This window comes from Podarcis vaucheri, assembly GCF_965113315.1.
Source record: "Podarcis vaucheri genome assembly, chromosome: 12".
NCBI classification, from domain to species: domain Eukaryota; kingdom Metazoa; phylum Chordata; class Lepidosauria; order Squamata; family Lacertidae; genus Podarcis; species Podarcis vaucheri.
This window is the reverse complement of record NC_138750.1, coordinates 48,663,163-48,807,341: the sequence shown is the minus strand read 5'-3', so window position 1 is coordinate 48,807,341 and position 144,179 is coordinate 48,663,163. Positions and strand designations below refer to the sequence as shown.

At 43.6% G+C, this 144,179-nt stretch overlaps 2 protein-coding genes across 5 annotated transcripts; one reads left to right on the top strand and one right to left on the bottom strand.

The window, feature by feature from the left end:
* The first annotated feature begins 41,780 nt into the window (after nucleotides 1-41,780).
* PFKP (phosphofructokinase, platelet) lies at nucleotides 41,781-99,123 on the top strand. Of its 4 annotated transcripts, XM_082192244.1 has the most exons (24): nucleotides 41,781-41,933; nucleotides 46,881-47,366; nucleotides 58,387-58,460; nucleotides 64,540-64,617; nucleotides 67,099-67,288; nucleotides 68,833-68,998; nucleotides 70,243-70,287; nucleotides 70,376-70,484; nucleotides 71,670-71,765; nucleotides 73,837-73,929; nucleotides 74,861-74,986; nucleotides 75,791-75,855; nucleotides 76,948-77,017; nucleotides 80,137-80,283; nucleotides 82,478-82,548; nucleotides 83,213-83,300; nucleotides 84,219-84,371; nucleotides 89,656-89,808; nucleotides 92,442-92,606; nucleotides 92,927-92,988; nucleotides 94,500-94,611; nucleotides 95,962-96,061; nucleotides 97,625-97,730; nucleotides 98,545-99,123. In XM_082192244.1, the coding sequence occupies exons 1-24, from the start codon at nucleotides 41,924-41,926 to the stop codon at nucleotides 98,681-98,683; spliced, it is 2,904 nt and encodes a 967-aa protein (XP_082048370.1). In that variant the 5' UTR covers nucleotides 41,781-41,923; the 3' UTR covers nucleotides 98,684-99,123. The 4 variants fall into 4 exon arrangements, with proteins under 4 accessions (XP_082048370.1, XP_082048368.1, XP_082048367.1 ...); XM_082192242.1 differs by lacking the exon at nucleotides 84,219-84,371; XM_082192241.1 differs by lacking the exon at nucleotides 89,656-89,808.
* Nucleotides 99,124-100,000: 877 nt separating this feature from the next.
* PITRM1 (pitrilysin metallopeptidase 1) lies at nucleotides 100,001-131,474 on the bottom strand. The gene is made up of 27 exons (XM_082192206.1): nucleotides 131,330-131,474; nucleotides 129,324-129,432; nucleotides 128,048-128,154; nucleotides 127,547-127,698; nucleotides 126,107-126,221; nucleotides 125,913-126,009; nucleotides 124,318-124,478; nucleotides 123,396-123,522; nucleotides 121,094-121,182; nucleotides 119,725-119,853; nucleotides 117,735-117,848; nucleotides 117,454-117,550; nucleotides 115,647-115,781; nucleotides 115,285-115,423; nucleotides 114,656-114,772; nucleotides 113,486-113,618; nucleotides 111,293-111,413; nucleotides 110,561-110,637; nucleotides 108,857-109,022; nucleotides 108,383-108,483; nucleotides 107,040-107,160; nucleotides 104,963-105,034; nucleotides 103,744-103,856; nucleotides 102,634-102,759; nucleotides 101,667-101,812; nucleotides 101,171-101,273; nucleotides 100,001-100,562 (listed from the first exon to the last, which is right to left on the bottom strand). Exons 1-27 carry the CDS (start codon nucleotides 131,383-131,385, stop codon nucleotides 100,469-100,471), a joined length of 3,117 nt encoding a protein of 1,038 aa, XP_082048332.1. The 5' UTR covers nucleotides 131,386-131,474; the 3' UTR covers nucleotides 100,001-100,468.
* Nucleotides 131,475-144,179: the final 12,705 nt, after the last annotated feature.

Below are 144,179 nucleotides of genomic sequence, written 5' to 3'. Positions count from 1 at the left end.
GTAAAACAAACACACACTTTAACTAAACCAAAGCATATATAATCAAGAATAAATCCTTGCTTGGTTTATCCCTGCCCATCTGCATTATACATTTAAAACACTATCATACTGCTTTAAACAACCGTGCTTTCCCCCCCAAATAATCCCTGGACCTATAGTTTTCAAGGGTGCTGAGAGTTGCTAGCAGACCCCAAAGAATCCTGGAAACTGTAGTTTGTGCTAAGAAATTTCTGGGAGGAAGGTCTGGTTGTTAAACTGTGGCTTTCTGAGAGGAACGGGGTTTCCTAACAACTTTCAGGACCTTTAACAAACTATGGTTCTCATGATTCTTTGAGACCACCAGACCTCCCCCCATGCTTGAATGCAAAGAACACATGGTCTTGTTGGTTATGGATTAGTTTGTACCATTCGACTGCATTTGTTTTTGTTTCTTTTCTTTTTGAAAAATTCGTTAATTTATTAAGAAGAAGAATAAAAAATGTTTCTTCTCAGAGCAGCTGGAAATGAGCCAGCGTTTTGGAGTAATAAGAGTGTCAGAGTAAGGTTTAAGGTTTTAAGGTTTAATCATTATAGCTTGCTTTTCTATTAAAATGATGCTCAAAGCAGCTTACAAATATTGTGATTTTACAAATAAATTACACAATTTTTTTAAAAAAATTTGCTAAGAATCCATTGTTGCCGAGATGATTCCAGAGTAATAGAAGTGGCCGTTCTTACTGAAGATATGGATGCTTTTGAGTAGCACTGCACCCCATCTATGGGAAAAGTTAAGTGTGAAAGCCTACTTCTGCAGCCCTGTTTAAATTAGAAATAAACAGGGAAAGATTTCCTCCTTGCCAGATGTTCTTTGAAGGAAAGAACCAAAATAGGTCAGCAGTAGCTATATGACTGATTTCTCAGACAATTGTTTGGCTGGTCTCTGAACATGGAGAGGTGAATAGCTGTGATCCCATGGCCTGGGTTCAAATCCCCAATCAGCTGTATCAGGTGAACTAGGGACTGTCTGTCTGCCTGCCTTCTCTCTCTTAGCTTAGCCGACCTCAAAAGGTTGTTGTGAGGATAAAATTCTGGGGCGTGGGGAAGAAGAACCAAGGGCTTCTTGGTGAAAAGGTGGCATATAAATTTAATAATGTATTTATAAAAATGTGGTGTGGGAGGAATTGTGCAATAGGGATTTAAGAAGAAGAAGAGAAGAAGAGTTTGGATTTGATATCCCGCTTTATATCTACCGAAATGAGTCTCAAAGCGGCTAACATTCTCCTTTTCCCTTCCTCCCCCACAACAAACACTCTATGAGGTGAGTGGGGCTGAGAGACTTCAGAGAAGTGTGACTGGCCCAAGGTCACCCAGCAGCTGCATGTGGAGGAGCGGGGACGCGAACCTGGTTCACCAGATTACGAGTCTACCGCTCCTAACCACTACACCACACTGGCTCTCTTAAGGTTTTGTGCAGATGGGCAGATGGGATTTAAGAATCCGATGGACCACATCTCCCTACATGAGCCTGCCTGGGCTTTGCCTCCACCTGATCAGGCATGTTTGGTGAGGGCACGAGAGAGGGCCTTCTCGGTGGCTGCTCTCAGATTGTGGAACTCCCTTCCACGGGCAGCAAGCTTGGCCTCGCCTCTGCTTTCTTTTCACCAGCAGACAAAATCTACTTTGTTCTGAGAGGAACTTCAACCACCAACCAGCTGTGGTGGCAGGGTCTTCCGACGGTGGATTCTACTAAATGGTTTTAAGTGTTTTCCCTATGCTGTTTTTAACAGGGGTTACTTATTTGTGTTCTTGAGATGTTTATACTGTGTGTGGGCGTGCGTGTTTTAGCTGTATCTGTTTTAATTTACGCCTGGGTCCTGCGCTGGGAGAAAGTGGAAGATATAGAAATGTCACAGATACACCAACAAAGAAAGAAAGAAAGAAGGCAGTTGACTGTTTCTTAAAAAGAAATAATGGAGAGAGAGAAAAAGAGGTTTGCTGTCCTTTCAGTATTCATAACCTTCTAATCATTGTGTGTTAGAACCTTCCTTTGCTATTTATTTCTTCTTTCTTTTCTTTCTAATTTCCTCCCCCAAGTCATTTGCATCTCATCCCACTCTTTCTAGTTTCTTTGTTTGGGTTAGGAAAATATTTCAGGGGAGGAAATGCTCATGGAAGTGATGGTGAGGCGAAGGTTCAGGAAATAAACTCTGGCTTACTTGACAACCAACAGCTTGGTCTGCAGCATTGGTCTTATGGCTCCCTCTGCTGGTTGCTCAGCTTTATGCTCAGCTTTGAGACAATCTTTGACCAGTCTCACCTCCACAGGTGCTTTTGCTGTGATCCTGCAACACCAGAGACTGAGGAATTGCCCTGCCTTGCTCTGCAGCTCTTTCAAAGGCACCCCCCCCCCGCTGCCTTCTTGGTCCTTTGCCATCTTTCTCTTGGTAATGACTTGTTTTGTTTTATTTATCTATTTAATGTACATACTGTTCTTCATCTGAAGATCACTGGAAAGTTTACAACATGAAAAAGAAGATGATGAAGACAGTGGTGTGGAGGTGTTGCTATTAAGTAGCTCTTACATGGGGGGATTGAAATCTTGAACCAAGGTATTTCCTCATAAGGAAACACCAGCAAAAGAACAGAGGCAAGAAAAATTGATGAGCTACGCAGAGCTGGCTAAATTGACATACAAATTGCGGGACAAAGACAACTGTGACTTTAAGGAAGAATGGGAGCTTTTATCTAAAAAGACAACAAAATGAATTGGACTCCTTGGCAGGTTTTGAATAAACATACACAAATTTATTGGTTGATAACATGGTAGATAGATAATGTAAGGATATGTATAATTTTATAATATGCAGAGAATAATAAGTGCTGAGAAATCAGAGAGAGGAGTTGAGGGAAGTCTCTGTGGGGGGAGGGAGGGTTTGAAGGGGGTGGGGGAAAAGGGGAAAAATAATGAATATTATATGTTTTGGTAATTTGTTGTGTTGAAATTGTTAATAAAAATATTTTTTAAAAAAATAAAACAGCTCAGAAAGAAAGAAAGAAAGAAAGAAAGAAAGAAAGAAAGAAAGAAAGAAATCTTGATCCCAAGGGGCGTGAAAGGGAGAATACAATGTGAAACCACCCAGTTACAATCATTAGTTTGATCACCTGTGGCTTGAATCTGGGTAAAGTTCATTTGCTTTTTAATCACATGTACGCCAATGCCAGGATCTCTGCATCACCACTAACGAATTTTATGAATTCCCCCTGTTAATAACATAATTGTGATTTCTGCACTTCGTTTCCCTTTGGCCTTGCCATTCACTTTCGCTCTCTTTCCAACCTTATGTACCTGCCAACTCATTGTCAGTGTGTTGAAGCGCTTAGAGTGCTGGACTATGCCAAGGGTCAAATCCCCACTCACTGTGTGACCTCAGGCCAGTAATTCACTCTGAGCCAAACCTAACTCACAGTGTTGTTGTGAGAATGAAATAGGGGGGGAGAACTATGCGTGCCACCACAAGCTCTTTGGAGGAAAGAGGGGGTATAAATTAAATAAATAAATACATACATACATACATACATACATACAGCCTCTGGACTGGTCACTCGTGGATTGGTCAGTTCTAGGAAATAGTGTAGCTCATGGTCAGAGCATCTGCTTTTCATGTGGGTCCCAGTTTGAACCCATGGCATCTCCAGCTAGGACTGAGAGAGAGCCCTGCCAGTCAGTGTAGATAATATTGAACTAGATAGACCAATGGTCTGACTCTCTATCAAAGGCAGCTTCCTGTGTTCCTACAGACGCGAGGGAACTGACTTTCTGCCCTTCCTACCTGGGTAATAATAATAATAATAGTGATAGTAGTGATGTATGGAAGTGAGAGCTGGACCTTAAAGAAGGCTGATCGCCGAAAGAATTGATGCTTTTGAATTCTGGTGCTGGAGGAGACTCTTGAGAGTCCCATGGACTGCAAGAAGATCAAACCTATCCATTCTTAGGGAAATCAGCCCTGAGTGCTCACTGGAAGGACAGATCCTGAATCTGAGGCTCCAATACTTTGGCCACCTCATGAGAAGAGAAGACTCCCTGGAAAAGACCCTGATGTTGGGAAAGATGGAGGGCACAAGGAGAAGGGAGCGACGGAGGATGAGATGGTTGGGCAGTGTTCTCGAAGCTACCAGCATGAGTTTGACCAAACTGCGGGAGGCAGTGGAAGACAGGAGTGCCTGGTGTGCTCTGGTCCATAGGATCATGAAGAGTCAGACACGACTAAATGACTAAACAACAAATCTGGCTGAGTTTCCCCAGCCACTCTGGGCGACGCCCAATCAAGTGTTAAAAACAATACAGCATTAAATATTAAAACTTCCCTAAACAGGGCTGCCTTCAGATGTCTTTTAAAGATAGGATAGCTGCTTATTTCCTTCACATCTGAAGGGAGGGTGTTCCACAGGGTGGGCGCCACTACCGAGAAGGCCCTCTGTCTGGTTCCCTGTAAGCTCACTTCACGCAATGAGGGAACAGCCAGAAGGCCCTCGGCGCTGGATCTCAGTGTCCGGGCTGAACGATGGGGGTGGAGACGCTCCTTCAGGTATACAGGACCAAGGCCGTTTAGGGCTTTAAAGGCCTCATTGTCAGCAGTCCTGCTCAAACATTGGCCCTTACTCTGACTCAGCGGCGTAGCGTGGGGGGTGCCAGGGGTGCCGGCCGCACCGGGCGCAACATCGGGGGGGCGCGCTCGCTGCCTCCGGAGTCACCGAAGAGCCTCGGGCGCAGGCTGTAGTGGAGCCGCATGTCTCGCGGAACCGACGAGCTGTGCGCGCGTCCGGGCTGAAGGCGCTCGGCAGGCAGCGGCTCTCAGTGCTCGCCGCGGAGGACGCGCCAGGCAGCCCCTCCTCACAGCCCCGCCTCCACCGGTGCTGCTGCAGCTGCTGGGCCGTTGCATTTTCCTCGCCTCTCTGCCCCCCTCCTCCTCCGGCAAGCGGCGTCGTTTGGGCAGCAGCGCCAGCGGCAACTAGCAGGTTAGGGGGTAGGGGGGACGCAAATTACGTGCCTTGCCCCGGGTTAGGGGGCGCAAATTACTTGCTTTGCCCCGGGTGCTGACAACTCACGCTACGCCGCTGCTCTGACTCAAGCATTCCAGCATCAGCTACTGACACAAAGGAAACCTGATGTGGAGAAGTTTCAGCTGTGGCCACATATGACTCCAGTCTGACCTTTTCCATGTCAAAGGGTTGATGTCATCAGAACTGCAGGGACTATTGCCTTATTGGTTCCTACTCTGATTAACTGGCCCTGGCAGCATTCTTGGAGGAGCTGGGAGGAGCAAAATATTTTTAAGTTTCATTTATCAAAGGCTGCTCATTAAGGTTGGTAATTTTCATGCACGTTCCAGCATGTGCAGTTTCTTTTTCCTTGGGTGCCGCACTTCTATTTGCATCAAGTAGCTTCAGTTTCATTTACTCGACTTTTTAATATATATATAAATATACAGGTGCTTTCGTTTACAAGGTCTGCTTTCTGCAGATGTGCTGCAGCGGACATGATGTCATGTTTTAAGTTGCCTGTCCTTGCTAAAATCAATATCGAGCTTCCGTTTGTTGACACAGAATTGTTCCTCGAAAAGGAAGGGAAATCTTGAGTCTCGAAGATGCGTAGGCACACCCTACGCATTGCTGCAGGGGAATGCTTTGAAAAGCAGAAGCTGCCTTAAAAGCACATTCAGCGCACACACACACACCCCCAAGGACTCTGGGAACTGGAGCTTATCCCTCACAGAATTATCGTTCTCCTGGAGCTATCCAAGGTACTACCCATCTCGCTCATTTGCCTTTCTGAACTTAGACCTGTGCTTTGACCACTGTGTGCAACAGAGCACTGTTGCAGGAAAGCTACAAGAGAGCCTGCGGCGTTCGTACAGTTGTCTCACAGGCTATTGACCCGTACACCACTAATCCGCTGCCACCAACCAGGTCCTCCCCGGTAAAATCACTTCAATCTCTGTCAGGTTCTCAGGTTAATAAAAAAAGAGTGTAGTTTATTTCAGACACAAACAAACTTTAACGGCATTCCAAACGTTAAAATAAAAAAATTCCTTCCAGTAGCACCTTAAAGACCAACTAAGTTAGTTCTTGGTATGAGCTTTTGTGTGCATGCACACTTCTTCAGATACACTGAAACAGAAGTTGCCAGATCCTTCTATATAGTGAGAAGGTGGGGAGGGGTATTACTCAGAAGGGTGGTGGGAATGGGAGATTGGCAGATAGCTGAGATGAGCCTGTTGACGACTCTTAACGACTGTAATAGGTCTTACAGGAAAAGGCAAGGGGTGAGAAGGTGAGAAATGGCTTAGTCATGTATAATGAGATAAGAATCCAATGTCTTTGTTCAAACCAGGTCTCTCCATGGTTTTAAGTTTGGTAATGAGTTGCAATTCAGCAGCTTCTCTTTCCAGTCTATTTCTGAAATTCCTTTGTAGTAAAACAGCTACTTTGAGATCTTGTATAGAATGTCCTGGGAGATTTAAGTGTTCTCCTACTGGTTTCTCTGTTTTGTGATTCTTGATGTCAGATTTATGTCCGTTTATTCTTTGGCGTAAGGTTTGGCCTGTTTGTCCAATATAGAGAGCTGAAGTTGTTACTCTTTACAAACGTTGTTACTCTTTACTTTCTTAGTCTTATTTTCCTCTCTCTCCAACTGCCTTTCCCAACCAACCAACCCACTAAAACCAAACAACTAACCACCAACAACCAACTCAAACCTCAGGCTAAGCCCTTTTATAAATAGGTAGCCTCTGCCTCCGGCTTTCCTATTGGTCTACATTTTTAACCCTTTCTCTCTCCCCCGTTCAAACATTTTCAAATGAACTGGCAAACACCACAGAGCCTTCTGCACTTGAAAAGAAAAGCAGATTTATTGTGGCATGAGCACCTATGGACTAGAGCCCATGAGATGGGTGGCATTTTATTAGAGGTGTGGGGAGACAGCTAATAGTGTCACCAATAGACCTTGAAATGCAAGAGGTACATTCTGGGATGATTCAATAGCTCCCTTTGCATGGTCTGCATGCAACATTCATCTCTGCTCACTCTCAACATCTCCACAGTAAGTGAGATGCCAGCATTGCAAGAGGGTTGGACTGGATGACCCTTGAGGTCCTTTCCAACTTTACAGTTCTATGATTCTTTGATTCTAAGTGTTGGTATTCGACTCCTTCACGCATGTAAGCTGGCCTTTGTTTCACCAGATGAAATATACACTGCAGTGGGAAGGTAAACAGCGTATTATCTATAATTTACATATTGCTGCACATAAAATAAATTTCTAAGTGTTGTACAAGAAAAGTGTGCAGTGATAAAACGACAGCCATAGTTTCGAAAGACATTAGCCTACTAAGTCACAACACATGGGGGAGGGGACATTTCATCAAGCAGGGAAAGTCTAAATAAATGAGTAGGGTTTTAAAATCTCGTCTAAAATCATAGCACCCTTGGCAAGAGTATGGGTGGTGGGTGCTTGAATTCGCACTTGCATCGCCCTTTGACCTGTGGCATTTTATCCATTCATCATTTCCCATCCTTCTTCATAAGTTTCCATTTCACTGAAACCCATGGGTCTCCAAAGTCGGTTTTGGCGACACCTTCCACTTCCTCTGGCAAAAATGAGCACATGCTATCTTTCAATGAAGACTTTCGTGCAAGTTGAGACACAGGCACAGGATTTCCGGGCATTGTTTGAATTAGTATTTGGGGTGCAGGAAGGGAAAGAGAGGGTTGTAAATGAACTGCTTTCCACACCCTCCCCAAAACATCCTTTTATGCTTCTGACACTTGTCATGTTCTGCTCTCACATGTGTTGCGATGAAGTGTTACTTAGGAAACTACCCTGTGGTTACAGTATCGGCAGCTGAATGATGTTGTTAAAATGGGTGGAAGAAAGCATTTCGCTACTGCAATATCAAAGTTTGAGAAAGAATTGTTACAAAATAATGTGAAACTACTTTCTAAAATGTATAAACTATTGTTGGAATGGTTCACCAAAGATGAAGACGTTAAATCGGTAATGATTCAATGGGCAAGAGATTTTGAGTATAATATGCAGTTTGCAGCATAGGAAAAACTTTGGGGAGAGGATTTAAAATTCACAGTGTGTTACACATTGAAAGAAAATTATATAAAAACGATGTACCGTTAATGTACCGTTGATGTACCGCAGGTGGCACTGTGGTCCAAACCACTGAGCCTCTTGGGCTTGCCGATCAGAAGGTCAGCAGCTCGAATCCCCACGACAGGGTGAGCTCCCGTTGCTCAGTCCCAGCTCCTGTCAACCTAGCAGTTTGAAAGCATGCCAAAAAGTGCAAGTAGATAAATAGGTACCACTCCGGGGGGAAGGTAAACGGTGTTTCCATGCGCTGCTCTGGTTCGCCAGAAGTGGCTTAGTCATGCTGGCCACATGACCCGGAAAAACTGTCTGCGGACAAACACCGGCTCCCTCGGCTTGTAAAGCGAGATGAGTGCTGCCACCCCAGAATCATCTGCGACTGGACTTAACTGTCAGGGGTCCTCGACCGTTACCTTTTAAGTTAGCAAAAATATACAGGACTAGTTCAAATGTCTGTTGGAAATGTAAGGAAAAGGATGGCACCTTTTATCATATGTGGTGGAATTATAAAATGATAAAGGAATTCTGGGAAGTGATATATAATGAACTGAAATAAATGTTTCAAATAACCTTTGTTCAAAAACCAGAAGCCTTTTGGTTAGGAATAACAGGTGCAGAGATACCAAAGGAACTGAAAATACTGTTTATGTATGCTACAACACCTGCAAGGATGCTGTTTGCTGGAACAGAGCTGGAAAGATGATAAGATATCTATGAGAGCAGACTGGCAGATGAAATTACTGGACTATGCAGAGATGGCAAGACTGACCGGGAAAATCTGAAACCAGGAGGATCAAAACTTCAATAGAGAATGGGGCAAATATAGATTGTATATAAAAGAACACTGTAAAGACTTGAACTCTTTGGCAGGCTTTCAAATTTGGATAAAATGGAGGACTGTAATTTGGAGGAATTTATAATATGTAGTTGTTAAAGGCATTTAAAGAACCCACGGAGGGGAGGAGGGGAGTCCTAAGGTTCGGAAGAATCTTGTTTTAATCCTAAGATTTGCAAGAATTTTATTTGTGTGAATGAACTTGTAAAACCAATAAAAAAATTATGAAGGGAGGCGGGGAGGAAACTACCCTGTGCTGACCACTTGTCTCTGTAGCTCAGAGTTTTCCAGATCAGATCTAGGCAGTGTGGTGCTTTCCCTAAAGATGTTGCTCTCCTACAACTTCCACTATGCCTCACCATTAGTCATGTGGGCCAGAGAGGTTTGGATTTGGAGTCCAAGAATATCCAGAAGGTCTCACATGGACTACGCCTGGGTCAATGACTGGCAGGTGAGCTCCAGAATTTCATACAGCTGCCTCTCCCAGACTCCCTAGGATGCTTGACTCTTCTGCACACAAAACGTGTGGTCTAGCATGCATGTGATTCAGAAAATGGCAACCAAGGTGATATAAAGAATGGAGAACGCCCCCATGCACCCCGAGGAAATGTTGCCACATTTGAGACTTTTTAGATTAGAGAGAAGGCAAATAATATGCAACATAATAGAAGTTTATAAAAATAATGCCTGGCATGGAGAACTCGTGGAGATCTGATGAAGCTGAATATTATATTTGTGTCAATTAATTCAACATTTATTTATTACAGTCATACCTTGGAAGTCGAACTGAATCCGTTCCGGAAGTTTGACTTCCAAAACGTTCAGAAACCAAAGCTCGGCTTCCGATTGGCTGCAGGAAGCTCCTGCAGCCAATCAGAAGCCATGGAAGCCGCATTGGATGTTGGCTTCCAAAAAAAGTTCAAAAACCAGAACACTCACTTCCACTTTTTGATTGTTCGGGAGACGAAACATTCGGCAACTAAGCCATTTGAGATCCAAGATAAGACTGTATATTTATTCTTTGTTTTATTTATATCCTACTTTTCTTCCAAGTAGCTTAAGGTGTCTACTTGTGATCATCACAACTCTGTAGAGTAGATTAGGCTAAGTAGCAGTAACTGGCCCTAGATCACTCAATGAGATTCATGGCTGACTAGGGATTTGAACCTAGTCCAGCACTCTAACCATTGCACCACATTGGCTCTCAAAACTGCTGCACGCCTTCACAAAGCACTTAAAGGACTTCCAACCTTCCTTTTGGATCAGTCAAAGTACTGCTTTTACAGCAGATGAAAAACATTGTTGCATAGGCAAGGAGGAATTCACCTTTTGAAAAGTGAGGTTAGCACCTGCCAAGTCCATGCTAACCTGTACAGTGATTATACTCTGATAAGCCAGGAAATACACTTCTTAAAAAGAAAAAGGAAAAGGGGTTGGGCAGACAAGGAGCCTGTGTAAACTTGACTTCTACTGACAGAGACTTCCTCTCCTCCTCTCCCGCCCCAAAATAAAATCATTTCACTTTCAGGTTTCAGAAATTAAGAAAAGGAATAGAAAGAGAGAAAGACACACCAAGAAAAGAGTGCATAGATTATTTCCAGTAATGGGCAAAAGGGACACGTGTGTGTCCGACTTGAAAATTTCGCATATAAAGTCATAATTTGCTTAAGTGATCTTCTCTTGGGAAATTTCAGGTAATATTACTTATGTAACATGCTTGTGTGTTTTTTTCACTTAAATTGTTGTTCGTTTTCTTATTTCTCTTAACACAGCATTTACAAGAAGGCCCATTGAAATGGATGTCCCTGAATTTTGTTCCGTTTTTGAATTTTGTTCCATTCATAAATGATTGATTTTTTAACAGAAATTCATTAGTTGATTGTAATCAAATCTCAAAGTGGCTTACAAAAAGATTAAAACAATAAAATTATCAGGAAAGAATCCCCGTTTTAAAAAATCTATTTGAAACGTAAAAAATAAAAATAAAAAATAAACTAAAACTGGATTAAAATACATGTCTGTATATGCTTTCCAAAACCAAAAAAAAAAAAAAAAAAAAACATTTTCAGCAGGTGCCAAATGAATGAATTTTGCTGGAGGGAAGAGTATTTCTTTTCTGTTGTAGATTTCAAGGTAGTTCACAACCTAAAATTACAATACATAAAACACAAAATGAATTATAAAAATAGAAGCAAATGGAAACCAAAAATCCCTCCTTCAACAGTGCATTTAAAAGGCCATGAGATGTCAATCAGCCAAAGAGAAATGTTTTTGCCTGGCGTATAAATGTGTATAATGAAGGTGCCAGCTGAGCTTCCCTGGGGAGAGCATTCCACAAATGTGGAACAAGACTCATACAAAGGTATAACTCTTGCATATCAAGGTTTCTACATGAATGGGAGAGGCTGTCAGGGGCTGGGTGGATGAGGGAGAATGGTGGAGACCACAGCCCCAGGCATCACCTAGAGAGGAGCAAGGGGCAGGTAGCATAGACCTCCAGGAGTGGATTGGCACAGGGCAGACCTCAGAGGGAGATGAGGGCAAAGGTTGGGAAATAATGTGAGAGGAGGAGGAGGAAGTAGATAGCAGAGCCCGAGCAGCAGTTGAATCAGACACTGTCACTGGAGAGAATCCCAGAACCTGTACCCTTGCCCCAAACCAGGTGTTCACTGAGAATAGCAGAACAGAGAGCTCAGAAGCAACTGTCATGTACCAGCCACTGTCAGAGGCAGGAGTTGTCGTCAGATTAATAGGGAAGTAATCCCCTGCTATGCAAAAATCTCCAAATGAATCCGAACTTCAGTGTCTAAAATCCCTGGTAGAGGGCAAGGATCCTGAGAGCACATTAAGGATAGCCAAATACTGTGTGATTGCCATAAAACTTAGGGAACAAGCTGCGCTATCATAATGCTTAAGGCCTTAAATGATAATTTTAGGTTGTATGTTAGTGACTAAGTATATATATATATATATATATATGCAGGTTTTGGTGTCTTCGGGTGTCTTCCCGTGTAAGAGTCGGGGTGTCTGTGCGACGTTTCGACGAGGTCTCACTCGTCATCTTCAGGCTGGTGCTTTCGGCTTCTTGTTACTGGAACAGAGCAGAATCTGGTGTTTGAGTTCCTATAAATACTGTTGAGGGGTGTGGTGTATAGCCTCCAACGTTCTGGGCAGAGAGGAAGTTCCTAGATTAGTGTGCCTTTTCTTCTTTTGTTCCTTGATTACTTGAGGGATATCTTGAGTGATTTCATGAGTGATATTCTGAATACCACTAGGTGGGTCATTAAGTGTAGATTAGTTGCTAAAGCTTTTGTGTCTTGACCTCTTGAGCTTGTGAAGAGTTTTTCTGAGAAGATGGCTGTGCTGCATTTAGTTGTGCTCTGGCTTGGCTTCGTGTATAGGGGCGAGCTGTGGTTTTGTGCCTTGTGCCAGCCAGATCTGTGTAGGGATTGCAGGGGGGTGCAGCATCCGGAGGTGCCACTATAGTTTGGCTACTGGATGGAGTCTGTAATATGTCTGTGGAGAGGGTCTGGGTTTGGGTCTGGTGTGGTTGATTGGTGACGGCGTTCTGTGTGCCTCTGGTTCTGGTGTCGGTTTTTGTGGGGAGGGCTAATTTCCAGATGTCTGGCAGGCGGGACGTGTCGTCACGCTTGTTCATGTTGTGAGGGTGTTTCTCTATCTCGATGGCTTCCATGATTATTCTCTTGTGGTGATGTTCCATGTTAAAGAGCAATTTGGAATCTGCAAAATTAATTTCGTGTCCTGTTTCTTTCATGTGTTGGAAAAGAGAGGAAGTTTTTTCTTCTTTTTTGACGGCATTCTTGTGTTCTGCGATACGTGCATTTATTCGTCTGTTTGTTTGTCCAATGTACGTGGCTGGGCAGACTTTGCAGGGTATTTCATAGACCCCTTGGTTTTCCAGCTGGATTTTGTCTTTTGGGTTTCTGAGGATATTGGCTATTTTTTGGTTGGTGCAGAAGGCTGTTTTGATATTGTGTTTATGGAGGATTTTTATAGCCGGTTTTTACAAGCCTCGGAATGGAGTGATCGCTCGGCCGGCGGACGTCGCGGGGAAGGCGGGGACGAGTCGGGAGTCCGGGTGCGGCCGTTTTCCACCTCGAGGGCGGCCAGTAACAAGAAGCCGAAAGCACCAGCCTGAAGATGACGAGTGAGACCTCGTCGAAACGTCGCCCAGACACCCCGACTCTTACACGGGAAGACACCCGAAGACACCAAAACCTCCATATATATATATATATATATATATCTGTATTGTCCCTGTTATACCTAATTGCAAATTCAAATGTATCCCTATTGTGTTTTATGACTTTCTTGATATTGTATGTGGGCTGGAACTGGTCTGTGACCAAAATAATAGATTCATTCATTCAATAGGGAAGTAACAGAGAAGGGAGTGGAGCTTCACTCGGTGCAACGCTAGGCATTACGGTGCATCTCAAATTCATCTCCATATATTGTATTAATAAACAGAAATGAAAAAGCTTACCAGTTCCTCCCCTTCCACTGGCAATTTCCCTAAACAGTGTCTCTAGTGCCATGGGACCCTCCAGATTCACTTGGTAGGCGGTACAGAGGACTACAGACTAATTGTCTCAAACCACAGAGTGGTGGAGAAAGTTTCATTCCACCATTGGAAGTCTCTTGTGCTAGTGGAACAGCAGTGTTTGATACTATCCTAGGCTATCTGCATACCTATTTTCCCCAAAAGAGTAAGATGATAGAACAAGGGCTCTGATTAAGATGTATTTGCACTCGTGAAACCAACATGCTGAGTGATCAATTCTGGGACCTTCTGTAGCAAGCCACATGTTCTACCAAATGTGGGCCACCTTGACCCCATGGCTGAGGGGGCCTGGGGTGGTGAGACATCAGCACACCAAGTGTGCATGCCCCATAGTGTGTTGACGTGTTGTGCAGACGCACTGCAGTTCATGTGCGGGACAAAAACATGCCCCATGTTGTGCATGCACTGTCACCATGGAACTTTGGGGTGCTGCTTTTTCATAGGAAATATTGAGGGGCTGGGGGCCCCTACTTAGCACCCTTGCTGCCATACAGCATGGTAGCATGGTTTCTGGAGTTGGCCCTTATGTGGAGAAATCACATAAAAGGGTCTTATGTATCTGTAATCTGTGCTTATTTGGGAGAATCTGGGATCCTGCAAACAAGGCCTCCAGAGCTATGGAATGGAAGGAGTCATTGGTTCAGAACTGTGGCTTGCAAACAAGCCTGCTTCATCTTGCAGGGCAGAGCAAAGATTTTTCTCATCTCCTGGACCTCTGGATTCTGAAATGAAAGAAACAGCAGATCAAAGATTGCCAGTGTGACTCAACTGTAACATAAAGCGATGTGATGAACACTTTCTTCTTCATCTGCCATTTACCAGCTCAGAACCAAATTTGAGTTATGAGCAAAGGGGGAAGAAAAAGAACCCATCAGGAAGGAGGAATGTATTTGGGTATGTTGGGGAGCAGAGAGTGGCTCTAGATTCTCCATTGATCTTCCTCTGAGCTTAATCACTTTTCACACAAGTGGTTTTTTCCTTGGGCCTTCCTTCCTTCCTTCCTTCCTTCCTTCCTTCCTTCCTTCCTTCCTTCCTTCCTTCCTCTCTCTGCTGTTACTTCTCTCTTCTTTGGAACATGCATGGTGAAGAAGAGAACTTTTAGACGTCATCCTTGCTGATTGTAATAATTTTACACGGGGTTAGAGGGTTTTTTGTGGGGGCTGCATTTTCCACAGTCTTTCTTCGGAGCTCTGATTCATCAGGGTTACTACTTTTGGAATATTTTACTTCTCCATTATCAGGAGGACTTTTCCTAGTGATTTTCACACAGCACATTTTCTGTGCAGGATTTTTTTTTAAAAAAAACCACTTCTGATTAACTGTTACACTGAGCTAGAATTCCCTGGGCTTTGAATATATTTGATTTTTATAGGCAGCTTTTCCTTTCTCCTTCTTTATTTCATTTATTGTGCGGACGGGGAGGGCAGAGAGAACTAAGACTGTTTTATTCTTTAATTTTTACTAGACACTGGACACTAGACTGATCTCTAACAGCTTGTATCTAAGGCCACAGGAGCAGGGCTGGCCCAGGATGCTTTGCTGCTTCAAGCAACACAGAAAATGACCCCTCTCCTGCCACTGCCTCTCTCCTCCACACCCACTCACCCCCTCTGTGCCCACCCAGGCCAGCTTGAAGGTGACAGTTGTGATGATGGCAGATGGCTGCAGAGGAATACAATAGCTGACATGGCTAACTATACGTAAGTACTGGAAGGCTTTTTCCTTGGAAAGCTTTGATGTTCTCCCTTTTGATGGCAGATATAATAATAAAAACCCCAGTGAACTACAGATGCTGCTCCTCAGCATCAGTGCTGAGGTAGAGTTTATCTTGCATGGTTTTTTTCTCATCAGGGGGCTAGGAAAGGCTTACTATATCCTGGATTTCTCTTTTGAGTCTCTTATCATCGCTTTGCTTCAGGGTTGCAATAATTTTTTTAATACAGTGGTAGAATAGAATCATAGAATCATAGAGTTGGAAGAGACCACAAGGGCCATCGAGTCCAACCCCCCTGTACCTTGGGTTACAGACGCTTCAGGTTTACAGACTCCGCTAACCCAGAAATAGTACCTCGGGTTAAGAACTTTGCTTCAGGATGAGAACAGAAATAGCGTGGCGGTGGCACAGCAGCAGCGGGAGGCCCCATTAGCTAAAGTGGTACCTCAGGTTAAGAACAGTTTCAGATTAAGAATGGACCTCCAGAATGAATTAAGTTCTTAACCTGAGGTACCACTGTACAGCTGTCCTTGCTAAACTGCTTATGACTGCCTATTTTAGGTCAAGGTCAAGACTGCTTATGACTGCCTGGCAATAGATATCCCTATATTTTATTGATTTACAGCATTTATATACCGCTTTTTCAGGCAAAGCTCACAAAGCAGTTTTCAGGAGATTTCTACAACAATAAGCATCACTCTTTTAAAAAAAAGAAATAAGGTTACAATAAAATGGGTAAGACAAGCAATAGCTGTTGCTGCTGCTTATCCCCTCCTCTCGGGGTAAAGATGCCCATTTAGACCCCCCTGTGGTAACATTTGTGGAGAGGGAGAGACCACGATATATAATGTCTAAAACTGAGGTTCTGTGTTTGTTCCTTATCTGTATTAACATGTGTTTCTTTCACTGTTATCAGTTGTAATTGTCAGTTCTAAAATGTTTTAACGGTCTGCTGGCTGCAGATAAAGAAAACCCTTCCATCACTGAAGTGCTAATATTACTACTAATACAGTGGCTGGTTACTACTACTGTTGCTATTATTACACATAGTACAAATATTATTACAGGCATTATTACATATTGCTAATATTACATATTGCTAATATTACATGTCCATCTGAAATTGCACCAGATCAACATCTCATATTTGGTTGTTGGCTCCTGTGAAAATGATGCTGAATTCCAAGAATGGGGTTTTTTCCCCTCCCTCTCTCTCTTCTAACCTTGCCACCCACACATCACATTTTTTCATTGCCTGGAATTAAATTTACCTGAACAGGTGGAATACTGAAAGAAGGAAGTGTTTCATGCTTTATTGAGAAGTGGGCAGGACAGTGATGGAAGGAGAGATGGATATTTATAAGGCGCTTGAGACAGCCTGCATAATGGGGTCTCCAACTCTTTTCCAAAGCGGTGTGTGGAGATCTGAATCACCTCAGCGAGGTAAGAGTCTGTCGACTTCTCTTTGAAAGCTATTGCCTAAGTAACATTCTTCCATCACCACTGTGATGAAGGGGATAAAGCAGTTCCTTTGAATCGGGAGGACTTGTGTTCATATCCTCACTTAGCCATGAAACTCACTGGGTGGTCTTAGGCCAGATATTCTCTTGTCAGTCTAGTTTACCTCACAGGGTTGCTGTGATGGTAAAAGGATTTAAGGATTTATGTCCCCTTAGCTCCTTGGAGAATGAATAGGATATAAATGTAATAATAGATGGGTAGTTCCCAAACATTTTCTGCACCACAAACGTTTTGGGGAAACACCTACTGCTTTTTCTGCCTGTTGTAGCAATTGTTATGCCCTGTGCTGAATGGTTTTTTTAAATTGTGAACAATACAACAGTAGAGGGAAAGTTTAGTTCCTCGACTGGTGGCTCCATTTTGGCTTCTTTGGGTACCTTCCAGCAGATGTGGATTTCCAAGCAAGAATGCAAAGCAGGAAAGCAATGTGCAGAAAGGAAATGCCCATAAAAATCTGTGATTAAAAATAACATTAAAAAACTGCTGCCTTCTTCAGTGCTTCTAATATTGGACAGCTTTAGCATACTCAGGAATCCAAAGTTTTGTGTCTCTTTTGTAGGATATGTATACTTTTTTGTGGCTTCTGCAATTTCCATTGCTCCTTTTATTTCATATATATTGCATTTTATTGTATTACTCAGAATTTGAATTGTAATACAATGAAATACAATATAGGAAATCAAAGAAGCAATTAAAATATAACTTAAATCAACATGAAGGCTTAATGTGATAGATGTGCCACATCACAGATCCACAGACATGGAGTGGAGCATTTGAATGGAGCTCATGGACCACAGTTTAGGAACCTCTGATATAGAGGATGCCGTGTTTTCCTTGAATCTGGATGAGCTGGTGTGTGGTGTAGAGCAAGGGGTTCACAAAGTGTGGTCCATGGACCACCAGCAGTTCATGAGCTTCATTCAGGAGGTCTGCAGCATGTCTGCATTCAATATTCATCTTTTTTTATTTCTTCTTTGATCTCTTGTATTATATTTGATTGCATTGCAGTTTGAATTCCGTAAAATGCAACATAAGGAATAAAGGAAGCAAAAACGATACAATTAAAAATCATATGAGCACAGTACATTAAAATTGTTGCAAGAGGCAGGGGAAAAAATGATGACATGGTCCGCAAAGACCACCAGCAGTTTTCAAGTGGCAAAAAATGTTTGGGAGCAACTGGTGGAGAGTGTGATGGAGAACTGATGGAGCTAGCAGCTCTGCTTCCTTTCTCTCCTTTTCCTAGAGCCTGATGCTGCCAATTGGGATTAGGAGGACACTGATGGAGCTAGTCTTTCAGTAGAGTCATTGGGATTAGAATAAATCCGTATTCCCAATGTGTTACCACTAGCAGCACAGACAACTATGCTGACATTCACTCTCATGATCAGGACACGGAAATGCAAAAGAAACTATGAGCCGTTCCTTCTTGATCAAAAAGGAGTTGAAACATAGGAGAAATCCTCACTAGAAGGCTGTGCTAGGGCAGTAATTTTTTTTCCCAGGTGGAGATAGCACAGAAAGTTATCCCATACATGCAACATCTTTTTGTCATGTGCAAAAGGGTGTTACAGTACGGTGGTACCTCGGATTAAGAACTTAATTAGTTCTGAAGGTCCGTTCTTAACCTGAAACTGTTCTTAACCTGAAGCACCACTTTAGCTAATGGGGCCTCCTACTGCTGCCGTGACGCCACCGCACGATTTCTGTTCTCATCCTGAAGCAAAGTTCTTAACCCAAGGTACTATTTCTGGGTTAGTGGAGTCTGTAACCTGAAGCATCTGTAACCCAAGGTACCACTGTACTGGCAAACAACTTTGACGCTATTTCAAAGCAAGCGACAGCTACTGTTGCAGTTGCTCAAGTTTGATGCGGGTTAATGTTAAGACCAAGTTTTTATCTCTCAGAAAATGTGCTGGTTTGGAAAACTCCTTTTCTTGGCAACTGGTTGCTTCCTTGCACATGCTCTGCCGCATGCCAGAACCAATGAGGAAAACTGTCCCACGGTGAGGAGGTTGCGTGAAACTTGGAAAGAAATTGAAAAACTGGTAAGTTGCATTGGCACTGTTATGTGTACACCAATCTTTGAGAGACTTGGGTTTGGTTTCCTTGGAACAAAGGTCACCAGAGACTGAGGGAGTTTTCGGTGGTAGAAGGTTTTTAGAAGGGGGGGTTGTCAGGGCTTCTTTTTCAGCCAGAACTTGGTGGAACTCAGTTCTGTCACCTCTCAGGTGGGACCATTACCATTCTAAGAGAAAGAGGGTGGTGTTCATGGTTAGTTCTGGTACCTTCTTTGGAGGTCTAGTCTCCTTCTTTGGAGGTCTTTAAGCAGAGGCTTGACAACCATATGTCAGGAGTGCTCTGATGGTGTTTCCTGCTTGACAGGGGGTTGGACTCGATGGCCCTTGTGGTCTCTTCCAACTCTATGATTCTATGATTCTATGACCTCTTTTTCTAGAAAAATAGCACTGGCATAGTGATTAGTGTGTTGGGCTAGAACCTGGGAGGTGGGGGTTCAAATCCTTGCTCCACCATGAATCACACCAGGGGACCCTGGGCCAGTCATAGTCTCTTGGCCCAACCAACCTCAAAGGGTTAATGTGAGGATAAAATGGGGAGGAGGAGAACCATGTATGTCACCTTGAGATCCTTGGAGGAAATAATAAGGGAAAACAGATAAACAAAAATAAGGCGGGAGCCTCACAGAATTAACTCTCCTGCTCCCCTGTTTAGTATCTGCTCTGCCATTAGATTTCTGTAGGGGGTCACCAAAGGCATAGCTTTGGGTTCTCACAGAGGAAAGCAGAGCAGTTCTAGAACCAAATATGTTTGTTTGCTTTGTTCTCTTTCACATCACCTCTAGTCAGAGGAGGAAGGGAAGCCCCCTTCTGCTCACCTTCCAGAAGGTTCTTTAGCTTTTAGTTCCAGTGACAGCAAATCACCTGCACTTGGCCTACTTTCTGGATAAGCAAAGACCCATTTCCCCCAACAAAATGGAATGTGCCAAGCTATCTAGTTAACAAAAGAAACTGTTTTGACCCTTTCCCCCCAGTCCTCTTTTTCTACAAGGTCAGATCTTAGAGCTGTAAAATTTCAGAGCTGGAAGCACAAGACTATCCCCTCACAATACTATAATATTACAAAGAAGCCTTACACTTTCAATGATTTACCGGCTGCCTTGACATGATTTGGTTTTGTTCTGTTTTTATGAACCATTGTATGTGTTGTGAATGGTGTTCCTTTTCGCTTTGTAAACCTTCTTTTCCTGATCTAAGAATGGAGGAGGCTCATCTCAGGAATGTGCATTTATGAACAAAAGCAATTTGTGTGAACCGGCACAGATCGTGAAAATGGTAAGATGTTAAGCTTCAGTTATGCATTGTAACCCTTCTGTTGTTAAATGTTTTCAGTGTGAGCCATATCAGCCTACTGGCTGAAAAGTGAGATAGAAAAAAGTAATAGTGCATTTCCAATGGGTATTTGTTTATTTCAGCAATTTATATACTGCTTCCTTACAAGAATCTCTAAGTGGTGTACAAGTAACTCAAAACAATAAAAATAAAATATATTCCCCACCCTCATACTTTTAAACTAGTTTCACAAAGTAGTAGTCCATCTCAGTGGATTTTGTAGGAACAGAAAACACCCCAATATTTTTTTTAAGTATAGTTCTCTAAATTTGGGGTAGTAGCCAGCACGATACTCCCAAAATATTATGCACTAAAGCTCCCGGGAACCTTGGTAATGCTGGTGGCAGCTGATGTGAGCTGCAATTCAACATCTGAAATGCACCATTTGGGATACCCCCTCCTCTAACTCATTCTTTTAAAATTTATTTTGCAGGGTGTCTCTGATAAAGCAGCTATTGTTCTTCAAATCCTCAATGAAACAGCTAAGCTCTTTGAAAGGAAGGATGTCCCCTTCTCCAATGTGAGAGGCGTTCTGGAGTATATCTATTATGTACATGATCAGCTAAAACCTTGTGTAAGTACTAAGAATTATTTTCCTAAGGAGTTATTATGGCAACATGAAGCAGAATGAAACTTGGTGTGCAGAAGAAACAGAGGGTAAGACAAAATGAAACTTGGATTTGTACATGCCTGTCTCTCTGTTAATATAGGTGTGTCCACATGGCATATTCCCCAATGTTGTCCCAGACCTTTCTCCTCTTTGAAAGTGATTCCCCAGGCCCTGCCCTTTTGGGTTTTCTAAGTATGGGGGGGCATATTTAAAGGAGAAAAGGTCTGAGACAACACTGAGTAGCCCCTAAATTTATGGGGAGACAGACAGATGCAAATCCACATTTTGCTCCAGTGTTGACAAGCCCAGAATGTGCATATTCCACACTTTAACTGCTACCGCATGGGTCGGCAAACTAAGGCCTGTGGGCTGGATCAAGCCCAATTGCCTTATGGATCTGGCCCACGGACGGTCCGGGAATTGCCGCATGGATTGCCAGCGCATGCGTTCTTTCTCTCTCCCTCCCTCTCCCTCACACGGTGGCGGTGACGCCTCCTCCCTCCTCCTGGCTTCTCCTGGCCCTGCCTAGAGGAGGATGGGGCCTGGGCTTTGTTGGTGCTAGCAGCAGCAGTGCTCAAGTGGCCACCATTTTAAGCAGCCCCTCTCCAGAGCCTCATTGTGCTGCCGCCACCAGCCCCTGCCACTCGCAAGACACAGGTAAGCAGTGTGGACATTTCACCCCTCCCATTGCAAGAATCTCATGATGTTTTTAGAAAGGAGGGGGCGGAATCTGCTCATCGCTTCTTCCGCTCCAGCCTGACTCTTTAGGAGTCTGAGTGTTATCTGTGTAGAGATAATTTGACTGCATAACGAACAGTAACATTCATGCAGTCCGGTAGCCTCTGTTAGTCTTTAGTTTGTAGTTTGTTTCTAGTTTGCAGTAGCTGTAAAAGAATAAAGAAGTTAAGCTTCAGAGCCGTCATTCGTGTAATTCATACTCTGCTGTGCTCTGCTGACTTTGGTGCTGAGTTCAAAGTTGTGAGTCCATTGCACTTAGACCTCTTTTCCTGAGTGGAAGGTCTCTGGAAGTGCTTCCCAGCTTGCCTAGTCCAATCAGGGCACCGGGGCTGAAGAGGTTGAGCCCAGTCATTGGCACTGGCTCAAAGGCGAAGCTGACAAGTAGCCACCTGGGCTCATGGTGCTCTTGCATTTATTTATTTATTCAAAATATAGACCAGCCCCCCACAAAGGTCTGAGGGACAGTGGACCGGCCCCCTGCTGAAAAAGTTTGCTGACCCCTGTGCTACAGGGAAGTCATTTGTCTTCAGTTTACTCTATAGCAGAGAGCTGAATAGAAACTGAGACTCCAACAGCCAATCTCCAAATACCACCTCTCTTTCTTTTTTCTTCAGAGGTGGGAAACAACGTGTTCTTGCCAACTATGCTAGTAAGGGTCTGTGTTCAAATTCTCTTCCCACTTAATTTACAGCTGCAATCCAAAACCAGTCTTCCTCTGATGGACAGCCCGATAGAAGATTGTTTCGAAAAGCTGCAGCTATTTTTGAACGATGTAAGTAGACTGAGCGTCTCTTCAACAAAGCTTTTAATTCTAGGAATGCTTCTAACTCATTCTGAGTTTCCAGCTGATCACGTGGGCCAATTGCGCAAATCAAGAATGGGGCGCTTACAGGTCTTCCAGATGTTGTAGGCTCTAGCTGCCTTCATTCCTGACCGTTGGCCAAGCTGGCAGGGGCTGATGGGAGCTGGCCTTCAACCACATCTGGACGGCCACAGGTTTCCCATCTCTGCCATAAATGATTTCTCAAGGTCCATGGTTCCCAAACTTTGTTTCCCGTGGACCACTAGAAAATTGCTGAGGGTTTCCACAAACCACTGAGTGATTTTTTCTGCTTGTTGTAGAACTTGCAATGCACTGCGCTAGATGCAATGTGATTTTTAATTGCATTTTTATTGCTTATTTTATTTCTAATATACTGCGTTTTATCGCATCAGAATTTGAATTCCATAGAAGCCAAATTGTAATACTGTAAAATTCAAAAGAAGAAATAAAAGCAGTAATAAAAATACAATTAAAGACTCAATATCAATATTTAATGCAATAGATGTGGTGTCTCCACAATTTTCAACCACAAATGCACAGACACATCATGGACCACCAGAATGAAACTCATGGACCACAGACTGGGAAGCTTTCATTGATGTTTTGCTGCCACCTCCCACTATACTGCCTCATCACCAGGGTTTTCCAGATGACAGCTCATTATTTTCATATGGGGGGTGGGGGCAGGGATAAAGTGTGCCTGTCCCTATATCTGCATATGAGGTCCTTTAAAAAGAACAGGATTGTTGTTATAATATGATTTTATCACCCACCCTTTGCCATAAGGGTGTGTTATAACAATTTCAAATACAATATTTAAAGCGGTTTTAAACAAACTACAGTCACAAGGATAGAGTGGGTCCTAAATATATAAGCCTACCTGATTTCAGTAGTGTACCTGAAATTCCCAAACAAAAATTAGGAGGGAAATTGCTCTCCTGATCAGATCCCAGCCTTGCAAAGCCGTGCAGGGCTGGTTTGGGGACAGCGGTGTGAGCATTGCACCCCCCAAAAAATGCATTTGGCAGCCCCCCCCATGCTACACCCTTGCTCTCAGCCTAGCCTACCTCAATTGGGGATTCAGTTGGGAGGAGAACTATGTATTGAGCTCATTGAGGTATAAGTACCAAAAATAAATAGCAAATGAACCCAAGAAAACCTTTACCATTCTTCCTTGTTTTTAGACTGTTAGCGGTCCTGGGAAAGTAGGATATCAATGTTTTAAATAAATAAATACCGTATTTTTTCCGTGTATAAGACTACAATGGTACCTCGGGTTAAGAACTTAATTCATTCTGAAGGTCTGTTCTTAACCTGAAACCATTCTTAACCTGAAGCACCACTTTAGCTAATAGGGCCTCCCACTGCCACCATACGATTTCTGTTCTTATCCTGAAGCAAAGTTCTTAACCCAAGGTACTATTTCTGGGTTAGTGGAGTCTGTAACCTGAAGCGTCTGTAACCTGAGGTACCACTGTATATTTTTCCCTGAATTTTTGAAGTTTAAAATAAGGGATCGTCTTATACATGGATAGTGCCTGGTGCATTCTCTTAATTTTGAGTCCCCCCAAAATAGTCTTATACACGGGGGCATGTTATATACAGAAAAATGTGGTAATACCTGCAACAACATATTCCACCAGATAACTAAAATGGACCCTTGACTATATGGGAGTAAACAAACCACCTGCCAGAGAGCAGCACAGTATATAAAGGGCTGTAAAGTGGGTAATAAATATAGAAACCCATTAACGAGGATTCCTTTGTGTGTGTGTGTGTTTGCCTCGCTTGAAACAGGGGAGCAGTCACTGCACTTGGCAAGTGGCTCGCGAAGATGTCATGGTGGTTTTCCAACAACTTGAACTTGACATTTCAGCTTCACGGCATCGACAGCGTAGAACTGAGGTGAAGAATCTTCTGCTTCTATGAGTTGGCCGATGCTGCCACACAGCCTTGTAGCATTGAATATACCTGTACAATAATATTTGTTTCCAAAACTAATTATAATAAATATATTTTGAATAGAACATCAGGTGTCACTCATTTACTCCATTTCAGGGCTGGGGAAATGTTTTCATCTCAAGGGCCATATTCACTTCTGGGCAATTTTCCGAGGGCCACATGGCAGTGGTGGTTGGGAAAGTGGGCAGGACAACCAATGAGCAGTTTACCTTTCTACAGTACGCTAGTTTCTACACAAACTCTTATTGGCCAGAAGATATACTGGCAAGCTCTTTGACTATTTCTTACTTGTGTGCATTGAATTTGTTTGCAAACTGCTTTTCCCAGCAGCATCATTAGCAAATTTATTTGCAAGCAACTTGTTGTTGCTGCTGCTGAATTTATTGGCAAAATACTTTTTTTCTTTCATCATAATTGTTAAGTTTACATACAAAATATAAAAACTACTTTTTTATTCAAAGTGCAGAAAGTGATGTACAATTAACTCAAGTTAAAACAACACACACATACACAAAGAGAAATCCAAATGGAAGAAAAATGTATCTTAATGTTATAAGGAAAAAACTGCTCCCTTTCCCTTATGGGGTATTCCAGAGCCCTTATAGCAGGGGTCGGCAACCTAAGGCCATGGGCCACAAGTGGCCCAAGAGTGTCATTTAACCAGCCCATGAGTCACCTCCGAATCGAGCTGCCCACAGATGCCAGAAATCGTGGGGCGCACACAATCTAGTCACCAGAGGGATCTCTGCTGGAGTGAACCGGCCCAGGCAAGGTAAACCTTGCTGACCACTGCCTTGTAGAGTCCTTAAGTGGGTTCCCTATCGGTAGGAGAAAAATAACAGAGGCCAACCAGAGTACAGTGGTACCTCGGGTTACAGATGCTTCAGGTTACAGACGCTTCAGGTTACAAACTCCGCTAACTCAGAAATAGTACCTCGGGTTAAGAACTTTACTTCAGGAGGGAGGCCCCATTAGCTAAAGTGGTACCTCAGGTTAAGAACAGTTTCAGGTTAAGAACGGACCTCCAGAACGAATTAAGTTCTTAACCTGAGGTGCCGCTGTATCTTGAGAAGCAAAGCGGCTAGTAAGCCTGATCTATATTGAAGGGAAATAAGCTGTTGCAACATGGTCCTCACTCACCACACACAGGAGTAACTTAGTATCAGCAACAATATGAAAACAAAGCAAGCTAAGTAAGCCCAGGGAAATGTCATTTGAAACAGCCAAATTGTAATTCGGGGGGGGGGGAGCATAAAATGATGGAAATAAGTTGTACATTGCAAAGCTCTCTCACTGTTGTTGTTATTGGTTTATTGCTAAAATGTTCAAAGCGGTTTCTTTGTTGAGTAAATGGTCCTAGCTAGGTCTGCTAAATATCTGCTTTGTTATGTAGAAATGAAATAGCTGGGAGATAAACAGAAGGGGGTATGCGTTTTCTCCTTCCCCTGGCTGTGGTCATCATGGGTGCCAGTGTATGAAAGGGAACAACAGGCTGGTAGTCTTGTCATGGAATTGGCTTGGAAACAGAGAGACCTAATTCTCTCTCTGTAACAATCTAGTGCCATGACATTGGGGAGTCCACTCCTTAGACACCTATTGGGAGATATCTGCTGTAGTGTCAATGCTGGAATCTTCCACCTTATGCTCAGCCCATAGATAAGTGTAAACAAGCCATATATCACAGGAAAACCCCATCTACCTCCAGTGACCTCCATTCCAAGGAAACCCAACCCAAGATATGAGCTTGGACTCTTGAGATCTCTCACCGCTTAGAAATTAGGGTACACCCAATTTTATTTTGGGAAATTAATTAATAGCACTTAAGGCATAGTGGTAAAGGACAATATTAGGCTAAGTGGGAAATAGGATAGAGTCAGTGTAAGGCAACTCGTAACTTTGTTTGTTGGCTCCCAAAACTTTTACTGAGTTTGACTCTGCAGAAATTGTTGTGCTCCAACTCCCATGAGCCCAGCTAGCATGCCAGGGAAAGTAGGAGTTTATGGTAATTCAGCACCTTCTATCTAGAGGGTCATACAGTTTCCCTAACCCTGTTCTAAGTACTTTAAAAAAAAAATGGAAAGCATAATTTTTTACAATATGATTCGTTGTAACGCATGTCTATTGATTTTTCTAGCAAGGCCAATAAAATAACATTCCAAACTTGGCTAATGTGTGTGAAAATATGGAAGGGGGTCATGAGAAGGAAGTTTTGACCAAATAAATCAGAAATACAACATCTACTGGACTGCAGATTACAATAAGCTCATCTTTTCTGCGCCACCATGTGGTTTCAAGCAGGAGGGAAATCTGGAAAAGAATCCAATGTCGCTGTTTCAGAGCCAGGTTATATATGAAACTCACCACATGAGAGCAGTCTGGAGCTGTCTATGGAGAATGACTTCCCCGCTGAAAGAGAAAATGAGAGAGGAGACCACAGTAAAATACCAGGATGGGAAGAAGTCACTGGGCTGCTCTGTTCTTTCTTATACAGTGGTACCTTGGGTTACAGACGCTTCAGGTTACAGACACTTCAGGTTACAGACTCCGCTAACCCAGAAATAGTACCTCGGGTTAAGAACTTTGCTTCAGAATAAGAACAGAAATTGCGTGGTGGCAGCGTGGCAGCAGCGGGAGGCCCCATTAGCTAAAGTGGTACCTCAGGTTAAGAATGGAATTAAGTTCTTAACCCGAGGTACCACTGTACTCTTCCCCAGTCCCCCCCCCCAAACACAGCAATTTGAACTCTATAAACAACTCTAAACCAAGAAAAGTGTAAAAACTATTAAAAGTGGGCTCATATATTAAACAGTTAAAAACAACTCCATATGCAAAATTTAAAAACAATTCCACATAAAAAAACAGCTAAAAAACAAGATCCAATACTATTACTAAGCTCCAAGTGGTGTGAGGTTCAGGGTTTCCCAAACTTGGGTCTCCAGCTGTTTTTGGACTAAATCTCCCATCATCCCTAGCTAGCAGGATCAATGGTCAGGGATGATGGGAACTAGAGTCCAAAAACAGCTGGAGACCCACTAAGCTGTGACAACATTCACATGAACTGCTAAACATTTCTTACATTATCTTTTTGGCAGTTTTGAGACCTCAGTGGTATTTCTCCACTTCTTCCTAAGACTGGAATTCTTTTCCTCCCTCTATTGATGATGCTTTACTCTTCAAAAAATACTGTACTTCTTTTGACGAATTAATTTTCTCTTGCTTTATCCCCTCTGATATTTCTCTTCTTTGTGTGTGTGTATTGCATATATCTCAACCAAAGGAAAATTCCATCAATTTGTAACACTGCTTGTCCATTTTTATGAAGGCATTTGCTTTTATAAATTACGCATTATCTCCTCCCATACTATCTGATTCCCCTCTCTGTTCTTCCTGCTCTTTTCCAATTGTGTCATGACTATTCTTAGATTGTAAGCCTTGACACAAGGGAGCAGTCTTTCTGTAGTATTTTGTTTAGTTTAAGCACCATCTCCTGCCAACCTAGCAGTTTAAAAGCACGAAGTGCAAGTAGATAAATAGGTACTGCTCCGGTGGGAAGGTAAACGGCATTTCCGTGCGCTGCTCTGGTTCGACAGAAGTGGCTTAGTCATGCTGGCCACATGACCTGGAAGCTGTACTCCTTCGGCCAATAAAGCGAGATGAGCGCTGCAACCCCAGAGTCGGTCACAACTGGACCTAATGGTCAGGGGTCCCCTTTACCTTTACCTTAAGCACTTTGAAATCTTAAGGAACTGTAAGGGGTACCACAAAATACCCATTTCACAGAAGGGAAGCAGGCAATGCTCAGATTCCTCTCCCCACCACCACCCCAAACAAAACCCCAATAGGAACAACTCCTACATCACCCACAAACAACAAGTAAAATACAAGGGAAAGATTACTGTATTTTAATCTTTTGTTGGAAGCCACCCAGAGTAGCTGGGGAAGCCCAGGCAGATGGGCGGGGTATAAATTATTATTATTATTATTATTATTATTATTATTATTATTATTATTATTAAATAGGCAAGCCCTAAAAGAAAGACAAGTGAGAACAGGGGGCTTTGTCAAGTTCCAGTAGTGTGTGTGAGGGCACTGTGGAGCCTATGGTTGCCACACTTGGGACACCAGCACTATAATTTGGGTTGCCAGATCAGGCACATCCCAGACCCTGAGACTTGAAGGCTCAACCCTAAGACGAGAGGAAGCCCCTAGCAATATCATGGGGTGGGCCCTGGAGATGGAGGTTAATTGGGAGAGGGGAGCAGAGAAGGGCAGACTCCACCAAAGTATCTGACAATGTAAGATGCTATTTATGGTGTCAGTTATAAATTATGACAAGGCATTTTTCTGACATCTTTAAGGGCAATTTTCAATGGAGGAGAAAGTGCTGCTGGGATTGCAGAAACAGCCTTGAAAAGTATTGATGTTATATACTTAGGAGTCTTCTGGGAGAACTACATGATTCAAAAAAGAAGATAAAGTAGTTTGAACTCAAGTATAACCACATCTTCCTGCTCAGGAGTCTGACAAAGAAAACCGGAAGAGGCAGAGCTTCCTTCTTCCTAAGGAGTTGACATTCTGACACCCTTATCTGAATGGAATAGGGATAGGGATAGTAGATTTCTTTAAATAATTTACTTGTTGGCCTTTAACCAATTAATCACTTACATGCAGACAAATTTACATGCAGTATCCTACATCACGTATCCTAAATAACTGTCTTTTCTAAAACCCTGACAGAAGGGGACAGTTTCTGTTACAAGTGAGATAATATTGAAATTTAACAAAAAAACTACACTAATCTTTTTGAAGAACAGGGCATCATTATAATGATCATTTGCAGTTACAAGGTATTTTAGAGTTTTGATTTCTTGTTGAGACTAATAGCCACCTTATTCTTTCTTATTTCTGATTCTATTATATACCTTCAGGCAAAAGGGCCTGAAAAATAAAACAAAGTCAAGATCCATCGTTGTGAAAGAGGGACATTTAAATGACATAAGAGAACAGGCAGCTTCATCTACCTGAAATTGTTATAAGGAAGGAAAGCAATGGCACTTTTGCCGGGAAAGGAAAATTACATTCCACCTTCTCTAAACCGGAAAGGTGTTTTGGCACAGAGCAGCTAGAAAGAACGAGCACTTCTGGCTGATTTCCCAGGATGCAATTGGCTCATGGGGAAAAATAGGTCCTGGGAGAATTCCTGTGCTCCTAATCGTACACAGTACCACCCAGCAAGGTTTGTGAGGAGCTATCTTCTTGATGTACCCTTTAAAGGGAAAGTTCGTGGTCACTTAATGGAGAACAGATTAGTTGTCCTCAGCACACTATAACAAAACTTTTGCGGTCATATAATAGGGGTGGTGATCAATCCATGCTAACAGGTGAAGTAGGGAGTCGAGTATGCCTGACTGATTGTGAATATAGAACCTTTTAGCTTTTTCTGGCTAAATATACTGGACCTGATGTCAGTGGTGTAAGATTCGGTGAAGCTGGAATACTATGAGGAATGTTATCCCTTATTAAAGAGATAATAAATGTTTAAACCACAGAGCCTAGGACTTGCCAAAGGTTGGCAGTTCAAATCCCCGCAACGGGGTGAGCTCCCGTTGCTCGGTCCCTGCTCCTTCCAACCTAGCAGTTCGAAAGCACATCAAAATGCAAATAGATAAATAGGTACCGCTCCAGCAGGAAGGTAAACGGCATTTCCGTGTGCTGCTCTGGCTCACCAGAAGTGGCTTAGTTATGCTGGCCACATGACCTGGAAGCTGTACGCCGGCTCCCTCGGCCAATAAAGTGAGATGAGCACCGCAACCCCAGAGTTGGTCACGACTGGACCTAATGGTCAGGGGTCCCTTTACTTTTACTAAACATTTCAGAAATCTGCTGAGCCATATATTTCTGTCTGTTTCACTCTTCATTTCTAGACATGCAAGTGATTTGAAATCTTTGCCTTGTCTGTGTCACAGAGGCAATCGTGTTTTTTGGCATGCTTTTTAAAAATTTAAAAACTCACCCCATTCATGAAGGCTGCTGTTTGGAACAAAAAAAATAAAATGTAACACATCACATTAAGTGGCCTGGCTTGTTCAGCAGCACAGAAGGCAAGCTTAAAATAGCACAAGATCTTAAGATGCACTTGAATGAACACATCCCCCAAAGGGGACAATTTTTGAAGTTTTATTAGTAAGTGATGTGGAATATTTAAACGACCAATGCTGGCGTGATGATGTGGCTTAGTCAAAGGGATATCAAGCAGCATTTATAATTTGCACTACATTGAAAAAGTAGGTGTGAAGAGAGAAAAAATAGTACGATAGGTGGATAATAAGGACCAAAAATGTCCTCATTAAAAAGACCAAAAAGGATAATCAAGGGTAAAACTGGGTGGTTTTTGAGGTTGGTCTTGAAATTTCAGATTTCTTCAATGTTTCCTATTGTGTTCTTCATCATCTAAGAGAGCCTTTCTCAGCCTTAAGCTGCCCAAATGTTTTGAAACTACATTTCCCATAAGCCCCATCCAGCATGGCCAATGGTGAGTCGTGATGGGAGTTATAGTCCAAAGCATATGGGGGGCACCAGTTTGGGGAAGGCTGAGTTAAGCATGAATGGTATATTATGCCCTACCTCTGCAGGGAGCAAGGGGCATTTGGCTCTGGTTAGCCTTATCAGGTGTCAGGCAACAGGATGCTAGATTCCAAATAGCAGGAGTTTGCAGGACCAGGGAGGGAGAGATCTCAGTGGGAGCATCTCTGCAAGAAAGATGATGATCCACAAACAAAAGCAAGTCTGAGATCAAATAGCTGAATTACAATGGAGACCTGCTGAGTGTCCCTTAGATGCAAGCCAGCAGGAATTTAAAGAGACTTTGAGCTGTGAATTCAAAGATTGCTGGGCTTTCCATATGCATGTCAGTAAGATCTTTTGGAAGAATGAGGGTGGGGGACATTTAGTGAGGTGGTTCCTCAGTTGAATCTGAGCCTTGGGTAGACTATGGTGTCACATCCTTTTCTACTGGCTTAGATTCTGCGCAGTAAACATTAAGGCAGACTCCTGCTGACCTCGGTCAGATGTCTTTGCTTTGCTCACTGTCCAAGCATCCAGGAACTGGGACATGCAGACACTCAATGTTCACTGCATTTCCAACATTCCACAATATGATAAAACATATTGGTACCCCCTATGGGTTTTCAGTGATGAAAATATACTCTGAAAAGTGCACTGTGAGATGCAGCACAGCACATAATGTAGATTTCACAGGCAGGATGCCCAGCCGCAAGCAAAGCTCTTTATGCGCTTGTCTGTGCTCTCTAGATGCCTCAGTCGACAAGATGTCTCTCTCCTCAAGCTGAGTCATCGCAGATCCTTCCTTGAACTGCCATGAATGACTCAGTATATGATGGGGCGGGGGAATATCTGAAGAGGTCTTCAGAAGCCTTGCCAAGGATGCTTTAAAAAGCAGTAAACAAAGTAGCAAGACAGTGTATTGATTTGATGAATCATGACCACTGTTTCTCTTCTGGAGAACTGACCATTACGAAATGATAGGTGTGATCAGAATGGAGCATTCTGGCAAATATATTGAAAGCTAGGGATTTCAGACTTTTAACAAGTCTGAAATGGGGCATTTTTCACATTGTTCACATTTTATTACAGAGCAACAAAAGTCTTATGGAGAGGCTAATGTTATCCAGTCTTGGCTATTTATGTATTTCATACATCCATGACTGTCCCACTTAAACTCAGAATCTGGATACCGAGAATGTCAGCTTTCATTTAGAGAAAATAATGAGATTCAAGCCCTTGTGTTATGGAGATAAGCTTGTAAACATATTGGTTTGCCGGTGCCCGATAAAATCTCAGAAACCAGGGAAGAGCTTGGCAGGACTTGCATTGCATTGAAAGGGGGATTAGGCTAGCGATAAAATGTTGTGCTCTCCAGATGTTGTAAGGTGATGACTCCTATTAGTTCCAATCAGTGTAGCCAATGGCTAGTGCTGATGTGAATTGCGGTTTGCAACACCCGCAGAGCATCATGTTAGCTGGATTTCAAATTCAGTGCTTTGGCACGGCCATAGCACCTTGCTGTTTGTCATGCCTAGGCAAATAACAATACATTGTGGTGAACAAGTGTACATAATATACATTTGCTTAACAACTCAGTCAAGTAGTGTAGCCTTGCATTTCTTGCTCAGCATTCTGGCTATTATTGTTGTTAATAATAATAATAATAATAATAATAATGGCAATAAATGTATTTCTAAATAGCTCTTCATCTCATGATCTCATTTATGGCATTCAACAATGCAGGAATATGCAGCTGTCCTTTACCTGCAAACTTGGTGTTATCCAAAAAATTTTCAAAAGTCCTTGCATTCATAAGGACTAGAAGATTGCTCTTTTAAAAAAAAATGAAAGTGGACGTGGTCATGCCACCTTTTGTGCTCATGAAAATGATGACATATTCACAATCCTCTGTATGAGTAACAGCAGCCAAAGAAATATTTCCTTGGGAATGATGTGGATAGATGACTCCCCCCCCCCACTAGTTAGCTGATAGTTTCTTGGCCTCTGTAGTGACATCTACATGCACAATTGAATTGCAATTGTGATCGTAATTGGGTATAATAGATTTCCCCCTGACAGGTGACATAATAAAAGTAACCTTCTCATTTGCTGTTGTTTCTGGTCAGTGCAAGACTGCATAATTTATTATAAAATGAACCTTTCCATTTGCCTTACATAGAATCAATACAAGAGACTACTATCCATTCAGGTTTTCGTTGCCAGTTGGAACCATTGTAATAATTCCTTCCTAAAGTGTGGGAGCAGCATCTTCACTCTAAAAAGTTCCAAATCCTTTGCTTTGGAAGATCTCCAGTAAAGTAAACCAAAGGGTTGCCTGTTTATTTTTAAAAGGTGATGAAAGGCATAAGCATCTTGGTTGTTTCCCTTCACGGTTAGCAGGCTATTACTTGGTCCTTTTCTTCACTGAGTGTTTTTACCACTAAAAGGATCTGGAAAAGTCATTTTGGAACAATGCAGGTTGGCTTTTAAGAGCCAGCTTAAAAGGAATCTCTGCTGATAGCACCTTCGATTGTCAGATACTTTCGCTAATTCTACAAGTTAATGGTTTAATGTCTTGATTTTTCACTGGTGCTCAATAAGCACTATGAAAACACTAACACTAAACAGAGAAGAACAGCTACACCTGTTTTAAGATGCATTACCTTAATTATAATTTTCTTGAAGAGATCTATATCCCTCCTTTTGTTTTCTAAAAAGAAATACTCAAGGCAGATTCTCAAGCAAACCTTATAGTTAAACAGAAAATTACCATTGGTTCCATACAATGCTTGCAAAAGTTATGTGCATATCTAGCAGGAAATGAAAGTGCAAATGTAATTTAGACTAAGCATTTTTGAATACTGGATCAAATTAAGTACTTGACATTACTTAGAGGTAAACACTGTGAACATGTAAATCCAAACCAGTGTGAGACAAGATCTAAATATTGTCCAGACCGTTAGTCAGGTGAAATAGATATGCGTTCATAATCCAATAAACAGTCAAAGGATGCATACTTTGATATACAGAACCTCCTCTTCTATCATCCATATTCCATTATTATATTCTATAATTCAACCCGAAGGCTTAGTCCTGCGGCTGCAGCAAATTGGTGGATATGTGAAATGTGTTGTGATTCGAGGACCCGATCCCCACTTGGGGAATAAAGACACATGGTCACAGAATGTAAGGTTAATGGGCAAGAAAAGGCCACAACTTTGTGTGAGAAGGTATTGGCTTAGGCTGGGGGTCGGCAACCTGCGGCTCCAGAGCCGCATGCGGCTCTTTAAAGCCTTTGCTGCAGCTCCGGGGCAGTGGCGAGAGGAGGAGGCGAGGGGAGGAGGCGAGGGGCGGAGGTGAGGGCGGAGGCGAGGGTGGAGGTGAGGGGAGGAGGCGAGGGGCGGAGGTGAGGGCGGAGGCGAGGGGAGGAGGCGAGGGGCGGAGGTGAGGGCGGAGGCGAGGGGAGGAGGCGAGGGGCGGAGGTGAGGGCGGAGGCGAGGGGAGGAGGCGAGGGGCGGAGGTGAGGGCGGAGGCGAGGGGAGGAGGCGAGGGGCGGAGGTGAGCAGCCTGCTGCCCGGCGGGCGGGGCGCCCTGAAGCAAAGCGCCCCCCTCGCCAGGCAGACATCCGCAGCATGGGAAGCCTTCCCGGCAAGGCTCCCCACACCCCACCGCAGCATGGGGTGGACTTCCCGGCAAGGCTCCCCACACTGCGGATAGCAGCCTGCCAGCCCCGCAGGGGGGGGGGTGCCCTGATGCAGAGCGCCCCTCGCGCGGGGCAGACATCGGCCAGCCCCACAAGCTCGGGGGACAGCAGGGAGGCGCAGCGCTGCCATCCCGCTGTTCCTCGACCTGGTTCGGTTTCCCCGACCTGCTTTTTGGGGGGAAATAAAGGGAATTTTTTTCCCCTTTATTTCCCCCCAAAAAAACTAGGTGCGTCCTATGGGACGGAGAGTCCTATGGGGCGAAAAATACGGTATTTTTATAATGACGAATGCCTCATTATTATTATTTACATCAGGCACTGATTATGATTTATGGTACACTGGGGCCCTGATTAATTTTCTATGGCATTTTGGGGCATTGATTATTGGGCATAGCAAGTCACGGTCGCGTGGAATTTGTGCTTTGTGACCGTTTGAAGTGGGGTTTTTTTCTTGGGAGGCTGGGCGGTGTGAAGAGAGGGATTATTTTTATAATGACGAGGATGACATTGGGCCCTCATTATTAATTATTATTTACATCAGGCACTGATTATGATTTATGGTTCACTGGGGCCCTGGTTAATTTTCTTTGGCATTTTGTGGCATTGATTATGCAGTCGCGGTCGCGTGGAATTCCACGTGGAGTTAGTTGCCTGAAGCCCCTTTTTAGTTGCTTGAAGCCCCTTTTTAAACTTAAGCAGGGGAAAGTTTGGTGAAAGTTTGGTGAATTGCTGCCAAGGAGTGTGGTGGAGTCTCCTACTTTGGAGGTCTTTAAGCAGAGGCTTGACAACCATATCTCAGGAGTGCTCTGATGGTGTTTCCTGCTTGGCAGGGGGTTGGACTCGATGGCCCTTGTGGTCTCTTCCACATATGTATGTGAGCAGGTCTTCTCCAACATGAACTATATTAAAAACAAACACCGATCACGCCTCACAGATGACAGCTTGCAAGCCTGTGTGAAAATGAAGGTGACGTCTTACAGCCCTGATGTGCAGACACTGAGCACTGAGGTTCAGGAGCAAAAGTCCCATTAACCTGGTTACCTGGTTGTAAATTAAATATTTTAATTAGCTATTAATTTGTCCTTTTTTCTTGAGATTGACAGCTGACTGCACGATCCTGTATATATAGCATTAAGGCCAGAAACAATATATGCAGTGTTATATTTGTTTTAAATGTTGCAATGTTTTTGCGGCTCCCAGTTGTTGTTGTTTTTTCGGAAACGGGTCCAAGTGGCTCTTTTTGTCTTAAAGGTTGCAGACCCCTGGCTTAGGCATTGGACCACGGAAGATTTGACTCCACCCACTCGGAGAGGGGTGAGTCTGAAGAGGGGTTAACCACCAGTCGGGGGAGCCAGTTGATGCTAATACAAATATAAGCTCTCCCCTGATGTCACTGTGGGGCGTGCCATGGCCCCCCGCCACACAGGCATCGGACAGGATCCACGACCGCCGGATTCCTTTAACGGAATACCCAAAATGAAGGGGCAGGTGATGGCCACACCTTGCCCTTTCACACATCAACAACACATTCCAATGCCTAACCACCAAATACCAAGAAAGTTGTGACGATTGCTACGAGGTAGGCGAAAAAAACCAAAAGGCCAGTGCCAATTTGCCGGTTGGAAAAAATTCCTACCAGGCCCCCTGGGCAACCAGGGCGACCAACCATAGGTCCATAGCAAAGTCAGGAGAAAAGCTAAGCCCTAAAGGGAGTGGTGGGTGGGTGATTCGAGGCGAAAAGTAAGAGCAATGAGGCAGAATGGCTGGCGCGGCAGAATTTGAGTAGCAAACCACACCCCCACAGGGGGCGTGGTGCGCCAGCCATGAAGATAGGGCAGGGGGCAGAAGGAGGAGAGGCCTTGCGGCCACATTGTGCTCTGAGGGGCTCTTATAGTTCAATGTCTTCCACTGGGTTGAAGGTGCAGAATGAAAATGGTAAAGACAGACCAAGTGTTGATTACAGGTTTTGGACTCTAAATATTGGGTTAGTTTTACCTCAGAATGTTTGTTTTGAATGACTGTTGTGAAAATGATAGAACAGAGGGTTGTTTGTCCACTCCCTCCCGGACTCTTTTGTTTCTACATGGCTTCTGACCTTGATGAGATACAGCGAGCTGATAACACTCAGGCTGCAGCATCAGTGAGTCTTAGAGTATGTCGTTATATGTAGCTATTTAAAAACACAGAAGCCACAACTACTTCTCAGAGCCAGACTCAGGGCAATATTGACCTAAGTGCTTTTCCTTATGATTATATATAATTGAACATGGAAACCTTGGCTGGTGCCACTTTTTATAATTCTAAGATCATCCTTCCACTGCAAATGGTTTCTCAGTCATTGATCTTCAGAAGACGTGTTTCTCAGTCTCAGTGTGTCCCTATAATAAACTTGCCAGACCGTTTAGAGAGCCCTTTGCCTGGTGAAAATGCGTCCTTGGACTCTTTGCATGGAGGACTGAGAGGGCTCTGTGAAGACAATAGACTGCTGTGCAGAGATGAAACTTACATTTGTTGCCCTGATCACCACTGGCAAATGACCTTGATGCTCAGGCCTCAACAGCAACCTGTGAACCTATCAGGATATTATTATAAATAGTTAGAGGAGAGGAGAGACCACAACAAAAGGGTGGGAAATCTTTTTCAGCCTGGGGGCTGTATGTAAAATATACAGAAGACATGTTGGGATCACAAGGAGAGAGTTGGCATTTCAATGGGTTTCATTTTTGTGAGCCGCCTTGAGTCCTGGTTCTGGGGGAAAAGGTGGGATGGTGATGATTTCATCTCTCTGAGGCCTTATGCAGCTAAACCCCAAACTAAGAAAGAGCTAATAATAGATTCTTGCATCCTACATAAGTTGTGTAGAAATGTGTGGACTTCTGAGGAAGGGATGTGGCGTTCTGCTAAGACCACAGGGTGAGAAAGTACACTCATACTGGTGGTGTGTTCCCCACAGAGACCGCCAAGATAAGGCACCAGAGCTGCCCAGGCATCACTGATGCACGATGACAGCATAGAAGTAATGAGCCACCCCCCTTGGCCACTGACCAGGCCTCTGCAGCCCCCAGTCGGGAGAGTGGGAAAGCTTGGTGATATCGTCATAGGATATTTAAGAACAATATAAAGCCCAGCAGTATCCTTGCTTAATTGAAGATCCTACTGCCAGCTGCACTGAAGGAATAGGAAGACATGCTGCTGTTCTGGAAGAACTTTCCCAGAAACCCAGAGGGCTGTGAAATCTCTTCTTTGATGCTTTTATGCTTCTTGTTTAGCAAATAAACCCTGTTCAAGTCTCCTTTCTTGCTTGCCCTGGTGTGAAAATCTCTCACACAGAGTACAAACGGTCAAAAGGAAGCAGCTTGCTCCTCTTCAGCAATGGATCAATTTTTTAGGTCCCATTGGAATTTTTGCACATTTGAGATAAATTATATCTGTACGGACACTATGTCCCCTGTGAAAAGGAAGGATAGGCAACATCAGGGCCTGCTCAGGTTTGACTGTTCCCTCCTAGAACACAACGGCCGACTTTACATCTTATATCCTTTGTTTTTGATATTTAAAAATGGTATAACTCCTGGAGTGCCTGGGCAGAAAGGTGACTGGCAAGTGCAATAACTACTGAAGTAAAATGTCTTTGGGTATATAAATTATGCTATTGGAACTTGATACGTTAGGGGCCATATCTTGTAGCCTTCCGTGGGCTAGAAAATTCCCTCTATTCTCTTGTCCCAGGAAGGGAAAGCAAAAAGGGGGGGCACCAATTGTGGCAGGTGGATTAAAGTCTGTTTGGGTTGTACAAGTTGTGCAGACCCTGTATATCTTCACATATCCAAAACAATCTCAGGGGAAAATCAGCTAGGCAGAAGCTTAGGAGCAATGGGTTTTAATAAAAGGTAGATTTATATTAAACATCGGGGGGAAATGTCTAAACTAGGAGTGTGCCCCAATGTGGGCACACATTGGGGCCCACCCAACTCTAGAGTTTGGCATATTTATATATATGCAACACATTATTTCAGTCCAGTAAACACATTATACAATGATTCCACACACCAAAAGGCAAGAATTTTTGCTGTCTCAGGCTGAGTGCTCTTATGTAAGTGCCAACATTGCCTTTCACACCCACTCTGTGTGGATGGGCCAATTCCACACACACACATATACACACACACACACACACACCCTGCATCATGCGCCCTATAAAAAGAAAGCATTGTTATGTGAATTTGGGTCTCTGACTTGCAGAAAACCAAAGCTTTTCCTCTGGTTATTTTGAACTGTAGCAAACTGGGGTGGTTATTTGCTTCACTGTTTATATTGTTTTTTAAGAAAATATATAAACCAAAAGTCACAATTCTCAGCTACAGCGCCTCACCATCTGTAGTGTAAGGCAATACCAAACAGAATCATTGCAGAGATTTCATAGTTAATGTATGTGATTGCCTGTACATACCATTTAAGGAGGGCAGGAGGCAAAGGCCTCCCCCTGTCGTTTGGACCATTTGTAATTATTCCCCAGGATAATGCTAATATAGCCTATGCAGCTTTTTAGCAGTGCGCTTTTGAACATATCCAAAACAGGCTTTCGGACCTTGCACCTTAAAGCTGTCATGTAAGTATACAAGTATGACTTCATTTATACTATCATGCTGCTCCTTTATTAACCTCCTTCTCCCAAGGGAGTGTTTATTTTCATTTTTAATTAATTTCACCCACTGTTTTTTTTACCCTTAAAGCATGATTCAAGGAGCCCAAGTAAGCAGCAAAGGCTTTGTAGCTACATCACAGTAAACTATACAGTGGTACCTCAGGTTAAGTACTTAATTCGTTCCAGAGGTCCATTCTTAACCTGAAACTGTTCTTAACCTGAAGCACCACTTTAGCTAATGGGGCCTCCTGCTGTTGCCGTGCCGCTGGAGCCTGATTTCTGTTCTTATCCTGAAGCAAAGTTCTTAACCTGAAGCACTATTTCTGGGTTAGTGGAGTCTGTAACCTGAAGCGTATGTAACTTGAAGCGTATGTAACCTGAGGTACCACTGTAGTTAGCATTTTGTTGCAAACACACTGAACTAGTTCAGTTTGCTCCTCTCTGCTAGCATGACAAAAGAACCATAATGGCATTTTTCTCCCTTCCTCCACCATCTTTTTTACTCTCCAGGAAAACAGCTATGCAGACCATACTCCTATCACGCATGCTGGATGAAGCCCCTTCAGATCCTATCCCATGGAAGGCAGTAGCCCATTGAAGCTAAGGAAGGCTGATTCCTCTCTTTAAAAGGCCCTTTCGACCTGCTGCACAAATGACAAAATAGGGTGGCCAACTTCTCAACCTGCCTCCTGTAACTATGCCTGTAACACTAACATCATCTTGAGAGGCAGACAATTAGCAGGTGCCAAAAAAGGATAGAACTTTCTTTATGTATGCTACAACAGCAGCAAGAATACTTATTGCAAAGCACTGGAAGACACAAGATCTACCCACCAGGGAAGAATGGCAGATGAAGCTGATGGACTACATGGAACTGGCAGAAATGACTGGCAGAATCTGAGACCAGGGAGAAGAGTTGGTGGAAGAAGATTGGAAAAAAATTTAAAGTATATTTTCAAAAACATTGCAAAATTAATGAATGTTAGAAGGATGTTGGAATGAAGCTATATGGTTTTAGCAGAAATGTAATAAAGAACTAAGTAAAAGCTGATTGATAATGGGCCAAAATGAAAAAAAATTAAGGTTAGATCGTTAAAATAAACTATAGAACAAAAATTGAGAAAGATGGAAAGAATTTGCTGAAATAGTTAATTGAGCTAGAATACAAAAAGGGAGGAGTGAGGAGGTCGGTGAAACAAGTAAATGAAAGGTAAAGATATGGAATATCGGATGTGTTTTAATGTTTTTTCTTCTTGGATGTATTGTAATGTATGTTTTGTTAATTTTTTATTGTTTTTCCTTTTTCTGCTTTCTGTAATTCTTAAACTCTTAATAAATATCTTTTAAGACAATTAGCAGGTGGATAATGTTTATTTCCATACAGAATCGGCTGCTGGCTGACCATCAAGCTGCAGTTCAAGAGAAGTGCCCTCCTTCCCCATCTGGCAACCATATTTGCAAAAGGGCTCCGTGGAACATATTGCAGTCTGTGAACCAAATGAATTTCAAACAAGACAGCGAAGTTTATGCTGTATAAATATTTGCTTTCCCTTACAGAGTTATGGTTTCATAAGTGAGACACGGAACAATCCTAACCACAGTCTCCAAATTTTGATCAATGAATGCTCAGGTTTTGTAGGTTTTTTAAAATTTAGTGTGAGGATAGGCCTGCTATCCTGTTATTTATTACATTTATGCCCCATCTTCTCCCCCAAGGAGCTCAAGGTGGCACGCACAGCTCTCCCCATTTTATTCTCACAACAACCCTGGGAGGGAGGTGCGGCTGGAAGACCAAATGACTAGCTGGAGGTCACCCAGGCAGCTTCAGGGCTGAACAGGGATTAGAACCTGTGTCTCCATCCAGCGCACAAACCACTACACCCCATTGGCTGTCAATGTGCTCAGGGTTTGTTCACACCATGAACAAGACACAAGTATACAGGCTACATACGCTTCAGGTTACAGACTCTGCTAACCCAGAAATAGTGCTTCAGGTTAAGAACTTTGCTTCAGGATAAGAACAGAAATCGTGCTCTGGGGGCGCGGTGGCAGCAGGAGGTCCCATTAGCTAAAGTGGTGTTTCAGGTTAAGAACAGACCTCCGGAATGAATTAGGTACTTAAGCCGAGGTACCACTGTAATATAAATGCAAATTAATCCAACGGAGTAAATTAAAAATGCTTAAAAATCTCCCCTCTTTGGCGACCTTACCCACCAACCACCCAGCCACTGCAAGACAAGTGGCTTTTGCCGGGTCAGCAGACTCCCTAGATAGGCAGAAAAACACTGTCTTTAAAAAAAAAGTAATGCAAATAATAACTCTATCGCTACCGCACACACACATACACCCCTCCCGATGAGGGCTACACATGAGCAAAGCTCCACACGAGCAGAACATTGGAAACAGTGTATTTTTTATTCTTTTTAAGGCCTGGTTTATGCCCACAACAACCCTATGGGGTGGGTAGGTCAGGCTGGAAGACAGTGATTGGCCCAAGGTTCACCCAGTGATCTGACAGGGATGAAATGGAGGGGGGGGAGAGAGCAGGGAGATGGCAGTTGATGGCAGTTGATGGCAGTTGGTCTGGGGGTGAAATCCCAGCAGAGCTCATAGGTCTTGTAGGGTTTCGGAGCAAGGAAAGGTATATACAGCAGCAGGAGCAGCAGCAGCAGCAAGATGTCGGACAGTAAGTCCATAAGGAAAGGTTTTTAAATGATGTAAATGGAAGGGGATGAGTGATGGAGCGCAGCGTTAGAAGGAAGGTGGGTGACACTGGAGCACAGAGGAAGAAAACGGGGCACTGGCGGTTTCAAAGCCATAGATAAGGCGCCCGTGTTTGGGGAGCAGCAATTGCTCAGCGTTAGAAAAGAAACCAGAAACTCAGGTAAAGGAAAGGTATGGATGCAAGTGGCAGAACAGAAAATTCGTGAGGGGGGGAAATGAAGGCAGTCGTGGAACAATTAGGTATTATACGAAGTATGGACTTGTATATGTGTGTGCAAAAAATAAAAAGGGGTTTGTATACAACTCCACTCCAACATATAAAGGCAGTGTTGTGTAGTGGTGAGAGGGTCAGACCAGGCCCTTGGAAACCCCGGTTCGAATCCGCAGTCAGCCATGAAGCTCACTGGGGTGACTTTGGGCCAGTTTGCTGCGTGTCTGCCTAACCTACCATTACAGGGTTGTTGCAGGGATTAATTGAGGAGAGGGAGAACCACAAATGCCACTTTGAGCAACTTGGAGAAAAATAGCAGGATATTAAGGCAAACCCAGCGGGAACGAAGAAGACCAAAACCAAAACAGGTTTAGTTTAAGTTCATTTTACTGGCTGCTAATAATAGTCCAATAAGATATTTCTGGGGCCCTCCCGGAGATTTCTAAAGCAGATCAAAGTGGTATTTGAGAGCAGATTGTCAAAACTACACCCAGAATCAAAATAATAACAATGGTAAATAATTTCAGTTTATTACCTGCCTTTTACCATAAGGCCCCATGTAATTTAAAATACAGTAATTTAAAATACAATATTAAAAGCAGTTTATAACACTAGCCAACTGTATGTAGGATAGCAGACCTGTTGCCAGTTTAGTAACTGCAAGACAACACTTTTCTCAGCTGTTCAGTATAGCAGCTCTTTTTCCTATCTATGTACACCTGAAAAGGAGATGCCTAATTTTTGGCCCAGCTGTAAGGGATTTAAAATTGTGTTTCCACTTCTACTCAACAAGTTTCAGGGTGTCCTCATTTTTACTTTTTGAAATATGGCAATCCTAAAAATGCCAGTTGTCATATATTGGGACTTGAACTGCAGACTTTTCTCTGCTGTCAGCCCAATCATAACCATGCAAATTCTCCTGAATTCATTGAGGCTTGCTCTCAGGTAAGTAGGGTTAGGATCGCTGTCTTAATTCATGAGTTTTTCCTTTGCTAACTTCCGAAGAAAGGATATAATAGCAAAGTGACCATAATCATTTACTTTAGTGAAAGAAGATTTAATTTAATGATAGATCTGATTATACTACAGTATAACTGAAACTCAAAAACATACAAGTACATTTGCTATCATGATAGGGGAGAGGCATGGAAGGGAAGGGGTGAAGGACATTGCATGCATTTCCCTTCATGCTCCCTGGGGTCAATGTCCATCCTACCCCTACTAACTTATTCTAGAGACTTTTTGGCAGGGGGCTGAAATCTGAAGAATCACAACTCTAGCAACTCACATGAATAAATATTTTTGGAAGAAAGGCACCCTCAAATTTATCCAAAACATAAAATATGGACCAAGCAGGAACAATGATTTATCAGCATAGGTACCAGAAAACAGGGGCTGTTACCTGGTAAAGGGATGATACAGATCATAGACTCCAATCTAGTTAGTCTGGACGAATCTCTAATACTTAATTGGGCTATCATGCAAGGCAGGGAGTGGAGAGAAGGTTTGCAGGCTCAAGTAAAACATATAAGCCCAAGCTGCAACATATTTACTCTGAAGTAAGCCCCATAGAGTTCAGTGGCATATACCCACAGAAAGCTTCAGCTCAGTTTTCTCTGCCTGTCCTAAACTCATTGAAATAACTTGGTTTATGTGTGTCTCATAGCCACATATTTGAAAGTAATTCCTGTTAAATACATTGTGGCTTATTTCTAAATAAACATGCATAGGACAGGGGTATGAGTGTGTTTTTCTGCTTGGACTGATAATTTGATTTAATTAATATAATTAAATCCTTCTCGCTTTTTCAGAGAAAACTTTGGTGTAAACAAAAAGCAACGTAAATGCTTTTCTTTAAAGTGGTAGGCATACTCTCTTTACAGATCATCAATACAAAAGACATTAAAAAGATACATTGGGATTGTTAAACAAAACATCATAAAACGGTAACAACATAAATGCATTATAGGGAACAAAATCTTTCTCAAACTTGGTTACTGCATGTGAGTGGGTTGCACAGATAGCTGCATTTCACACTTTTTTGTGTGCATGATCCAGGTAGGATTTAACTAGATTAGCTAACGAAAATCCTATTATGCACCAACCATATAAAAGCTGCTCTTAGAGCCTCTGCCACAGTCAGACGGTTCAGGCTGGCAATAAATGTAGGGTTGTAATGGTTTCAGCAAGCCGCTTTAACTGTTCCTTTAACCTATGTAAGACAGATTTGGTGTGAGGTACAGTTAACCCTGCAGCTGGTGGATCTGGGTGACATAGGATTCCTTCTGAAGGCTGAGGTCCACAGTCTTGGGGACATGGTAGACCCTTCATTTGTTTTGGAAACTCAGGTAGCAGTCAGGTTTGCGAGCTGTAACCCATCCAAGAAAAGGGTGGCCTAACTATATGACGCACTTCCTGGCAATCTCTGGGCTGCACTACTGTAATATGTGGGGAATTGTTACTGAAGATTGCTCTGAAGCTTCAGATACTTCCAAATGCATTAGCCTCTGTTTTAGTGGGAATGACTTGCTAGTAAGAGCTGTGCAATGGTTCCCAATTTGTTTCCGAGCAGAATTCAAAGAACTGATTGTAACCTTTGACACTGTAAATGGCACTGTATTGGTCCAGAATGTCCTGTACTGTGGGAAACTGCTCTCTGTGTTACCTTTCTTGGAGGCAAGACTAATGATAACAAGAAAGCAGGGCATTTTGGGTAATGGAACTTCCTCCCCAGAGAGACCCAGAAAACCAGATTGGTTTTCATTTTCAAAGCTTTGGGTTGTTGCTGTTTCACTTAAGAGTGCTTCCTTGGGCCTTTTTGCAGGTGACACCTGATGACCAGCTAGAATACATCTTGTTAACTTGCTCTGCTGTTGCTGACTATAGATACAAAAAAGGTTGCTTATGGGGGCATTTAAACTGAACTTTACAAGTGATCATGTCTACCTTTGCCTTCCCTTGGCAACATTTTCCCCCAGCCCTTTTCAACCTATTTATTTATTTGGAATACTTGTTTTCCATTTTACAGACCCAAGAAGCTCTCAGAAAGGGCATACAAAAGATGTTTGCAATAAAAATCACATTCAAATCTGGCATATGGAACAGAACCAAAGTTCATGAAGGAAGCCTATGCCACAAAACCTTTGTTAGTCCACAGTGGGAGGCAGTAATGTTTCTGAGCGCCAGTTGCTGAGATCCAGCACTGAGGGCCTTCTGTCGGTTCCCTGACTGCGAGAAGTGAGGTTACAGGGAACCAGGCAGAGGGCCTTCTCGGTAGTGGTGCCCACCCTGTGAAACACCTTCCCATCAGATGTCAAAGAAATAAACAACTATTGGACTTTTAGAAGACATCTGAAGACAGCCCAGTTTAGGGAAGCTTTTAATGCTGGATGAATCATTGTATTTCAGTACTCTGCTGGAAACCGCCCAGAGTGGCTGGGGAAACACAGCCTGATGGTCGGGGTATAAATAATAAATAACAATAACAATTGCTACAAACTCCAGGAAGGGAGAGTGCTCTTGGGCTTGGGATTCTCCTCGCTGGTTTCCCATAGGCATCTAGCTGGCCACTGTGAGACCAGAATGCTGGGACTAGACCAGGGCCGGATTTAGGTTTGATGAGGCCCTAAGCTACTGAAGGTACAGTCATACCTCATGTTACGTTTGTTTCAGGTTGAGCTTTTTCATGTTGCATCCCGCAGCAACCCAGAAGTACTGGAGAGGGTTACTTTTGGGTTTTGCCGCTCGCACATGCGCAGAAGCGGCAAGTCGCGACCCATGCACGCGCAGGCGTGGGTTGCGTTCTGCTCATGTTGTGAACGGGCCTCCGGAATGGACCCCGTTCGCAGTCAGAGGCACCACTGTAATGGGGCCCTTTATATGTCCAACTGTCCTTTGTCAACAACAAATTGTCTGTTTTTTGGTGTTGAATATATGCTATATGGTAATTTACAGGCCTAATAGGAATCAAAAGCCATCTGCACATGTTGCCATGCAGCCAGTCCATGCAGAATGTAGGCACCCTGTATATAGAAATGAGCAAACCAGTGATATTTTAAGGAGCAGGCTAGCAGATGAGGCCCATTATTTACATCATAGGAGCCTACACAACACAAAACACTGTTGCTGTATGTATGTATGTACAGTATGTATGTATGTATATTTCATTTGTTTTTCATCTTATATTTTGGAAATGTACACCCAGTTTTTTCCCTTTAATTTTTTCGGGGTTCCCCAAGAGAGTGGGGCCCTAAGCTATAGCTTGTTTAGCTTATACGTAAATCTGGCACACTAGACTCCCCCCCCAACCCCTCTTCTTCCCTCCTCTCTGCTCTCCACGCGTTATCCTCCCTTCCACTCCACCTAAGCATCTTTACACCTCCGAGCCCAACGTCACTCGCAACCCGACGCAAGATCTACCTCCCGCCCCTGTCTGCGCGTCGCCATTGGCTCTTTCTTCCTGCCCGTCAAAGTGCCGACAAGCGGCTTTCTCCGGGGAGGAGGCGGGGCTGCTGCTGCTTGGCGTAGAGCTGTCACAGGAGGGAGAGAGGGGAAGGAAGAGTCTATATCGTGTCGCCACTGCAGGAGGGGGGACTACTGCTTTGCGCCGCCCGGTTTGCACGCACAGCATCTCTCTGTGCCGGGTTTCATCGTTTCTCTTTCTCTCCCCCCCCCCCTTTCCTCCTCCCCGTGATCTAGGAAGCAGCCAGGTCTATTATTCGTTCAAAATCCAAACTTTGCGCGTGGAGTCCGTGCACAGCTCTCCTCCGGCCGAGGGTGCCGTCCAGCAGCAGCAGCAGCACTCCGAGGCGCCGCGCTCCGCCTCGCCGAAGGAAGCAGCCGTCGCTTCGCCCAAGGAAGGAGCGAGACCCAAGGAAGGGGCGCCACGCAAGGAAGCTCCTTCACCCACCGAAGGAGCCAGACCCAAGGAAGCCGCTTCGCCCAGGGAGGCTCGTTCCCCCAACGAAGGAGCCAGACCCAAGGAAGGTGCGCCAGTAAAGCAGGGCTCGGCGCCTGCGCTGCAACAGCTCCTTTCCCCCGGCGACAGGGACAAAGCCCCCCGAGATCCCGCCCCGAAAGTCTTCACCCCTTCCTCCAACAGCATGCCGGACAAGAAGTTCTTCGAGAATCTCTCCGGAAAAGGGAAAGCCATCGGGGTGTTGACCAGCGGAGGCGATGCGCAAGGTAAGACAGTTACCGGTACTCAGGATTTTATTTTTGTTGTTGGGGGTAATTAGGTAATGCTATGCGCACTCCCCAACCCCACCGAAGGGGGGAGCTCATTGCCAGATGCCTCTAGAGGGGTGGTTTGAGGAGCAGGGAACGACCTGAAAGGGGACTGGACGTGGTTTCCGTGCAGGGAGGGTTCAGCTGCGCACGCATGGCTCCGGGAAAGAAACTGGAAGCGTTACAGGTGGAAAGGGAGGGGTCCCTAAGAAGGCATAGGGTAGTGGACGTGAGACGGCTGGGCCAGAAAGCAGTGGGGATTCATATATGCAGGAGCAGGGGGCGGGGAAGGGTTGGTGGGGGGTGCTGACATGTGAAGATTGCAGGAATAAGCATAGGTGGTGGAGGGATAAAGGAAAAGAGGGAACGCGCTGCGTAGCTAAGATTATTATTTTTTTATATTTTTCTGCTGGTGGTAAAGTAGCTAAGAACTGAGCTCCAGTTTAACAGGAGAAAAACCCAAACCTTTTTGCAAAGGTTGAGTTTAAAATGTTCTTGGAGTGAGAGTGAAACAGACTCGGGGGGGGGGGGGAATTGCTTCTGACATTCCTCCCTCTCCCATCACATTCCCAAACGTGTGACCTTCCTCTTAAAGGACCAAGCACCGCCAGACTCTCTGGGAACTCTGTTATCATTCAGATGAGGATGCCTTTCCCCTCTCTGGCAGGAAAAGGAAGACCAGAGAAGGGGGAAAGGCCGAGAGAGGCCTTTGTTGTTTGGGCTGGTTTTGGAAGCGATGGGGCTGCCTGCTACAAGAGTGAAGAGGAAACCCACTGGGTGGTATTCAACTAACTTACTCATTTCAGAGCTGTTGAAACTAAGGGACCTTAGTCATGTTCACTGGTTTCACTGGGTCTGCTTAGTCAAATACCACCATCTGTGGTATTTGGTTCTGCCAGACCTGATATCCACAGGCTTTCCCTTCACTTTATATAACACATAATTGATCCGGAATAGACAAAGGGCTCTCCAAGACAGCCTTATATAGCTAAAAACAACAAGCCACTTACTGGAAATAGTAGTGTGACTTGTGTGTTTGGCCAAAGAGGAAATCGATTTTTAATTCTTAAGAATTTAACAGGCTGCTGTTCTCACAGATGCTTGTGGAATACCAGCAAGCAGCACCTGAGACCCCTCCCTTCCTGCGGTTTCCAGCAACGAACGCGTTAATTCTGGACAGTTAATTCTGGATTCACTTCCTTCTGCATTCATACAATTTGAATCATGCACTGAGCCTTCAGAGGGCCAAGACAGTGGCGGTTAAGTGAACTTGACCATGTGCCCTAAGAGGAAGAAATGGCGATGGCGCGGTGGTAAACGTGCATGGGAATCACGCACGTGTCTAACGAGGGCCAGGATAGCACCCTGCGTCTCATTCATAACTTCCCCCAACAGTTGCAATTGGTGACTAATAGGGCTGCATGGGATTTCCAGGGGGTGGTAGAATCGCGTTGCAAGACGCCTGGCTCCTCCTTGGGCGGCAGCCAACTGGGGTTTGATCCTCGCCTGCTCCTGTTGGCATCCGTCTGTCTCGGGAGGCAGTGGAGGATTAACACCTCTGGAATTTGCAACACGATCAAAAGCCACAATTTCCGTTAAGGGCTGACCCGGTTTAAGATCACTCCCCTGCGACTAACTGAGTCGGTTGTTTCCGTTGAGATTTCTGCATTGTAGGGAGTTGGACTAGATTAGACTGCCCTGTGCAGCGGGTCTACTCAGAAGTAAAGCCCACCGACTTGATTGGAGGTTTCTAACCGGTGCTTGGATAGGCATCTGTCAGCCATGTAATTCGTGCCTTGCAACGGGGTTAGACTGGATGAGCCTTTGGGGTCCCTTCCAAGTCCACGATTCTGTGATTCGATTATTCTATGACTCCGCTTGCAGCTCGCGGCCCCCGCGTGCCCTTCTTCCCGGTATCCTCGGAGGCAGGGCTCTTCTGGCCGGCGCAGGCTCCGCCTCCAGTGTGTACGTGATCCTTTGCGAGTCGCTGCGGATTGTGCCTCGGTACGTCACGCTCGCATGTTGGAAGCACCGGCGGCACATCTTCTCCCCGTCTGCCTTGCTCCACCGGGAAGGTTGCCCATCCATCAGCTAGTGGCTGGACCAGGGCTTGCTTTGAGACCGGGAGCTAAAGCTTGCGGGTTCTCCTTGAGTGCACGCGAAGGAAAACCGTTCTCCTGAGAGTGTGCAGAGGGCAGTCGCCTCGCCAGTGCTGTGAAGCTAGCTTTCCAAGCGGAAGGTTCTTAAGTGGTATTATTAAGTTGCACAGAAGCAATTTCTCTGAACTACCTGGAGTCAAATAATTTTATTACCCCCCCTCCCCACTCCTCCACGCGTTCTCTCTCTGCTTGCTTACGCTTTCATCATGTCATGCCGGCGAAAGAACGTGACTAGGTAGCAACCCGAGTAATCCACACTCAAGTGCTGCCTCTGTGAAGTAGGAGGAGGGCAAATCCTAGTTTTCCCCAGGAAATAAACTGCATCATTCGGAGGGCGAGCCCTGGCACACATTCCAGCGTGACTGGGGCTTATATAAGAAAGGCAACAGCGGCGGGGCGGGGGTGAGAGAGACGGAGAAGAAAAATACATTTTTGCCACAAGGTAGTCCATTGGTACATTTAAACCTTCTCTTGAAACTGTCTCTCGATTTGGTTACCTAAATGGCCCCTTGACAACTGTAGCATGTGAACAGCCAAGAGGGAAGAAGAAAAGTTTGCATTGCAAACGCGGTGGACATCAGCCAAACCCTTTTGTTTTCTTCCAGGAGGGGAAGAGCACGGGCTGAATTCAGCCTAAAGACTTGGAATGATTATTTTTTCTGGAGGGAGATTAAAGGGACCCCTCTGGGAGAAGTAGGTGTGTGTGTGTTTCTGTTTTATTAACCTGCCAGGGAAACAGAAACACAGGCAGAGTTCTGTATCCACATCCGGGAAGGAGAGAGTAAGCATGCACTGGTTGCCTTTGAGTCATAATCTTTCAAGGTCATTGAGACAAGGTGGAGCAAGTGCAACTTCTGACTCAAAGTTGCAATGTTGGAGGTTACAGAGGAAAGCTTATGCAAAGCAGCTCTTTAGATCCACTAGTTTTTCCTTGCTTGCTGGTCCTTCAGTGCCCAAACTTTTTCTTTCAACAGGCTTTATAGTCGGAGATATGTCATTTGTACGCATCATTAATCGGAGCTGGAAATTTGAAACTGAATGCACATTCTTGCTCTGAAAGTCAACCACTGATTTAAGCGTCAATGTGCACATTTCTGTTATATCAAGTTTCTCCTTATTTGCTGCTGTATATTCATACAATTCTAGAATTTTAGTTTTGTATGTGTGTCAAACTAGACTGGAGAATACATAACATATATTAATACTTTATTTTAAAATGAGGATTAAGAATGTTGTCATGAACACAATTACTTAGGAGTGAGTCTCACTGACTTTGCCAGGACTCTCAATTACAGATGCATATGATTTGGGCTGCATATTTTCTAAGCTGCACACTGCTATAGCTCCTTTTCAGTAAAATACTCGCCAATGTCTTGTCTGAAAGTGAAAACAGTACACTCATGATGTGTGAGACATTCCAAGGCTGCCTTTTCAGGCACTGCAAAAAAAGGATCTCAGGGCAGATTCCAGAATTGTACCAGCTCCTTATGGTATGCTCTGGGATATATTCACAGCTGGCAGAAATCAGTATCATCATTATGATGTCAGGCGACAAATGGAAAGGGTCTAGCATTTGAAGTCCATTTGCTGTTTTGGTACAAATTCTTACACAAAATCCCTTCAAGAGATGTCTCAGTGCCCATCAACTGATCAGAGATGAGAGAGGTCCATTTGCAAACAGTTTATTATTGCTAGGTAGCTCATATTGGGAATAGGGCAATATTTATGACAGTTGACATAAATACTGTGGTTGAGGATGAAATTTCTGTGTAATTCACCAACCACTAAAACCTACCTATACTAAAATGCCACTATTTCTGTAAAATCCACTGTATTTACTCCTGTATTTGTCCTGCTGAATTAAAGGGGACAGGTTGTAAAAATTGATAGTACTGAATTGTAAGTTATTTTGCATTATCATGTCACGCGTCTAGTAGATCTATCTATTCATCAGACAAACAAACAAACAAACAAACAAACAGTATCCATCTATAAACTCCTTCACAGCCAAAATAAAAGGCTCAGCATACTCATAAGCTGCTGCTAAAATCTGATGTCTGTGGCTGTGCAGCAATGACTGAGCACAGTTAATGCTTGAGGATAGTTTTCTGTATATGAGAAGATAATTACATTATTGTAGATATAATTGAATTTCTATCACGGCAGGAAAGAAACCAAGGGTAATAAAATAAAGCCTTGCTTTCCATGGCCTCTCATTAGCCCTCTAACTAAAATACCATTCCTCTGTGTCTCTGCATATTCTCGTTGCCTGATTAGAAGTTTCAAGATTAAATTGAAAATGCGAACGGTGACAAAAGTCTTGGGTTCTCTGAGAAGTAACAAGAGATTTAAAAGTGTTGAGAGCTGACATTGGATTGGAGTTAATTGAATTTTGGTTCCATTGAAACCAGCCTGATTTTAGTCATACCTAACCCTCTTAATTTCAGTGGGAACAAAGACTAGATCCAACCCAAATGGTTTTGAGAATATATTTGGTAAAAGGAGCCTGTAGAGACAACCACTTAAACATTATTTTTGTCTAACAATAAAATACAAACTGTGTTTCTTGCAGCTAAAGGTCAGAGCAATCTGAAAATAAAGAAACATTTCCATGTGATATATACAGAAATAGAAAGTAAATGTGCAAATATTGAGCCTTTTTAAAATAGGGAAGCACTTAAAGCAGGCACCCCCCAACTCGGCCCTCCAGATGTTTTGGGACTACAGTTCCCATCATCCCTGACCACTGGCCCTGTTAGCTAGGGATGATGGGAATTGTAGTCCCAAAACATTAAGTACTTAACAAATTAAGTACTTAACCCGAGGTACTACTGTATAGGGAACGATCCTGCAACCTTGGCGTTATCAGCACCATGCTCTAACCAGCTGAGCTATGCTGATGACAAACTATAGGACCATTACCTTTGTTTCCTGGTTGTGAACTTCTGGAGGCCTGTGGTTAGCTCCTGATGGACCTTTGGTCTGACCCAACACGTAGCACATTTAAATGGTCCTGAATTTAGCGCCTCTTGTGTTCCAGCTGGGTGATCCAACACAACGGTGCTTTATTTCTAAGCAGGAAGGTGTTAGGGCTTAAGCCAGATCCCGTGGCCTAGAAATCTTGTCCCTAGATTCATACATATAGGAGTCAGCTGCAGTCACTCAGAAATGACACCATGGTTTTCTGCTGCAGGTCCTCCATGGCTGAGCAGTGGAATACAGGATAGGGCCTGGTAACTAAACTATACCTCGGAAATAGTAGGGGAGGGGAAATCAAGTTGCGAGGAAACAACTCAAAGATCTGTCCGGACGCCTTCATTTTAGTTGAAAAGGACATGTTACCTAACCAGAGCAATCAGAGCCGAGTTTCATTAATATAGAAGGCATGCAAGGGAGGGGGGGGGACCCCATTAACCTACCTATTCCGTTTTACTTTTCTAATTTGGGAGAAAGCTTATTATAGAAAAGGATTACCAGACAAATTCATTAAAGTGAGGACACTACTTACTAAGAAAGGCAGATTTTGGGTTCCCTTTGGGATATATAAATTATGCAGCTTTAATCATGGTTTATGAGATTATCATGGCTGTAGGATATCTGATACTATTTTTATTGAAGTACAGCATGGCTTTGATTAAAGCACCTTATTAGTTCGGTTCAAAAGGAAACAATAAGTGTTGTGTCATTTTATTGGAGACCTGCAGGTACTGTCCGAGAGATCCATCATCACATCAGCAGGCATGGCTGGGCTTTTCCTTCTCTCCTCCTTTTGCATCCTTCACGTTCTCAGTCTTCTCTGGAAAATTCTTCAACCTGCTGGAGCAGATTTTGGGGGGTGGGGTAGGAACTGTGTCATTGGGGCGGAGGAGAGGAAGGGAAAGCCCCATACATGCTAGTGGAAGTCTGTTGTACAAGTGAGATCCTGCAAGTGGATATAATCCAGTACAGTGGTACCTCAGGTTACATATGCTTCAGGTTACATACGCTTCAGGTTATAGACTCCGCTAACCCAGAAATAGTGCTTCAGGTTAAGAACTTTGCTTCTGGATGAGAACAGAAATCGTGCTCCGGTGGCGCAGTGGCAGCAGGAGGCCCCATTAGCTCAAGTGGTGCTTCAGGTTAAGAACAGTTTCAGGTTAAGTACAGACCTCCAGAACGAATTAAGTACTTAACCCGAGATACCACTGTACTATGGTGTGTCACGCTCTTGCATTATGCAATATGGGCAAACCTTTCTTTTGACTTTGGTGTGGGCTGATTATTGATAGATAATGAGCATCAATGAGCAATTGATTATTTTGAGCTGCTGAAATTTGAGTCGTCACCATCGATCAGGATAGAGGCTGAAACCGTTTTGTCTGAAATGGTTTGCATCAGAAGGGCTAGATATCAGCAGGTTTTAAATTTGGTTTGGAGAGAATTGATCTGGATTCTTGTGAATAGGGTGATACCGCTGAATTCAGCACTGTATTTTCTCCTACACCCACACAGTGAGCACTCAGAATAAAGGCTGCACTTGACTTCCCTGGGGTTGGAGGCAACATGAAACTGCATAATCCAAGCTGTCTGGATAACAATCAGATCAGATTCAAATTACTGTAATTGTGGGTTCAGGAAGAGGACTAGAGAAGAATGCATTCACACTAGGCCAAAGACAACAAAGAACCCTGTGGTGTCTTCAAGACATTTGTTGTTATTGCATGAGCTTTCGTAGACTGAGGCCCAATTAGCTACTGTGGCAAAATTATCCTAAGACTTAATAATGTCATCTACAACATCAGGGATTCTTTCACTTGTTCATTTTCCAGGATGATTTGTGCTATGCTATCATCTGCTCACAAGGGATGAGGGTGGTGCTGTGGGTTAAACCACAGAGCCTAGGACTTGCCGATCAGAAGGTCGGCGGTTCGAATCCCCACCTGTGACGGGGTGAGCTCCTGTTGCTTGGTCCCTGCTCCTGCCAACCTAGCAGTTCGAAAGCACATCAGAGTGCAAGTAGATAAATAGGTACAGCTCCAGTGGGAAGGTAAATGGCGTTTCCATGTGCTGCTCTGGTTCGCCAGAAGCGGCTTAGTCATGCTGGCCACATGACCCAGAAGCTGTATGCCGGCTCCCTCGGCCAATAAAGCGAGATGAGCACTGCAACACCAGAGTTGGTCACGACTGGACGTAATGATCAGGGGTCCCTTTACCTTTACCTATAATCTGCCCACACTGCCCTGCTTCATTCTGCATAGGCCAGACCAGTGTTTGAAACTCCCATTTTTCTAGACGCATTTTGTGACAGGGAATTTCATTAGCGTGAGCAGTTTCTGAACTCTGGGTGCAGTATGGCACCTAAGATTTCAGATGAAAACTGCAACGTCCCCACTTCCAGCTACTCTCTGAAACCCTCCTAATAATATTATGGGGGTGGGCAGGGGAAGGACTAGACCATGTGAAAAATGAACATAATATTTTAGCTGCAGTTCATTCATTTTCAGCTTTGCATTCTTATAAAAAAGCGTGCCTAGACATTCTGTTGTGGCGCCTATAACCTAGGATTAAGGTGCTATTTAGCTCCTGCTTTCACATCTCAGTTTCTAACACTGGGCCAGATAGGTCAGTCTCTATGCAAAACAATGAATGGACATCAATTTCAGAAATGACAGTATCTATAACCCAGTGGCAGAATGTTTTGGTGTCCCAAGGCACTTTCTAACTGATCTTAATTCAGGCGGCTATTCTGCAATGAAGGAATCCACATGGAAGAATACAGCATGAAACAGCTGAAACACAATTTATCAAGAAGTTCAGTGCCATCACTTGTGGGTTAAATACAGACAAAGGATTTTTAACACACTACATGTGTTAATATTACCAATGCCTGGACATCTGTGCTATCTATAACTGTAGCTTGTGATTAGCTCCATGCCCAACTGCAGGTGTTAATTCACTCAGCAATGCTGAGGTTGATTGCATTATCACCAATCTGCTTCTGTAAAAGGTTAAAGGTGTGTTTATTTAACATACACTTAAATTCTAATTAACACTGACTTCAGTCCATCTCATTGCAAGGTGAAAGTGAAAGGTGAAATGAATGCGAAATCTTAGGTATACAAAGCAGAACATTGACAAAGTAGACTTAAGTTTATGAAAGCTTATGCCAGGGGTAGTTAGGATTTTGCCTTTCAGGTGTTGTTGGTACAGCAGTGCCTTGTGAATAGCACATTGGCTAACCCTGGCATATGCCATAAAATTTAGCTAGTTCTTAAGGTACCCCAATATTATTTTGTGAGTTTCTTGAGGGGGGTGACTGTAAGGCTTCCCCTCTGGAAATTTTTACTAGGTTGTGATTTTCAAATCCAGATGTCAATAGCGTCTTGGGAGATGACCCTCCTAAGCTCTGATGACTATCAAGATCCAGAAACTCCTGAGGCGTATGCAACTCACGAATAAGTAACCTTGGTTCTGACTGTAGTCTTTGGCAAAGTGAGTATTTTCTGGCAAATTTCTCTGGAATTTTGATGAGGCTTTTGAAGCAGAACAATAGTCAGACAATTTCCCCTCTCTTCATTTAGCACTGAGAGTGCAAGGGGGCCGTTAACAAATACAAACACAAAGCTACCTTATAACGAGTCAGGTATTTCCAAATATTGCTGACTAGAGATGCCTGGGGCTTCCTTCATGTGAGACACAAACTTTACAACTGAACTGTAATCCCACCAAAGGAGGCATATGCTGGCTGCTCCCTGATATCTCTGTTTCAGGCCACATGTGGTTACTTCTCTCTGGTCAACTCACTGAAGTGGATTTTAGAATAATTGAAGGTGTACTAGCTGTGCACTTGTGCTGAAGGCACAGAACCATGTTCTCCCCATTTTATGTGAGAGAATTGTTGCAAGAATAGTCTTGCCATGGCACATGCTGAAGTTTAGATCTGCTCACACATGTCCAGTTGATCATAGCATTTAAATAGTCATAATTTTAGGGTTTTCTACATGTACCAAATGACTCAGGAAAGGGAGGCAACTGACTCATATCATACTTCTGTCTGTGTCGGTTTTTAGTGTGACTCTACCCCACATTCTCTCTGAACTTGTGTGATGGGCACTGTGTGCTTCTGGACATGCTGCCTTGCCAGGGCACAAGGGGGCATTTGTCCTTCACAAGCTGGTATTGGATTCTTGAAGATCTATTTCCCACTGTTGTGGGCCTGTGCTCCCAAACCATAAATTATCTTCAGTGCATAAGAACCCTTCAGGCAATTAAAACCACAGTTGAATGTTCAGGAAGGTGAATGGATAGCATGTTGCTGTCATACAGGCAGTCAGGCCATATTAATGTTCATCATCGGTGATGGGATTAGGTATTTAGGTCATCTTGTTCACTGGTTTGTGCAACTGGTTCCAATGATGCCATTGGTGCATCTATGGAGCCTTGTGAGTGGGTCATCAAGTTGTTGGAAAAGGATGTTGATCCAGGGAAGAGGACAGGGAAAAAATTTCATTTGGGGCAGGGGGTTACAATTCTCTTTACAGACCCCTTTGTAAAAAAGCTTGGGAGCCACTGGCCTATGTTTGTCTTATGCTTTGTAAAACAAGAAGCTTTTAAAGTATTGAACCCTAGTTTGTGGAACAAGGATATACCGGTAAGCCAGTAATTTATGGTAGCTTGCATAGCCTTTTGTTACTAATCAGTGAAACTTGCAAACAAAGAAAGCTCTTCTGAACCTAACTGGGTCTATACCATCCACACAGTAAGGATGGAGTTTGGAGTGGTGTGCTGGACAGGAATACTTTTTCTTAAGATAACTGGGGTGGGGGTGGCGGATTTTGGTGTAGATTTTACAGTATGACCATTGCCACTAGCTCCGTCACCTACATCGTTCCACTTCCCGATTTAGATCCCTTTGTGTTCCATTTACAAATTCCTTGATATGTATCCCTCATACCCAGTAGGGTAATTCTGCACTCGACCACTTAGAGATTACTGTGTGCTATACAGGGCAAATTAAAGCACATCACAGATATTGGAAATTCTTCATTGTGACATATTGCAATAGCTTTATACTGCCTTACACTTATCCTTCAATTTATCCTTAAAGGAAATTGCTGTTCTTGGAAATTTGCTGTCAGGACTACTCAAACCCAAATTCTGCAGAGCTCTGTGGTTCACAGTTGTGCCCTGGAGTTATTCAGCAAACACATGGTGACTTGTCACACCACACGCAGAACATTTTGCAGTTTACTGAAGAAAATGGGGCAATGCTGCAGGAGATCTAGCTATTTTGTTTGTATCTTGCCTTCCTCCATGGAGCTCAGGGTAAATGATGTACATGAAGAATTCACCTATTGGTTGAAATAGTTCAGGTGAGAGGTAGTAACTGGCTCAGACTCATTCAATGAGCTTCATGGTCGAGTAGGGAATTGTCTCTCTTCTATCTCTGTCCATGCTGGCACTGTGCAGGCCCGTCAGTGTGATGGCTTCCTGTTCGTTGTGATGGGTTTTTGGGACATCCTGGAATTTTGCATCAACAAATGTTCAACCATTCCTTGATGCCGTGTGAATTTCATGGGGAGAATGCACATTTCTACATGGGCTTCCTGTGCTGGTCAACTGCAGTGCATTGCTTCAAGCATTCATTAATCTCTCTATATATGGCAACAAAGCGTATAATTATAATACACAGTGTCCTTTCTCCAGACACAATCAGAATTAGTTTTGTAATATGCCTTTCATGCTAAAAATGACAGTTTGTTTATCGTTAAAGACACTTCAAGTTACTGCTTGTTTGGTAACAATGTTAACCTTGCCTCTCTTTGCTTTCTCCTTTCCAGGTATGAATGCTGCAGTCCGTGCGGTAGTGCGTATGGGAATTTATGTTGAAGCAAAAGTATATTTTATCTATGAGGTTGGTGTTCACATTTGTTATATATATGCCCCCACGGTCCATCTTTTGGTCTATGCAGAGAGAGAGAGAGAACACTCCTTTGGAAAGTGTGGAATGGCAAGGAGAAAAGCAGGGACAAATTGGGAAATGCAGCCATTGTCTCTCAGCACTACATGCTTGACTGAAAGTATAGGAAACAAAAAAGTGTAGGGATCAGAAAAATACGGCGACACAGAGAGGGAAAGTAAGGATCCCCCCCCCCTAATTTTATTCTCCTCCTCTGCTCCACACCTTTGCTTTTTTCCTTGCTCCAACTAAGGAGGTCCACACATGGAAGGAGCCTTCTCTGTGTGTGACACTTGCTCAATCTGAAACCAGGAGTCTAAACTGGATGTGCATGTTGGTGCTGCCTGTCCATACTGCACAAATTTATTTATTACTCTTTTTCATAATCTTATAAACTGCTTCACTGCCTGAAGCCACCAAAGTGGTTTACAGTGAGATAAAAATGAGATAAAGTACAAAAATACGAGTTCTAAACGCAATGAAATAAGGTGTACATTTATTATTCCATTAATGACTGGGTCACAGCTGAGTGGAAGCCTTTTTTAATGAAAAGGTATCTCCTGTAGGTACCTAAATATCATGACACATAGCACCTGTCTAACTTGAACTGGTAACTGAGGACCTGCAACACTAAAAGCCCAATTTCGAGTACAAACAAAACACCTCTGGGGCATGTGGTCCTCTTTCTGGATCCAGCTCTGTTACTGGAGGCTGAGGTAGTTTCAGTGGCCAGAAACACCTTTTAGTAGCTCTTTAATAATATTTGGCCTCCCAGCCCATGTTTCTCACTTGGGATATAATGACAACCACACAAATAATGGTTCTGCTCCCTACTCCCCACTGCAGCTCTCAGCCTATGAAGGTTTTCTTCTAGTACGTTCTCACCCTGTGGGATGCACACCACTTTCTTTCTCCTTTGTGACAAGACTTGTACATCCTTTGCTATGTCAGGCAACATATATTGAGCCCACAGCAAAAGTAACAACAATGAACAAACCTCACAGGTAAAGAACACCAGTAGCAAGGGGATGGCACTTCCATATCCATCGGAAGTATTGGTGTTGCCCTCTGAGGTGACCCACAAGTGCACTATAACATGGCTTAATTTAAAGTAATAAGGGCTCTCCACCAGTGAGAAACTTGGCCACAGGTTTTCTGGCTCAAACATTACTGCTGCCTATGCAGCTGACATTCAGGCAGCTCAACCAACACAAGGCTAGTGGTTTATGAGGCAGCAAGGAGGGCAGATGACATTATTTACCACTCCGATGTGCCATGTAACCTGCTGCCAGCCAGAACAGATTTGCACTTGAGTGTGCATCCCTATGAACATGTGCATTTAGGTGTGCGTTCATTAGAAAGCCATGTAATGTGGATTACTGACACCTGTGCACCCCACGGTCCTTTCAACTTCAAGGGAAAATCTTTTGTGATGTGGAAGGTAGACTTTGTTTTATTTTGTAAACTAACTTTGGTGACGGTGTCTATAGGAACTTAAGGGTAGAATATACATTGGAAAATTCCCCTCTGCCCAAGTTCATGAAGCTCGATTGCTGGCCCTAAGACTTCATTCTGCATATCCATCCAAGTTGTTTTTATAGTGGGTGGTATCCTTATTGTAGGACATAATATATATTTGAATCTATGCATTCTGAATGTTCACTGGACTTCTTCCAAAGCCATACAAAGAGCCTATTGTCCTTAAGTTTATAAGCTAATAAAGCATTCAGCTCTTGATAAAGTTGCATCTGAATTGATGTAGAGATTCAAAGTGCATTAGGAAGTGTTTTTATACGGAAGAGTATTTTCCCCCGTCTGGCTCTTTGTCTTTGCTGGCCCATGCCTGTCTACAAGTCGAGGAACTGTAAAACATATGAATATGCAGGCAAGCGGAAGTCGGTGCACCACAACCCTTTGTAGTATTGCCACAGCAACTAACCAAGTATTTGTGTGTCATGCCAGCGCTGGAAGTTCCTGTTTTACTGAAAAGTATTTTGCCACCTTGCTTGAAAGAAGCTGGGTGCTTTTATGGTTGGAAAGATTTTTCTTTCCCTTATCTCTGCAAAAAGTTATCTCAAATCTGCCCTCTTATAGTGCTGGTTGACTTGTGGGGGGGGGGGTCACATTCTGAACTGAACACTGGCTCTCCACAGAATCCCTGAGCTGAGGGTCAGGCAAAGGGCCTCTTAAGCCCCACAGGCCCCTCTGATGACCCACATTACATTTAGCATGAGATACATACTAAAGAAAGTCTCTCTAGCTGTTCACCCTGGAGGAGGGTGTTAAACAGCCTGTCTCTTCGCTCAAATGGCAAAAAGCAACTGATACATTTACTGTAACAGGAATATGGAGACTATGCAGGTGGGCAGATTGAGTCACTAATGATTTATCCCTGGCATGATTTCATTGGCGTTCTGGATGCAATCTTCCATTTTCTGTATGCAGTGCATTTGGAGTGCTGCCTTTTTTTTTTTGTTCATGCAGAAAACTTACTCTGTAGTGGAAATTATTTCAGACCATTAACATTCTTTTAAGCAAATACCTCAAAAAGACTCTTAAAACATCTTAGTAGTTAAAAGATAATTTCTTAAAGTTATGAAAAGATAAACGTCATGGTAGAGCACCCATTTTGCAGGGAGGAGTTCCCAGGTTCAGTTTCTGACATCTCTAGGTAAAGCTAGTCAGACAACTAGATGCTGCCACTCCATGTAGCCTGTACTGTATAGATGTACCATTAGCTGACTTGGATAAGGCAGCATAATAGCTTCATATTTGTAATTAACCCAACTATTCTCAGGGACTATTTCCTCTTTAGTTCCAAAGGTCAAAGGTAAAACTTGGGAGGTAATAGCTAACTCCTGCTTGCTTCCAGTGTTTTGACCTTTGAAGGTGGGAAGGTTGGCAAATGTTTGATACCTTTTTTAAAGTTTAATTTGACTAATAGCATAGCTTACTCCAAAGTAAGTCTCGCTGATTTCAGTAGGTCTTACTCCCTGCTGCATAGAATTGCAGCCTATTTGTGTTTAGGATAATTGTACCCTGATTAGAGAGCCAAGTCGTGGAGTTTCTGGTCTTCCATTGATGTGCTACAGAGTTGTAGTTCCTAGCATCTTTATTCTGCTTCTTTTTTTATCCCATTTCCTCCCAGCGAGAGTTTTATTTGTTCAGCGAAGTAATTATGCATCGAGGTTGTGGGGAAAAGTAGCCCCCATGTCAGCACTGCTGCCGTTTTGTGTCAGCTGTGCATTCCAAGCTGCGATAACCTGGAAGTTGTGCTGACTGTAACTTAGCAAAGGCAGAAATGCAAACTGGCTGCGGACAAGTTGTGGGGTGGTTTGTCTTCAATATTCCTTTCTGTTTAAACACACAAGTGCCTATCAGAAAACTAACTTTTCTCTAAGTGTCCCCTGGAATGACGGAAGTGTTTGATGTGTAAACCTTTTGTATTAGTGATGATGAATAGACTGGAATCACATCTCGGCATAAAATAATCTAGTAAAAACACCTTGAACTATTTATTTTGATACCACTTTTCTGGTGAATCTTACAAATCTTACCCCCAAACCCCCAGAAAGTATTAAAAGTATAAGACAAAACAACTTTAATTTATTTTTGTTTTAACCTTCTGGTGGCTACATGCCAGCCAGCAGTGGGTGAGGATCCAGAGGAATAGAGTCATAGATGTGATCATTGTAGGTAAAGGTAAAAAAAGATAAAGGATCCCTGGATGGTTAAGTCCAGTCAAAGGCGACTATGGGGTTGCAGCACTAATCTAGCTTTCAGGCCGGCGTTTATCCACAGACAGCTTTCTGGGTCATGCCATTTACCTTCCCGCCGGAGTGGTACCTATTTATCTACTTGCACTGGTATGCTTTTGAACTGCTAGGTTGGCAGGAGCTGGGACAGAGCAACAGGAGCTCACCCCGTCACGGGAATCCGAACCACCAACCTTCCAATCGGCAAGCCCAAGAGGCTCAGCTAGCAATGCTCCAGCCACATGAAAGCCAGAGGTTTCCACTCACACAGCCACATTCAGGCAAAAGCACTTCTGTAGAGCTCAGAGCAGGATTAGTAAGGGGTATGCCCTTGGAAGAATCTAGAGGGCTACATACAGTATTGCATTTACCCCCACCCCAGATTCCCCACCCTGTGGTAAGGTTTCGAGATACAATGTTTATGAGGAGAAATTATAATTATTGCTCATTAATATGGATGAGCAGGTTATTGAGTGGTTAATAGTCTCTAGGTATAAATCAAGAGAAATTAGATATCTGGGAATTTGTCAGATTATGCCTTTATTAAGCATAATATTTTTCAAGTATATGAGAAAGCAACATTAGATAAGAAAAAGTGGGCCACTTTAGCTCAGCAAGTGTGTGTGTTGTGATATATTCAAGAAGAAAAGGATGCTGAATATATTTAGACTGCAGCAGTTAGCGTGTCCTAAATGAGAAGTTTAATACACTGCTTAACCTCACAATGGATCAGGATTTACTATAGAATAGATTTAATTCAAACACATTCAGCACCATCTATTATCTGGATAGAAGGGTGTTGGGGGAATAGAGGGAGAAGTTTATTTGCAATTCTGTCCCCCACCCCACCACCCACAAAAGTCTGGCCATTGGTTTTTCTTTTAAGAAGTGTGTGATATGAGATTCTGGTAACTAGAAAACCACAAACGCCTTCTAGCATTATAACCTTACCAGCTACAGTCTGTGAAATAATCTTTGCTTAAGAAGTGGCATGCATCTGCTTCTAGAGACGGGATGTTGTTACATTTCGGGATGGTGCTGAAATGTAACAAATGGAAAATGTAGCAACTCTAGAGCATATTGTACCAACTTAAACGTCAAAATTAAGGTACTCCCCATCCCAAACCTCAAAAATCAAGAGTGAGAAAATTGACCAGCTCTTTTTTAGTAATAGGGATCAGAAATTCAGGACTACCCTGGGAGAACTGGAGCATATGATGAGATGCAGTTTTGTTTTTTTGAATGCTTCATTAGCTGAAGAATAAATCATAGCCAACATCTCTTGAATGCATGGGTCTGCCACAAAGAGGTATTTGTTGTAGGTACCAGAATATAATCGGGCAAATCCGGTGCCATGGCACGTAGGCTGGGAAATTCCAAAGGATATGTTGAAAGGACAGAGATTTCCTCCGCTCCACTTCAGAAACCATCATGAGCACAGCAGCTTCAATGGACATTGTTGTTCTGGTGATTTGCCCTCTGTCTGCAGTGGAGAGTAGCCATGGTTGCTGTAACATGCTTGTACTTGTAATTAGTGTCGAATTTTCTGTGTTTGTGTGTGAACGCCTTTGTCTCTATGCTTACTCTGTTTCTGTGAGCACTGCAACATTCTCAGGTTTATCAGTTGCAAACTTGGTTTGATTTACATTACCTCAGCTGAAAGTACAGTCAAATTATGTAGGGAATGGATACACAGTAAACATTAAGGCTTCCAACAACCAATCAGCTCTTTTAAAAGAAAAAGCAACAATGTTTTAGAGAAAATTATAGATAAGAGATTTGTTCTGAAATGTGTATTCAGAGAAAGGGACAGGTAGCACTTAGGAGTTTTGCAGATAATCACAGTGCCCTAACACCGTATACATAAACCAGCCTTTTTACCCAAAAGGTTTATCTACACTACAAATGTATAGTTCTTAACATGTTTATGCTCTCATAGCTTCCCCCCAAAGACTACTTGTGTGTGGTTCTGCCTTTTTCCTTCTCCTGCAGCAATGGGACCTCTTTGAATTTGCCCTGACTGCATATAACTGCCCCTAAGAGTTGGCTCCTGTGGTTGCTGATATTATAAACTGTTTTAGCCTTTCATTTCAAATCTTCTTGCTTGCAATGGTGACACCATTCTCATTCTTTCCTATCCATCTTACTTTACTTGATCATAAACTTAGCTAAGTTTTATCATAAAAAACACTTTTATGTTACAATTGTCTTTTATCCCCTCTTAAATAAATGCTCTTTTTAATATGTCAGGTTTCTATAATGTTTCTCTCTTGTCACAGGGTTACCAGGGCATGGTTGATGGAGGTGAAAACATTGTTGAAGTCACATGGGAAAGTGTTTCAAGCATCCTTCAAGTGGTAGGTCCTGAATTAAGAATCATTTTCATGCAAGTGTGTTACTTTTCTAAAAACCATCCCTAAAGAGCTAATGAATAAAATGTTTTAGTAATTAAGCAAAATGCTTTGCACTAAACAGCTTTGTGTTTCGGTCCCAAACCTGTTTATTTGAAAGTAAGTCTTAGATATACTTACTTAGAATTTTTGCTTCTGTCACCATCCAACATTTTCAGTGCACAAATATCTGGGCAGCCTTGTTCTCTCTTTTTTTTACTCTCAGAGAAGAGAAATGGAGCAGCATCCAAGCAGAAGGATGCCAGCAGAGCTCGGTGTCTCTCTGCTTTTTATTTCCCCCTCCTAGTATGAGTCAGTATAAAAAATGTTCCTATGTTGCCTTCAGGATTTAATAACTGTTTTGTGTTGGCTTGAGCTTGGCTCCTCTTGCAGGAAAATTCCCTGCCTGCCGTGACTTGCATCACGTATGGGTATGGTAGTGCCAAGAAATGTTTTCAGCATAGATGAGCCCTGTGCCACAGTAAATTGACACCATTCTGAGAGCAAAATATGGACATAGCTTTAATTCTTTTTACTGCATCAAAAAAGAGGAATTAATATTGCGTAATCAGCAACTAGCATGTTTTCAGCAAAGGAAATTACATAACACTTTTCTCTTATATTGACACTCTTCTAGTATGCAAAAAATACTTCTGACCAGTGGCAGAACTTCAGTCAAGGATAATAAATGTGATTTAAACCTTGACCGAAGGGATTTATGCTTTTGAACCATATACTATAAAACTAACGGAACAGATTATCTGTTTCATAAGATTCAGCTGAAACACTGATTCTTCCTGACTTTTAAATCTTGCACAGCAGCAGTTCTGAAGGTGTGGAGGAACAGAATGCCAAGTCCAGATTGAAAAATAGATAAAGAAATAAAGGAAACTGTTGTGCAATGATAGCAGGAAGGCAAAAAAGAACCTGGCTGAAATGCTACTTTGTCCTATAGTCATGAGTAACAGTAATGTGTGTGTTACTTATTAAGGAACTTGTCATTAATGTTGTTTATTCCCCAGTAGCAATCACTTTATTATCACATCTGTTATCCATAATTCAAGTTTATATATAACTGACTACCAGCCATCATTTTTAGTCACCATCTGTACCAGACGACCATAAATGCTGTGCTTTGTGCGTAAGCCAAGTAAAGAGGATTAAAGTCCGTTAAATGTAAAATATTGGATCTTCTGGTCAATGTTGTACTTTCACACCTGCATCTTGCCCTTTCTCCACGGAGTTCAGTGTAGCACGCATGGGCTTATCCCATTTTATACTCACAACATTGACCCTAGTCTCTCCTTTCTTGTTTCTTGCTCACTCCCCCAAATATCCAACTGATCTGAAATGAAATGACCTCTGCAGAAAATCAACATACTGTTGCTGTTCTTTGTCGGACAAGCACTGCACATGGTATAGGGAACCTTTCCATATCAATGTTCTCTGTTTTTATTTTAGCCTGGATCTCAGGCACAAGAGGGAAACAGCAACTGCTGACCTCCTCTCTCCCCACGCTCTCTACTGCCCTCAACATTTTACCAGCTGAGGCTTCCAGGACTAATCCTTCTTGTCTGGTGCCTAGCTGACTTATGAACAGGTTTGACAGGAAACCCACTCTTAGCTACCCACCTCCAGGCTTCCTGGCCAGAGAGGAAGTGTCTCTCTCGTTACGGCAATTGAGTCAACTCTCTCTGCCACCTTGCTTTCCCTCTCTGCCATCCTCAGTTCTCAGTTCCCTGCTAATAAAGGCATTGCTATGGCAAGTATCAACCATGTGTCAGAGCCCTAGCGGGTTGTGAAGGTGACCTTTTGTCTCATCATTGGTGCTGTTGTTTGACCGCTAATGATGAATTTTGTCCCTAGAATAAAAGGAATAGTTTGGAACCAGTGAGCTACAAAATAAGTGCAATAGCTTAAAATAATTTTCAGTCTTATGGAGGACAAGGAAATGTATATGTGTTGCATATTTCTTTAACCAAGTAGTGTTTACAGCTGACAGCAGAGATAGGAAGTGTATATAGACTATATCAGGGGTCAGCAAACCTTTTCAGCAGGGGTCAGTCCACTGCCCCTCAGACTTTGTGGGGGGGCGGACTATATTTTTTTTGGGGAAATGAACAAATTCCTATGCCCCACAAATAACCCAGAGATGCATTTTAAATAAAATGACACATTCTACTCAGGTAAAAACACCAGGCAGGCCCCACAAATAACCCAGAGATGCATTTTAAATAAAAGGACACATTCTACTCATGTAAAAACATGCTGATTCCTGGACCATCCGCGGGCCGGATTTAGAAGGCGATTGGGCCTTAGTTTGCCTACCCATGGACTATATACTCCATCATACTGCCAACACCAGCTTCTGCATTAGTGTTTATAGCAATGGAAGTAAAATCTGGAGAGCTTGTTTTCTCAACCAGATTCTTCTCTTTTATCTTGAAGGGAGGAACTGTCATTGGCAGTGCCCGCTGCAAAGCTTTTCGGACCCGGGAGGGCCGCTTGAAGGCAGCCTGCAATCTGGTGAAGTGTGGTATCACCAACCTTTGTGTGATTGGTGGAGACGGCAGCTTAACAGGGGCTAATCTTTTCCGTGAGGAGTGGAATGGCCTTTTAGAGGAACTGGCACAAAATGGTAAGTCGTGGTTAAGCTTGTGGGACATTAAGCTCCTCACGTTCTGTGTCATTTATTTTAGTATTTTTAAATTGCAAACCACCTTTGGTACATCAGCAGAAAAGTGCCGTATAAGTGCACAGAAAATGTATTTGTTGTGCTGTATAAGCACTTACGTTGTTAGTTTATTGTATAAGATTTATATCCCTCCCTACATCACCATGATCTCGGAGCATTTTGCAATTAAATAAAAACCAAGTAGAATATACTTTAAAGTGCAACCTTCTCCCTTCTGTTAAATATATCTGTCAGATTAGACATGCACTGACAAATATCACTTGGACACATGACAGCCCATTCAAAAACCCTTTGTGGAATAGGAGAGTCTTCAGCTGTTGTTAAAATATAACCAAGGTTTGTGCTGGTCAAAGCTTGGAGGGGAGAGTATTCCATACCTGGGGAGCATTTACACTAGGATTGCAAGTGGATACAGAGTTGAAGGTGCTTGGACTGAGGTACAAGTGTTACACAACGATGCAGTTTGTCACTTATTTCCTTGCTGAGTCCAAGAAGGCATCTGAGAGACAAACTGTACCTAGACGGTTCTGTTCTCCCACTTGCCTCTGTCACAGAATTAGGCTCTTAATCCTAGCTTTTGCCCTTAAAAGCCAGCATTGATAGCCACTGCCGTGTAGTTTTATCCCTGGTTGAGAGTGCGTAGCACTGAGGTAACATCTTCAACAGTAGAGGAGCTATAATGGCCCTTGATACAATTAACTGGTTTTGTGAAACTCTTAATAACAAATAAAGAGCATATGGCTGCTTTGAAAATGGCCAGCATTTGTAATACATGGATGACAAATGAGAATCTCAGTCACTATTTCAGGTTGGCCAGCTACAGTATTCTGCAATGGATCCTCTCTTGTCCAGCAAGTGCCCTGGGGAACAGAAGTGTATTTTGCCTTTCAAGCAGTACTCAGTTTGGTCAAACTCTGAAGCACAGTTAGTGACATCTGGCAATCATATTTTCACACCACAAAACCTAAAGGGATAAAGAGTTTTAAACCTAAAAATTTCAATGTGAGCTCTCCTCTGTGAAAACAATTGCTTTTTCTTTGGAGTGAAACTCTGAACAAGCATTCTACCCTTCTAAACATTACTTGGGGGGGGTGGCTCTGAGGCCACCAGTTGGACCACCTTGTGTTGTATTGAGCACAACTGATTACATTTAAAGGTTAATAGTTGTTGTTTTTGTCTATTCATACAAGCACAGTCTTATCAAAACTTCAGTTCCATGACCCCAATAAAGTGAGGACATCTCTGGTTTCCCAGCCCACTCCCCATTCTTTCCCAATAACTGAAGGCAGAAATAAAACTCCCATTCATTGGCGAAGCTTCATGCAGCATTAATTCACTTAATCCTTTCTTCACGAAGAGCATTTTCTTGCCTCTTACACATGCCAAAACTGTAATAAATGATAAAGCTACATTGGTTTAAATTCACGGGAGGGGTGTGGTGTTTGTCAGACATTTCTGGATCTATTTTTCTCTTGCTTTTTTGCCAGGTGAGATTGAAAAAGGGGCTATCAAGAAGTACGCTTACCTCAACATTGTGGGAATGGTTGGCTCCATCGACAATGACTTCTGTGGTACCGATATGACCATTGGCACTGACTCTGCCTTGCACAGAATCATTGAAGTTGTGGATGCCATTATGACCACTGCTCAAAGGTACTTTGAACTCAGGATGTGAAATTTTAAGATGGCCACTTGGGCAATGGCTAAGAGCCATGGTTCTTTTATTTAGCAGTATTAAAGTGCACTGAAGTTGTATTAATTCCATCCTTTTGCCAAAGACGGAAGGGTAGTTATGTGCACACGGCAAACCCACCTGCATTGCATTTTATGACAAAGAGAGGAGCTAGATGAGAATCCATACAAGGATGTCAAAAATGGCATCCCTATCTTTCTTTCCTGTAATGTGTATTTGTGGAAAGATCTGGCAGTCTTTGACTGCATCCACTATTATTTTTTACCCTGCCACCACTGGCATGCGCAGAATGCTGCCCTCAGGACAAAAAGCGGTTATCACTCTCAGTTTAAACTAACTGGAGCTCCCAGTTCTGATGGATTGAGGAACTGCTTAGTTTAAACTAGGAAGCACATACCTCCAGTCTCCTCACAGCAGTTCCAGAGGAGGAGCAGGGAGCAAGAGAGGTCAAGGCTTACAGTTACTCATTCACACAATGCTAAAACACAGATTGGCGTTGCATTCCAACTTTTGACCGTAGTCTGCTTAAATACTATTGAAATCAATGGCATTTAAGCAGCTTCTGTGGAGGCTTGCAGCCTTCTGCATTGTGTAGCCAGAGGAAAATGGAGCTCTGGAAGGCATTTCTGGATTCCTGGGAATGGCAGCTGAGTCCTGTCACCACTTGGGCTGGTATTTATCACATCATCAGACACATGCAGTGGTACGAAAACTGCATGTGGAGGTCAAAAGAGGGGGAAAGCCCATCTTGCATAGGTCAGGGGCTTTTAAGTTAGGCTTTGCTTTAATATTGCTTTTTTGTATGTAGTTTAGTTCTGTGAACAAATGGGGGGGATTGAGATTTTATTGTGAGGACTGGCCTAGTTTTGCAGTTTTTCAAATAGTAGCCATCACTGAAAGGCAATTAAGATTTGAGGAATAACCTGTACACTCTCTCTTAAATGGCATGAATTCATTAAATTTAGTGTGACACAGTGGTCTGCAATCTTAGTTTGGGAGGGAAATAAGAATGCAAAGAATAATGGCACATGATAGTACGCTGCAAACCAGAAAGTTAAGAAGTGCCTGGAGACAGAAAACATAAGTGCAAATATAGTTTCTATAGTGCCAAACAATCACCTGTCTTCTTTCTGTGCATTTGTACATATCACTTCATACTTTGATGCTGTTGTGACGCTATTAATATTTATTGTAATTGTTACAGCCATCAGAGGACCTTTGTCCTGGAGGTGATGGGGAGACACTGTGGGTACGTATGTCGGCCAACACCACATTTAGTTAAAATTGCCGAAATATATAGTTCACGTTCTCATTTGGATTTTCTGATTTTGTTCTAGGTACCTAGCTCTTGTTAGTGCCTTAGCCTGTGGTGCAGATTATGTCTTTATTCCTGAATATCCACCTGAGGAAGGATGGGAAGATCATATGTGTTCTAGGCTTTCTGAGGTAATTATTTTCTGCAGTGGCTTTCAAACTCTGTCCTGGGATCTCTTAGGCTTCTTTGAAAGCTTACTAGGTTCCTCAAAGAAAAGATCAGGGATGGCCGGAAAGCTTTCAACCCCGCAGTGTCCTAGGTAGAGCCAAAATGGAAGAAGTGTTCCACAGCATTGTTTTCCTACTGTGAAATTGTCCTCCTTTTTCATCATCTTCCCATTTCCACCTAGTAAAGACCACCCACCCACCCATAGGGCATCATAGAGGGAAGGGACATCCAGGCAGACTCAAAACATTTTGGCACCTGAGGTGAACAACAAAATTATGCCCTCCTCCCTGCCAGGGAAGAAGGGGTGGGTGAAAAACTACATCAGGAACAAGGGGGGAATAAAGATCCACATTGGAATTTGCTGCCCCTGTGAATCCTGCCACCCGAAGCAGTCACCTTGCCTCATGGGTGGTCTGTGGAACATGTTCAGGTAGCAGGCACCCCCTTGCCAGCAGGCACCTGGCATTTAGGTGACCAATGACAGCACTCCCTTGTGAACTGCTTTGTCGTCCACCTGACTCTAATCTTTGGTGCTAATGTCCAGAATGGAAGATATCGCTAGTGTTGAGGATTTAGACCTGATCGGCTATATCAGGGATCAGCAAACTTTTTCAGCAGGGGGCTGGTCCACTGTCCCTCAGACCATGTGGTGGGCCAGACTATATTTTTGGGGAAAAAATATGAACGAATTCCTATGCCCCACAAATAACCCAGAGATCCATTTTAAATAAAAGGACACATTCTACTCATGTAAAAACACGCTGATTCCCAGACCATCTGCGGGCCAGATTTAGAAGGCGATTGGGCCAGATCCGGCCCCTGGTCCTTAGTTTGCCTGCCCATGGGCTATATGATGATGTTACTGTTGCAAGGAGGAAGGGTTATTTGCCAACAAGGCAATCCGCGGCTGGCTGGGGTTGCCAGGAATAATGAGGTGGTAAAAATGTGTTAGAAAGCATTATTTTTATCCTGGTTTAGCAAGGTGTGTGGGGTGATTAATGTTCATTTTTGAAACGGCAGCAACACAATAAGTAGTTGCAATAGTCTGAGAATCTTTCAAGGTACAGCCCAGCTTTGAACTTCAGCTATTTGCTGTGGTCTCAGACCATGAGGCAGATTTAATGACTTTTCTGCATTTTTTGCCCTAGAACCGTGCACGAAAGAAAAGGCTGAATATCATAATTGTAGCAGAAGGTGCCATTGATTGCCACAATCAGCCTATAACTTCAGAGCAAGTTAAGGATGTAAGTATCAAGCTGCCAATCAAATCTTCTACCAAGGATATATGTAACTGAATGCTTCTCTTCCACATAGCGTAAAGCGTGTATCATTTCTCTATGAACATATTTAGCCTTTCTTTATATGGTTGACAGCATTTTACTTATTTCAGGCAATACAATAAATATTATATCTGTGTCCTTTAGCAGTAATGTATTCTCAGTAATTATGATTATAACCTAGTTGCTGCCTTTTAAAAGGCATAAAACAAACATACAAATACAAATGAGTATACTGTGTTATTTGGGTATTTTGTAGGACCTGGTCAAAACATTCAAAACAAGGAGGATGCCTTCAGTTCTCAGTGCTGAACTGATTTTTGTTATCAAATTATATCCATTATATGAACTACGTTTGGCACTTATCAACTTGGCTACAATCCCGGCAATTTGAGCCTGTTCTATCATCAAGACTTCTCAGAACAAACTGTTTCACTGTTCAGCCAGACAATGACCCAGAAGTGCTGTAAAAGGGAAGAAAAATCTTCACTTTAATGTGGATTGGAAAATAGTTCCAAGATGAGTAAGATGCTGCTGCACAAACCACAAGGAGGCCATAACTTACCTTGACATAGTATGGGTTTCTTCAGTGTTTGCAAGTGGGGGTGGGGTGAGCTTGAACACACAGCCTTTCAAAATTGTGTGGCCATTCCCTGCTGCATACGCTTTACCTTTGCTTCTGCCGCCAACACATTTATACTTGTAAAAATTCTTTGAAACCACCTCTGACTCAGAGGTAGAGCCTGGACTGTTCGACTTTACTTTCTGTCACCTCAGCACACTGCAAACCTTCGAGTGCTTTGTGTGGTTCCTTACCCCTTCTCCACTTCCTCACAATGTACAAAAGGGAATGCCAAACAGGGAGATCCCATAATAGTTCAGATAAAAGATCTCTCTCTAACCCCATATACCAAAACCCCTTTCTGTATCCTGGGTTAAGAGAGATCTTGCATTCAGGCTTTCACTCCTGTACCTCAAGGCCTTGTCATAAAGTTACCATACATGGAGGGATGTGAAGGATTAATAGCCAAACAGTCCCACTAAGATGTCCAGTCAAAGTCTGGGATTACAGGGTCACCCATTGTCAGGTTGTAATTCTTAAGCTTGATTGGAAAGAGGCCAGATTCTCCAGGAATCTTACCCCACCTTACAGTGGTACCTTGTGTTACAGACACTTCAGGTTACAGACGCTTCAGGTTACAGACTCCGCTAACCCAGAAATAGAACCTTGAGTTAAGAACTTTGCTTCAGGATGAGAACAGAAATCGTGTGGTGGTGGCGCGGCAGCAGCAGGAGGCCCCATTAACTAAAGTGGTGCTTCAGGTTAAGAACAGTTTCAGGTTAAGAACGGACCTCCGGAACAAATTAAGTAGTTAACCCGAGGTACCACTGTATTCTGGTCTGTTTGTTCAGAAAGAAAAGTTTTCACAGATCTGGAGTGAGGAGAGTACAGACTTGATTGTAACAAGGAATAGGACATGACTGGTTTTTTCCTTGCTATTACTCCTCTGTATACAATGGTAGATATTTTTACCTCAGCCTTGTAAGAAACATCAAAAATTATTCTTTTGTTTGTGTAATATTTGCGCACTAGAGTTAAGTAATTTCAAAATGTTCTGCTTTAATTATTATAGGGAATAGTCTTTCAAGATGAAGGTAAACAATAGTTTTTCAAAGACTCGAAGTGGGAGCAGTGGTGACATCGTTGCCAGTGCTGTACACACTTTTTTATTATTATCCTGCTGTTGCTTCTAGTCAAACTGGTTCTGAAACCTTGCCACCTTCACTTTTTAAAAATACTTGCTTACATAGGGATCAATTTTGCTTGCCTTAAGGTTAAAGGGATTTGAGAGCATTGCTCCATCACTATTAAAGAATCCTAACTCTTCATAATCTTTGTATTGTATGCATTCTTAAAGTTTTAAACTAGGATTTCCACCTACTGTTCAGGCACAGTAGTACCCCAGTGTGTTTCTGCAGCTGTTACAGCTCATAATCCTATTCTCGTCTTTAACTTGACACTTTGTCTTTTTTGCAGCTTGTGGTGCAGCGACTAGGGTATGACACTCGCGTGACTATCCTTGGCCATGTGCAAAGGGGAGGCACACCCTCTGCATTTGATAGGATTTTGGTAAGTAGCTGCAGGCAGCCTGTGTGTTCAGCGCCACCGTTTAGGGTGTTACATAGTTCCTTGTCTTCATTCAGATTGTAGAACAGTCACAAATGCCACCGGCTCTCTAGAGTGTGGCGTAGTGAGGAGAAGGTCATACATAAATGAGCAAGTCATGGATTAAAATTTGTACTCCGCCATTATGTTCTCTGGATTTTGGACAATAAGTGTCTCTCAGCCAACCTTTAGGATAAAACAAGGTAGAACCATGTATGTCACCCTGGACAAGGAGAACTAGGTAATTCTGTAACACACATACAGCATCTAACACTGAAATCAGTTTTTTGTCTGTCTCATAATTTCCCGTTGTGACATTCCATCAAAATGGCAAGTCCAGAGTAAATGAAGCAGTCTGCTCCTGGCAGCCCTTAGCACAGAGCTAGCCTTCTGAAGGGTGCTATCTGCCTACCGCTCATTGTCTTCTCCATAGGAAAAAGGGGAGAGTGGATAAGCAATATTTGTGGCAGTGGGGATTGGACTTCTTTTTGCCCTATTTCCTGCAAGATTTGACTTCCCAGCCCAATGAGTTGCTGATCAGGGAATAGCATTGAGATTTCCAAGGACATATATAGGTGCTTAGCAAAATGGAAGTAGAGACCATATAGATAAAGAAGTAGACTCTTGATTGGCTATGGAATTATGTACATGATTTAGGAGCTCTTATGCCTTCTCATCTGTTCCGCGATAGATTTTAAAGCAACCTGTGGTCATTTGTTCTTATAGTATTGTGGTAATTATCCCTCCCTATTTCTAATTCTGTGAAACTGTTCTTTACAAAGAACATTCTGTAGATGCTTGCTGGCATGTATCAAAGTCAGCATAGCCTCCATGCAAAATGTTCACGTATGGTTAAAGGTTTCCTATGGATTTCCTTTTTTCTTTTCTTTTTCAGGCAAGTCGCATGGGTGTGGAGGCTGTCCTTGCCCTTCTAGAGGGCACACCTGAAACTCCTGCTTGTGTGGTCTCCCTGTCTGGAAACCAAGCTGTCCGCCTGCCTTTAATGGAGTGTGTGCAGATGGTGAGTTGCTGAAAAGAAGCAGTTGTGTTTGTTCATTGACACTCTCTTGTTGGTTAGCCATCAATAGTTGGTTGTTACTTGGAGCCTGGAAAGATGTGAGCAGAACTCTTATCCACGTTGGGCACAATGAACTCCAGTCATTCCTTCAGTGACAGTAACTGGGCTATTCGTTACTGCCCCATGAATCTTGACAGCAAACAGCACTGCTTACCTTTTGTAATGCAGATGCCTTTAACATAGTAGCTGCACATTTATATTCGCAATGAGTCTCTTGCTATTTAAACTCTCATTTCTTGCGGCTAGTTTAGTTTAGTGACTACACAGTAACACCCACATACCATAATACACATACATACCAATGAGCTGCATGCTGAGATTATTCTGGTTTCCCAAAACCTTCACAATAATGTTCAATTGAGGCATTCTGTATGTTGCAGTCTTATAATGCATGATTTGAGACCATGACCCTAATAAAATATAGTCCTTTCCTGTTTATTTCTGATTTTAAAATTTATGCTTTAGCTTTCCCAGGCATTGAAGTAACATTGGCTGAAGTGCTGGGCTGGTTAAGAGTCCAATTATATACATGTCTACTGAGACACCAGTCCCATTGAACTCAATGGGGCTTATTTCTAAGTAGACAGATTGCATTATAAATCCCACTGAAATAATTTGGATTTACTAACCTGAGCAAGGCTATAGCGACTGTCACCATTCGGATCTACTTCATAGCCTTCTAGCATTGTGATAGATAATATCATTTTCTAATAAATGATGACCTTTTTTCTTCTTTATTTCAAAAAGACCCAAGATGTACAGAAAGCCATGGACGGAAAAAGATTCAGTGACGCTGTGCAACTTCGTGGAAGGTACTCCTCTGTTGTTTATTTGTCTGCTGGCAGCAATAACTTTTCCAATAAATCATAGCTAATTGTGTTAAGGCAGGCATAGGCAAACTCAGCCCTCCAGGTGTTTTGGGACTACACTCCCATCATCCCTAGCTAGCAGGACCAGTGGTCAGGGATGATGGGAGTTGTAGTCCCAAAACATCTGGAGGGCCAAGTTTGCCTATGCCTGTGTTAAGGGATTATTTTTCATGGCTAAGGAACAGGGGGGAATAGATTCTTTTACTCTAGTTTCTAGTGTACACATTTAAACCCCCCAAACCCTCCAAAGTTATATGACTATTCTAGGCCAATTCTATACCAGAAAAGGAATTCTACCAGTATTATCTCTGCAGAATTTAAAATGCCATTTCTTCAGAAATGGTGCTTGCATTGCTTTTCACAGTTCATAGAGCACATAATATTGAATGCTAAGTGGGTATCCGTTGTGGAGTTGCACAGGGAGGAGCAAATGTAATTTCTGAAAGATTCCCTCAAATGGCAAATCATAAGTGGTCATTTGCCTGTCTTAAATGTATATGAGTCATTTGTTGTTGTTGACATCTGTCTATCTCAAGAGACATGGGAGTGCGCCTCTGGAGGTGAAATCAAACCGTTGAAAGCAGAGTGAAGATATTTCCCATTCAGTCCTCTCCAAAATAAAACAAGTTGCACGAAGGAAAATCATTCACATTCCATGATTTGTATCCAATGAAGTTGAAGGGCTGATGATGGAAAGCACTGGTGGAAATGGAGGAGTCTACCAGCCTAGCCGGGAAGCGGGGAATTTTTCACCAGTTCCCCCTTCCACCTTCAGTCCCCTAAACCACATCTCACATTGTTCCATTGGTTCCCAAGCCAACTAGAAGCGGAATTGGTGACTCTGTCAGCAGAGCGACACCAATGGCTACAACCTATGTCTCAAATACAATCTACCAAGTAACAAGTAAAGATATATAGTTACTAAATGCTCTGAGTGACACTTTAGGTTAGAAAAATACCTCTCGGTATTCTCTAACATTGTGAAATAGCTTTATTATTCAGACAACAGCGTGAAAATATCGTTTTCTGTTGCAGGAGTTTTGAGAACAACTTGAATACTTACAAGCTGCTGTCTACCAAAAGGACGGCTGCTGACCTTCCCAAGGTACTTCTTAGATAGTTGTCAAGTTGTCTGGTTAATTCCTCATTCCTGTGTCCTTAGGGTGGCCAATTAAGTGCATCACCAAGAAAGGGCATGCCAATTTGCATAAAAATTGAAAATGCTGATGTATATGAATTTAAAGATAGTTGCTACAGTTTAAATAGAAACACCATCCTGCCATTGTGGGGAAGACCTTTCTCCTTACTCAGTTTGCTGTCCCAGGAGCTAATAAATGGATGGCTTACAGCAAACATGCCAATCTGTAGATTGGCCCTTCCTCTTCCTCCTTATGGTTCTTTATACTTTTCCTGCTTTTCAACTGCTTTTAAATAGAGGACTGTCCTCTATATAGTAGAAGACGCTACGTGTTTTGTTGAGAAAGCATCTAAACACACACAGCAGGTTGTTCAGAATTTTGAAAACAGTCTCCATGGAAACATCTATGGACTATGGACTTGTATATTGAGTTGAAGCCTGGCAGGCAGTGATCTAAATTTTGTAAATACAGCATTTTGTAAACAGTCTAAATTTTGTAAACATTGCCATGTCTATTTCCTTGTTTAAACTACCAAAATACATTTTTCCCTGAAAGGTCTAGGCCTTTCTCAGATACCAATTCCATGTCTAGTTGTGAAATTCAAAGGTGTCCCCAACAAGAGGTACTGAATGCATCTATATACAGCAAACTGTGTTACAGTGGTCTACCAGCTGGTCAGCTGAACAGTATTTCAAAACAAGGTTTTTTGCCCAGTGCTAATGTATGTCGGGAGAAATGTACATACTGGTTTTGCAAAATGGCTCAGTAAGTGGGAAATATCTGCAGCTACAGTTTTACTTTTAAATCTTTCTGTTTTCTTTAACAGGGTGATATCTCATGTAGCGTATGTAAAAAATAAACAAATAAAGTGACTAACCTTAACAAGGTCTTTTGCTTGCTAGGTTGGCAGGCTCTATTATTTTTGCATGGCAATGGGATTTGATATATAGTTATTTTTGTTTTTCAACTGTGCACTTCTTTGCTTAAAGCTGGACAACCAGTATGCTCTTCAGTTTTGCCACAACTTTGATTTACACCAAGCGTGCCTTTGCAGAAGCTTTAATAGAGCGCATAAGACGTGCTTCTTGTGAAGTTGAAAGAATTCTCCAGAAAATGTGAAAGGTCCCCATTTATTGTCATGGTGAAAAGGCAGAAAAATGCCATGTAATTCAAGAATCGCTTGAAATACCGCATGACTTTTATACTCCTCATTTTCAGTTCCGCTATTTTTATATGACTTGGCATAGGCAGACATGGTCCTCTGAAAATACCCCTTGTTGTGAGGCCTCCTCATTTTCCATACAAAAGGTGACATAAATGGCTCCACGTGAGGCCCGGCATACTACCAGACTCTCCAGTAGGGCTGCCATTTTTGTGACTAAGAAGGTAGAACGAGCATGAGCAGGTTGTGCTTTATTTGCTGCTTTCTGAGACTCATAAGAGGCAGATCACACATTAAAACGGCCATGAAGTGGCTCTCATTTTTCATTTATGCCACAGAAGCTGACAGGCTTAGGAGAATTCCAGCCATTCTTGCAACATTGGCAAGCATGAATTAATTACCAGAGACCATGAGAGCCATAGGGAAGGAGGGATTATAAGGGAACCAGCTTTCCAGGGAGACACTCCCAACATAAGCTTCTTTCTTAGAAAGTACAGGAGAAAGATTCTTCAGAAACATGCTCTTTGTTGAAATGCTGTGCAGAGGTGGGAATAAGGCCTCAGTCAGAGGGGTGAAATATAGGTCTGTGCTTTCCAAGAGCCCAAATTTTCTCTCAAGGGTGCTGGTAATTGCCAATTTAGTCAGTTGTCTAGATAAGAGTAGACTAGCCTCCTTAAAGACATGCTCCTTAAAGACATGCTCACATTCCAAACTGCTAGGTTGGCAGCAGCAGGGACCGAGCAATGGGAGCTCACCCCGTCATGGGGTTTCGAACTGCTGATCTTCTGATCGGCAAGTCCTAGGCTCTGTGGGATCAGCAAGTCCTAGGCTCTGTGATTTAACCCACAGCACCACCCGCATCCTCTCATGACAGTTTATCTGAAAGCAAAAGAAATGATAGTGGTGTTCTGTTGATCAGCATTTTGAGTACTTAGGTTACAGAACTACAACCAATAATTACTTCATTAAATTTGTTTCCACGAGAATGTGGTGCTTCCTTGAGGGCAGTAGATGAAGAAATTAAACATCAATCTGAAAATCAAAATCTTGTAATACAGCATATAACCCATTGTGACAGACTGTATTCTCCTCAAGAGAATTGCTTGTGGCAATTGTGTAGTTTGAAGTTTGTATTTTTACGTTGTGAATTGCCCTGCGATCTTAGGATGAAGATGGTATACAAATTTAATAAATAAAAATAAAATTCATGTTCTACGTTATGTACACATCAAAGGTGCTTAAAAGGTGCTAGAATAATGTTATATCCCACACTTGAGCAACCTAAAGGCAGATGGTATGGCAATAGTTTTATAACCCTGAAAAGAGTGGTTGTCAAATGCCAAACTGATAGGGTTCTCAGATACTTTAAAATGTTAGGTGCTGGCAATAATGAATCAATCGTTTGTGCCATAGCTCAACACAATACGGCATGTGGCGTCACATACTTTGGTTGCAATGGGCCAAGGAACAACATTGCACAAAAGCCATGTATGCATGCATATGGTTATTTGGGTTACAATTCCTATTCTGTATAAATTTGTTTCTGTATGCAATGCATGTGCTTGTTTCTCTATGCTGGGTTATTGTTATGCCAGAATCTGGACTGGATAGTTCAATGCCTCACATTTTAATTTGGACCTGCTGCTGATTGCAAATAACTGAAGGCTCCCTGAGTGTTATGAAGGGTTGACCCCACAATCTAAGATTAGTTTTAAAATTAAGTTTTATATAATGTGATGGGGTTCAGAAGGTAAGGTGTGTGTCTTGCTTTCTTTTGATGCACTTTTATATTTTGGTCACTGGAGATACGGTTAGCAGCAGGCTAAAAGGTAAACTGGATGTTCAGATTTACCGCTTGATGATTCCTTTTTCCTGCCATGGGGTTTATGTTCCTGACTATATTTTCTCTCTCTTCTGCTGCAGACTAACTTCAATGTAGCTGTTTTAAATGTTGGTGCTCCAGCAGCTGGCATGAATGCTGCCGTTCGCTCTGCCGTGAGGATCGGTATAACTGAGGGACACAAAATGTTTGCTGTCACTGATGGATTTGAAGGCTTTTCTAGAGGGCTGGTTCGTATATCCCAAAGATTGTATTTTTAAAGAAATCTTAATACTATGGGAAGTGTTCCAGTTGCTGGAAATCACAGGAGGGAAAAGAGTTATTGTGCTCAGGGTCTTGCCTGAAGGTTTCCCACAGGCGGCTACTCTGAGAACAGGATTCTGGACTGGATAGGCCACTGGTCTCATCCAGTAGGCCCTTCTTATTTTCTTATTCTTAATTTTGTTTTAACTTGCCCTCTGGCAGGCCCCCAAAACATAATTTTCCTGCTTTCAAAATGCACTTTCATACAAAGATTGCAATTCAAAGAAACCAGAGCTAGGTTTTCCACTGATAGATACTATGCAATGGGAATGGAGAAGAGAGGGTCCTCCTTGGGGAGAACATATGTTGACTGCAGAGATAAATTTAATGAAATTTGTTATGGGAGGGGTGTTTGTGAGGTATTTTTAGAACACTAAACACAAGTGACCAACACCACCAAACAACACGGAGCAGGAGTCTTGTTATGACAGATGGATATTGCACATCTCCCACAGGAGCTCTCCTCATAGAGGCAGTTTCAAATATAGTAAAAGCATAACAGTTTGATCTATTTTTGCTTGGATTGCAGCTAATTCTACCCCCATACGTCTAAAAAAAATACCCTTAAAACCTTCTTGAAGAAGAAATGATTAACTATGTTTACATGAAGCGTTTGCTTCTTTGATACTCGTGAGAAATCTTCCATATCAGATTCAATATATTTGGTCTCAAGGGTAGCTTTGAAGTGACCTTGGCAAGAGGCCATATTTGGCAGTTTGCCTATCCTGGAATAGCCGTGGGAGTATGAAATCTATGGAGATAAGAATACACGCTAGATAACTATTTCTGAAATTGTATCACAAAATCTGTTGTGTTTGATTCTTGTTTCTCAATTGTGGTGGTGTTTGTTGAATGCTACATTTATAGTGTGCCCAGTCCTGGGACTCCTGATGCGGCATGCTTATGAGTCTATAATACATTATATATGTTAATATAAATTGTTCAAAAGAAATCCATATTGCCTCTTCATTAAACAGGTAGAAATTGGCTTGAACATTTCAGAGCATCCCTCAACTGCATCACATTGTGACACTTGTTAGGACTGCAGAGTGGTAGTCAACTTAAGTTTTACTCAGAGTAGATCTATTGAAATTAATGGACCTATCATTTCAGTGTGTCTTCTCTGAATAAAACATAAATTAATACCACCTGCAAAATTTCATTCCCAAACCATTGACAAGTTTAGGCTCAGTCTGCTTTCCACCATAAGGAGAGACCATTGCTCAAAAGTACTAAAAATATAAATTTATCTGTAGCTTTTATTATTATTTTTATTTATTGAATTTAATAGACCACCCTATACCTGGAGGTCTCTTATAAGAATGCATTTGGACTTCCATTTTGTTTAACCCATTAGATAAAGTTAGAGCTGAGCCAAAATTTATCAGAAGACATTTTTCTGAGACTTTTCTTTTTCTGAACCCCCTCTACTCCGGAAAAAAGAGAAAGCCACTCCAAATGTTCTGTGCCATATTTTTTTTGGAGCCACCATTCTCTGTCCCTCCATGTCCTTGAATGTCACTAGATCTGGGGCTTTGTGGAGGACACAAAATGGTGGCCAGACTACCAGCACAGTTAGCACTTGCAACAACAGCAAAACACACACATACACCATTGTGAGAGTGGAGAGAAAGAAACTGTGTTGTTGCCATTGCTAATACCGATCCACATCTCGGAAAAGCTGTCGCTGTCTTTATCTTCCCCCTGGAAAAAGGTGTTGATTTCCCCAGTTTCTCTGCTCACAGGGTGGAGAACATTGAGAGGCCATCTGCACACGAAAAACATCTGAAGGAGTGTCAGAGCCCCGCGCCACATTCTGTGACCTGCCACTGTTTTTGTTTCTCTTCTCATATTAAAGGAGTGCAATGTTTTTTGTGCAATTGTTCAGGACAGAAGGCATGTAGGCCTCCCTATTTCATTAGATGGTACCCTTGTCTATTATCCTCTCTGGAAAAGTGGAAGTCGAAAACTGAACTGTAAGAAACACTGGTTTGGACATGCTGTACAGTGTAGTGCTGAATGAAGTTAACTTTTGTATCCATTACAGAAATGACCTACAATGTGTATCTAAACTAGGGCGTAGTAATTCAAAAACTATGTCTTTTTTGTTTTGAATGATAGATCAAAGAAATCAGCTGGGGAGATGTTGGAGGTTGGACTGGCCAAGGCGGGTCAATTCTTGGCACAAAACGGTAATGTGATCTTTCATACTGATATCTTTGAGAAAATTAACTTTCACTTGTGTGTGTGTGTGTGTGTGTGTGTGTGTGTGTGTAATTTAGTGTGAAGATTTATATACAGACTTGATGCAGCAGTCAATAAAGGGGAAATTTTTGTGAACATTGCTAATGCAGACTTTGGAAGATCATAAGAGTTGCAGAGCGAGAGAAGAGGACTGTAAAGTCCCATTTCTTGAGCAGATCTGCTCATGCAACATTTGATTCTGCCTCATAGTTTTAATTAATGCTTATTATAAAAAGGGAGAGAAGACTTGCTTAATGGTGTGATAGAAGGACTTTCTATAACTTGATCCTGAAATTTAAATGTTTTTACCTCAGCATGTATTATAGATATTGTAAAGGGGAAAATAGATTTTTTTTAAGGAACATAATTAATTTGCAGTTACATTTTTTATGAGGCATAAAGTGTGTGTAGGTCAGACAATGTCAACCAGTCATCACAGGAAGCAAAGGCTTTTCACAAAGTGCTATAACATAATAGTTTAGAGATTGGGTGTAACCTTCAAAAGTAAGATGTGGAAAAACACTTAGTGTAAAAAATTATAGTCTCTTTTAATCATATAGCCTTAAGTGCCCTGCAAAAAGCCTTTTTAACAGAGATGTGTATATATTTTAGTGCACTCCCTGGAAAGTATTTGGAGAAGATTGCAGAACAAATGCGAACTCATAACATCAATGCCCTCTTGGTAATTGGTGGATTTGAGGTATGTCACTTTGTTTTGTTTCCCTTGTAATTTCTTGTTAAATGAGCATGTAACAGCTGAAATATTGTAGTCAAGGATTAATGCTAGAATTTAGATTTCAGTAAGACCAGAAAGATTATTTAATTTAATTTAAACCTAACCAATCATTCCACAAGGTTCCAATATGTTAAATCTCTAGATATTAACTAAGTTATGTTGCCGTTATGTAGTTGGAGTTGGAACTCCATGCGGGGTTTCTATTTTCATGTTTCTTATTATGCTTAGAATTATGCAGTGGGTATTTTTTTAATGAATTGCATTTAATGAATCTTCCCACAGCATGGTGCCAATTCTGAAAGCCAAACTCCTGTTCAGGAGTCCAATTTTCCTAAACATGGCTTTCATAAACCTGTTACTTAATCAACATTATTGAAATACTGATGCCATCCATGTAGGATTTTTTTTTTGGGGGGGGGGACCTTAAATGTGTAAGATTTTATTCTCTGTGTTATACAAAACTTGGAGGAATGCTTAGATGTATTTACAGTATTATGCTTGTCTGTTGTCTTATATATTCTGTTTTGGCCTTTCCTAGTGTGTCTCTGTGGCTGGCAATAGATAGTCGTTTTCAAGTGCATTGAGAGAGAGGCTTCACTTCCCATCTAGTACACACTTGTTTCTGTTCTACTAACATCTGTAGTGAAACAGAATTTTGAAACATTGCGAAAGCCTGTTTACCAAATGTGTCATGAGCAGTGATTCCCTCTTTCAAATCACTTTTGACTCTCTGGGAAAAAACCAAACAAACCACTATTTCCAGCATGTGTGTGTTTGTGATACAGTAATCAAACCCCTCTGCCCAACCCCCATCCATGTTGCAAGCCTTGTCCTCTTGTTGTCCCCTCTAATTCTGCATTCGTTACCACATGTGCCCATCAGGCCTACTTGGGACTTTTGGAACTGTCCGCTGCCCGGGAGAAATTTGACGAGTTCTGTATTCCCATGGTTATGGTTCCTGCAACCGTATCCAACAATGTACCGGGTTCTGATTTCAGCATTGGTGCAGACACTGCTCTGAACACTATCACTGATGTAAGTTTCTCTTCTCTTGGTGCATGCTCACTAACATAGCTATCCCAGGTACTGCTGACCACGGCTGGAGCTGGAGACTTTTGTGAACCAGAACGCCCCAAAAAAATGATTGTGGCAGAAACGAGGTGTAAATACATGTGCGTGCATGCACACACAGAGAGAGCGAGAAAGAAATTTTTTTTGATTAGCCCATTGATTTCAGAAAGTTTGAAAACTACATTTTTACTTTATTCATTCATACAAAAATTATATTGCACCTTTCCAAAAATTTGGTCTTCAAGGGTTTTTAGAAATACTTAAAACAATGTAAAAACATATAATAATGGATCCAGTCAGAAAATAGCAGCGAAGACAGATAACGATTAAAAGCTCAGAGTTAATTTGGCATCTAAAAGATTGAAATTATGAATTGGGGTGAATGGTTTTAGTTAATCATCACTCTTTGGCTATTTACTCTCTGAGGATAGAAAGAAATCTGTCTATTTCCATCACACCTCCAATGTGCTTGTGCACATCTGTGTGACTTAAATTCATGGCTAGCATGCTCAGGATTTCTGATGAAGGATGTACCTTTTTAAATAGAATTTTCTAGATTATTGCAAAGCAGACTGCTGTCACATCACTGGAAAATAAATGCACTGCTGCTTCTCCATCTCCAAGGGCACTTGGTGTAAATTTTCCTCAAGCAGCCTCTTTTCTCCATTCTGTTTGGCAAACTGCTCTTTCTGGTGTCTCCAAAACATTTTATGATTTGTCATAAATCTGCTTTTACATGTGTTGAAAGGCAGAGCATCCCTGAGCAACATGCAGTGAGCTATATAAATCTTTAAAGAACCCTGTAAAATTTACATGTTTGATTGTAACAGGTTTCATAGGTGCAAGCCTGCTTTATTTGATGCAAAAAAAGAGAGACACCAAGAGCTCAAAGCAGTTCTGCTTTTTCCTGCTGATGTCATTCTTGGCAATTAAAGTTTTCTTCCTCACAAGACACTTAACGTCTTTCCAGTTCTGGTACATAACATTCTCCACCTCTAGTTTTATAGGCAAACTAAGGTGAGTAATGGTCTCCTGCATGTTTCTTGTTATCCTCTCTGCTTCATGGGTTTTCTTGGGACCTGTAGATTACTTTTCTGAAAGAAATGGTTTCTCCTTCTTTTGCATTATACTCAAAGTGCAGATGTCACCAAGTTGGACTAGACTGTAGGTAGATGGTAGTTTCTACATTTCTTTCAGTAGAAGCTGAAGCATCTTAGAATCGCTGTGGCTTCTGTACGAGGGAAGCATTGTGGCTGGTTTAGCATTTATTTTCTTCGGCCAGTAGTTCTCAAATGGTATTCCGGTGGTGGTAAGGAAGAGAGATTTCTCACCACTGTGATCTTCTGCTACCACGTTCAGCCACTGAGGATTATGGAATGCATACTCCATTTCTAACAGGTACAGCTTGCTCCACACAGGAACTGACCATGTCCCCTAAAGATAACTCAGAATCCTCTGCAACCTGGAAGATGTTGATGAAGAAAGGAAGTTCTAAAAACACTGGCATATATATTGCTTCCAGATGGAGGTTTAGCTTTCAATCTTTTATTTTTGCCTTGAGCATCTGCCCATCAGGCTGCCACCTGTTGTCCGAAGTCAGGAAGTGCAACATAGTTGAGAATTGCAATGTCGTTACCTGTTCTCACCTGTCCTTTCCTGTCTTCATCTGAGATTGTTCTCTCCCAGTCCTCGCTGTTACATTTGATTTTGTGAGATCTTAACCTGTCTGTCCTTTTGTCCATTTTTCTTCTCTCACCATTCTTTTCCCCTCAGTTTCTCCGTCCTTCATCTTGTTTCCTTTCTGCTTCCATCTCTGTCTCCTTTTTTCACTCCCTGCAGCCATCTTGGGCTCAGGAGTGCTTTTTAAAAAGACAACTCTAGTTTACAGCCACCTCTTTCTGCTCATCTGCCTCCTCCACTGTGGTGGCCGCTCTGTTGAAGGCCACTCCAGGCCACAACTGATCACCAGTTGAGCAAGTCTTACTGCCCAAATTAAATGGCTTGTAACCTTGGGAATAAAGTTACCACGTCATGCTGGAATTTGTAATAGTAAGCAATGTGAAAATTATGTGTATTTGGAGGTGTACCCTGAACATTAGGAAGAGCTCAGATTAAAATTTAGTACAATCCCATGGCCTGAAATTTTGAAGGAGAAAAATGTTCAAGAGGGATGAGAGATTGTAGAAAGTGAAATACTGAAGTCATAGTTGCAAGCATTTCCAAGGAGGAGAGAAAATGGGAGACATCTAAATAATTCATTGTGGCTGTTCAGGGGTATGGAGATGGAAGGAAAAACATTTAACTAAGGACAAATACAGTAGAGTGGCTTGAACCCATTAGAACTGTGTCAGGAAGGCTAAATCTCGGAATGAACAAAGGCTTCCAGGTGTTTCTGAACACAACAAAAATGGATTCTGTGTTCAGAGCAAGAAGGTCAAGAAACAAGCAAATTGCCTGTTTAGGAAAGGTGTTGAAGTGTTAACAGAGAATGAAGAGAAGGTAGAACTACTCAACTCCCATTTCAGGAAAAGTTAGACAAATGATATATGGATGGATTTGCAGTCCAGGATAGGTAAGGAAATAGCTGGAGAAGAGAACACATAAGAACTTTAAATAAGTTGACTTCTCTAGGGTCAGATGAAATACATCTGAAAGTGCTGAAGGGGCTTGCAGAGTTTATTTCAGAACTGTTCTGTGTAATCTTTGAGAATTCTTGGAGAATGTTTGAGAGCCTGGACAGAGACAAACATACCTATTTTCAAAAAGGGGGGGGGAGGTGGATCTAGAAAACCACAGACCAGTTGGCTTGATGCTGATACCGGGCAAAACTCTAGTCTAGAACATATTATTAAGCAGTCCATCTGTGAGCATCTAAAAATGAATGCACTGATTACTAGGAGCTTTCACAGGTTTATCAAGAATGAGTCCTGCCAGACAACCGTCTCTCCTTTACTGAGAGAATGACTACACTGGTAGATCATGGGAATGCTATGGACATAGTATATCTTGATTTCATTTTGTTGGCTGAACAAAACTACTGTTAAGCAGATTCACAACTGGTTGAACACTCGTACCCAGTGCATGCTTCTTACTGGCTCTGCATCAAACTGGGTGGGTATCAGTATAGTGATATATGTTAGTGTTGGACCTCGACTAGGGAGGCTGGGCTCAATTCCCTATTCAACCATCAGGCTCATTGACAGTTACAAGCTGACATACCTTACAGTATTGTGTGGATAAACTGGATCCTCAAACAATATTCATGTATGCTAGCCTGTGATCCTTGGGAGAGAGGATTGTTTGAAAGCGTAAATATGTTATACAATAAATCTCCTTCAAACTGATTGTCAAATTCTTGGTTTGTTAGTTCACTAAATGTAGGAGCTGGTCTCCACATTATGCAGAAGGAGTTGTGGAAATTATGGATTGTGGTACTTGGGATAGCTATATTCTTCAATGTGGTCTTTCAAAAACAAAAACAAAATCCTACCTGCACATCAAGGCGATTGTTATTCTAACACTTTCTGTTTGACGTATAAGTTTTCTACAAGTTCTTCTTCCTCCTTTTTCGGATTCAGGGGAATTAAAAAGTTATGAACCTATCCATAGAAACCTATCACCACATTCTACATAACATGTGTAGTCCAGTTTTTTAAAAAAGGATTCTTTATAGGAAGGGTTTTTCAAATATTAAGTATGCCTCTTCACTACACTTGATGTTTCTCAGTCACACAGCCTGCTACTCTCCCATGACAGAGCAGGAAGCAGCAATATCAGTGTGGCACATAACAGTCTAAATGCATTAAGTGCAAAAGATAGACTATAAATTTGAATGAGTTTTTTACATTTAATTTGCAGATTTATAAATAGCTTCACAACCAAAAGTTAACAAACAGGATAAAATAAGATAAAATGCAAAAGGCTACACACTTTGTAAACTGAAGACAACGAAACCATTTCTAAAATCACACAATTAGTAAAATAAAAGGACTGAGTCAGACTTCATAGAAATCCGTCTTAAACACAAATATCTTGATTAGCTGCCCAAATGTCAAAATACTCAGGGCATGTCTGATTCCAGTTAGTAACTCATTCCAGAGGGTTGGAGCTACAACACTAAAAGCCTGCTTTCTAGTGAATACAGTACAATGCAGGAGTGTAGCTGACAGGCACTGTTATTTGGGGAAGGCAGTCCTTTAGGTCACTTTGTCCCAAGTTGTTTAGGGCTTTTAATGCTAAAAGTAAATCCTTGACTTGCGGTAGGGTTGCATATTGGCACCCAGTACAGTTCCCTCAGCAGATGTTATACGGTGTGAATGGCATGTCAGAGCCAGCAACCTAGTTCTGCACCAGCTGCAGTGGGAGATTTAGTGCCTATACTTCCGGGAGAAACTTCTTTGAGAGGAATGAAGGAATAAAATAGAACTACACAGCCAACAACTGAAGATTTTCATCGCTTGATAGAACACTGTTATATAAGAGGTTCAGTTCTGTTAAGTTAGTGGTTGCATCATTCAGAAGTAAGAATTTAAATGCATTTTGTCAGGGATAAATGCATCTTGCAATAGTGCTGCTCTTGACAGGCGTTCACCAATCTGTTTACCTTTTGCTTTGGCCCTCTCACGTGGCCTGAGTTCAGCATTACATGAGAAACACCCTGTCCCCTTGACTTTGGAGATAGAAGAGTTGTTGTCTCATGTCGTGCTTTGCTTTGGCAAGCCTTGGCCTGCTCCACAGCCCAGTGTGATGATATGACTGTCCCTAGCCTCTCTGGCATGTACAGAAAACTGGAGAGGAAGATTAGTAGTGCCCACAAATGATGGCCGGCTACTAAGCTGTGCCTAGCTTCTTCCGTGCTCCTAATCCATTTTGAAAGCTGAGTTTGACAAGCAGGGTATAAATAACCTCAATGGTTATTTTCCTCAACCTTTCAGAAAACAAAACTGTTGCTAATTTCCTTTACTACTAAACAACTTCAGTCTCTCTGTGCTTTCCATGTTCTGCTTGTTTCACCTTTCTAACTTCTGCCGATCTTTCTTCTGCACCAATGCAAATCCAGCAACCTTTGGTGGGTCTACACGAGCCAAGCCCTTCTTAAAATCACCAGCTTGGGAAGTCTTTGCACCCTCGGAAAGTCAGACCTTCCATTGCCACGCACAAAGAGCCACTAGCATAACGCCTAATCAGTAACTATGCAAAGCAAGAGCACCATGCGTGTTGCTTATCATTCCTTGTACCACCACTTCAGGCCTTCGATGGCTGCCTGCAGTTATTTGAAGCACGGCCCCGTTTTGAGGAGTTTTGCATTCCTATCTGCATTGTGCCTGCTACTATTAGCAACAATGTGCCCGGCACTGACCTCAGTATCGGTGCTGACACTTCCCTGAACGCCATTGTAGAGGTAAGATGGAAAATACTTAAACCCATGTCTGCAAGACAAAAGAGAAGAAACATTTCCGTTTGTTTTTATGCCACTAGGTTATTGGGGCTGAATCAAAATTGTGGTTTCAAATTCTGAAGGTCACTGCATCAAAACTCCTGAAATTTAGCCAGGATCCCATGCACCAGATCTCTTCAACAAGATCAGCCCATAAAATGCAGGTGCTGGTGGACAGGAACAAGTAGGATGTGATATAAGATTGCACAGGAGGAAGTCAAAATGCCAAGTTATGCTCCCAACCATCAATCATTTTAGCTCCCTAAATTTTAGTTGCTTTAACTATGCATTTTTGGAGCAGAAAGGTGGCACGAGCATTTAATTGCAACAAATAATAATAATAATAATAATAATAATAATAATAATAATAATAATAGCATCATCATCAGTGATTTTTTTGGGGGGAAGGTGCTGGTACTCACCATGAAGTTGTTACAATAGGTGCCACACTTGTAACGTGGAGAGAGAAAAGGTGCTGGTACTGCATATAATAAATAATTATTATTAAATTATTATTTTTACCCCACCTATTTGGCTGGGTTTCCCCGACCACGCTGGGCGGCTTCCAACAAAAGAGTAAAAATACATTAAAACATCAGTCATTAAAAACTTCCCTAAACAGGGTTGCCTTCAGATGTCTTCTAAACATCAGATAGTTGTTTATTTTTTTGACATCTGATGGGAGGACGTTCCACAGGGCAGGTGCTTGAGTACCCCTGGAAAAAGCTACTGTTGTTGTTATTAAAGATACTTCCTTTGTGGTTGCTATCCTGCAGGAATTCATAAGAGTGTTGTAAGATCAAAACAGAGATGTTAGAAAGGCACAGTCTCCTACAGCTGAAAGCAGTGTTCTTTAACCTTTGGTGGATCACAACTCCCATCATCCACAGGCCAAAGATGATGGGAGTTGGGTTTCCAGATGTGGGTGAGTTAACAAGGTTGAAGAGCACTGATCCTAGAGGCTAGGGCTGCCAGATGTGCATCAAACTCCCTCCTTATGGAAGAGGAAAGATGAGCCAGCACAAAGACAGGTGCTTTTGATGTTCTAAATAAATGGGCCCTGTGCTGCCAAGTTGGGGGGGGGGGGGTTGCATTCTAGGGACAATCAAAACCATGAGATCTTCTCCAGGTGGAAGAGAAAACTCTGACTTCATAGAGGGCAGTTCTGATGTTGGATTCCCATTGTCTGCAGTGCGAAATTTTCCAGTGTCACAGCTCCAGATGGTAATAGGGGTGAGAAGGATGTGTGTACTGAGGTTGACCAGGTGAAGGCTGGATGATGATGATGATGATTTATTGAATTTATATATAGTGGTACCTTGGTTTGCAACCATTTTGGATTGCAACCACATCAAACCCTGAAGTGTGTGTCCCTTTTTATTATTATTACAACCCATTTTGGGGGGATTGCAACCCATTTTTTGGGGGAGGCCCCATTGGCAAAAGCGCGCCTTGTGTTACAACCTGTTTTGTTTTACAACTGGACCTCCAGAACAGATTGTGGTTGTAAACCAAGGTATCACTGTACTGCCCCATTCCCAGAAGTCTCAGGGCGGTTCGATCTGAAGGACCCAACACTTTGCCACTCCTCCAACTCTTTCAAGCCAGCCCTGAAGCTGGTATAGCTCAGTCTCTTTTATTTACTTGGAGGGAAATGTTTTGTTCTTGAAACATAAGAAGTATGGAGGTGCCCAAGAGCATTTCCACCTTGCTGCAAGAATCTTTCAGAGCACTGGGTATGCTAGATGTACCACCTTCAATTCTCTCCCTTCCCTGCCCAAGACACATGGTCCTATGAAACAGGCAGTTGAAGAAACTGTTAGTTAATATTATGACAATATATATCACATGTCAGGCTATTAAGTTACCCAACTGATTGCTTTAGAAGGTAGTAAAGTGTAAGTAACAGTTCTATCTGGATCCATATATTATAAAGTATATAACGTCTGTTTCCTTGCAAGTTATATACACTTTATTTCCATGAACGGAACAGTGTTTCTAGAATGGGCCTTTCCTGCTTTCCTTTCCTACATTTACCCCCAAAATCGGATCTGGAAGGTTGGGGGATATATTGTATTTTGGGGAGGGGGCTGCAGATGAAGGGGAGAGCAGTTGGAAATGGTCGTCTCTCTTATATGTACTGAAGAGCAACTTTGGATCTGGAAGCACAATGTTAGCCATGCTTACTCAGAAGTAAGTCCTGTTAAAGTCAGTGGGACTTACTTCCAAGAATGTGGGGTTAGGATTGCAGCTCAAGCCCTTGTCATTAGAGGGAAAAGACTTGATCTCAATCATAGCTTATGTTGAAAGCTAAGAATCAAGAGGAGTCATGGATTTTTGCTCCAGAAAAACGGCATTTGTAAGATTTTCTGAAAAAAACTACTGGTTTTTTTATGCCAAGTTTCACCTAATATTGTGTGAAGCATTGCAGATGACTTGTGGAAATCTCAGAGAAATGTTTTTGAACTAATTATTTTTAGTTCTCATGGTGCATGATAAAAACAAAGCAGTTGTGGTCCAAATGATACTAAAATATCATCCTTAAAGGGTGGTGAGCACTTTGGTTTGAAAGTCACTAACAGACCATTCTTTGCTAGACATGCGACCGAATCAAACTGTCAGCAAGTGGGACAAAGCGACGTGTGTTCATCATTGAAACTATGGGCGGCTATTGCGGCTACTTGGCAAATATGGGTGCCCTCGCTGCAGGAGCTGATGCTGCATACATCTTTGAAGAGAAATTTGATATTCGAGAGCTCCAGGTATGCAGATCCTATATTTTACCTATTGGCTACCTCGGGCTCCATTGGGAGGAAGGGCAGAATGTGAACTGAACTCAGTAAGTAATAATATGTAAATTCAATGTCTGTGGAGCAGGTATATCAACAGATTTTTCACTGGCTAATGGCTCAACGCTGCACGTGAAAACTCTTCTCTCTTGACTAGAGTTGCATTAGGGGTGACATAAAGTAATGGGATTTCTATCTGGCAGGCCACCTTAAGGATGTGCACAAAGCAAAGGTTAGCAGTGGGCAAATTTACATTACTTGACTCACAGTCATAAATGATGCATTCTTTTTAGGCCAACGTGGAACATTTGACTGAAAAGATGAAAACCAGCATTCAACGTGGTTTGGTGCTGAGGTAAGCTGACTGCTCACTAAAGTGCACTGTAAAAGGAAGTTAATTTGTTGTTGGGATGGTACTTTGGATGGGGAGAGGAGAAGAATGGCAAATGTCACCACTGGAAAGTGCTGTAGTTCACTGACAGAGTGCAGGTTCAATCCCAGAGTGCATGATCTCAGAACAGCAGAGATCTCTGCCTGAACTCTTGGGAGAGCTCTTGCCAGTTATAGGAGACCAGACTGGAATAGTTGGACCAATAGTCTAGCCTAGTATAGGAGTAAGCATGGACCAATGTTACCAAATAGTATGGGAAACAACCTTACTAGAAAAATTAACCAATAAACTAAAACTGACATGGGGACAAATGGAAGAAGACGCCTTCACACCGGTATGGCTCCCTTTTATCACATACACAGCCCAACAAGACAACAACAAGAATCAGCATACCAACAGCATACGAATCAATATGGCTAACCTGATTTAAAAACACCTACCCGCCTCCTCACACATGTAAACAAAGATCACCACAGCCAATCACAAACAAGCAACCGCACCCTGGGCCAACCCCAAGTTCTCTCACCACCAAAGGAACACAAGCAAATAGCAAAGAGAACCTGCACAAACGACGCTGACACAAAACCCCACACATACATTAAGTAAAACAGAAACATTACCACCCGACCCCACCCCTACCCACCATGGCCCCTCTACCTCTTCCCCCCTTTTCTTCCCAATGTAACAGCAATGTCTCAACAAATGAAACTGACCTGTAGAAAATGTAGCTTGAAAAAAGAGACATTGCACATACTTTTGCAAACAAAAAAAATCTATATATATTGAGAGAGAGGGTTTAGCCTAGTATAGACAGAGCCAGCTCCACTTCCAAAAGGGGCACCTTTGAAAAGTTATGTTGGCTACCAAGTCAGTTCACCCACCCCCACCCCATACCCTGGTGAGCTTGTGGTGGTTGGCAGTGGCAGTGCAATAGCTCACCATGGGCAGTGGCAAAGTCCTTGCCATTTGAGATTTCACTCCAGGGCATAACAAGAAACTTCTGGAATGGCAGGCAGCTTCCAGCAGCCACACAAACTAAGAAAAGGCCAGACTGGGACTACAATTAGACCCAAACCAGCTCAGGTGTCAGTGCCATACGCCAACACTGTGCCTCATTAAAGGACAGTTACATATGCTCAGTCATTGTCTCTCTCCCTGTCCCCACATTGCAGCTGGACAGCTTTTTTTAAAAAAATTAATTTTGAAGGCGATAAGCTGTAGGGATTTGTACTGACAATTCCCTTCAGTCGTATTTGCACCACTATTATTGTTACTTGTTTGAGAGTCAAGTTTAGGGGCATGAAATTCCCTCTGGATTTTGTTTCGCTTGGTTTTGTTCTTTTAAAAAAAGCTCATGATGTTTGGGTCTGGTCCGTGCCTGGGTGGAAGACTTGGGTTCCATAACGAAAGAAAGGCAGGATATACGTGTAACTCAATAAATATAAGCCAACCACACTTATGCTTGTGTTGTACAGGAATGAAAATAGTAGCGAGAATTACACAACTGACTTCATTTACCAGCTCTATTCTGAAGAAGGGAAAGGAGTCTTTGACTGCAGAAAGAACGTACTGGGTCACATGCAGCAGGTAGGCATACCTTACAGATTCTCCAGGATGAAGCAGGAGGCTTAAAATGTTATTCTAGTGCTGCAGTTGTGAGTGCAGGAGCTGGTTTCATGTTTTCTCCTGGACTGGAAACCTCCCAGGACAAATGCTGCAGGGCACATGGCTTCCAGTACTTAATTTCTGCATCCATCACCTGGGACAAAATCTGCCATAGATGCAAATAGATGCCATAGATGCACATACATCTACATAGCTTGAAAGGGACCTTTTTGCCTACTTCAGTGTTGCAGATAGTATTACATAACAAATAGCTCCATTGGCAGAGTTGTTGTTGTTGTTGTTTAGTTGTTTAGTCGTGTCCGACTCTTCGTGACCCATGGACCAGAGCATGCCAGACACTCCTGTCTTCCACTGCCTCCCGCAGTTTGGTCAAACTCATGCTGGTAGTTTCGAGAACACTGTCCAACCATCTCATCCTCTGTCGCCCTCTTCTCCTTGTGCCCTCCATCTTTCCCAACACCAGGGTCTTTTCCAGGGAGTCTTCTCTTCCCATGAGGTGGCCAAAGTACTGGAGCCTCAGCTTCAGGATCTGTCCATCCAGTGAGCACTCAGGGCTGATTTCATTAAGAATGGATAGGTTTGATCTTCTTGCAGTCCATGGGACTCTCAAAAGTCTCCTCCAGCACCATAATTCAAAAGCATCAATTCTTTCGGCGATCAGCCTTCTTTATGGTCCAGCTCTCACTTCCATACATCACTACTGGGAAAACCGTAGCTTTAACTATACGGACCTTTGTTGGCAAGGTGATGTCTCTGCTTTTTAAGATGCTGATTGGCAAATAGCAACGTTGACAGAGCAGGAGACTCTTAATCTCAGAGTCATTGGTTCGAGCCCCATGGTGGGTGCAAGTTGCCTGCCTTGCAAGGGGGTTGGACTGAATTGACCTTTGTGGTCCCTTCCAACTCTACAATTCTCTACTTCTAAGTTTAATAGCATTTAACTAGTTTTAATACTAATTCATTGGTAACACCGAGGCATGAAGATATTAGCACTGGGACCACAGCCATTGAATTGAGGTCTCGCGGCTCTGTATGTCAGTACGACTTAAATTATAACTATCTGATGCTGCACAAAGAACTGTATGTAGAAGCAGTCATTTGTTTAGGATGCTGCCTTTATTCAGTGGAGACCAAGTTCACTGCAGGCGCAGGTAATCTTCCAACCTGGATCCCTAGTTGCTGTCCACGACTATGATCATGCGGCCATGCCTCAATTTCCATCTAAGTGCAAGGCAGGAAGTCTTGTAATTGCTGTGTAACTCCGAACAGAGTCCTAAAACTTCAACTCACTGTTAACGTTGAATTTCACAGGGTGGTGCTCCTTCGCCATTTGACAGAAACTTTGGGACAAAAATTTCAGCAAAAGCTGTACTTTGGCTCTCCAAGAAACTCAAAGAATGCTATCGAAGAGGTAAGGAAATGCTGATGGCATTAAAAAAATAAAAATTAATTAGTTTAATGTGTCAGCTGCTAACATCAATAGGAAAGTGCCAAACATGTGATACTGAGTCTGTGAGGCACAGCTGTTTCTTCTTTCGTATTTTATCACATCTATGAAAAAAGGCTTAGCTGCCCTGTTTTATTTTTCCTTAGCTTGCTGGAAATATTGAAGCCAGGGACCAGTGAATTGTCTATTTCCAGTAATGGCACCTCATTTGTACAGTGCTCTTCCAGTTTGAAGACTAGAGTCTTGAATCACTGTTGGCCTTTCAAAAGCAGGCTGTGTTTTGATGTAGTTTTACAGGGGAAAGTATCTAATCCTTCTTGCTTACATTTTTTTTCTTGACTTCAAAAAGATTTCATAGTTTATACTGCTTGTAAACTGCTTTGCAGGCCCACTGCAGGGTAGAAAGACAGTATAAATATATTAAAATGTAATATAGCAAACATTTACAAGCGGCTGTTAATATTTCTTAACCAAGTAGGCCAGCTCCCTTTCTTCTTTTGAAAAGGCATGTTTAGGAACAAGGTTGTTTGCATTCTCAAGAATATTTGAGGCTGATAATTCAGAAAACTTAATCCACAATTCTTTCTTTACAGGGGCTAAAGTATCCATGCATGTTAGGTATACCTCATGGTATTCTACATATCAAGCCACGTTCAAGTGGTTGCAACAGAACTAAGTAAAAACCCGTCAGTTACTAAGGAATCCTTTCACTTATCTGACTTCTAATTTTCTGAGCAAAACTAAGTCTTGACAAGCTTACTCAGGGTGTAAGATCCACCAAATTCTAATGGTACATTGTTTGAGTAAACCTGCGTAGGATAAGGCTTCAGATTTCTTAGAATATTAGGCAAATTACCAAATCTTGCCATGATTTGGTCATGTTGATTGATATTTTACTTCAGGGTAGTCACCTTGGTGCTGTCCAGTGTTTTAGACTACAGCTTCCATCATTTCTGGCTGCTTAAACTGATGGGCATTATAATTCAAAACATCTGAAAGGCACCATGTTGGCTATCCCAGCTCTACTTTTTTTGATTATGACCGACTCCTCAAACTGTGCTAATATGTGTGAGTAATATCAGAATTCCAACCCCACCCCCCCAAGACTTAAAAGTTCCTGACTATAATTTGTAAAAACATAGGAATGCACCGTGTGAGTTACATATATTCTTCCTTTCTTGTTTTGTTTTCTTGGTTGCTGCACGGATCACAGATGAAGGTAACACACTTCATTCTTTTGCAATTTTATCAGGTTTGAGGAACAGTTCCTACTGTAATGATGAACAATTTCTAACAAAAATTAACCATGGCCAGTGACACCAGTTATTCATCCATTCTCTTTCACTCTAATTACCAGTTTCAGTCCCTATTTGTTGTTCTTCACTGTAATATTTCAGTTAACCAAATTCAATTAAAAACCCTATGTGGAATTCTTTAACATTTCATTCCCCCCCCCCCGTACACTATTTCCGTATGTTACTCTTTGTATAGCTAAAACAAGGAAATGTATGGTTTTTTTCTTCAAAGGAAGGGTATTTGCCAACACTGAGGACAGTGTTTGCCTCCTGGGAATGCGCCGGAGGAACCTTATTTTCCAGCCTGTGGTTCAACTGAAGGATGAAACAGACTTTGTGTAAGTAAAGACAGTGCGGGGGAAAACACCGGTGTCCACACGAAGATTAGCATTAAGAATTGGTATCTCTTTGGGGACAAACGGTAGACTCTAGTTCAACTTCAGACTTGAAGTGCCTCCCCCCCCAAAAAAAAACCCTCCTGGGATTATTGAAAGGAGAATTTCTCTTTTACAAGGACCTGGCAGCGCTGAACCAGACACAATCTTTTTTCACCCCCTTTTTAATCTTTTAATAGCAAATGCTTCCAATGTACTGTTGCTGTTGTGGGTGGTGCCCAGCTATTGGGTAGCATGGCAGCTGCTGAATTTTTCAAAATTCTCTTAATCCCTGCATCATCTCTACTGGGCCTTTTGCCCAGCCAAGCTAGGTGCCAAGTCTGAAGCTTGGATTTTAAGAGAAGCAACATGCCCCAGCGGAAGAGCATAAACTTTGCATGTAACATTTTGCTTCTGCGGTATTATTTAGTGGCATCTGTAAAGACCTCAGCCTGAGCCGTTTAAAACCAGCAAATTAGAATCCTTGTTTTAATGGAGGAAGGGGAGTGTGTTTCCATGATCTAATGGCTCTCCTATTGCATCGCTTGTGCAAATAGGCAGCTACTTTATCTGCTGGGCACAAGTTGACATGACAGCATGTCACTAGCACTAACTCTCCATATAAACCATCTATTTATATGAGCAGAGTGACAAGACCCTATTGCAAAGTTCCTGTGTCTTGTTTCAAGTTGATCAGCATCCTCAGTTGGTGTTCTTAAAGCCTGCCTATAAGCTTAAATGAGTTCTAAAAGCATTTCCCCTCTTTCTTGCTAAACAGGCACCGAATTCCCCGCGAACAGTGGTGGCTGAAGTTACGGCCTCTGATGAAAATTCTGGCCAAATACAAGACCAGCTACGATGTGTCAGATTCGGGCCAGTTGGAGCATGTGCTCAGACCAAAACAGGCGGAAGCGTGAGCCGATGGGTCCAAGGTGTCCTACTGTTAAAAGGTTGCAATAGCTCTCCATTGTGTGTCAACGATGCTTTAGAATACTTGTTGCAGCTTTGTTTTGTAACATCTAAGTTATTGTACCAGCACTTTATGTGGAAAAACAAAAAGCCACCATCACAGACACTCTCTACCTGGTATTGTCTTAGGCTTCTTAAAAAGACACCACACAAAACACCCTAGAGCCTAACTTAACAACAACAAAAACCCAACTTACCAATGTGTTCCTTACCAATAACCTGTGCAAAAATGGTTCTATGCACTCCGTGTGATGCTATTCATCTCTTGCACTTTTACCAGATAGTGTTTACACTTAAAGAGTATGTTACAGAGGCTTAGTTTTGTGTCAAACTAAAAAGGAAACTTATATATGTCCCCCAACAGAATAAAATACTATATTAAAAGTAAGCTCTGGAGTAATTTGTTCTGTACAACCTGGGACGAGCTTGCTTCATCCTACCCACTGGCTAGAGCATCTCAGGGCTAGCCCATGTTATTGGTACAACTTTACCAGCCCTAGCTAATGTGACCAATGGTCAGAGGTGATAGGAGCTGTAGTGTGGCAACATCTGGAAGGTGCCACGTTGGCTAACCTGCACTAGCTGAACATGCTCTTAAAAGGAAAAAAGGATTGGATTTCAAGGCCTACAAATACAAGGCAATTTCTTGCTTGTGTAGCAAGTTGTTTATGTAGTGCAACCAACTTCAGTCCAGCTGCTTAGGTATCTAAGGAGCAAGACTAAAAGTAGCAATTTAGCAAATGCAAGATTATGCTTTTTCTCTGCTGTAATTGCAAAGAGAGACCCCAGCTTCGAAACTAATGTTTCCCACCACCCCTGCAGTGGCTTGGATTCCAAAGCAGATGTAAAGATAGCTTGTTAGATCTGCTCTGGAAGACAAGTGACTTCTCCCCATGCTTAGAGCCCTCAATCAGGGGTGGAGTTAGCAGAGCAGCCACATGGTACCCAAGTAGGCTGGGGCCAAGTAATAAGACAGCTGGAATGCATCCTCATGCGTAAAATCACCACCTGCTTGAGTTGCATATATATTAAGATGGTAGGAGCAACCCTGTATTTAAAATTCCCAGTGTTGACATGAGTGCTTCTGCCAGTACATCCTTTACTACCTAAAACACCAGGGAAGAAAGGAGTAACCTCTTGCCAACCCCATCACTAAACAAAACAGGGCAGGCATAGACTTGCCTTCTGCTGTGTTGTCTCTAAAGATAAGCTACCTGATGCGGGAATAAGAAGTCCCATGACAAGATACTAAGCAGAACAACTCATCAGAGGCTGGAAATATTTAATGGCACAAGGTTGAGACACACAATATTCAAATAAGAGTACTGAAGATGGTCAATGACAGTAATCTTAAAAAAAAGAGGAAACCCTAACTCTATTAGACATGATTTAAAGAAAACAGAAAACTTAATTTTGTGCTTCTACAAAGTGCTAGGTACCATCTAGTTAAATTTAATCATGATCAGCTAGGCAGAACCAACAGTAGTTCCGTTGGGAAATTAGTCACAGTTATTGAGCTAGTTTGGGACCATAATCCAGAGCTTCAGCTTGGCAAATAGTGAAAGACTGACAGAGGGCAAAATCCTGCTTGAGAAGTAAGCACCACTGTGGAGTCAAGCTCTTTAAGATGACACAAATGTAGTGCTGACAGCACTGCTATAGAGGAGGAGGACCCCAAGTTATTTTGGTATCTGTCACACACGATTGCATCTAATCTGAGCCAGCAGCAAATATCATCGTATAACCCACGAAGGGTCTTTGGCAGTGTGTGGGTTTTCTGGGCCAAGAATAGCCAGTCCTTTTGTTCTCTTCCCAGCGGCAAGATATCTGAAAGTCAACAAAGCATGCACCATTAGTCTACCGTTCATTTGCAATTGTCTGTTCAGCATATAAGTGTAGGGAATATTAGGAGTCTCCAATTCTCAGGACTCAATGGGCAAAAGTGATGCTTTCGTTTTAAACTGTACTGGGATCATTATTGATAAAGGGCAATTCAGAAACTGAACAGCACGTCATTCTGAAAAACGTTTTGATTTTAGACAGCATCAAAGTCTCTGGAGCTCCTTTCACTTGATGCTGGAGGGTTGTTCAAGATGGAGAAGTAGAGCATATTTGTATGTACGCATTGCTCAGTCTGCAATTCATGCTTGGCTTGCTTATGAGTTATTCTAGGGCTTCACCACAGTCCCAATGACACCTTAGCATACTGCCATCCAACTAGCTAGATTTGATTCACATATCTAGGTTCTGTGTAAGTTTTACACATCCAACTGTTTTGTCCCACCATCCCATTCAATAGCCCCATACCACAGGAAAACCACAATCCTGAAAATTAAAGGGCTGTGTGGCAAACATCAGTTCCCTCCACTCCCCTTTTGGGTTTCGGAAAGCTATCTGAGAATTCTCACACTTCTCGGTCAGGCACACAAACTCACTTGTTGGCTGCTTCTATGAGGTTATCTTTGGAGACTGCAAAAAGATGCTCTCTGTGCCTCTGCTTCATCTCATCGGAGATCCCGTACAAAAAGGTATTCATCCCTACAAAGAAGAATTCACAAACGTTAAGAAAACTAACTTGATTCTTAAGAGTGAAAGCAGCAGGTGGCAAACCACACCTCAATCCTGCAGCTCCTACTTTTAGACAGATCTGTTTCATAACGCACTGAGATCACTCTCAATTCTTCTGGAATGGCATATGTAGCCAAGAATTATGCAACAAATTTTAGATAATTTCCCCATGTTGGAAATGCCTGATAATGTCAAACTCTTTTTGGCTGCAATTTAGACATATGAAACTGGGTCCGCCCCCCCGCCCCCACTCAAAAGCATCAAAGATAACTAAAATATGTGCAAAATCATATTTTGGCTTTCAGACTGATGGCTATTCGCTCTACCCATTTGGCTCAATCCCGAGCTGAGAAGTCAAAATACCTTTATCCGATGGTGCTTGGGGGGCATCCACAGATGCAAACATGGCAAGCTTGGCTTCGTCAATGTCTTGCTGCGTGAATTTTCCTGCCTTGGCCCATTCGGCGGCCTTTTCAAAAGTAGACAAGGTACCCATTGAATTTGGATCCCTAAAAATGCACGGAAGGCACAGGTAAGTTTATACAGCCAGGTTTTTTTACAGAGAAATGACACCACAAAGCGACTTGCCCTTGTTCAAGTGGTTGCTTTTTCTAGCTTTGCCTCACACTGTGATCACAGATAGATGAAAACCCAACTGTTAAAAAGCAGTGTTGACTTCTGAAGGGTATTTCTGTCCCAATGACATCGCATTGAGCAGGTTCTTACAACAAATAAATCTGTTGGGTTCACTGAACTTAGAAAGCTTGAAATCATAGGAACATAGGAATGTGTTTCAAACTGAAATAGACCTTTGGCCAATCTAGCTCCATATTGTCTACACGGACTGGCAGCAACTCTCCAGGGTTTCAAATGGGGGCCTTTCCCATCCCTACCTGGAGATGCCGGGGATTGAACCTGGGACGTTCTGCATGCAAAGCAGATGCTCTAGCGTTGAGCTACAGCCTTCCCCTGCCACTGACCTCAGGACCGGATCCATATATTCTGTACATCCCAACACTTATGAGCCACACAGTGCTGGCATTCAGTTCAGCACTGCAAAAGTGGAAAGCAATTACGCAGCTTTCCCACCACTGACGTGTTCGTGCTTTTTACATTATGGGATTTCCTCGCAATTTAAAAGCACTGATCTGAGTGCTCTGGGGCAGATGGCAATAATCTACTTTCCCTTTACCACTCAATGACTTGTACAATTCCAGTTCCTGAATGCATTTTATTTGGCAGAGAATGCTGGTTTACAAAAAAAACAACAACCCCAAAACCAAGAACAGTCAAAGGAAGACATTGTGGTTCTACTCAGTCAACTTGTTACCTATAGGAGTAGAAACTGAATATCCCATTACTGGCAAGTTGGGCACCACCTCCATATGCACCTCCTTTCTCTCTAATTTCCGTATGTAGAAATTTAGCCGTCATTAGACGGGCGAGGATGCGAAGGCTGAAAAAAGAGAGAGATCGTTAGTGAACAAGAGATTCCTACATTGCAGGGGGTTGAGGCTAGATGAATCTTCCAATTCTTCAACTCTGATTAAGATGCTTTCTCCCTGGCCCTTCCTTTTTTCCTCACCATCATCATCATCATTAGAAGTCTGCATGAACAAATGTACCTAATCAGCAAAATTTCAGACTCAGTAAGATTTCATAACTTGTCTCCCCACAGAAGTCAAGATCTCTGATCTCCACATTTCCATACCACATTTTTTCTCCTTTTTAAAAGCACAAGACTTATGTGTGTAAGGGAATGTGCTTCTCCAAGTGGAAGTTTTAATGCACTTGCTAGATCATGGTGCCCTCTAGCTGCTGCTAAGACACACAACTCCAGTTAGCAAGGCCAGGTAAGGATGATAGGAATAGTAGCAGTGGCGACCCCTGTCCTAGGCATCCCTTGGGGAGAGCGAACGGGGGCTCCGCGGGCAGAATCAGTGCCAGCTACCTGGTTCCTTCTTGTTGCTCCAAAGCAGCACCTCCACCTAATGAGTGCCAGGAGAGCACAGGTGTCATTAGCTCAGAAGTGGTCCCCTATCAGCTGCTGTTACCTTGGCAGCAATGCCTCCTGAAGACACACATGGGAAGCAGTGTTGCTGAAGCCACACCCCCAAGCAAAGCTTGTGAGCCAAACCCACCTGTGCCCCACAGATGCTCTCCTGAGCTGAGAGGAAGGAAGCAACACAGAGCGAACAGGCAAGTGGGGGAAAGAAAGCCTGATTTTGTGAGCTGTGGGTCACCCTGCCTGTGAGTCCAGACATAAACGCACCACCTCTAACTCAGAATACATCCCAGTGTTTTGAAAGCAAACGTCTTCCCAAGAGCACCGTAGGTTATTTCTGAATGCAGTTCTCAACACAGCCGCAACTGGAGATTTCTTTTATTCAACTCACGCACCATTTCCAAATCTGTTTGGCATCACTTCCCATCATCCTACCTTGCGTGGTCCGGGGCTGTAAAGGGAACTGTCCGAACGCAGGCGCCAACGTAATTGACAGGGAAGGGCAGAAGGAAATGAGTCTTCATCTGGCATGGCTGGAAAGTGGGATCCTGGAGGAAAAGTCACATTGTGTTTCATTTAGATCACCTCTGGCAGAGAGTGTGTAGAGAGAACGCGGGCACTCAATTTTAGGTGACCGCCTCTTCTTACCCATTCAAGAGCATCAAAAGGAGTCCAGAAAGGTTAATAGTCAATTCTGCATTTGGTTACTTGGAGAGAGAAGGAAGGAGGAAAATGAGATCGCAGAGTCTCAATGTGATTGCTTGGAGGGCTCAGAACAGCCAACAGCAAGGGAGAAGAGGGAAAGCATTTTAAGAATTTGATGCCCCTTATTATTGTTTTTTAAAGGCAGTAGTTGTCAAAGGCAAGGAACAGCTCAGCACAGCCCCACATTTGAAGGGGGCACAGTTTGCAAAGGGGATGTGCATTTCCCAGGCGTACAACAGAATACACTTTCACTTGACATGTAACTAACTCTCTTCTCCCTCCAACCAGTTTGTGGGGCAAAAATTGCACCCTAGATGCACCTGCCATTGTTGATTTTACATAGAAGGAGGTCTACAACGAAGTCTTTCTTGGGTAGGGACAGAAAAGTTACGGCTCCAAGAATCTGCTAGACTCCAACTCCCATCAACCCTGACCACTGGGCTATGCAGACAGGGGCTGATGGGAGTTGGAGACCAACAACAATAGGGCACAGGATTGCCATTTTTGTTCTAAGACATTTTTCCTGTGCAGGTGACAAACAACATCCTCGATTGCCAGCCACTTATCACTGACCGTTCTTCTCATAAATGAAGAAAGCACTCAAACAAAACAAAACAAAACAAAACAAAACAACTCTAAGAAATCTTGATTTTTGCCACTGGGGTGGTTTTTTCATTTCTGTCCAGCCAGTATGGAGAAATATTTCTAAAAGAAGAACCAACTCAGGGAAGCAGAATTGGGTGCCACCAGCACACAATTGTTTTTTTGGGATGGGGAACATTTTACTTCCCCAAGCTTCTCCCCGATTTTAGCTTCCTGCTAAGGCTTCAGGTTCCCCCAAAAAGTGACCATAAAGGAACACATTAATCTTCAGAGCAGTAAGGCTCAATTTGGGGAGTAGTGACAAATACTGGCAACTCCGACCTAAGGCAAATGAGCTAAGACTCACCGTAATGAGCTTCCTGGTGATCTGGGAGCAAGCAAGTGCCTCACTGCCATCAGTTTTGGGGTCTGAAGGTTTCTACAAAGAGAAAACGTGGTTGAAACAACAGAGATCCGATTGGTTTCTCCCAAGTAACCAGCACAGCTTCCCCAAGCATTTCCTTTCTGCTGTGTCCAATATTTTGCTGCTGATCACACTAAGGGTTGCATTCAAAACATGTCCTGCAGGCAGTGCTAATGTTGGGGTACCCTGTGAGGATTACAATGTAAGACAGGGGTGGGAAGCCTCCGGGTCAGGGGCCAAATGTGGCCCTCCGTGTCTTTCTATCTGGCTCTCCAAAAAACCCCTCTCCCCAGGCTGAATCCCTCTAGGGCATCTGCTTTGAGCCCCCAGTGTTTCTGCCTAACATATACTGTAATAATGCATGGAGAATGGGGATATGGGTGTGTACAGGAACTTGGGATTTGGGGCCAAAATGCAGCCTATTGCACAAAGCTAATGCTTTTGATGCTTTTGAATTATGGTGCTGGAGGAGACTCTTGAGAGTCCCATGGACTGCAAGAAGATCAAACGCATCCATTCTGAAGGAAAACAGCCCTGAGTGCTCACTGGAAGGACAGATCCTGAAGCTGAGGCTCCAATACTTTGGCCACCTCATGAGAAGAGAAGACTCCCTGTAAAAGACCCTGATGTTGGGAAAGATGGAGGGCACAAGGAGAAGGGGACGACAGAGGACGAGATGGTTGGACAGTGTTCTCGAAGCTACCAGCATGAGTTTGACCATACTGCAGGAGGCAGTGGAAGACAGGAGTGCCTGGCGTGCTCTGGTCCATGGGGTCACGAAGAGTAGGACAGGACTAAACGACTAAACAACAACAACAAAAGGGTCACAGCCATTGCTCTGCCCACACTCAACTCTGGCATGTGGCCCCCAGAAGGTTCTCTATAAAGGAATGCAGCTCCCAGGCTGAAACAGGCTCCCACCTAGGCAATGAGAACAGCCAAAGCAGAAGTGACATGGGCTATCAGAAGTGACACCCCCCCAGCCTTCCATCCCTCCTCTGGCTTTAAAAAACTGCTGCAGGGGGCTTCATACATTATTGGAGCTCTGTAGGACATTTTCCCTGATCTAAATCCCCATCCCACTCCCAGAAGCTATCTGGCCCACTGAGGAGAAATACTGTCAGACAAAAGCAGCAATGAAAAAGCCAGCTGCAGGTGGCTGGAATGCAAAACAGGATGTTGATGTCTGGAACTGTACTAGTGGGAAAAGGGGGCAGTCTATTCTCTGTACTGAGCACCGGATGTTAGCTCAGAGTGTCATCTGACCTGTACTGGAAGTACAGGGGCGGAGTTGTGACTCTACAGCCGGAGTCTGGAGAGTGCAGACACGTTTCTCTGTACTGCTGAAGGACAGGAATAAAAACATGTAAATAGCCTCCTGTCTGTCTCTTTTCCCCTCCCTGGGGGAATGCAGGGAGGGAGGAGGAGGAGGGTGTGTTCTTCTCACGTCTGAGGAGAATCGCCGATTTATGGCCCTGCCTGTATCCTGCCGGGAGACGCAGACGGGAAGGTCAACAAGTATTTCAGCCGATTGCCTGGAGTGAGGCCAGTTACCTCTGACTGCGTGCTGAGAAAACTGACAAATACAAGCACTGTTGGGGTATCTCCCTCCATGGAGCTAACAGCATCTTTGGAGGGAAGCAGTCTATGTCTTCTCTCCCTCTCAATACTCCTCAAATTCTATTGCACAGATCAAATTTGGACACCATCAGCAACACGTAGAATTCAGCTGTAGTATCAATGAACCAAAAGGCACTGCCCCTTCTCATCTCAGCCTCAGCTCCCTCTGGAAGGGATGGAAGAATAGTACTTGAAGCATGCTAACATTTGTAGGAACCACAGCAGGAAGGAAACATGAGAGAGCAGGGGGAGGTGCTCTTGACAGCCTGTGTTGCAGTATTTGTATTTCCACAAGCTACAGAAAAATGCACCGGATATGTAGTCAATTCTGCCTCTCACTTGCATGAGAACTGGAAAGTCACCTGCAACGCAAACGCTTTCTCTGCTAATCCTGTTTTACCTCAATCACATGGGGGCGGACGGGCTTGCGTTCCTTTTTACTCCGGGCGATGCCCTTTATGAACCGTTCGACAGCTTTCGCAGCGTGTGGCATCTGCTGAGGGGTGGCGTTCACTGAACATCTAGGCAGAAATAAAATTACATCTAGTCGCATGCACAAACACACCGTCTGCGAGGAACAAACTGTGCTTTTACACCTCCCCAATTTTCCGAGTCGAGTTCTGTTTAGCCATCAAATATCACTTGCTTAAAAAAATGCTGGGTGGACTTTAATTCTGGTCTCTGAGTGCTCTGCGTGGCGAGGGCAGTATGCAGCCAGGCTTCCCTCCGACTCTGAAGCTGAAGAGGCTCAGCAGGGAGGTTTCAGAGGTCCTGGCATCAGCGCTGCAACTTCCCCAGCTACAAAGCTGGGAGATTATTTATTTACTTTATAGCCCACCTTTTTCGCTCCAAGGTGGTGTACATGGTTCTTCCTCAATCGCCATGCCCTGCCCTGCAAGGTAGGGTCAATCCTAGGGGCAGTGACTGGCCCAGGGTCACCCAGTGAGCTTCACTGGTCAAGCAGGGATTTGAACCCTGGTCGCCCAAGTCCCAGTCCAACACTCTAATTGCTACATTATGAAACTCCCCTCATTGCAATGCCTTCCCAAGCTAGGTCAATGCACTTGATGCTGCCTAAAATCAGAAGCTGTGTTCAAACTGCGGTAAGCCAAGCAATCACACTCCCTTCTTCTCCCTGCTGGTAAGAGGGATGGAGACCAGAATTCTTGCTTTGAGCAGCCAAGAGTTGTGGACTCCCAAGGCCGCCGTCTTGAGAAGTAGTATGTTATTTGCCAGATGCATTTATACAGAACCTTCCTGGCCAAGGAACTCAAGGCAGTTCAGTTTTAAAATACTACGAACAAGCAAATAGTGAAACACAGAATAACAGTGTTCTCTCGGGTCAATGGAAAGAGGGTGCTCAATAATTCTCCTTTGTTGCTGATGGTTGCATCGGCAACAGATTTCATGTACTCCCCCCCCCTCCTGCAGACCAACGAGCAGTGTTTTCAAACTATGTAAAACTGTAATTTACTTTCAAAAAAATCCTTATTTAATGCTTTCGTTTGGCACTAGAGTTTCGGATGCTTGAATTCCTGGATAATGCTCAAGAAGGCAGACTAATGCTCTCTTAAATGCTCACTGCCTGCTAACTGAATGCTCTGTGGAGTACCTGTCTTTCACATGGTTGTATACATGCAAGATTCACCATTACGAGGTATGGGGGGGAAGTCAGCAAAGGACTTAGAAATCCACTCGGGACTAGCTTAGGGTCGCATCAGGTGAACATTAACAGAGCCTCACCGCATGTTGTCACTGTTTAAGAGGTATTTCTTGATGCGTGGCAATTTCCGCAGCACTGGCTTAATGTCGGACATTTCTGCAATCCTCTTCATCAATCTCACCTGAACGGGATTGGGGCAGCAGGGAGGAGAGAGGGAATGAATAGTAAAGCAAAAGCAATGAAACCCACCAAGCAGACCTGAGACCTTAAAATATGTGACTATAAACCACCCCACAAATCTTCCCCACATATGGCTGCTGGGAGTTTTCCCCTTGTTTCAACGTGCTTCTCTAGAAACCTCAGGCAAGAACCCCAGTCAGAACTGAGACAGCGGTGTACAGGCTACTTGAGAGATTGCTTCAATTTCTGTGGAGTTGCTGCTGTTAGGCAGAGCACATAGCACTGGGCTGGCTAGACAAATCAGACACCTTCATCTAAGCCAGTTCTCCTCTTCCAGAATGATGGAAGCATTCTCCTTTCGGCTGTCCCCTTACCTGCTCCATGCCGTTAAACATTTCCTGCAGCTCTCCGGCTGGCGTCAGGGTTCTGCTGGCTCTAATCGAGGCGTACATGTGCCCAGAATCGGGAATCCCATTCGAGAGCTCTTGAGCCGTCATCTTGACTAGAACCTTGAAGTGTTCCTCATCTTCAAAGTGAGGGCTGCAGGAAGTGGAGAGAGGAAGCAGAAAGGCATCAGTTTGGGGGTGGGGGCGGAATCACGGCAGAAAAGCATTGAAAGGGCTTAGAAGCTGCCATCGCTGAAGACCAACTTCTTCCAAGTATAATCACCAAGAGTTGGGCAAAAAACTTCCAGCTATTACCACCAGCCCTGGTTGTTCTGCTGGAAGGTCTAGAGTGCTTTTCAGAGATGCTCTCAGCAGCTAGCTGCTTAGTTTTTAGGGCAATTTCTTCTCCTGAGCATTCAAGTGGCCTGGCTACGGTGTTCTGCACCAGCCACGGCTTCTAGATTAGATATACAGTTGTACCTTGGGTTAAGAACTTCATTCTGGAGGTCCGTTCTTAACCTGAAACTGTTCTTAACCCGAGGTACCACTTTAGCTAATGGGACTTCCTGCTGCTGCTGCGCAGCCGCCACACGATTTCTGTTCTCATCCTGAAGCAAAGTTCTTAACCCAAGGTACTACTTCTGGGTTAGTGGACTCTGTAAGCTGAAGTGACTGTAACCTGAGGTACCACTGTAAAGGCAGCCTATTTCTGGGCTCAGATAACCCAGCAAGGTACGTTTGAATCAAAAGCTTCTCAAGTACTCCATCCACCTGATGTGACTCCCACACAAGGAGAGCACTGCTGGATCAGGCCCACAGCCCATCTAGTCCAGCATCCGGTTTGCAAACCAACGCCCTGTGGGAGGTACACAAACAGGGACGGAGCATGACAGCACTCATTCCCAGACACTGGTAATCGGGGGGGGGGGGGGGAATACTGCCTCCAACAGGGGCGGCAATTTGTTCACCCAAGTTTGTTCACATCATGCTGAACGATGGTTGTGCATGACATCTTTAAGTGCTTGTGGACTGGGCTCATAGTTTGTTGGCAGAGTACATGCCTTGGATGTGAGAAACTCCAGTTTAAGTCTGTTAAAGGAGAGGATCTCAGGCATTCAGGGAAACTGCTTTTCAGCCTGAGACTCACAAGAAGGACTGCCAGTCACAGGAGACAACAGGCTGCCCCATGGACCAATGGTCTGCTTCAGTAGAATGAACCTTCTTATATTCACGGAGAATGAACCTTCTTATATTCTCATGGAGAACCAGAGTTGGAAGGGACCACAAAGGTCCTCCAACCCCCTGCACTTTAGGAACCTTTTGCTCAATGTGGGGCTCAAATCCATGACCCTGAGATTAAGAGTCTTAGGCTCTACTAACAGAGCTATATTCTTTCTTTTTTAAAAGCAAGTTACCTTGTTATGAATTGAACAAACAAAACAAATAAACAAAACCCATGCTTAATCCTGTGCACATTTAGCTATGCACTTATTTCATTTTCAGGGTGATATGAAATGAATGGCCACATTTTGGAGAAGTTATTCTATTTTCTAGTATCTCCAAGCTTTGTGACATGTATCAAAAGCAAGCCATTTAGCTCTTTTAGCAGGAAAGCACACAACTGCAAATACACACACACACACACACACAGAGAGAGAGAGAGAGAGAGAGAGAGAGAGAGAGAGAGAGAACCTGTTGAATATTTCACTCCAGATGTGCATCATGGCAGGCAGATTTCGATCCAGGCAGAGAGAAGAAAAGAGCACACCCTAAAGGAGACATTTAACAAGAAAACTCAGATCAGTAGACAAGCCGGTAAAGGTAAAGGTACCCCTGCCCGTACAGGCCAGTCTTGCCAGACTCTAGGGTTGTGCGCTCATCTCACTCTATAGGCCGGGAGCCAGCGCTGTCCGCAGACACCTCCGGGTCACGTGGCCAGCGTGACAAGCTGCATCTGGCGAGCCAGCGCAGCACACGGAACGCCGTTTACCTTCCCGCTGGTAAGTGGTCTCTATTTATCTACTTGCACCCGGGGGTGCTTTCGAACAGCTAGGTTGGCAGGCGCTGGGACCGAACGACGGGAGCGCACCCCGCAGCGGGGATTCGAACCACCGACCGTGCAATCGGTAAGTCCTAGGCACTGAGGTTTTACCCACAGTGCCACCCGCGTCCCTAGACAAGCCAGTAAGAGATCCTCAAATAATTACTTAAGGAATAACAGCTATCTGCTCAGTTGTGATTCCCAGACAGTTATTTAGTGGGGATGGTGCCTTAGAAATAGGAAGCAATTCAGCAACACTGCCAGTCATTAATTAGGTTTGCATCTCATCTGCAGCAAGGGAGGCACTCGCATCTCTAGCCAACACAGCCCCAACATGAAAGAGCACCAGGGCCACGTGACACCTGACCTGGAGACTGACTTACCTGCTCATACACGTCCAAGTGGGAGTCATCCACAGTGATATGAGGGCAGACAGAAAGGCCCCCTGTTTTCAGATCTATCTCTTGAGCCTGTTCTCTGTAACTGAGAGCGCCACAGCCCATTCTGCAAGAAGGAGAGAGCATGTAGGGTGTGGACAGCAGGCCAAGCAAAAGCCTGAAGCATTTAATTATCTTCACTCCTGGCATTTATTTTGCACATGTTGGAAGAAGGGTTTTGGAAGCTGAGCCCTAAGAGGAATGGTAGAAAGAGCTGGGAAGGAGTAGCCTGGGGGATGGAAGACCTGAAGATTTAGGCAAAAGCCCAATGGCAGCATTAGAGGAGGACATGCCAGATGTCCTCTTAAAACCTGCTGGCCCCAAACAGCAGCCAACAGGAAGAGGGACTGCTGGAGCTTAGAAGGTCCCTGCAGCTTCTACGAGTAGCATAGGAGATTTGGGGGCAGCAACACTAAATCTTAGCAGCCAAGAAGAAATTATACCCAGCTCTGCGCAATCCCAGGAATGTAGCTCAGCAACCAAGTCTAGACAGCAACACCTTTAGGGTTGTTATTTCTGTTTCTGGAAGTTGCCTGTTGTTGAAGTAATCATGTTGCATTTTTAGTATTGAAATGCAGTTTTTTGGTATGTTATTATATTTCTGCTTCGCTGCTATTATGAAATTGCTACGTTGTTTTGAAATTGTTACTGTGTTCTTGTTTCGCTATGTTATTATGAGACTGTGGTGTTTTGCTTGAGATGTTTCTTTGTTGCAAGCCACTTTGAGCATGCAATAAAATGAATGAATGAATGAATGAAAGGTTCCAAGGTTCAATCCCTGGGCATCTCCAGGCAGACTTGGGAGAGACCACTGCCAGTCAGTGTAAGGGAGGGTTGGCAAAATCACTGGCCCTCCAGATGTGGCTTGACTGCTGCTTCCATCACCCCTGGCAGACGGCTGCAGCTGATAGCGGCTACACCTGGAAGGCTGCAGGTCAGCCACCCGAAATGGTACAAGGCACCTTCCTTTAGAACTACAGGATCACAGAACTGTGGCGTTGGAAGTGACCCAAATGGTCATTTAGTCCAACCTCCTGCAATGCAGCTGTGCTCTTCTTCTCCCAAAAACTTTGTGCCCCAAGTCGCCAGCCCCAGTACCAGAGGGCCTGCCCCACAATTGCTCAGAGAACTGTTTAATAACTTTCTTGGCCAAGGATATACATATTTTGTTCAAGCTCATTACACTATAAAGATAGACTGTAATACAGGGATGCGACAACAGTGGCAAGAGTATTGCTGGCTCAGAAATGGAAGCAAGAAGAAATACCAACGAAAGAAGAATGGCAGACAAAATTAATGAACTATGCAGAATTGGATAAGATGACAGGAAGGATTCAAAACCTGTGGGACCAGAGATTTACAGAAGATTGGAATATACAAGTTATTTGAAGAGCAACTGTAATCAACAAATTACGCTAGTAAGACTACACTAAGTTTTATAAGGAGAAATATATGAAATATTGCAAAGAAGAGAGATATTAGTTATGAGATTTAAATATAATAGTGAAAATAAGAAATGCAAATTAAGTAAATAGATTTGAAAATTTTCAGATGTGATTGATAGAAGTCAACAAAATTGTATAAGATGTAAAAGTATGTTCAATTATTGTTGAAAATGATATGTTGAAAAACTAATCAAAAAATTATTTAAAAAGTAGACTATAATACCATTAAACAAGCAATATCCACAACATGCACCCCAATAGTCTCCCCGTAAAAAATAATTTGAATTTAGGTCAACTCATCAACCCCAAAAGAGGGGAGAGGGAAGAGATAGTGGAATAAACTGGAATGAAGCTTATTGCAGAGATAGCCCATGGGGTGCCCTGTGTATGTTCACGGAATCTTAGAATTGTACAGTTGGAAAGGTCCACGAGGGTCATCTAATTCAATCCCCTGCAATGCAGGAATCTTTTGCTCAACTTGGGCCAAAACTCGCAACCCTGAGATTAAGAGTCTCGTGCTCTACCAACTGAGCTATTCCAACCAAGCTGTTGTAGGACTATGCATCACATCAGCCCGAGAGAGTATGGTCGGTGGTCAGGACTGATGGGGAACTGGCAGTCCAACATCTGGAAGCACCACATAGGCTCTCTCTGGAATGAATCCCCAAAACACAAATAGAAAGCTCCTCCTTACTTGGTGATGACGTTGCAAAAAAGCGGGACGTAAGGCCGGAGCTCCTCCGGAAGTGTGTTCAGACTGGAAACCGCTCTGAAATACACCATGCCGTTTGTGGGCTGAGCGCAGTACTGGACCGGGACATCCTCAGCTACAGACAAACGAGAAGAACTCATCAATATATGGTGTCAGAATTGGAGACTGGAGGGAGCAGTGTTTCAGAAACAAGCCCAGCCTCCTTCGGAAATATAGAGCTCCGTACAATTCAAGCCCAAATCCTTCTCTTGGCTTATATAAAAGCTCAGGACCCACAAGCCCATTCCAAGCTGCCCCACCTCCCAGGTTCGATCCCTTACATCTCTAGGTAAGAGTTGGGAGAAACTCCTTTCTGAAACCCCAAAGAGCTGCTACCAGTCAGTGTTGAAAATACTGAACTAGATAGACTTGTGGTCTGACTCAGAAGGAGACAGTTTCCTCGGAAAACGTGGGAAATGGAATGGAGCACCCAGAAAAATGGACTGGCTGGCTGCAGCCCTGGACAGGAGCACTCACTGTGCAATGTTACGCAGGATCCTTTAAGACAGCTGCTAAAACCTCCCTGTCCCACCCCAGTCTATCTGGATGCAAAAATCATTTATGTATACAGTGGATGCTCGGGTTGAGAATGTGATCCATGCGGGAGGCAAGGTCGCAATCCGCAGCATTCACAAACTGCCGTGTCTGCGCATGTCGCAATTTGGTGCTTCTGCACATGCACAAAGCACGATTTAGCGCTTCTGCACATGTGCCAAAACCCGGAAGTAACCCGTTCCGGTACTTCCGGGTTTGGAGCGGTGCGCAACCCAAAATCACGCAACCTGAAGCGCCTGCAACCCGAGGATTGACTGTACATGACTTTAAATTGCAGTAATTTTATCTGTATGTTATTGATAATTATTTTACTGTCTCGAGACTTTTTGATTAGGCCATTTATAAAATTTACTATATCCAGCAAGCATTACGTTGCAGAGCCCTCTCATACTAAACTGACGGCTGCCTGCATTTCCATCTGGGAAGGAACCCAGAGTGGTGTCAACAGCCTGTACCTCTGAGAAAGAGCTGCTATTCCAACACAAGGCTAACTACGTTCACAGGCTCTACGTTTTTTGTTTCATAATGGAACATCAGCATTGAGTGACTCTGTCTTACCTGTAAGTGACGTCTCCAGCTCAGTAAACACAATCCTAGGCTCAATATCCAAGACCTTCAGAGCAGGGAGGCAAGATGTGTCTTGAGGCTTGCTTTGCAGATCAAGCAGTTCCAACCCTAGAAGGAAAAGTGGAACGTCGGTCAGCGGTTCTGACAAAAACTATCCAACAGGGATTCAGGTTCAGCGGCAACAGTAGGGATTTGACAAGGTTCTCCTGGGAATTTAATGAATTTGCTTCCCAAACAGCTCCTGGTGGTTTTCAAAGTTAAGTCCCCTGCTGCCAAATTTTGGAGAGGCAATGGAATACAAATGGATACAAATCTCCCCTCACTTATTTATTTCATTTAAAACTTTTATACTGCCCTTCATTGAGGGCACAGGGTGGTTCACAATATAAAAACACAAAAATAAACGTCCATTTACAAAGTGTGCGTTGACCTCAAATGGGAAACCGCAACAAATGTGGTTTAAATTTCTGTTATCTTTTAATACAGAAATGGGGAAAGGGGGAAAAGAAGTGTGCAGAGATCAACCACCAACTCAAGCTCACATCCTCTGTCTGTCTGTCTGTCCATCCCTCTATCCACATAAACGTGAGAGTGTCAAAGCAGGCAGAAAAATGGCCCACCTTTTTCATATGTCAGCTTCTTCTCTTCTTCAGAAAGGGCCTCAAGTTTTTCTTTCAGCTTTGCCGCTTCCATCGAGGTTTGCTTCTCATAGAAAGCCCCATCTGGACTCATCGACAGCGTCAGCCTATGGGGGTTACCCTAGTTGCCCAGGACCATGGCGAAGAAAACAGAAAATGGAGTGCCCATCAGTGCAAAGAACAGCCTGCTATTTTAAGACCTATCCTGGCCATCATGGGAGAGGAGAGGTGTGGTCTTCAGCCTGGGGCACTTGGCTGACCACTGTCAAGAGACAGGGTGCTGGACGTGATGGACCTTTGCAAGTCCAGAGTCGTCGTCCCCTGCCCTGTAACTGGGTCCTTACCTTAAAGTACTGCTTCATCTTTTTCTGAAGAAACTGGGGGTCCTCCTTAAGGCACTGCCTGAACCGAGCCACTTTCTCGGCGATCTTTAGAAGGTCAACGGGGTCTCCTTCGTGGTTCCAACAGGAGGCAATATACTTGAGGGATGAGAAGAGGCGAGGAATTAGAAGCCAGAAGGCAGGAGGACTGCTGCTCAGAGCAACCCTTGAAGAAGCGGCCATTTTGCCATCTACACCTGAAGATGCCTCTGCTTATGGAGCCCAACTTACAGGCCAGGCAAACACCCGAAAGGTAAGCCACAGACCAGTCTCTGCATGAGGAGAATGAGCCATAGTACAGTCACAGGACTTGAATGCACTGATCCGTTCGCCAGTATCCCCAGTTAAAAGAACTTGAGTGTTTTGGAAGACCTCTGCCTCAGGTTTTGGATAGCCTCTGTCATTTGGAGCAGGAACATAGCCTGACGTGGCAAAAGAAGGTTTGTTCATCTACCCTAGTTCTGTCTACTCTAAGCAGCATTGGCTCTCCAGAGGCAGAGAAAGGTCTTTCCCACCACCAGCTGCAGAATGGTTTAACTGGAGATGCCATGGGTTGAATTTGGGACCTTTTGCATGCAAATATGTTCTCTCTACCCCTGTTTTCCACTTGACCTGCCCTCCAAAAAGGTCCTGAGCTCAAGTCTAAGTATGTAAGGTATCACTATCTTGCAGCTATCCAAACTTTATTCTGAAGCGGTAAAGCTCCCTAAGAGAGGCTGTTCCAGAACAAAAAGACAAAAACACACACCATTTCATGCACATATGTAACATATAGAAAAAAAGGAAAAATGCATAACCAGAGTGGATAAAAATCAATGATTTGTTTTTTTAAAAATACAATTGGATTATTTTGATTTAAATTGATTTTTTAATTTATTTATTTTTAAAATCAGATTTTTTTTATTTAAATCAGATTTTCAAAATAAAATGCTTTTGGATGAAAAATCTTTCTAAAGGTAGTTTTCTGTTTAAGTTACATTATAGTCCAAAAAGGCTATTCATCAAGAAATAAGGATTTGTTTTAAGTTTTTCATGTGTGCTGAAATTCAGTTTAAGTGTTTTTTTAAAAAAGTTTAACCACATCAGTTAACAAACATGGATACATATGCTATAATGTTGTTGCTTTAGTTAAATACATTGTTTAAATTGTTATTAAGGAAATGATTATTTTTCTCCTTCCATTAAAGTACAGCAGAAAAGTTGCCCAATATAAACAATAATTTCATAATTATCTGTCTATGTATTTCCAATAGTATAACCAAATCAGTAATTTTTGATATAAATGTAAAAACTATTCTGAAAATTTATTATTCCAAAAATGAAACTTTCCTCTGGTTGTAAATATTAAGATTATAGCAGCAAGAATGAGTCTTTCTGTAAGAAAAATGATTTAAATCAAGTCTTACTGATGTAATTTAAATCATGCTTTAAATCGTGATTTAAATCAATTTGATTTAAATCAAATCCACTCTGCACATAACCAAAGAAATACCAATGCCTGCAGGGGAAATCTGACAAAAAGATGGTTTAGTTTAAAAACCAATGGCAAGATGGAACTCTTGACGTGATTATCCTGAATAAGGAAGGTGAACTTTAAAAGCTAACTGGACTTGGAACTGGCGAAATGCTGTCATTTCTACCTTGTGATCAACCCATTTCCTACCCTATTACACAGGAATATGACCAACGTATTAACAGGATATTGTTAAGAAATGCTGTTAACTCGAGAGGAGACAAGCTATGGACCCATCAAAGGGGAAACAGCACTTACTGAAGTCAAAGCAAGTCCAAAGCTAGTTGACTGATGCTTCATCTGGATTTCAATCTTGTGAAGCAGTGCTTCAATCCTTTCTTCCTCAAACCCGTTCCTTGGGAGAAAACAAACAAGCAAGCGGACAGTTAATATTGCTCTAAAAGCACACACGGAAGGGAGACTTCCACTCCCAAGAAAACATTAAAAAAACAGGGAAAATGAAAGACTCACACACTCAATGACTCACGTACCCCCCCAGCCACTACAAAACAAAACAAACCCACACAGCTTTTACTTACTCAATAACTTCATCGACAGTCCTGGAAATAATTTGTTTCACAGTCTCAATGTTCTCTTCGGCGATCCCTTGAAGGCCAACGCTGAAATAAGCCTCTCTCGTGGAGCCGTTAAACCTGCAGAACACAGAAAATGAAGGAAAAAATGCCTTGGCTGCTCACAGCAGGGGTGGGGAGACATGTTGCAATTCAAGGGCCATATCCTTTCAATTGTAGCCTCCTTGGGGCCACAAGACAGTTATGGGTGGAGCCTGAGAAAGTGGGTGGGGCAATAAAGGTGACCTTAACTTTGTAGAGAAGGCGACGTACTAGCTGTGCGCTACATAGGTTTGTGCAAAGAGAGAGACACACTTATTCTCCCCATCCAGGCAAGGAAGAGGCACCATCTCAGTGGAGGCATGTGTCCCAGCCAGGCAAAAGCACCCAAAGAAGGTGAACAGCAGGACTACCAAGGGGTGTGGCTTGCAGACCACATGGAAAGGCTTGGAAAATCCACATTTTGTCCCTAGGGACTAAGATTGCCCACTTCTGGCTTTTGGCCTTCGCTCTTGGGCAGCTGAGTCTTGAAAGAGTTGTACCCCAGGAAAGGAAGGGCAAGTGGCAAAGAAGTGGCACGCTGCATTAAATGTGGTCCAGTGGCAGAAGAACAGCAGAGCCCAGACAGGGGGCATAAAGGCAAACAGCAAGGGTAGAAACACAGGCGAACAGCCCATTCGCCAGAAGGAAGCTATAACACAAAGCTACGAAGAGTAGTTCTAAAATTTCAGGAAGCCAGAATGCTTTTTAGTGCATTTAGCATTAGTTAGAAGTGGGAAGTCCAGACATTCCACAAACTGAGATCCAGTCAACCAGGAATCCTGAGAAGGCGTGGGTCTGCTCCAAGTTCCCAGGAGATTTTATCCATGAAATTACAGTACAGGTAATTTGCAATGAACACACATTTAACTTGTGCGCATTCAGCTTTATGCACTTGGCAAAAATGTTTTAAAAAGTTTAAAAGGTGGGTGGGCATCTGGGAGAAACTTTGGCAGCCCCATCATCCACTGAAGCCAACCTTTTGACTATATGTGATTCTGGCTTTCCACGCTCTCCCTCCCGGAACATAACTCCAAATTGAGAGTCACCTGCAGTTGGCGTGTTTTCACTTACTTGGCTGCTCTTGGCCTGAACTCTTTTCTCCCCCTCAAAGTCAAATCAGGGAACAGCAGCATGAAATATTTCATTTGTGTCAGCCTAGTGTGACTGGATGTATGGAAGTGAAAGCTGGACCATAAAAAGAAGGCTGATCGCCGAAGAATTGATGATTTTGAATTATGGTGCTGGAGGAGACTGTTGAGAGTCCCATGGACTGCAAGAAGATCAGACCTATCCATTCTGAAGGAAATCAGCCCTGAGTGCTCCCTGGAAGGACAGATCGTGAAGCTGAGACTCCAATACTTTGGCCACCTCATGAGAAGAGAAGACTCCCTGGAAAAGACCCTGATGTTGGGAAAGATGGAGGGCACAAGGAGAAGGGGACGACAGAGGACGAGATGGTTGGACAGTGTTCTTGAAGGTAACCAGCATGAGTTTGACCAAACTGTGGGAGGCAGTGGAAGACAGGAGTGACTGGCATGCTCTGGTCCAGGGGGTCACGAAGAGTCAGACACGACTAAACAACAACAACAAACTGTGACTGGCCCGAAGTCAATCTGCAAACTTCGTGGCATTAGTGGGGATTTTCAACCCGGGTCTTCTGGATCCTAGTCCGACACTCTGATCATAACATCACATTGCCTTGTTGCAACCTTACTTCATGCCACTTGGAAGTCATAGTGTTAAGCAGCATATAAAATGGTTGGGTGGATGGGGGGGGGGAGAGTGAAATAAAGAGCAAAGTGTGCTTTGCCCCTATTTTAAATGCCCAACCTGAGTAATTTAATTAAAATACAACAAGTTGAACTAAAGTTGTGGGGCGAAGTGCTACACTGCTGCACGCGGCTAACGCACTTACCCAACATCTGGCGAAAAATCTGAACCCAGACCAGCCTCGATTAAAGCTTTATAAAAGGGGGAATTGGGGCCACCAACCAACAGCGAAGACAACAAGTTCAACGTGAAAGATTCGAAATTATCTGTAATGCTAAAAAGAGAAAAAAGTTAACAATAGTACCATGGGATTCAGCATACAAAGGACGACGGCAGTTAAGACCAAACCAAAACCTGAATCCAGGTGCAGAGTTACACAAGCCTGGTCAAGTTATTCTGGCAAACAATGCAGAAAATGGGAGAGAGTCTTCTGCGACATTTTTATAGGTTCCGGAAACATTCTTAGTAGCTGTGGATTATCGACAGGAAGCTCTATAGATTACGTGTCACTCCCCACATTTGTTGTACGAAATCAATGAAGAAAATGGCCAAATAATTTGTCCTTTTACAACTCCTGAAATCAGGTAGCTGAGGAGCCACTTCAATCTATCCCAAAAGAAGGCTGACTGACCTACCTGAGCAGGCTGTGGCAAGTTTTATAACAAAGTAACACATGTGAATCACTTTTAACCTTCTAAAATGGGAATTGTGTCCAGTGCTGAGTTAGCTGTGGATTCACAGAACATTATGAGGGTGGGAAAGTGGCAATGGTGCCACAAGCCGATAGCTTTTCTTTTCTGTTTTTGCCCAAAGTTGTTTGCGAAAAAAGCCAAAATCACCAAAATCTACACTACTGGCATGGGCAATTTCTGCCCAGACACTGCTTAAGGAGGCTGAATACCAGCTATGTCCAGAAAATTCCGGACCTATGGCAACTCTGTTCCGCCATATTCTGCAAATGTGTAATCCCAACTCATCATATAACTTCAGGGATGTAACCTTCATGGCTTTTAATTGTCAGAGGACTGACAACACGGCAAAAGACAGCAGCGCCCCCTAGTGACAGCTCCACATCACTACTCAACCATGAAACCTAGTGACTTTCTATCAGTCATTTACTGCCTGCTACTGAGTCTTAACTACCTGGTATGATTATTGTTGGGAGATAATGGACACTGCCCCAAGCTTTTGGGAGATGGGCAGACTGCTTTATAATTAATAAAGAAATGCAAGTTAGCCCTCTGAAAAACAACAATGACCATTGCACCCCTTTCTCAGCTAAGCCTTGCTGAAAAGAAAGTATGGGGGGGGGGTAGGAAGCCAGGATCCCAAGGGGAGAGGCTAAGCATCACCAAACTAGCCATTTTATGCTTTTGGTGACTGGGGTCAATATGCACTAAGCACAACTGGAGAAGGCAGAGATGGTGGGAGCCCAATGCAATGCATTTCAGGGTTCCCTGTTCAGCAGGGAACGGCAAGCTGTTTGAAACTCATCCATTTCCCATTCCACGTACTCTGCTAGGAGGTAGCTGACGCTGACCATCGTCTGCTTCTTGGAGTCTGCAGCAAGCGAATCAGTCCCGCAGGTCACATGGTGTTCCCTCTGCAAAAGAGAAACCGATGATTTGAGAAGGCAGGTGTGATGGCCTGGGATTCCGAGTCTGAGAGTGAACCGGAGGAATCCCAGCCGGCACAGGAGTCCCCGCCTCCAGGGCCGGCTGAACTGGGGCAAGTCCTAGATGCTGAGGAGCCTGCACCTGTGACAGATCCTCAGGGGCAGGCACCAGGTGAGACCATTCTGGCCCCAGAGGTGCTGGAGGACTCAGTGGCTACAGGTGAGCCTCCCCCGGGGCCCAGTAACCCTTCGGCCTCTCCTGAACTGCAGAGGCTTAGGGCAGAGAGGTGAAGGGAACTGGTCTCTCCCAGGAGGAGTGCTCGCCTTAAGGCCAGGAGAGGCGGGGCTCCTGGGGGCCGGGACCGCCCCCGGCCTTAGAAGAAGATAAAGGTCAGGCAGCCCGGTCCCAGGTTGCGGGAGCAACGTCGTTGTGGAGTACCTGCTTTACCCAGACCTAGACCTGCACTCCCGGTGTGCCTGTTCCTCGCCCGGCTTCCTGCTCCTGACTCTCCGGTGTTTCTGTTCCTCGCCCGGCTGCCCGCTGCTGACCCACCAGTGTTCCTGTTACCCGCCTGGCTTCCTGCTGCTGCCCTACCAGCGTTCCTGCTCCCCCGCCCGGCTCCCTGTTTCGGACCTCGCGTCTCATCTAGTGATCGTCTACCCTGCTAGTGACTCTGGACTGAACTTCGGCTACGGTATTAGTACCTTTCCCCCCCGGGACCAGCACAGCAGGGGAATGCAGCCCTCTCTCTCTGCCTCCAATATATGGAAGTGCCAGAGTTAAGCTCACTGGCAAGAGACGCCTGAGAGCGAGATGCTGTAGCTGAGCATGTGCAACCTTACACTGAATCAGACCATCAGCCCAGTATACCTGAAGAAGTGTCTCCACCCCCATCATTCAGCCCGGACACTGAGGTCCAGCTCCAAGGGCCTTCTGGCGGTTCCCTCCCTGCGAGAAGAAAAGTTACAGGGAACCAGGCACAGGGCCTTCTCGGTAGTGGCACCCTCCCATCAGATGTCAAGGAAATAAACAACTATCTGACTTTTAGAAGACATCTGAAGGCAGCCCTGTATTGGGAAGTTTGTAACATTCGGTGCTTTATCGTGTTTTTAGTATTCTGTTGGGAGCTGCCCAGAGTGGCTGGGGAAACCCAGCCAGATGGGCGGGGTAATAAATTATTATTATCTAGTCCAGCATCCTGTTCTTACATTGGTCAACCAGGTGCCTGTGGGAAACCCAAGGAGCAGTACCTGAGCAGAAAAGCACCCTCCCATCCTGTGGTTTCCAGGTATTCAGAAGCACGACTGCCTCCAACTGCACAAGCAGAGAATCACCCAGCACAGTAAAGGCTCGACTGGCTGTGGATCCCCAAAGTCTCAGGTAAGGGTCTTTTTCCAGCCCTGCTTCCCCAAGATCTATTCACTGAAGATAGCAGTCTTTCAGAGCATTTGCACTGCATGCAGAAGGTCGGAGGTTCAGTCAACCAAACAGGCATCTTCAGGCTCTGGCCTGAAGCACTGAAGAGTTGCTGCCAAACAGTGCAGACAATTCTGAGCTACGTGGACCAATGGTGTGACTCAGTGTAAGGCAGAGCTGCCCATGAACCCAGCCTCTTCCACCCGAGGTAAAACAGGCAGCTAAAAAAAAATAGAGACAGGGCCTTCTCTGCAGTGGGGCCCATAGTGGGCAACTCCCTCCCTCTATGGGTACCTGCCTGGTGCTTAAACCCTTAATTAAACACTGTACAAGGCCCTTGATCTAGTTCAGAACCAAGGCTGCACAGCCCTAGATATTATCTCTTTTTCTTGTGAGTTGTTATTATGCTATTGTATTTGGATTTTTTTTGTTTTACAAAAGGGCGCATTCCTATGCATTTGTGGGAAATATGGCATGTAAACAAACTGAACTGCGACTAAACGTTTCCTAGAATTTTTTCCACATTCAAAATGTACCAGAAGAGCTACAGTGGGAGGAGATGAAAAAGCCAGGCAGATTTTCATCTTTCCTCAATCAGGAACTATTCACAAGATAACTAGAAGCCACACTTGACTTGACTGTGGCTGACTATCATCCCTGCTAAACATTTAGCCTGGAAAGTGTTCTTTGGGAAACGACCACGGACAAAATGGCCTCTGTGTGAGTCTCAAGAGTCACCTATGGAAATCCAGAGTAGAAATCTTGTGGTCAACGACATACTCACAGGTTTATCCCAGAGCTGTTGTGTTGGGACAGCAGTGTTCGGCTCAATTTTCTGGAATTTACTCAGGGCATCCTTGTGGATCTGTTCCAAGTGTTGTTCCAGTGGGAAGTTACCATAAGTGAAGAACCTGGAATTTTATTTTTTTATTATATACTACTATTAATAGGCAAAATAAGGTTGCACATTCAAAAGCCTGAATCCCAAAACTCCCATTTGCACATATAGATGCCACAAGATTTATGTTCCATGTTTTAGACCATGGTCAAGCCCAAAGGCCTATCTCTGACTCACAGAGGTTGGAGGACCATCAGCCATGTAAGATCCAGTTGAGATTCCAGCCTTGTAGGAGGTTGGAGTAGATGACCTTTGGGGTCCCTTCCAACTTTATAATTCTATGATGCTATTATTCTGCAGATCTTTCACTTTTGTTTATACTTTACCAATGCTGATGATACACATCATTAATCCTAAAATGACAATTCATGGAGCAGTATACCTCAGCATCGCTCCTAAGCAAAAAGTAATTCTTTCTACACTTAATCTTAGAGTCGAAAGGCTGCAAAGCTACTGAAAACCAGTGATTTTTGCATTCTTGGAGAAGTCTAGAAAGCCATAGAAAAAATGGACTGGAAAGTGAACAGAGCATTGTTCAAGAACTCCCTCACTAGAGGCACAGAGATAGGGGCATGTGGTTAGGAAGAAACGTGTACCTTATTTTAAAAATGGCTCATTCCTTTCTCCGGCCACAATGAAGCACTCGAGGAAACTCCGAGGAAATGAAACACACACCCCCCACACACCCAGCTAGGATTGACTAATTTCCTGGCTCCCCCAACAGAGAACTGAAGCTGCATTAGCTGTGTTGGGCACACCCGGGATTATTACAAAGCACTCTTTTCCCTTTCAGACGCACCCTTCTCACCTTGCATTACTAGGGTGGTAATGTGTTGCATGGAATTGCTTCAGCTGTTCCCAGGAAAGATCGGGGATCTTCAGCGGGTCGCCCCCGGACACAACTGCGTATGTGTGGTCCGGGAGAATCTTGTTCTGAAGGTGCTGGGAGAATACTCTCTCGTTGTCTGTCTTAAAAGAAATCGTTTAGGTAGGAGTAAAAAAGCTTCAGCAAAACTCACCTGCTACTTCAGGGAGCATGTCAGGTAATAATAGCTACAGTTTTCCTGGAAAACCCAATAATCCCCAGAAAACAGTGGAAGGGATCGCAAAACTGTAGAGTTGAATGGGCTCCTGACGGTCATCTAGTCCAACCCCATTCTTAACCAAGACTCAGGATGGAGTTAAGAGTGGCCCTCAGCAAGTTTCCCAGGTGGGACAGCGGCCCTCAGGCTGAAGAAGCTTTCCCATTTCAGCATTAAATTGTGGAAAAATATACAGATTGATAGGAAAGGACTGATTTATGCTGTGAACGCACTGAAACATTGTGATGAGTGAGTGTCGCTGGCTTATTATGGTTTTTGTGAAGAAGCATCATACTGGTACATGCTACCTGATCATTTCTGCGTTACTCCTCTGACATGAGAAAGAATTGATCTTACCTGTAGTGTAGATTTAGGAGTGGCTCCAGCATCCCATGATGTAAATGGCTGCTTCCTACAAGCATGGGTGACCACCCAGACTTAAGCAATGGTTTGTTGACGGCTTACAAATTCTGGCTTGTTAGGGATTCAGGACCCTGTATTTGGGGCTCACAGGAAGCCGAGCTAAACTGTGGATTCTTGGGTTTGTTTCCCCAGCTCATGCCAGGAAGAAGCAAAGCTAGATTGATGGAGCTGTGTGCACACTAATCTACTGCTTGTTTCACAATAAACCACGGTGAGCTAGAAACATTGGTTTCCAACAAATACAGCCAATAGCTCAATTGGACATGATGATGATGATTTTATTATTTATACCCCACCCATCTGGCTGGGTTTCCCCAGCCACTCTGGGCAGCTTACAGCACATTAAAAATTGTAAAATGTACTATATATATATATATAAAATGTGCTGTATATATATATGTACACAGGGCTCATCCAGACTTATGCATGTGCTGTGCCTAGAAAGCACATGTCCTGGCTGTTTTCTGCTTGACCCATGCTTTCTACGCATGGGTCCAGGAAGATTTTCCCTTGCCCTGCTCCTTTCCAATGGAAAAACAGCTCTTTAGTGATATATCAGAACAAATAGCAATCTGGGGAAAATCCAAATTCCTGTTAGCTCTGATTGAGAACTAAAGAGCAGGTTTTTTCCAGGAGGGTGATGGAAGCAGCAGAACAAAGGGAGGAGTGGCTAAGCCAATCTGTATGCATGGTTAGGAGAGCTTAACTATGAATGTCCGCTGCTGGGAATCACAAGTAGAGAGTGTGCTCTTGCACTCAGATCCAGTGTGTGGGCTTCCATAGACATCAGGTTGGCCACTGACAGTACAAGATGCTAGACTTAGATGGGCCTTTGGCCTGATCCAGCAGGACTCTTATTGCGTTCTTAAATTAAAACAATTTTGAAAAAGGAACTTACAAATGCTCCCTTCATCTCATTGAAGACAACTCCTTTGAAGACTAGCGGCGTCTGAGGGTCTGCTGGATCCTCATGTTCTAATCTCCAGCCTTCCTGCCTGTGCAAGATGAAGACACGCAACACAGAGGGGTCAACACTCCTTTGGGCAGCACCACCACGTGTGTGTATATGTGCCCAAAACATGAAAGTCTTACCAGAAGTCAAGGTGTCTCAAACAAGGGAAAAACACGGCGTCCAGGTATACAGACAGAAGGTTCTGAAAATCTTTGGGATTTTGGGTGGAAAATGGGTAGAGAGTATAGTCGCTAGCTGTGGGGAAAGATAACAAAATAAATATCAAGGATTTAATGAGGGTGTCCCAGGGACAATGGGATTCTGTGGTTCTCCCTTCCTGGGAGGGAGGCCTGTCTTCTGAAGCCCCTTCCTAGCAAGGATTGCTGCTGCAACCCCCCTCCTCTGTTGAAATTCTGAGAAGGGTGTGTGTTCTAGGGCGAGGTTTTAGATCCACTGGATCCATGCTCCCAGGATGGACAGGAGATGGTGGGGCTATTGCTAACCCTTCGCTCTAATAGTCTTGCTCATCTCGTTTATGAACAGAGCTCCTCTCAGATATTACAGTTAACAGATCAGGGTGGCAGGTGGGTTTTTTTGTAACTCGCTCCCCAAGACCATGATTCCATGGCTATCTACACCCAAAAGTGCCTTACACAGAGTTGCAGCCATCCTCCATTTACCCCACTACCATCTGCAATGACTGGGAGGGGCTCTTCACAATCCCCAGAGACTCTCAACTGCAGATGCCAAGGGTTAAACCCAGAAGCTTCTGCTTGCAAATGATATATTTTGCTCCGCCCTTGAACCAAGCAGGGCAGGAACATTATCAAGGGCAGCAATCGTCTCCAGATCTGAGCCAGGCGTTAAGCGGACAGCTTTGCAGAAGCTTCCCAGCACTGCGCTCTCGTCTCCTTTTTTCCAAGTCAGTTTTCTTTCCGTCAGTAAACAGACAAGAAGCATGTATTGATGGGGATCTTGGGAGCAGGGTCTACCTTGCCGACATCCCAAATGTGCTATGCATCAAAATGGGGCTGCAGTTTGCATTTTTCCAAGGTCTCAACGCAAAATGCAGAACTCCAATTGCTGCTTAAAGCGCTGGGTCTCTCAGTAAGTCACATAAGGCTCCTTCCACATATCTGAACCAGTTCTACAGCAACAGATATGCAGTTGAGGCCTGCAATAAAATGTTGCTGCATTTCCTCCTGCCTAAAGGGAGTTTAATGTTCCAGGAACATTCCAAGCAAGGCACTTCATTCTTCCCCCTCCCTACCATGTTATTTTCCAACTGTAACTATACATTCAATATCTGCAGAGCATGCTCAGTCCTGATTGGTGGCTTTTTTACCCTCTTAGTTTTCTTTTCTTTATTTTTGTTCTCGTGCAATGACACACACGGCCCCAAGCATGCATTTACCTCCCTTCTCATTTCTCAGCAGCCTTGGTTTGGCTACAGTCCTGCCGGCGCTCTCCACTCGAGTTTGGAATTGGAAGGAGCGACAGGCACCATAGATTTCATCATATGAGTACGTTGCCGTTTGCACGGGAGAAATGCAAGAGGCTGCTTGTTCCCGTTTGCTCACCTGTAAAGGCATTCATGAACGTGGAGAGTGACCTGTTTAGCATTTTGAAGAAAGGATCTCGGACAGGATACTTCTGCGAACCACAAAGCACAGTGTGTTCGAGGATATGGGGGACGCCTGTACTGTCCATTGGAGTGGTGCGGAATTGAACACTGTAAGGTGATCAGGAAAAGGTTGGAGAGGTTAAAATACAGAAGTAAAACATCACCGTACACATAAAAATAATTTGTTATTCCTATAATGCTGGACCCAAGATTTCCCCTCCTTTTCGTGGGAGCTGCATTCTCAGTGGCACCTTAAGAAGCAAGCAGTAGAAACTCAGAATTCTTATACTGACCTCTGACCTTCCAGGGACCTTTCACACAAATTGATGGCAGTGGGCCCTCTGCACCTAGGAGGGTCTCAGAACATACCTGCAAGCTCTAACGGCACTCCCATAAAGTCACAATTCTATCCCCATCCCTAGCGAGACTTCTCAAACCTTGATCCCAACACACTTACCTGAAGAGATTGTTGGAATCCTCTCTTGCCACATGCAAATACTTGGCTCCCGTCTGATCATGGCTCAGGTTGACAGTAGTTAAGAATAACTCGGGTACAGCTGTCACCTACAGTGGGCAAGCGCGCGCACACACGCACACACATTTATTTCGGTTAATACAAATGGGCACAATCGTTTTTATTATCGTTAAGCTATTTGACTCACACTAACAACGATCTCAGAAGCTGAACAATGCCCAAATAAATAAAGGCAAAGGTATAGCTTCAGGGCCTCTCCAGTGGGCACAAGCTATTCTACCAAGTTGCCTGCACACAATTCTTACAGAAGGCAGGCAGGCAGTTAAGCACCAAGCAAAAAAAAAGAAAAGGTAAACGAGGGGTTAGACATTAAATAAGAGGCGTATGAAATAACGCACGGTGTGTAGAACGTGGATACAGATAATTTATTCTCCCTCTCCTAACATTAGAGCCTGGAGTCACAGAATCAAAAATATGTAGGGACCATGAGGGTCATCTAGTCCAACCCCCTGCAATGCAGGAACCTTTCATCCAACGTAGTGCTCGAACCCAGAACCTCTAGATTAAGAGTCTCATGCTCTACTGAGGGGCGGAGCTATCCCTCCTAGACCCAATGCTAGTAATTCTCAAGAGCAGGCACTCTGAAATCAATGGACTTAAGCAACCTCTCCATTGTTTTCAGCGGGTCCTACTCTGAGCAGCACCAGCACTGGTTATCGCCCAAAGCAGCCGCACGGTGGGAATTTCGGGACAGACAAGAGGATGTGCTTCTGCACTACGGAATTTGCTACCGCAAAATGCAGTCATGGCCACCAGCTTTAAAGGGAGATTACATGGGAAATATACGGAGGATGAGGCAATCCAGGGTTACATATCACCACGACCAGCAGACGCAGGATGCCTCTGAACCCCTTTTGCTGGGGAACCTTGAGCAGGAGAATGCAACTGTTCTCATGATATGTTTGTGGGCTTACTACGGGCACCTGGCTGGTCACTGTGATTACAGAAGGCTGGACTAGATGGGTCTTTTAGTCTGACCCAGCAGGGCTCTCCTCATGTTTTTAGCTGTTTATAAACTGACTGGTTGTGCCCCCAGAATCAGCTGCAAAATGCAGTGTGTGTTCCTCCACGGAGAAGCTGATGCAGAGTTTTCAAGCTTTTTTTTTTTTTTACCGTCAGATCAGACCAAATGCACCCCAACTTTCTGGGGAGAAGAGAGCCAGAGAGCCCCGAGCGACCAGGAAGACCATACAAGTACCTGGTTTACTGTGAATCCATGGATGCGATCTCCAGTTTTGTACTGCAGTGCCCTTTCATTGGCAGAAGTACTTTTCCATCTCCAGAGTCTCTGATTAAATGGCCTGAAACTATATACATAAAAAGAGAGGGGAAGAGGAGAAAGCAAACAATGAGACTTCCTTTAAAAAATAATAATTGGGGTGGGGAACCTCAGGCTTAGGAGCCAGTGCATCAAGTTAAGCAAATGTGTGAGCACAGGGCAGGTGGCACCCATTTATTCAGTTATATAATTAATACAGCTTAGACTAATTAGGGCACAGGAAAATGGAAGGGGGGGGAGTGCTAGGAGCCAAATCCTGCAATAAGTACCTATAACTCAGAGCTAAATTCCAGGGATGTGAAATCTCTAAGAAAGCTGGTGTTTAGGGCCACACTAGTAAACAAGACTTTTAAAACTCCCAATTTTGGAGGAGTAAAAGGGAAGCTCCACTGTGCACACACTTCCACACAGCACAGTTCTAGCTAGTGGGAGAATCAACTTAGTTTTAAGAAGGGGAGGCCTAGCCTTCTTTAAAAACACCACTTGACTGGAATGGAGAGTGTTGATTCAGGACTTAAAAGAGTCAGAGTTGGAATGGGTTTTTCTAGAGAACTTGGAGGTCCTCCACTCCAATGTAGGCTCTGCAGTGTGAAATGCAACTACAAAACCCCTGGCCCAACCTCTGCTCAAAGTATCTGCAGGAAGGGAGAGCCCACTATCTCCCAAAGCAGCCTCTTCCATTGTTGAACAGCCCCTTACCGCACATTTCTCCTATAAAGTTTAGCTGAAATCTGCTTCCCTTGCAACTTCAGCCCATTTGTTCTAGTCCTGGACTTTGAGAGCACCAGCAAACAGGTGAGATACAAGCGCAAATCCTTAACTATATCAACCTTAGCTCAGCCCAAGTGTTATAAGGCAAGGCCTTAAAAAATCAAATTATGCAGACCACACTACAGCACAAAACCATTAAAAGAGTCCTGCTGGATCACACCAAATCTTAGGATAGGGAAACATGTGGTCTTCCGGTTCTTGGAACAACAACTCCCACCATCCTTGACTGACTGTTTTGCTGGCTGGAGCTTATGGGAGCTGGGGGTTCACAAACATCTAGACAGCCACCCTTGATCTGGGTGCAATGTCTTGTTTCCCAAAGTGGCAAGTCCGATGCCTCCATCCATGAATACAACATAGGCAGCAGGCCTAGCAGCACTGTGGATTCCCAGCATTTGGTGTTTAGAGATAAACTAACATGACAGCCAGAGTCAGAAAGTTGGGCTTCTCGCACCTAAATAAGACCACTGCTCCCAATACTTCACAAAACCCAGCCGACAAGAATTCCAGTGAGAAATGCGGGATGTTTCACCAGCGGCTTCCACCCACAATTCCTCTTTTCTTTTATCAGTCCCAGGCCAGCGGAGGAGGTAGGTGTGGCAGCAGGGAGAGACAGTTAAAACAAAACAGCCTCCTTCAGGAAAAAAAATGTCAGAAAGCAAGCTTCCATCCATCAGATTTTCCAGAAAGGTTACGGGTGGCCAAATACCTGAGCTACTAAAAACAAGAAGTGCTGGGGTCAAAGACAACCATAAAAAAAGAAAAAAAAAACCTTTCCCCCAGATGCAGAAAGTGGAAGGCATTCTGCACATGTTCAGAGCCTCCCTTTACATCTCACTCTCCAGTAAGAAACTCAAATAATAGAAAACGGGGGTTCTGGGCGTCGGTTCCCCAGGGGTTCCTCCTAACACCCCCCACCCACCCACCCCCCAAGCAGTATGACCCATGGAAAAGGATGAGGGAAGCTACAGCCCAACCACTTCTAGGGAGGGCCCCACGGGATGAAACCCCGGCTCGGAATGCGGGGCTTCGTAACCGCGGGAGAAAGATGAGGAGGAGAAGAGGAGGAGCCTCTGAGCACGTGCAGAGTGTTTCTTCGCCCCGCCCGGAGAAGCCCCCACCCCACGAGTCGACCAGCGGCGGAGGCTGCTCACCGGCCGGGACTCGTCCGCGCCAGCTGCCGCCCCGCCGCCCAGAACCGGCCCCACATGGCGCAGCGCGACCTCCCCGGCGGCCACCACAGAAGAGAACGGAAGAGGCGGCCGCGCTGCCCCGGACGACCCCTCGGAGCGCATGCGCGGGACCTTTTCGCGGCGGGGGCGCGGCGGGTACCAGACGGGCGCTAGCTCCGCCCCTGGGGCGGGGCCTCTCGGGAGAGGGAGGGCTTCGGAACTCCGCCCCTTTCCCTAGCGAGGCTGTTTCCCCGCCCGCTCCTCGCATCGCTCTTCTTCCCCGGGAAGCTTTGCGACGGGGCTGCCTGGTGCAGCTTGGCGACTCAGTCCTGCCTGCGCTTGCTGGGAGGTGCTCTGTCTGCCCTCCCTCTAAAGAGAATAGGGAGTTGTAGTTTGTTCAGGGTGCTGGGAAGTGTAGGGGTTTTTTTTGGAGGGGATTACAGCTCCCAAGATTCATTTGCGCTAGGTGGGTGCAGTGCCAAATTTACGTATAAGTTACACAAGCTATAACTTAGGGCCCCACTCTCTTGGGGCCCCCCAAAAAAATAAAGGAAAAAAACCCTGGATGTACATTTCCAAAATATAAGATAAAAAACAAATAAAATAAAACCTACATACAGCAATAGTGTTTTGTGTTGTGTAGTCTCCTATTTGTTATGTGCAAATGGCTTCAAATACCTATTAGGTCCATAAATTACCATATAGTATATAGGTAAAGGGTAAAGGGACCCCTGACCATTAGGTCCAGTTGTGACCGACTCGGGTTGGGGCGCTCATCTCGCTTTATTGGCCGAGGGAGCCGGCATACAGCTTCCGGGTCATGTGGCCAGCATGACTAAGCCGCTTCTGGCAAACCAGAGCAGCACACGGAAACGCTGTTTACCTTCCCGCTGGAGCGGTCCCTATTTATCTACTTGCACTTTGACGTACTTTTGAACTGCTAGGTTGGCAGGAGCAGGGACCCAGCAATGGGAGCTCACCCCGTCACGGGGATTCGAACCGCCAACCTTCTGATCGGCAAGTCCTTGGCTCTGTGGTGTAACCCACAGCACCATCCTCATCCCTATATAGCATATATTCAACACAAATAAACAGCAACAATTTGTTGTTGACAAAGGACAGCTGGACATATAAAGGGCCCCATTACCTTCAGTAGCTTAGGGCCTCATCAAACCTAAATCCGGCCCTGGTTTCTGGGTTCATAGGATTGCAGCCTTATAGAATCATAGAATCTTAAGAGTTGGAAGGGTCCCCAAGGGTCATCTAGTCCAACCCCCTGTAATGCAGGGATCTCAGCTAAAGCATCCCTGACAGATGGCCACCCAACCTCTGTTTAAAAACCTCCAAGGAAGGAGAGCCTTCTCCCATCTCTTGTGGTAGTCTATTTTTTATTATTATTAATTTATTTAACATAATTATTGCAAAATATAAGCAAAATATTGCAAATACATACATACATATATATTTCAGATAAGTACACATATATCTATAAAAAGAACAAAAGAGAAAAAAGGAAGAAAAAGAGAAAATAAAGATAAAAAGAAGAAGTCTATTCCACTGCTGAACAGCTCTTGCTGCCAGAAAGTTTTTTTCCGAATGTTTAGTCAGAATCTCCTTTCTTGCAACCTGAAGAATATATCTTTTTAATAACGTTATAAAGGCCATTGTATAAAGACCAGGTGAGGTTCAGCAAAATGTATCCTGATTTGCAAAGAAGCCGAATCGTCTGAGACGACGCTCCGGTTGCCCAAGTTTATTTTAATTACCGGTACATTGCAAAGTGTATCTTTTGATGCAACAAGCGGAAAGCTTATTGCAAAATAAAATAAACTTAAAATAAGATTGGTTGCCAACCACAGAATGGATTCCTCCGAACAACAAAGGCTGGCGTAACTGCAAAGCAGGAAGGCCTTGATGCTTCTGCTCTTAAGTGGGCAGCTGGTAGGTCAGCATAGGTCAGTCTTCCTCTAAATCATCTTCCAAGTAGGAAATGTGCCCCCTGAAACCTCAAGACTGGCAAAGAGCTTGTCAGCATAATAATAACATGGGGGGGGGAATAACCCTAACCACAGTCAATGGATTGAAGCTCTGAATGAACACGTCCAGAATGCATGAATATTCTTGTTTCATCTTCCCCGCGATACCCAAATGAAGGGAATGATATCACGTACTCCAGTGCAGAATGAGGTTCATTATGTTCTGCAACATGTCTTTCCTACCTTCCATTGAAGCAGAGGATTCTCTTTCATCTCCGCTCCTAATGAAGACCTGCTACCTCTCGCTGCTTAATTATTAAAGGCACAGACTACTGAGGAGATATTCTGTCAGATACTTGGCTGGATTGGTAAATGGGGAGGGAGGAATTCTAATTATTATTTCTGATCCATCTGGAAGTGAAGCTGGAGGAGTAGATGGGAAGGGGCAAGGGCTCAAGGATCTCTTCACTGCAATATATATATATATATATATATATATATATATGCAGGTTTTGGTGTCTTCGGGTGTCTTCCCGTGTAAGAGTCGGGGTGTCTGTGCGACGTTTCGACGAGGTCTCACTCGTCATCTTCAGGCTGGTGCTTTCGGCTTCTTGTTACTGGAACAGAGCAGAATCTGGTGTTTGAGTTCCTATAAATACTGTTGAGGGGTGTGGTGTATAGCCTCCAACGTTCTGGGCAGAGAGGAAGTTCCTAGATTAGTGTGCCTCTTCTTCTTTTGTTCCTTAATTACTTGAGGGATATCTTGAGTGATTTCATGAGTGATATTCTGAATACCACTGGGTGGGTCATTAAGTGTAGATTAGTTGCTAAAGCTTTTGTGTCTTGACCTCTTGAGCTTGTGAAGAGTTTTTCTGAGAAGATGGCTGTGCTGCATTTAGTTGTGCTCTGGCTTGGCTTCGTGTATAGGGGCGAGCTGTGGTTTTGTGCCTTGTGCCAGCCAGATCTGTGTAGGGATTGCAGGGGGGTGCAGCATCCGGAGGTGCCACTATAGTTTGGCTACTGGATGGAGTCTGTAATATGTCTGTGGAGAGGGTCTGGGTTTGGGTCTGGTGTGGTTGATTGGTGACGGCGTTCTGTGTGCCTCTGGTTCTGGTGTCGGTTTTTGTGGGGAGGGCTAATTTCCAGATGTCTGGCAGGCGGGACGTGTCGTCACGCTTGTTCATGTTGTGAGGGTGTTTCTCTATCTCGATGGCTTCCATGATTATTCTCTTGTGGTGATGTTCCATGTTAAAGAGCAATTTGGAATCTGCAAAATTAATTTCGTGTCCTGTTTCTTTCATGTGTTGGAAAAGACATGAAAGAAACAGGACACGAAATTAATTTTGCAGATTCCAAATTGCTCTTTAACATGGAACATCACCACAAGAGAATAATCATGGAAGCCATCGAGATAGAGAATCACCCTCACAACATGAACAAGCGTGACGACACGTCCCGCCTGCCAGACATCTGGAAATTAGCCCTCCCCACAAAAACCGACACCAGAACCAGAGGCACACAGAACGCCGTCACCAATCAACCACACCAGACCCAAACCCAGACCCTCTCCACAGACATATTACAGACTCCATCCAGTAGCCAAACTATAGTGGCACCTCCGGATGCTGCACCCCCCTGCAATCCCTACACAGATCTGGCTGGCACAAGGCACAAAACCACAGCTCGCCCCTATACACGAAGCCAAGCCAGAGCACAACTAAATGCAGCACAGCCATCTTCTCAGAAAAACTCTTCACAAGCTCAAGAGGTCAAGACACAAAAGCTTTAGCAACTAATCTACACTTAATGACCCACCCAGTGGTATTCAGAATATCACTCATGAAATCACTCAAGATATCCCTCAAGTAATTAAGGAACAAAAGAAGAAGAGGCACACTAATCTAGGAACTTCCTCTCTGCCCAGAACGTTGGAGGCTATACACCACACCCCTCAACAGTATTTATAGGAACTCAAACACCAGATTCTGCTCTGTTCCAGTAACAAGAAGCCGAAAGCACCAGCCTGAAGATGACGAGTGAGACCTCGTCGAAACGTCGCACAGACACCCCGACTCTTACACGGGAAGACACCCGAAGACACCAAAACCTGCATATATATATATATATATATATATATATATATATATGCAAAAAACTCAGTGCTACTGCCTGACTGCGCAGCCCTATACACGGGAAAGGGATGTAGCTCTGTGGTAGAACATCTGTGTTGGAGGCAGAAAGGCCCAGGTTCAATCCTTGATGTCTCCAGGTAGGGATGGGAGAGATTCTCCTCTGTCTACTTAGAGGTAAGGCCACATCTGCACCATATATTTAAAGTGCACTCACTCCCACTTGGAGATTCAGGTCCTCTCTCTGGCACCTGGAGGGTGTCAGGCAAATCTGGACTTCTTAGTTGACCCTAAGCTCAGCATGAGTCAATAGTGTGATGCAGCAGCAGCAAAAAATCTAGTGCTACTCTTGTTGTTGTTTAGTCATTTAGTCATGTCTATTTGTTGTTTAGTCATTTAGTCATTTAGTCATGTCTCTTTGTGACCCCATAGACCAGAGCACACCTGGCACTCCTGTCTTCCACCGCCTCCCTCAGTTTGGTCAAACTCATGTTCATAGCTTCGAGAACACTGTCCAACCATCTCATCCTCCGTCGTCGACCTTCCCAACATCAGGGTCTTTTCCAGGGAGTCTTCTCTTCTCATGAGGTGGCCATAGTACTGGAGCCTCAGCTTCACAATCTGTCCTTCCAGTGAGCACTCAGGGCTGATTTCCTTCAGAATGGATACATTTAATCTTCTTGCAGTCCATGGGACTCTCAAGAGTTTCCTCCAGCATTCCTCCATAATTCAAAAGTATCAATTTTTTGGCGATCAGCCTTTTTTATCGTTCAGCTCTCACTTTGTTAGCAAGGTGATGTCTCTGCTTTTTTAGAGTGCTGCTCTAGGCTGTAGCAATAGAAGTATAATGTCCAGATCAAGGGAAGTAACAGTACCACTCTATTCTGCCTTGGTTGTACCATGTCCAGTTCTGGACACCAAAATTTAAGGAGGATATAGACAAGCTGGGACATGTGCAGAGGAGGGCAACCAAAATGGTCAAGAGTTTGGAAACCATGCCTAATGAGAAAGGTTGAAGGAGCTGAGTATGTTTAACTTGGAAAAGAGGAGACTGAGAAGAGATACATGGTGTGACCGGAAAGTTTGGTGAAGGGTCACAGAAATCGGACTGCGAGAAATATTCAAACATACATGCCTTCAAAGTAGGCCCCCTCTGATACAACTGCTGGAGAATTCCTCTTTTCATACTGCTTCCAGTTCCCTTGTCAACAGCAGCTTGGACGTGCAAAATGTTGGGAAATCCATGCCCTTTCAGTGCAGATTTCAGTTTTGGAAAAAGAAAGAAATCTGGTGGGGCCAGATCGGGAGAATATGGAGGGTGGGACAACTCAGTAACCTCAGTAACGATTTCACATGGAATATGCAATTCTTCCACCACCATTCGGACAGACAAACACCAATTCTGCAATAACTCACAAACTCTGTTGACACTTGCCACCATTCTGCTCATCAACTGTCTGGCAGACTGAGGGCCATCTTCGATGGTTTGCCTCCCTTCACGGAAACACTTAAATCACTCATACACTGTCTTTTGAGTTACTGCTTCATCTCCGTACACAACTGCGAGCATTTTGTGGGTTTTCGATGCCGATTGTATGTGCAAATATTTCTCGCTGTCCAATTCTTGTGACCATTCACCGAACTTTCTGGCCACACCTTGTATCTTCAAATATCTCAAGGGCAATGGAGGATGGAGCAACCTTGTTTTCTCCTGCTCCGGAGGCTAGGACCTAAAAAACCAATGGATTCAAGTTCCAAGAAAAAAGATTCCAACCAAACATCAAGAAGAACTTTCTGACAGTAAGAGCTATTCAGCAGTGGAACAGACTCCTATGAGAGGTTGTGGACTCTCTTGGAGGTGTTTAAGCACAGGTTGAATGGCCACCTATCATGTATGAGCAAACTGAGATTCCTGCCTTCCAGGGGTTTGGACTAGATTACCTTGGGGTCCCTTCCAACTCTGCAATTCTGTGATTATATGATAGGTCATCCCTGAAGGTCAGGCAACCCTGGTCTTTATTGTTGTACTTTCTCAGGACTGAAAAAAGAGAGTCACGAAACAGATGTGCCTCTGCAGCATTTTTGACATTAGATATCCTTTAATCATTTTCTACTTTAGTTAAGTGTCGCTAATGAGGTCATGTTTGCATGTTGTCCTTTGATCTATGGTTTCCCCCATCCATTAACTTTATTCATTCCAACACTCAACCCCCCCCCCACCTAAAAAAACCATCCCTTTTTCTTCTTGCAGGAAGATCTTTACTGTATATAGCTAACTAAAGTTCTTATCTAAGGCATTGTTCTTCCTTTAACTCCTGCTGAGATACACTGACATTGATCCCTGGATGCTGAGAGCAGGAGAATGAAGGCAAAAGATCACTCGGACAAAGTTGAATCAACCCCTTATTTTTCATCAATATCTCTGATAATTGGTATATACAGTTTGGGGGTGGTAGCTACAGCAAAATACAGTACTGCAATCTTGCAGGCTTTCTTGTATATAATTCTCTCCTAACCAAGTCATTTCTTTATTTTTCGGTATTAACTGGTAAGGACAGGGTGTGGGAGAAAGCCGAGAGCAATCAATATATGTTTTTTTTTTTAAATATATATTCTATTTCTTGTTTTCCAGTGGCTATGCTATCAGTAGGAGGGAAAAAACCCACAAAAGTTTTCTGAAGCCATCTAACCAACCTTCACAAGGTTGGTGTGGGTTTTACAAAAAATGTGTGTGCGTGTGTGTATATATATATGTGTATATATATCTATACCTATATCTATATCTATATCATCTATATATCTATATCTATATCTATATGCAGTGGTACCTCGGGTTAAGTACTTACAGTGGTGCCCCGCAAGACGAATGCCTCGCAAGACGAAAAACCCGCTAGACGAAAGGGTTTTCCGTTTTTCGATGCGCTTCGCAAGACGAATTTCCCTATGGGCTTGCTTCGCAAGACGAAAATGTCTTGCGAGTCTTGCGATTTTTTTCGCTCCCCCCCTTTTTCTCAGCTGCTAAGCCGCTAACAGCCTTTTAGCCGCTAAGCCGCTAAGCCTTTAATAGCCGCTAAACCGCTAATAGCGCTAATCTGCTAAGCCGCTAATAGGGTTGCTTCGCAAGACGAAAAAACCGCTAGACGAAGAGACTCGCGGAACGGATTATTTTCGTCTTGCGAGGCACCACTGTAATTCGTTCCGGAGGTCCGTTCTTAACCTGAAACTGTTCTTAACCTGAGGTACCACTTTAGCTAATGGGACCTCCTCCTGCTGCTGTGCTGCCGGAGCACGATTTCTGTTCTCATCCTGAAGCAGGGACGCGGACTTATAAAAAATATTGGGGGGGGGGCCGGGAAAGCTCATGAATAATAAATAAGCTCATGAATATGCAAATAAAGTGGCGCCGTCTCCTCGTGAGCGAATAGGGGAGAGCGTGCTGCGCCTATTAATCAGCTCCAAAGGAAATTGGGTGGAGCTTTTGCTTGGGAGGGAGGGCAGGAGGCATGCAGGCAGCCCGACCCTGTGCATTTTGGGCTGGGGGAGGGGCGGCGATGGCGCTCTGCTGGAGGGGTGCCGGAGATTATTGGGGGGGCGGAGCCCCCCCAAACGAATTTTTGAGGGGGCTCGGGCCCCCTCAAGCCCCATGGAGTCGGCGCCTATGTCCTGAAGCAAAGTTCTTAACCCGAGGTACTATTTCTGGGTTAGCGGAGTCTGCAACCTGAAGCGTATGTAACCTGAAGCATATGTAACCTGAGGTACCACTGTATGTGTATGTGTGTGTGTGTATATCAGACCTAGATGTTCTGCACATGTAGGTGAGATTGTCGGAGGCTGGGGCAGGGTGGTTCACATTGTATATACATTGTCAGCGTATGAGAGTCACCTTCTGGGGCGTCAGAGGTCTTCGCCCCCACCATAGAATATTTGAGGCCCTGCCCCAAGTTGATGAACATTGCCATTCAAATGGTGTTTGTGCGCCATGTCATGTGATCGATTAGTTGATACATCTCATCAATATGAAGAACAAGGAGATATTTCTATTTTGCTACCAGATTTAAGGGCCAAATCATTTGCATAGGGGGCAGGTGAATCCAATGGAAGTTTTTATTCCTATGCAAATTGCCAGTATGCTCCCCAGCAGTCCAAATCAGGACCACAGCAGGAGATTGTGGCTGCACACTTATCTGGGGGGTAAGTCCCCCCTACTGAATTCAGTGGGTCTTATGTCACACTCAGCTTATGTAGACAAACAGCCATGCAGTCCGTTGAGTGGCGCTGTGGTCTAAACCACAGAGCCTAAGGCTTTCTGATCAGAAGGTTGGTGGTTCGAATCCCCGCAACGGGGTGAGCTCCCATTGCTCGGTCCCTGCTCCTGCCAACCTAGCAGTTCGAAAGCACGTCAAAGTGCAAGTAGATAAATAGGTAAGGTAAATGGCGTTTCCGTGCGCTGCTCTGGTTTGCCAGAGGCGGCTTAGTCATGCTGGCCACATGACCCGGAAGCTGTACGCCGGCTCCCTCGGCCAATAAAGCGAGATGAGTGCCGCAACCCCAGAGTCATTCACAACTGGACCTAATGGTCAGGGGTCCCTTTACCTTTACCCAGAAAGACATCTGGGTAATCTAGGGTTGCCATATCTTGTAGAGCAAAAAAGGACAGCTTGACCCTGCTGCTAGCCCAGGCCATGGAAAGAGGCCTGCGGGTGCATGGGGCTGCCACAGTGCCCACATGCCTCAGACATTTCCTTTAAAACCCTGACATTTCCTTTAAAGTGTAATAATCTGCCCAGATGAGCAGATTGGCCCCACAAAAGAGGACATGTCCTGGTTTCCCCAGACATATGGCAACCCTGACTTATTTGCAGTGAGTTTGCTCAGGATTGGCATGTTTACTGGGAAGTCAACCCTGGGGAGTTCAAGGCAGCTTGCTTCCAACTTTGTGAGCCTGGGATCACTGCCTTCTCCGTTTCCAAAGGGAGCAGGCGTGAATTGGGGCAGTATCCTGATCTGCTTAGGTAGCAAGGCCAGAGCGTGCATCTCTCAGTGCAGCCACGGTCCCAGAGAGAAATGCCTTTTCTGAGGCCTGGAAGGCAGAATGCCATGACAGCATAAGCCAACTTAATCCTGTTTAAGAAAGAAAGAATAACTCGAGGATTCACATTGGTTAGATGGGATATTCTTGGGCTTTGCTCTGGTTACACTGCACTCTGTCAACATCTATTGATTCCAACTGGCTGTTCAGATTTTCCTCGCTGTCTCCTTAAATTAAATTAGCCTTGCTTTGCTTAACACGCTTTGGAATCCAGGACTGTTATTTGAGATATAGCATGTGTGTGTTTGTGTTTTAGAAAAGGGAAAGTGATTGCTCCAGCCTTGGCTGTTCCCAAAACCCACAACCTCAAGTAGCCTCCCCCCCCCCCAAATAATAGCAGGGTATGCAAACCTTTCTGGGCCTGCAGGCAGATTTACAAATTAGAGAAACTGCCATGGGCCCCACACCACACTGCAACCAAGCGCACATCACAGCTGAGTTTTGATGAATATAACAGAACGTTGGTACCAAGCAAGCCTAATTTCAGCAGAAGGAAGGAAGAGAGACAGTGCAGGCCTCTAAAAGTGTGTTTGCTCTTGCGGGCAAATAATTACGATTATTTCAGTTATGCAGTGCTTCCCATGGGGCGTCCTGAAGCAATTTACAACTTATTCATTTGTTTCATAAAGTTTATAAATCACTTGATTGTTGTTTTTTTAAAGCCCTCAAGCAGTTTACAAAAAGAATAAGGCAATAAAATTATCAGGTTGTGTTTTTTTTTTTAAAAAAATTGAGCTCAGCAATAAACTAAAAACAGATTAAAGCACACCTCAAGATCCTACATCTCTGGGTAGGCTTTGTCTAAACAAAAATGTTCTTAGCAGGTTCCGAAAAGTGTACAGTGAAGGCACCTGCCTGGTATCTATAAGCAGGGAGTTCCAACGGTGCTGCTACACTAAAAGATCAATTTCTTGCCAATGCGGAATGGATAGATCTCAGTTGGGTGTAAAAACAATGATTCAAAAGCAACGGGAATAAAGATTTTGTTGAAAGTAGAAGGTCTTTAGCAGGCAACAGAGAAAGCGCCTGTTTGATATGCAGTGGGAGGGAGTTCCGCAAGGTTGGTGCCACCACACTAAAGGCCCTCTCCTGCAGAGCTTAGTGGTTGGCTGGGGGTGAGTCAATCTGTCAGATGTCCTGGTCCAAAGATGTATAAGGCCAGCTCCTTGAACCTAGCTTGGTAGCTAATTGGCAGCCAACTGCAGTTCTTTTCACAGCAGCATACAATGGCGATATTCTTCCCTGGTGAGCAGACGAGCCGCTGCTTTTCTCACGAGCTGTACCTTTTGAGCCAGCTGCAAGCGCAGCCCCATATAAAGCGCATTGCAGCAATCTCACCTGCAGCTTACCGGCGAATGCGCGATGGTGGTAAAGTTTTCCCAGTCATTTCAGCTGCATAATAAGGAGAGCGTTGAAGTGGTACATTTTGAAGTACAGTGGTACCTCTGGTTACGAACGCTTCGGGTTATGAACTCCGCTAACCGGGAAGTAGCTGCTCCCGGTTGCGAACTTTGCCCCCAAGACGCGAACGGAAATCGTGCGCCAGAGGCACGCACGCAGCAGGAGGCGCCATTAGCGAAAGTGCGCCTCAGGATAAGAACGGTTTCAGCTTAAGAATGGACCTCCAGAATTAATTAAGTTCATAACCAGAGGTACCACTGTACATCCTTGAAGACCTCATCGTGACAAAAGAGGCTCGGGGAAGGTGTGTGTTAGTATGTGCAGGTATGGTCCAATTTTGCATCTTAGCAAAATGAAGCTTGGGGTCTTGTTGACCTCTTCAAGCTGTTGACTGGGTGCTGGCAGTCCAGGGATGAGCATACATGCCAGAAGTAGCTCACAGCATGGTATCTTACTGAGATAATGTGTTTTTAAAAAGCTCCCTCCTTTGCCAGTTTGAGATTCCAAACCTCGCCAGCCTCTCCTCCTGCGACTCTCATTGATTTCAATCTGTCCCACATAACTGCAGCACGCTGGGCTGCCCATAAATTTCCATTAAACAGAATCATGCGTATTAAGTTGTAAATATGAATAAAAGGGCTTTAAATAAGTAGATTGCACAGCTATACTAACCCGCCATTTGGTTTGCCAACTTTATATTAAAAGCATATTTTCTTGCAACGAGCGAGATGCTAGATGTGCGAAATAAATAGGCCCTAGCTGTTTTTTTCCTGTTGAATTAATATTAATGTTTGCTTTTCTTTATTGCCACATTTCCCAGCTGCATCAAAAACTGGCAGGGTTGCTAGGATAAAATGTTTGAACGGGTATAGGAGGTTACTGTAAATAACCTCTCACTGGTTTTACCAGTGACAAGCAAAAGCCACTACGGAGAACAGTGGTGCCTCGGCTTTTGAGCATCTCTGTTGACAAACATTTTGGTTTTTGAACACTGTAAACCCGAAAGTAAATGCTTCGGTTTTCAAACTTGCCTTGGAAGTTGAACATGCAATTTCCTTCTTGGGGAGGAGTGGAAGAGGAGCATGCACAGCGGGGCATGTAAATTTAGTTTCTTAAATTTTGCCCTGCCCTTATTTGATTGCACCATTTATTTTCACGACAGCCTTGTGAGGTAGGTTCAGTTGAAAAATTGTGACTGGTTTGAAACCTTCCCTTTAAACTGCTATGATATCACTTTAAACAGTCATGGCTCTGGGAGATTCTGGGAGTTGTGGGGTTTGTTATATTTAGGATGCTGAGATTTGCTAGGAGACCCACAGAGCTACACTTGCCAGAGTGATTTAACAATCAATCCCTCTTCCCAAGGAACTCTGGAAATTATTTTTTAAAAACATATTTTTTATTAACAGGCCAATCATATAACATTATTTCAAACCACATTAATTCCAAATTATACAGCCAAATTTTTCGATTTTGTTGGGGGTACCCATACACCAAGCTCCGAACGAGGATCAAAACATCACTTCTGTTGCTGCTTTTATCAAACAGTTCTATCCAGATCTGTCCAGATAGTCTCTTTATTACTTTCTTCATCTTCTTGTTGTTGTCATATATTCCTTTCTTTGTGATCTCTGATAATCTTCACAGGCAGGTTGGAAGCAAACATCGTCTGTGTGGGGTTTTTTTTTTTTGAAATTTTTATTGGTTTTTCACAATTTTTATAAACACAAACATTACACAAACATGACAACAAACAAACACATAAACAAACATATATAATTTTGAATCCTTATTTCTTAAACCTTACTTCACTGACTTCCCCATACCTCCCCTTTCTGCATCCCAATTTCCGACGTCTGTGTGGGTTTTACACACTCCACAAGTTGTATCTCATAGGGACAGCCGCCATTCCCCTCCTCCTTCAAAAGTTTACCTTCGGTCTGCCCTTTAGTTTTCCCAGGCTTGTAAAATATCTCATAGAGGGCTCTGCCAGGTTAAGATCAAATTCCAATCATCATTCACATACCAATAGTCCTGGTTCTCCTTCCCCCGTCTTTACAAGCCTGTCTTGCGAGACGCCATTTTAAAACTGCGTCATAGAATTTTTCCATTCTCCGATATTTACCAATCCTCTCTTCATTCATCATTAATTCATCCCACACAGTTTTTAAATTCCTGCTTGTGTAATAAAATATGGCGATTCTTCTTTCTTTGGGGTGGAGGGTTATTAGTATTCA

Excerpts from the sequence above, each read along its gene's own strand:
- PFKP (XM_082192244.1), top strand. Across the intron at positions 70,485-71,669 it reads TGTGTTCTAGGCTTTCTGAG|AACCGTGCACGAAAGAAAAG; the intron begins GTAATTATTTTC and ends TTTTTGCCCTAG. Across the intron at positions 74,987-75,790 it reads TAATGGAGTGTGTGCAGATG|ACCCAAGATGTACAGAAAGC; the intron begins GTGAGTTGCTGA and ends TATTTCAAAAAG.
- PITRM1 (XM_082192206.1), bottom strand. The coding sequence starts at position 131,385 with ATGTGGGGCCGGTTCTGGGCGGCGGGGCGGCAGCTGGCGCGGACGAGT. Across the intron at positions 117,849-119,724 it reads GATTTTTCGCCAGATGTTGG|GTTTAACGGCTCCACGAGAG; the intron begins GTAAGTGCGTTA and ends TGTGTTCTGCAG. Across the intron at positions 110,638-111,292 it reads ACTTGGACGTGTATGAGCAG|GGTGTGCTCTTTTCTTCTCT; the intron begins GTAAGTCAGTCT and ends TGTCTCCTTTAG.